This window comes from Trachypithecus francoisi, unplaced genomic scaffold (assembly GCF_009764315.1).
Source record: "Trachypithecus francoisi isolate TF-2019V2 unplaced genomic scaffold, Tfra_2.0 Lachesis_group14, whole genome shotgun sequence".
Classification (NCBI taxonomy): domain Eukaryota; kingdom Metazoa; phylum Chordata; class Mammalia; order Primates; family Cercopithecidae; genus Trachypithecus; species Trachypithecus francoisi.
In genome coordinates this window covers 17499600-17643778 of record NW_022681459.1, presented here as the reverse complement: position 1 = coordinate 17643778, position 144179 = coordinate 17499600, and the positions used below count along the sequence as shown (strand labels likewise).

Here is a 144179-nt window from a genome sequence, read left to right as displayed (position 1 = left end):
AAATGTACATGAGGAAACACAGTTGATATCCAGACAGATGATTTATTCAGTAATACTGACACATAGTATCATAGTACCAAGTCACAGTCTATCCTTGAAGTTGGTGGATTGAATAGAAATAAATGGATATTGGGAGAGCACCTTTTAAGAAAATAAGCAGAAGGATCAAATAAGTATTTACTCAGCATCAAATAAACCCACCAAAGGACTTTAACCGGAGAAGCTGGTATTTTCATTCATAAAGAAGAATGTAAAAGTTATGCTTTTTTATTTGTCTTTATCATTTGAAGAGAATATTTTTCAGGTAAAGTGATATGAAAACTGGAGTTTGCTGGGAAATAGCAGGTGCAGGAAAAAGATAGTGTTTGTATAAAGAAAACAGAATTGTTCTTATTTGGGGATAATATTTGAAGATGAGTATTACACTTTTGGTGGTTCCTCATACTATATTGTCTTTTTTTTGTATACATTCAAATTTTTTTGTATCAGTTAATAATAGATGACTACAACTAAATGGCCTTTGTGTGAAATGAAAATAAATCTGGTGAGGAATTAAGAATAGGAAAAAACAATCAAATACACATTAATTTAAAGACAGAATGCTATACATTATACAGTCTCAGAAAAAAGTGCTTCACATTTGAATAATAAGTGAAGAGAAAAGAATTTTTCCTGTGTCATGGCGTGGGGTGGGGGAGGCTGTAAAACTGAGAATGTAAGACTCTTAGAACAATGGAGAAATTGATGTTACAGGAACAGTATCGAATTGACAGAATTAATATTGCTGATGGAGAAACATGTAAGCAAAGGTATTTTTTCTTATGCTTATTTAGTTGCAATAGAGAGTGGCAAAGAATAAAAATGTACATAAGGAAACACAGTTGATATCCAGACAGATGATTTATTCAGTATTACTGACACATAGTATCATAGTATCAAGTCACATTCTATCTTTGAATTTGGTGGATTCAATAGAAATAAATGGATCATGAGAGTGCACATTTCAAGAAAATAAGCAGGAGGACCAAATAAATATTTATTCAGCATCAAATAAACCCACCAAAGAACTTGAACTGAAGGAGCTGATATTTTCATTTATAAAGAAGACTGTGAAAGTTATACTTTTATATTAGTCCCCACCATTTAAAGAGAATATTTTCAGTTAATGTGATATGAAAACTGGAGTTTCCTGGGAAATAATATGTTCAGGAGAAAGATAGTGTTTATACAAAGGAAGCAAATTCAACCAAAACAAATTCAAGAAGAATCCATATTTTAAGACTCAACCAGTTTGGAGAAAATCCATGTACTAATAATAAAAATGAATATGTCATCTATACAGATTGTTTTTTTAAAAAACAGAAATACTGCTTTAATAGGTTCAGTGTTTCTTAAGCATTTTTTTAAACCTAAGCTAATACAAGTTGAGTATCCCAAATTCAAAAATCCACAATCTGAAACCTTTTGAGCACTGACATGATGCTCAAAGGCAATGCTCACTGGAGAATTTTGGATTTTGGGTTTGAGAATTAACAATGCTCAACTGGTAAGTACGTAATGCAAATATTCCAAAGCAAACAAAAAAACATCTGAAACACTTCTGGTCCCAAGCATTTCAGATAAGGAATACTCAACCTGCAAGTTCTTCAAAATAAAATCCTTTTCAATGAAAAAAGAAAGAAAGTTGGTCTGCTTTTAATATTAATATATAATGGCAATTCAAAAATACCTACACTAAAATACTTCTCTTTATCCCCTTACTAAAAATAAAAACACACAAACCCCAAAATATTATTTTTCCAACTTTTAAATAATAGTTTTGATTGATATATTCAGTCATGTATATGAAAACTTTAAATAAGCATAAGTGCTTTATCTTTTAATAAGCTTTTTATTGTACATGAAACTTAATTGAGAGAACTCAGAGATGTACAGTTTGCCTCAATCCATGCAGGTTCAGCTACACACATTCATCTGAAAGTAATTTTATAATAGTTTGGGATCATTAGAGCCGACTTCACAGAATTTCTATCTCCAAGTCTTGCAATATGTGTATGTCTGTATTTAAACAGGTATGTAGTGGCATATTTTTGTGGCTTTTTAATTTCCCTAATAACTAATGATATTGACATGTTTCCCTGGGCATATTTGCTATCACATCTTTAATTTTTATTCTTCTATGGTGAAGCATTTGTTTAGAACCTATTTTAAACAAACCCATTTAAAAAATATTGTGTGTTTTCTTAATATTAAGTTTTGAGAATTATTTATACAGTTTGCATCCAAGTAATTTGCCAGAAATGTGATGTGTCTTCTTCATTTAATAATCTTAAAATTAAAACATACATTTTTTATTATAATCAAGACCAATTTATCAGTATTTTAAATTAATGGTTCCTGTCTTTTGTGTTATATCAAAAAAGTTTTATATAACATATGGTCACACAAACTTTGTCCTATGTTTTCATATAAAATTTCATAATCTTATATTTTATATTTAGGCATATGAATCCATTCTGAAATTTTGTGTAAATAGATTTGAAAAGGTATAAGGTGTGGGTCAAGGGATAGTTTTTGAGTAAGATATAGTTTTGGTATAATCTATAATTTATTTTGTTTGAAGTTCAAGGCATGGATTCAGAGGGTATTTTTTTAAAGAAGTTGTTAATTTGCTTTGAATTGAGTACCTAAGTCCAATTGCACCAGAATGGCTTATTAAAAAGTCTATCCTTTCTCTGCTAAATTGCCTCAGCACATTTGCATAAACTAAATGACCATATTTTTTAATGTATTTCTGGACTATCTATGCTGTTCTGTTTACACGTGTCTATCCTTGTGACAGTACCCTGTTGTCATGAATAATGTAGCTTTATTATCAGTATCTAAATAAGGTAGTTTGAATCATCCAAGTTTCCTCTTCTTTTTCTTAATAATTTTGATTATTCTAGTCCCCTTACTTTCCCATATACATTTTAGAGTAAGTTGTCTATATTTACAAAAACTCTTCAGAGATTTCAAGTGAGATTTCTTTTAGTAAATAGAACATACTGGGGATAATTCACACTTTAACTATTACTATTTCTTCCTGAATATAGTGTCTCCCTGCAGTTATTAAGGTTTTCTTGGATTTCTTTCATCAGAGTGTTTTAATTTTTTAGCTTATGGATCATTCAAAATTGCATTAGATTTTTATCTAAACAATTAATTTGAGGGGTACTATTGTAAATGATACTTTTCAAAAAGTTCAAATTCCAATTGTACTTATAATAATATTATGTCTGTCAACTTTCCTAAACTCACTATTCATTTATTAATTCTAGGAGCTTTTCTATGATGTTTGTTTGTTATTTTTAACACAGATGGTCACATAGTTGAGGAATAAAGATAATTTTATTTCTATGTTTCCATTCTGAATGACTGTTTTTTTTTTCATTAGCACAGTGCCTAGTATTTTCATTATGTGTTGAGTATGACTGGTAAGAGCACAGCCTTGCCTTGTTTTCGATATTAAGGGAAAAGCAAAACGTTTTTCAACATTTAGTGTAAAATTAGCTCTAGGACTTTTGTCATTTTTAATAGGTAAAGCAATTTACTTCAATTTTTAGTTTTCTGGAAATTCTTAGTTTGCTTAGGTGTTGAATTTTGTCAAATGCTTTTTCTATATCAATTAAGATGGCTTTTAAAAATCTGTTAATACAGTAAATCATATGTATTGCTTATTTCTTGTTGAACTAGACTTGGATTCCTCAGATAAACCTAATGTGGTCATGATGTATTATTCTTTCAATGTATTGCGGGGTTCCATTTATTAATACATTGTGAAAAGTTGTTGGCCTATGCATATCAAAGGTATTGGATTGTTAGTTTTTCTTTCTAATATGTTTGGTATTAATATTAAGATAATGGCTGGCCTCAAAAAAGGCTTCAGGAGTTTCGCTCCTGTTTTCTTTTCTAGGACAGATTGTATGCATATAATAATAGTTACTCTTTAAGTGATAGAATTCTCCAACTGTCTGAGTCTGGAGTTTTCATTTTTGGAAAATCTATAAACATAAATTAAATCTCTTTTAAAAAGATAGAACTTTTTGGTTGTCAATTTCATCTTTAGTGACTTTTGATAGCTGGTGTCTTTCAATAAATTGGCCCATTTAGTTTATGTTGTCACACTTAAGAACATAGAGCTGTTTGTAGTTTAACTTACTATTCTTTAACTTCTGTGGGGTTTGTAGTACTGCCTTCAATCTTCTCAAAGAGCCAGGTTTGATTTTCTTATTTTTTTCTCTACTGATTTTCTGGGTTTTGTTTTACTTCAGCTACAATTTTAATTACGTATTTCTTCTGCCTACAAAAACATAGAATGCAGAATTGAGGCATTTTTATTTTGTTATGCTTATTGATATGAATTTTTCTTTAGGTACTGCTTCAGCTATGTATCAAAAATTTTGGTTTATTATATTTTCATTTAGTTCAAAATATTTTAATTTTCTTTTATTCTTATTTGATCCATTTGTTCTTTAGAAATGTGTTGTTAAATTTTCAATTATTGAAGCATTTTCCAGATATTATTATATAATTGATTTTTAATTTATTTATTTTTGGTTTGGGGAAATAGTTGTATAAATTATATCGTTTTAAATTTATTAATTTGTTTTATTGTCTAGAATATAGTCTATCTTGGTGAACATCCCTTCTGTACTTGAAATAAAATGAATTTTACTGTTGCTTGATGGAGTGTTCTATAAATTCCAATTAAGCTAAGTTAGATCTCAGTGTACAGTTATTCTCTATATTTACTGATTTTTCTGTCTACTTATTCTGTCAATTAATGTGAGTGGATTGTTGAAGCCTAAAACTAAAATTATGAAATGCTTTATTTCCCCTTGCATTTTCACAAATTTTTCTTCATTAAATTTGAAGCTCTCCTGATAGGTGGTTACATATTTAAGATTGTAATATGTTTTTGGAGGAAAAAGTGAACCTCTTTTTAATTATTTAGTGCTATCATTTATTCTTTACAATATTTCATAAATTTAAGTCTTTTTTCTCTGATATTAAAATAGCTACTTCAGCTTTTTCTTGGCAAGTATTTATATGTTATATCTTTTTCCTGACTCTTACTTTTAACTTACATATTTTATAATTTTACTATATATATTTCAGGTGAATTTCTTGTAGACAAAATATAGCTGTAACTTACTTTCTCAAAACCTAAAGTAATAATGTCTTTCTTCTATTTAGTGTATTTTAAAAGTTTATATTTAATGTTATTGATATACTTGGATGAACATCTCTTGCTATTTTTAATTTGTTTCATTTGTTCCTAGTCATACCCTAACCCTGTCAATGTTTTTTAGGTCTTCTCTTGGGTTAGTTATAAATTTTTTATGATTTCATTTTTATTTTACTATTGAATTATTATTTATATATGCTTAACTATTATTTTCTTACTGTAGTCCACAGAAATTACAAAAGTATACCTAAAATTTATTCCTCTTATATTTGTGCTGCTGTTGTGAAACATTTTACCTGTATATAAGGTATATACATTCAATATATTAAACATTTTTGCTTTAGAAAGTCAATTATCCTTAGAGAACACAAAAGTAAAATTAATTTTACTTTCCTTAATCTATTTTAATTTATAAAAATAAATTTTACTTTTTCTTAATCTATTTTATTTTTAACACTTTTTTTTCTTTGCATAAATCCAAGTTTTTTTTGGTATCTCTGATGCTCTGCAGAAGGCCATGGTGTCCGTCATTAGGTCTATGCTGCTATGTCAGGATTTAGAAAAGCTGAAACAAGGATCCCTGGTGGAACCACATACCTGTCTGTTATCTCACACCAAGGTGAGAAGACAGAAAAGAGACAGCATGTGTGAACTGCAACAAAGAAACCCACCCTAAACTAAATCCTTAAGCATAAAAACAAACAAACAAACAAACAAAAACAAGTCTACCGCCTTGCTTCCATTTTGCAAATCTCACACTAAATGCTTTCGGTGGGTTGTAATAACAAGGAACTATGCAAGGAAGGGTAAACTTGGAAATATAGTAACATCTTAGAGAAGTTGAAAAGTATGTATCCACTACAGAAGGTGTGTTTCATATGAGAAACTATTGGGAATACTCTTAGTGTGGGATAAATTGTCGAAGGATTAAATATCTTCCTATAGAATTTTACCTTTTCAAATGATGGTGGTAAGCATAATTACCTTCAGAAAACTCAAGCAAAGGAGATATGTAATATTTGTTCCCTATTTTTTCTAAATATATTCTGACCTTGGATTTTAAAATAATTATTCTCATTCACAATCATTTAATTGTTTTGCCAGTATATTAAATGCTAAAGCCACAAGAAACATAGATTTTATATAGATGATAATTCTGTGTAAGAAAAGTAATGGCAACATTACTTGAAAATGACACAAAATCTAGGCAATACCAGGAATGGTTTACCTTTTGAAAGGTAGCCTATACTCACATTGTAAAAATAGAAATAGTTATAAATATCAACTTCAAAAATTAAAACATAGTGAACATAAATGGCAATTCTATGGAATTAGAATTGAATAAGTTCAAAGATAAAAGGCCTTGAGGCATCTTTGAAACTATACTTAGTAAGAAAGGTATGGCTTAATAGCATGTCCTAACCCAATGCAAGGAAGCTTAAGAAATTTGACAAAAGGTTAGAGGAATTGTTAACTAGAATAACCAGTTTAGAGAAGAATATAAATGACCTGATGGAGCTGAAAAACACAGCATGAGAACTTCGTGAGGCATAACCAAGTATCAATAGCTGAATCGAGCAAGCAGAAGAAATGATATCAAAGACTGAAGATCAACTTAATGAAATAAAGCATGAAGACAAGATTAGAGAAGAAAAAGAATGAAAAGGAGTGAACAAAACCTCTAAGAAATATGGGACTATGTGAAAAGACCAAACCTATGTTTGATTGGTGTACCTGACAGAGACGGGGAAATTGGAACCAAGTTGAAAACCACTCTTCAGGTTATTATCTAGAAGAACTTCCCCAACCTAGGCAAGACAAGTCAACATTCAAATTCATGAAATACAGAGAACACCAGAAAGATAATCCTGCAGAAGAGCAACCCTAAGACACATAATCATCAGATTCACAAAACTTGAAATGAAGGAAAAAATGTTAAGAGCAGCCAGAGAGAAAGATTGGGTTACCCACAAAGGGAAACCCATTAGACTAACAGCAGATCTCTCTGCAGAAACCCTACAAACCAGAAGACAGTGCGGGCCATATTCAACATTCCTAAAGAAAAGAATTTTCTACCTAGAATTTCATATCCAGCCAAACTAAGCTTCATAACCAAAGGAGAAATAAAATCCTTTACAGACAAGCAAATGCTGAGAGATTTTGTCACCACCATGCCTGCCTTACAAGAGCTCCTGAAGGAAGCACTAAACATGGAAAGGAACAACCAGTACCAGCCACTGCAAAACATACCAAATTGTAAAGATCATTGACACTATGAAGAAATGGCATCAATTAATGGGCAAAATATCAAGCTAGCATCATAATGACAGAATCTAATTCACACATAACAATATTAACCTTAAATGTAAAAGGGCTAAACACCCCAATTAAAAGATACAGACTGGAAAATTGGATAAAGAGTCAAGACCTGTTGGTGTGCTGTATTCAGGAGACCCACCTCATATGCAAAGACACACATAGGGTCAAAATAAAAGGATGGAGGATGATTTACCAAGCAAATGAAAAGCAAAAAAAAAAAAAAAAGTTGCAATCCTAGTCTCTGATAAAACAGACATTAAACCAACAAAAGATCAAAAAAGGCAAAGAAGGGCATTACATAATGGTAAAGGGATCAATGCAACAAGAAGAGCTAACCATCCTTAATATATATGTACCCAGTACAGGAGCACCCAGATTCATAAAACAAGTTCTTAGAGACCTACAAAGAGACTTTCATAACAAAGCCTCTCAGACCACAGTGCAATCCAATTAGAACTCAGGATTAAAAAACTTCCTCAAAACCACACAACTACATGGAAACTGAAAAACCTGCTCCTGAATGATTACTGGGTAAATAACAAAATTAACTTAGAAATAAATAAGTTTTTGAAACCAATGAGAACAAAGACACAATGTGCCAGAATCTCTGGGACACTGCTAAAGCAGTGTTTAGAGGGAAATTTATAGCACTAAATACCCACAGGAGAAAGCAGAAAATATCTAAAATCAACACTCTTAACACTGCAATTAAAAAACTAAAGAAATAAGAGCAAACACATTCAAAAACCAGCAGAAGACAAGAAAAAACTAAGATCAGAGCAGAACTGAAGGAGATGGAGACACGAAAAACCCTTCAAAAAGCAATGAATCCAGGAGCTAGTTTTTTTTGAAAAGATTAACAAAATAGATAGACCACTAGCCAGACTAATCAAAAAGAAAAAAAGAGAAGAATCAAATAGATACAATAAAAAATGATAAAGGAGATATCACCACTGAACCCACAGAAATACAAACTACCATCAGAGAATACTATAAACGCCTTTAGGCAAATAAACTAGAAAATCTAAAAGAAATGAATATATATCTGGACATATTTGCCCTCCCAAGACTAAACCAAGAAGAATTCGAATCCCTGAATAGACCAATAACAAGTTCTGAAATTGAGATAGTAATTAATAGCCTACCAACCAAAAAAAGCCAAGGACCAGAAGGATTCACAGCTGAATTCTCCCAGAGGCACAAAGAAGAGCCAGTACCATTCCTTCTGAAACTATTCCAAACAACAGAAAAAGAGGGAATCCTCCCTAGTTCATTTTATGAGGCGAGTATCATCCTGATACTAAAACCTGGCAGAGACACAACAAAAAAAGAAAATTTCAGGCCAGTATCTCTGATGAACATCGATGTGAAAATTCTCAAGAAAATACTTGCAAACTGAATCCAGCAGCATATCCAAAAGTTTATCCACCATGATCAAGTTGGCTTCATCCCTGGGATGCAAGGCTGGTTCAACATACGCAAATCAGTAAACATAATCCATCACATAAACAGAACCAATGACAGAAACCACATGATTATCTCAATAGATGCAGAAAAGGCCTTTGACAAAATTCAACAGTGCTTCATGTTAAAACCTCTCCATAAACTGGGTATCAATGAAATGTATCTCAAAATAATAAGAGTTATTCATGACAAACCCACAGCCAATATCCTACTGAATGGGCAAAAACTGAAAGCATGCCCTTTAAGAACCAGCACAAGACAAGGATGCCCTCTCTCACCACTCCAATTCAACATAGTATTGGAAGTTCTAGCCGGGGCAATCAGGCAAGAGAAATAAATAAAGGGTGTTCAAATAGGAAGAGAGGAAGTCAAATTGTCTCTGTTTGCAGATGACATATTTGTATATTTAGAAAAACCACATTGTCTCAACCCAAAATCTCCTTAAGCTGATAAGCAACTTCAGCAGAGTCTCAGGATACAAAATCAACATGCAAAAATCACAAGCATTTTTATACACCAAAAATGGACAACCAGGTAGCCAAATCATGAGTGAACTCCCATTCACAATTGCTACAGAGAGAGTAAAATACCTTGGAATACAACTTATAAGGGATGTCAAGGATCTCTTCAAGGAGAACTACAAACCGCTGCTCAGGAAAATAAGAGAGAACACAAACAAATGGAAAAACATTCCATGCTCATGGATAGGAAAAATCAGTATCGTGAAAATGGTCATACTTCCCAAAGTAATTTATAGATTCAATGCTAGTCCCATTAAGCTAACATTGATTTTCTTCACAGAATTAGGGGAAAAAAACTATTTTAAATTTCATATGGAACTAAAAATGATCCCATATAGCCAAGACAATACTAAGCAAAAAGAACAAAGCTGGAGGCATCACGCTACCTGACTTCAAACTATACTACAAGGCTACAGTAACCAAAACAGCTTGGTACTGGTACCAAAACAGATGTATAGATCAATGGAAAAGAACAGATGCCTCAGAAATAATGCCACACATCTACCACCACCTGATCTTTGATAAACCTGACAAAATCAAGCAATGGGGAAAGGATTCCATATTTAATAAATGGTGCTTGGACAACTGGCTAGCCATATGCAGAAAACTGAAACTTAAACCTTATGCAAAAATTAACTCAAGATGGATTAAAGACTTAAACATAAGACCTAAAACCATAAAAACTCTAGAAGAAAACCTAGGCAATACCATTCAGAACCTAAGCATGGACAATGACTTCATGACTAAAACACCAACAGTAATGGCAACAAAAGCCAAAATTGAAGAATGGGATCTAATTAAACTAAAAAGCTTCTGCACAGAAAAAAAGAAAAGAAAAGAAAAAAAACTATCATCAGAGTGAACAGGCAACCTACAGAATAGGAGAAAATTTTTGCACTCTATCTACCTGACAAAGGGCTAATGTCCAGAATCTACAAGGAACTTAAACAAATTTACAAGAAAAAACAAACAACCCCATCAAAAAGTGGGTGAAGGATATGAACAGACACTTCTCAAAAGAAGAAATTTATGCAGCCAGCAAACATATGAAAAAAAGCTCATCATCAGTGGTTATTAGAGAAATGCAAATCAAAACCACAGTGAGATACCATCTCATGCCAGTTAGAACAGCAATCATTAAAAAGTCAGGAAACAGCAGATGCTGGAGAGGATGTGGAGAAATAGGAACACTTTTACACTGTTGGTGGGAGTGTAAATTAGTTTAACCAGTGTGGAAGACAGTGTGGCGATTCCTCAGGGAACTAGAACCAGACATACCATTTACCCAGCAATCCCATTACTGGGCATATACTCAAAGGATTATAAATCATTCTACTATAAAGACACATGTACATGTATGTTTACTGCAGCACTGTTCACAATAGCAAAGACTTGGGACCAACCCAAATGTCCATTAATGATAAACTGGGTAAAGAAAATGTGACACATATACACCATGGAATATGATGCAGCCATGAAAAAAACGATGAGTTCATGTTCTTTGCAGGGACATGGATGAAACAGAAAACCATCACTCTCAGCAAGCTAGCACAGAAACAGAAAACTAAACACCGCATGTTCTTACTCATAAGTAGGAGTTGAACAATGAGAACACATGGACACAGGGAGGGGCACGTCACACACTGGGGCCTGTGCAGGGGTGGGAGCCTAGGGGAGGGATAGCATTAGGAGAAATACCTAATGTAGATGTCTGCTTGCTGGGTGCAGCAAACCACCATGGCACGTGTATACCTGTGCAACATCCTGCACATTCTGCACATGTATCCCAGGACATAAAATATATACACACACATTTTAAAAGGTATGGCTTAATAGTACTATTTTTCAACAAAGGTACATTTTCAAAGAAAAGAAAGCTCATGTGTTGTAGTTTGCCACACCCACTCTGAGAGAGTATAAAAGCCTGGTTGCAGATGGTAATACTCATTCTCTCTTGCCGAGACCAGCTCAGCTGGGGAGACCCTAACCCAGTGGCGCTAGAGGAATTAAAGACACACACACAGAAATATAGAGGTGCAAAGTGGAGAAACAGGGGTCTCACAGCCTTCAGAGCTGAGAGCCCTGAACAGAGATTTACCCACATATTTATTAGCAGCAAACCAGTCATTAACATTGTTTCTATAGATAGTAAATTAACTAAAAGCATCCCTTAAAGGAAGTGAAGGGATGGGCCAAATTAATTGCAGCAGGAACACGCCCTTAAGACACAGATTGCTCAGGCTTTTTGTTTGTGGCTTAAGAATGCCTTCTTGGCCGGGCGCGGTGGCTCAAGCCTGTAATCCCAGCACTTTGGGAGGCCGAGTCGGGTGGATCACGAGGTCAGGAGATCGAGACCATCCTGGCTAACACGGTGAAACCCCGTCTCTACTAAAAAATACAAAAAACTAGCCGGGCGAGGTGGTGGGCGCCTGTAGTCCCAGCTGCTCGGGAGGCTGAGGCAGGAGAATGGCGTGAACCCGGGAGGCGGGGCTTGCAGTGAGCCGAGATCCGGCCACAGCACTCCAGCCTGGGCGACAGAGCGAGACTCCGTCTCAAAAAAAAAAAAAAAAAAAAAAAAAAAAAAAAAGAATGCCTTCTAGTGGTTTTCCGCTCTGGGCAGGCCAGGTGTTCCTTGCCCTCATTCCTGTAAACCCACAACCTTCCAGCTTGGGCGTTACGGCCATTATAGACATGTTACATTGCTGCAGATACTGTATCTATGGCCAGTCTTTGGAGGGCTTGCTCCCAACAGTAATATTCATTCTCAGGAAACTCACCTTCAACATCAAACCAACTTTTCAACCCATGACACAATGAGCTACTACCATGGCAACTACTACAGTGGCCTTGGCTATGGCCTTGGTGGTTTCAGTGGTCTGGGCTATGGCTATGGCTCCAGTTATGGCCTCAGAGGCTACGGTGGTTATGGCTGTGGTTACTTCCATTGCTCTTTCTATGGAAGCTACTGGTTATCTGGATTCTTCTGAAAAAAATTAATAGCTATTTTAAACTCTGAATGTTTGTCTATTATTTTTTCTAACATTTTTATTCTTCAAAGAAATTATCACTGTGTATTAGAAACACTGATTCATGTCTCTAGCCAAGAATTTGAACACTGTATTCGGATATACTCAGCTTTTCTGGAAAATGATTACACTTCATATTTTTTTCTTTCTGTGATATTTCTGGACCTAATTTTGAATAAAATTTCCTAATGAATATTAAACATCAAGCCTTATTTTTTGAATAGTTTTGAACATACTTGGTTCTTGTTTATGTTTTCCAAAATGTTGTATTTTAAAAAAATAATTTCAAGTTTTATTTTAGATTTGGGGTACCTGTGTAGGTAGTATTTTTGTATTGAAAAGTATTTTCCCCATAGGATATGTGTACTTCACATTCATATTTATTTAAAAATGACTCTCATGGTTATCTCAACTTGCAACTTTTTCAGATGATTATTTCAAATTGATGTCTCATTTTTTATTTAAATTACTGTATTATTTCAAATTGATGTCTTTTACATGGCATCTTGTAAAACAAAATAGATTCAGACATTTCTAGTGCTCATGAAAATCATGTCCTTTATTCACACTGTATGAAGTTTGACAGAGCGTCCATTCTCTCTGTAATATAATGAAGTTACTAAGATTTCCAGCAGTGTAGAAAGAGGTGCTTTCTTATTGCTGCACTTATCTGATAGATGCTGCTGTTTTTCTGAGCTCAGCAAGAAAGTAGTGTCCTTGACTTATAGTTCATTATACAGCGAATTTTCATGTCAGCTTTCTTTTTGTACAATTCAAATTGTAGAGAGACTTGTTGCTGGATATTCTTTGTATGCTCTATAAAAAAAGAGTCTGGTAATTAATCATATTTAATGCTTTTCATTATTTCAGTCTTATAGCATATATAAATACATTTTTGAGACTAGACTTTTTCAAATTTACAATCATTTAAAACTTAGAAATTGGCTATTAGCATTTTCCCTTGTTTCCCCAACTCTGGCTTGAGCATTGGTTTTTGTTCCTCATTCATACCTTGATCAGAACTTGATTCCAGAAATCAGTCATTGACTTTTGTCTGAGTCTTGAGCCTTAGTTTTTCTTGTTCTTGGGTTCTGTACTGTTACGGAAGCTGAATATCTTCTGTGTCTGTTCTTATAAATTAGGATGCCGAACTACTGGCAGAAAACAAATGAGGAAAGTTGAAAAATACTTCCACCCTTTTCTGAATAATTTCTGACTTTAATTTTTGTTTAATTTTAATCATTCATAATTTATTGCAAGACAAGAAGAAAGAAAAGTAGGAAAGATGATACTTAAAATAGACAAATCTTGAAAGTAAGGAAAGGTGAAGAAGATATCATTTGGCAATGAGAAAAATATCAGAAAATGCCAGAAATGACCTACTTATTGCAAGAGCACCTGATAATTACATTTTAACTGCAAAAATATGTGAAATTATAATCTTATGACAAAAGGAAAATGAAAATTGAAATATTTGCAAAGGAAAAATAAAACATTCCATGCATCTTTGGAACTACCTTTAATAAGAAAGGTGGGACTTGAGAGCAGTGTTTTTCACGAAAGATGAATTTTTCTTTTTTTTTTTTTTTTTTTTGAGACGAAGTCTCAGAAAAAAATTCTTAGGTGAATTTCCAAAGAATAAATATCACCACCCATACCTAGACCTCTATATTCTCTTGGGGGTGGGGGAGGTACTCCATAGATATTTCTCATTTTTGTTTCTTTCACAAATGTGCAAAACGGCCCAAGTATATTCTTGCTTTGTGATTTGAGAAGTTTTTTGTTTTTTGTTTTTTTTGAGACAGAGTCTCGCTCTGCCACCCAGGCTGGAGTGAGTGGTGCTATCTCAGCTCCCTGCAAGCTCCACCTCCCCAGTTCACGCCATTCTCCTGCCTCGGCCTCCCAAGTAGCTGGGACTACAGGCACCCACCACCACGCCCGGCTACTTTTTTGTATTTTTAGTAGTGACGGGGTTTGCACTGTGTTAGCCAGGATGGTCTTGATCTCCTGACCTCGTGATCCACCTGCCTCAGCCTCCCAAAGTGCTGGGATTACAGGTGTGAGCCACTGTGCCCAGCCTGAATTTTTAATGAGAAGGAAGCCTCTGTGTTGTGGTTCGTCACACCCACCCTGAAGAAGTATAAAAACCTGGCTGCAGACACTGATATTCATTCTCAGGAAACATCTTCAAGGTCAACCAAATTCTCAAATGTTAACACAATGAACTACTACTAGGGCAACTACTATGGTGGCCTTGGCTATGGCCTTAGTGGTTTGGTGGCCTGGGCTATGTCTATGGCTCCAGCTATGGCCTCAGAGGCTATGGTTGTTATGGCTGTGGCTACTTCCGTCCCTCCTTCTATGCGAGATACTGGTCATCTGGATTCTATTGAATACATTACTATCTGTGATGATCTGTTTCCCTGATCCAGAATTCATCACCCAGGCTGGCTGTTTTCACCCATGCTGTGCTATGGACATGAAGATTTCTTCTTTATCCTGTCTGTGATATTTCTGCGCATGTTATTCAATAAACACTCCTTGAGAACATTCTAAAACATTGTTTCACTTATATGTTTCCACTTAAGTGCACTTTTTATTCATGATTTTGGCCTCTCTGAAGAATGTTTTTCCTTGACACATATTTTCCACATAGAACTATCGATTTTTTTAGGATGAATCTTGAAAACTTTTAGCTAGTAACTTCTTTATTTCATGCAGTATTATGTTCAGGAGTTTCTCTCTTTTTGATTTGACATTCCATAGAATCAAATATATTTAGACATTCCTAATTCTAATGAATATATGAACATTTCATCCACACAATAATTAGAATGGAACATCTATTCTTATCTTACTGTGTCAGAAGGAATATTTTGGAGTATATTTGCCTTTGAAATATGATGATTTCATTTGCTTTTGCAAGGAGGCACTGTGCATACCTTGATGTTCAGTGTTCAGCGTGCCCCTCTACCAGACACCTTCTTATGAAATGATGACAGAGATGCATATTGTTTGACTCCAGCCCCACCATCCTCTAGGGAACCACACCAGCTCCTATTTTATAAAGCAGGTAGAGAGCATGGGAATAGTCTTTGTCTATGTTCCGTGTTTCTTCACTCTTTTATCATTTTAGCATGTACATTTTTTGAGAGGACACTGAAGAAGATACTGCAATATAGAACATGCACTGAATCGGTGGAAATCTATGTTTCTGAACCAGAGTTTCAGTGAAGCTTGATCTTCTTATTCCTGAAATATTATTGACATGAAACTTTCATCATATATTCTGTAATAATTCTGGGCATAGTCTAATAAATATTTTTCACAAGCATAAAACCCTGGATTCATTTCTTTTCATTCATCCAACACAACTAATTTTTGAGTTTTACAATATCTTAATAATCTTTTTTATTGAACAATCTTTCTTTTTTCCTATGTTATTATTTACTTCACACCATGTTCCCTTATGCATGACACTCTCTGATGCTTTATGAGTATGACCCCTTCAGGTGATATGGATTTTGCTCATTTCATTTTTTCGTTTGATTTGAAATCCCAAAGAACTAAATAATTTTGGACTTGCTGAGTTCTAATGGAGATATTCTTTACTACAAAGTTTAAAGTTCCATATAACACTTGCTCTATTTTTAATATCATTATGCATAATTAAGAATGGTTAGTGCTAAAAGGGGCTGGGTATCACACTTGAAGCTATCAGCTATTGTTAAATTACTAAGTTGTACAAAAAAGAGAGACAGGTAGGTAGGTGGATAGATAGATGGTAGATAGATGGTAGATAGATGACAGATAGTGATAGATTATGGCTCTGTCTTCAGGATACTTTGGTGCTGCGTTTCTACTTAGAAGCCAAAGTTATTATCATGTATTGATTTACCCCACTTCCTCTGTTCTAAATCAGAGTAATTCTACTGTTTTACACCTATTTGGTTACTGCTATTTTCTCCTTATTTAAGCATTGATGGGAATTCTCTTCTAGAGCTTGTTCTTGGCCTTCTGGCCCTTCTGTCTTCAGCAATGACCCTGGCTGTTGATATCCCTCATGTTTGGCTTCCTTGGATTTCTCTTATTTCTGAATTTCAGATGATGTTACCCCTGACCTTCCACTTACTCAACTAGGTGGCCTCTTGCAAGGTATTGCAATTAATTCTCAAAAGTAATTCGAGTGTATTCAAGAACGAAAAATGTAACACCAGTGATGATTTCTTTTAACTACTTAGAGAAATTAGGCATGATTATAAGACCAATACTCATTGATTTCATGGAGAATTTAAGCTTCTTAAACAACTAAGTAGTGAGTACTTATGCAGTACTGCAGTAAATCTAAGAAGTGGCCCTACTGAATGGAGCCTATTTTACCAAAAAATAAGAAACACAAAAATACAATTATAATTGGTTTCATTATTCTTTATATATCCTTATGTTTTGCATATTGTTTTCCTGTTTTATACATATGAAAACATCTTCAGATAAAATGGTATATTATCTGGATTATTTTCCAAATTATAAAAACAGGGTGTGGTTACAGGTACAAATGAAGGATAATTTGCAATGAATTAATTGTAGCTGAAGTTGGGTGACATTTATCTAAGGTTTCATTGTACTATGTTACCTACTTTCATAGTTTCCATTATTTTACTCAAATAATAGAAAACTGAACCAAAATTAAAGATCCTATCATGGAAAATGTGAACTACAGGACTTTAAGAACATGGAAAGATAGATACCACAGAGCTGACATAAGAGATGATATTTCCCCTGAAACTTGCAAACAGACCGAGACCTTGAACTAGCTGACCAAGAGCATAACCAATGAGACCAGAGGCAGATGCATTGTTTCTGAGAGTGGAAAAGAATACATTATATTAACGGAAAAAAGTAGGGAGAACTATAGGTCAAAATTCCATCTCATGTCATTGGACTGAATATAGGTTTTGGAGAGCTTCATATGATGAGTAACCTTTTCCCCACTAGTTATATTTGAAGGTGTCAAAGAGGACAGTGGTTTTAAAAAAGTGTCTTTAAAAGTTTGAATTTTAAGGCCGGCGCGGTGGCTCAAGCCTGTAATCCAGCACTTTGGGAGGCCGAGACGGGCGGATCATGAGGTCAGAAGATCGAGACCCTCTGGCTAATACAGTGAAACCCGTCTCTACTAAAAATACAAAAACTAGCCGGGCGAGGTGGCGGGCGCCTGTAGTCCCAGCTACTCGGGAGGCTGAGGCAGGAGAATGGCGTAAACCGGGAGGCGGAGCTTGCAGTGAGCTGAGATCCGGCCACTGCACTCCAGCCTGGGCGACAGAGCGAGACTCCGCCTCAAAAAAAAAAAAAAAAAAAAAAAAAAAAAAAAAAAAAAAAAAAGTTTGAATTTTAAAAAATTGCTGTTGCAGTTTCCCTGGCACCTTCTAACAAGGTCACGACTCCTGCTGTGGACCTTTGTTAGTGACTGGAATATAAAGAATGTTTAAGGAGACATATTTCAAAATAGTCAAGAGCTGCTAATATAAGAAATGAGGATATGAAATGCAAAATCAATCCAAGGTGTGAAAGTTAAGTGCCCATAAAGAAATCTAAAGATGCAGTAATAATAAAGTACTTAAAAGTAGAAACATGTTTCAGTAAAAATACATATAATGAATGCTTTCAGACAATTTGTATTGATACTGTCCATTAGATATTGATGTAAAAATGTAGTCTACAGAGATTTTTTTACATTCATGATTCCATGTAATTATTGTCTATATATTTATAATATTTACTGAGATAATTAGTTTTCTTAACTTTTATTTTAGGTACGGAGTATATGTGTAGGTTTTTTACATAAGTAAATTGCATGTCATGGGCTTTTGTGTACAGATCATTTCACCACCCAGGTGATAAGCATAATGCCCAATAGGTAGCTAAAAATCTTTATCCGCCTTCCTCCCTCCACTCTCAAGTAAGCCCCAGTGTCTACTGTTCCCTTCTTTGTGTCCATATGTACTCAAAATCTAACTCCCACTTAAAACTGAGAACATGTGGTATTTGGTTTTCTGTTCCTGCATTAGTTTGATTAGGATAATGACTGGCAGCTCCATCCACATCCCTACAAAGGACATGATCTCTTGCCTTTTTATGAATTCATACTATTCCATGGTGTGTGTGCACCACATTTTCTTTATCCAGTCTACAGCTGATGGACATTTAGATTGATTCCATGTCTTCGCTATTTTGAATAGTGCTGTGATGAACATACACACGCATGTTTCTTTATGGTAGAATGATTTATATTCCTTTGGGTATATACCCAATAATAGAATTCCTGGGTTGAATGGTAATTCTGCTTTAAATTCTTTCAAAAATCACCAATCTGCTTTCCACAATGGCTGAATGAATTTACATTTCCACGAGCAGCGTATAAGCATTCCCTTCTCTCTACAACCTCACCAGCATGTTATTTTTTTACTTTTTAATAATAGCCATTCTGACTGGTGTGAGACAGTATCATTGCGGTTTTAATTTGCATTTCTCTGATGATTAGTTATGTTGAACATTTTTTCATGTATTTGTTGACTGTGTGTACATCTTTCTTCAAGTGTCTGTTCATATCCTTTGCCCACTTTTTAATGAGGTTGTTTGTTTTTTTGCTTGTTGATTTGTTCAAGCTCCTTGTGGATTCTGGATATTAGACTTTTGTTGGATGCATAGTTTGCAAATATTTTCTCCCATTCTGTAGGCCATCTGTTTACCTTGTTGATAGTTTATTTTGCTGTGCAGAAGCTCTTTAGGTTAATTCAGTCCCATTTGTCAATTTCTGTTTTTGTTGCAATTACTTTCAGTGTTTTCATCATGAAATCTTTGCCAGATCCTGTGTCCGGGATGGTATTTCCTAGGTTTTCTTCCAGAGCTTTTATACTTTGGGGTTTTGCATTTAAGTCTTTAATACACCTTGAGTTGATTTTTGTATATGGTGTAAGGAAGGGGTCCAGTTTCAATCTTCTGCATATGGCTAGCCAGGTATCCCAGCACCATTAGTTGAATAGAAAGTCCTTTCCCCATTGCTTGTTTTTGTCAATGTTGTCAAAGATCAGATAGTTGTAGGTGTGTAGCATTATTTCTGGGCTCTCTATTCTGTTCCACTGGTCTATACGTCTGTTTTTGTACCAGTATCATGCCGTTTTGGTTATTGTAGCCTTGTAGTATAGTTTGAAGTCAGGTAATGTGATGCCTCCAACTTTGTTCTTTTTGCTTAGAATTTATTTGGCTATTTGAGCTCTTCTTTGGTTCCATGTGAATTTCAAAATAGTTTTTTCTCTATAAAGAATGTCATTGGTAGTTTCATTAGAATAGCATTTAATTTGTACATAGCTTTGGACAGTATGGCCACTTCAACAATATTGATTCTTTCCATCTATGAGCATGAATTTTTTTTGTTTGGTCATCTCTGATTTCTTTAAGCAGGATTTCATATTGTTGTAATAGAGATCTTTCACCTTGCTGGTTAGCTGCATTCTTAGGTATTTTATTCTTTTTGTGGGAATTGTGATTTGGCTCTCAGCTTAGATGTTGGTGTATAGGAATTCTAATGACTTTTATACATTAATTTTTGCTGAAGTTGTTTATCAGATCAAGGAGCTTTTGGCCAGAAACTATGGTGCTTTCTAGGTATAGAATCATACCATCTGTGAACAGGTATAGTTTAACTTCCTCTCTTCTTATTTGGATGCTTTCTATTTCATTCTCTTGCCTTATTGATCTGGCCAGGACTCATCTTGTTGAATAGCAGAGGTAAGTGTGGGCATCTTTGTCTTACTCTGGTTTTCAACAGGAATGCTTCCAGCTTTTGCCTAATCAGTATGATACTGGCTGTGGGTTTGCCAGAGATGACTCTTATTATTTGGAAATATGTTCCTTTAATGCCTATTTTGTTGAGGGTTTTTCAACATGAAGGAATGTTGAATTTTTCTAGAATCCCTTTCTGCACCTATTGAGATAATCATGTGCTTTTTATTTTTAGTTCTCAAAATAATTGATTAGAAATCAAAGCAACCTTGAGGCACTGGGTCTGGCATCAAAATATTTCTTTGTTATGGGGTTTCCAATTGTTTTAAGTGGCCTTTTGATATTTTTTTCCTGTGAATTGTCCCCATTTCCTGAAATATTTATTTCATGTTTTCTTTTCCAAATATTCTTAGTTCCAAGATGATTATGGACTAAATAGATGGTTTAACCAATATAATTCAATATATATGTCAAAACATTTATGAGGAGCTTATGCATTTTAAATGAAAACAAGGATGATTATTATAACGTGATGCTGATGCTATTTAACTTTGCCTAAAAGTTAATCAATATTGACTCATAACATTATCTTTAAAAAGTAAAAAAAAAAATCTTTGTAATGTTTCCATTTGTCTCTCATGAACTGTGCTGCTATTATCAATTTGTCACAATGTATCTGTATCTGTTAGCTACTGCTGTAATAATGTTGCATAACAAATTACTCCAATATTTAGAGGCTTTAAATAATAACCCTTTATTATTGCTCATGGAGCTGCAGGTCTGCTGGGCAATTGTGCTACCTTAATTTGACTCGTGTCTGTGGTCAGCTGCATGTTGGCTAAAGAGGTTATTTAAGATTTCCTTGACTATTATGTCTGAAACAATTGAACTTATTCCTCATGTTTATCACGTGCTTGTAGTCAGCAACCCCAGGCATGTTCTCAGGGTGATGCTGAGATTTTTTTTTTTTTTTTTTTGAGACGGAGTCTCGCTCTGTAGCCCAGGCTGGAGTGCAGTGGTGCGATCTCGGCTCACTGCAAGCTCCGCCTCCCGGGTTCCCGCCATTCTCCTGCCTCAGCCTCCCGAGTAGCTGGGACTACAGGCGCCCGCCATCTCGCCCGGCTAGTTTTTTGTATTTTTTAGTAGAGACGGGGTTTCACCGTGTAGACCAGGATGGTCTCGATCTCCTGACCTCGTGATCCACCCGTCTCGGCCTCCCAAAGTGCTGGGATTACAGGCTTGAGCCACCGCGCCCGGCCGATGCTGAGATTTAAGAAACATAATGACATTTATACAAAAAGATTATCAAAGACATGCAAATGCTTTTCAAGCCTCGACTTGAAAAGTAGAGTACCATTGACTTATTACTGTCATGGAAAAAATCCAAAGTCAGAATAGCAGTTCACTGCCAATGAGTGTGAATATATCGAGGCATGAAAAATTAAGACTATTACTACAACCAATATACACAATATCTTGTATCTAACCCTCCCTGACCATCCCTGTTACTATTATGTTAATTTCAGTCTTTATCACAACACACCAAAAGTACATTATAATTTAATTAGTTCCTTTTGCAGGTCTTTATGTACAGTTCATCTTGACATGAAATAATTATTCCTAAAATTTTATATATTTTACGGTAGTGCCTTGGATAAAATCATAGAATGATTGACTCTTTATAACAACAGGGAATATTCAAAGGTCCTTCTGGATCTGGATGCAACATACGTAATCATGGAGTAATTTTTGCAGAAGTTTGCTCTTCTCTATACACTCAAATCTTGATTAATGTCACACCTCTGCATTAGTTAAAGCAATTGCCTCTTGATGGAGAATCCTCCATTCTTCTCTGTTGAATTTTTCATTGTTTATGAAACAGCTTTAATAGGGAACTTCTTTTGGCAGAGCAATCTACCGACTCTAGCTTTATCTTTAAAAAAACTTCTAAATTAATTTTAACTTCCTCTCACTTTGTACTTCCATATATTTAGCTTTGCACCTGTACATGCAACCACATACACACACAGAAACACACACCCATGTAAAACATTTTGTAATTATAACAAAATGATAGGCTATCCAGGAACATGATGTGATCATTATTTTTCTTACCTATCATCTTCCTATTTAAGAATATGGCAAAACACTTTTTACCTAACAGGAATTCAGGTAGTAATATATAAAAAATAGTTCAATAGATAATTTTAGCCTAGAATATTTGAAGGATAGTCTAAGGAGAAGAATATATATCCCATAGGTGTATGAGATGTAAGAACACTTAGTGGAAAGGTGTAAGAACAAGCTTGGAATGTAAATATAAACTGCAGTTTTAGAAACAATTGAATGATCCTTCTAAATAGGATGGATGCTTCATGTAAAGTAGTAGTGCAAAGAAAGTTGGGATGTGTTGTAATAGAACTTGAATATAATCTAACAAAAACTGACTTTTATAATATGTAGCTAGTTAGAATGTCATTACGCAGAATATGCAAACAAAAGGATCATCAAATATTTGTTGTTTTCTCTGAGTAAATTCCGTCTCCTGTCTCAAAACTACATAATGATGCATGATAATTTTATAGTTTGTATGCTAGCTTATAGAATTTTTAAAAGAATGAAAACATATTTGACACAGATTTAAAACCTATTAGATACAAAGTGAAATAAATATCATTAGCCTAAACAAAAGTCTTGGGCAATTCCAGAGATGAACTGCCTAATGAAAAAACTTTGATTATTGCATTTTAGGTGTAGAAATATGTGTGGTCATTAGCTTTGAACAAAAAACTTATTTCTCCCTACAAAGACTAAATGATAGACACAACAATCAAATACATTCAAAAGAAAAATGGACTTCATGCATGTTTGAAGCTACCCTTGAAAAACAAAGGTATGGCTTAATGGTACTGTTTTTATTAGAGACTTTTTTTCTTTTTCTTCTTTATTTTTCATTATTATTTTTTGAGACAGAGTCTCACTCTGTCACCCAGGCTGGAGTGCAATGGCACAATCTTGGCTCATTGCAACCTCAGTCTCCTGGGTTCAAGCGATTAGACACTTATTTTCAAAGCAAATGAAGCTTATGCATTGTGGCTTTTCACGCCTTTCATTATAAATGTGAAAAGCAGTATTCATTCTGAGGATATTTACTTTGCTAGCAAACCAAATCTTCAACCACTGACACTGTAAATTATTATGGCAACTATTATGGTCTTAGCTTTCATCTGGTGGTCTGGGCCAAGGCTATGGCTCCAGCAGTATCCTTCGTGGCTATCTATGGCTATGGCCACTACTTTCCCTTCATCTTTGAAAAACGCTGCTCATCTAGGTTCTACTGAAAAGCTTGCAGATCGCCTAGGACCTCAGAAACCGCACACTGTTGTGGGTAAACTCTACCTTCATGTTCTGCATCATAATTATGTTATCTTACCTATCTTTTGTGGCATATAACCACTTACTTAGCACCCAGGGTCAAAGAGAATCAAGGCTGAACATTGGTTAAAGTCAGTAAGACAGACTTTATTTAGTACTACTATCATAGTGGAAAGTGACTTAATGGAACTGAGCTCAATTCCAATCCTTGCAGAGGCAACTAGGCATTTTAGAGGGAAACTGGGGGAGTAGGGAGGGGGAATGAGGTGGAAGGGATAGAGCAGAATTAGGGAAGTAGAAAATTACAGAAAGTGGGAAGGGGGTGTTGGTCAATGAGATTAGGCCATCTGTGCTCGTTCGTTGGCACTTACTGTGCCATTGACAATTGAACAATTAAAATTGTTCGCTAGAACTACTAGAATTCAAGATAAAAGACACTTCTCGTATCTTCAGGACAAAAGGTGGTTTTGCATCCCCACAAAACTAGGCCCTTATACTCTTACAGATACTGTGGGACAAGGGAGCAAGAGATACCTCTCTCCAGTATACAGTGTCCTTGAGGAGACTGTTCTGGGTTGTAGAAGATACATCTTTATGGGACAAAGAAAAAGTTTATGACTGTAATTCTTAAAGTAAGTGCTTTTAACAAAAGAGAGATCAGGGACACATAGTCAGGTTTTGTCTTGACCAAACATTAAATTGTTTGGCAACGTTAAGCTTTTTGGGGTAGTCACTTGAGGGGAGCTTAAAGAACTGCATTAGCCAAGGTTGCGGCTTAATTCCTTATTAGCCAAAGTTGAGGCTTAATTCAGAAAAGAGCTCAAGGAAGCTTGATTAAAGTTTCATCAAAGAGAGAGTCTTTGATGCCAGCAAGACTAAGATGAAGAATGTGCGCTCCTGAAAGAATTCTAGTGCAAATTTCAGTAGCAGGAGCTTATGCCCCCCAAGTCTTCATGGATTGCACTATCAGGAAAAAGTTGTCTTCTGCTGAGCTTGTATAACCGTTCTTACACAAGGGGTCTTTAGTGTGTAATCTCTGTTAATTAGTAAATAAGAAGTCCTTAGCTCGCACAGTAAAAAGTGTTTCATTTTTATTAATTTTTTAAGGAAAATCCTTGCGTATAATGAACTTTAAATTACAATGTAATGTAAACAGTTTGCTGCGAAATTTCCTTTCTTATTTTAAATTACTTTTTCACCATTGTTCTCTAAAACTACTAGAAATCAAGTTAAAGTTAACTGGGAAAAATAAAGTCTTATCTTTTATGTATATTTCCTAAAGGTCTTGGCACTTCTTCATTACCGTTTTCTTTCTTTTGAATACCTTTTCTTCTTTTCAGTGTCTAGTGGTCTCTTGTACCTCTCAAAACGTAGGTCAAATTCAATGTCCTCAAAGGACTATAATTAAGCCTTTTATTTATTATAAGTGACACTTTCTTCTTTATGTTGGGTATACTTTTATTTATACGTCCATCATTATACATACACATGCTGCCAAGCGTTCAAACAAATTTCATTTGTAATTTATCTCTCTCTCTAGAATTAAGTATATTCAGGCAGGACCATATTTCAGTCATTTCTGTATTCTACTCAATTTAGTAGACATTTATTACTTTTTATAGCACTCTAGAGACCGTGGTAACTACTGAAAATACTAAGATGAACAAGGTAAAAGTAGTTCCTTTGAGGAGGATTATATATTATGCCATTTTTGAAGAGAGAAAATGCATAGCAGAATAGTCAGTTTTTACATGATAATTTTTAAACTTAACTTTGACTGAGTGAAACTCTTCACAGAAGATTTGAAGCCTCAGTTAAATATTGAAATATATATATCATCCTTGGCAAATAAGGAGGATAAAGGAAACAAATGTGCTTAGAGGCATGAGAAATGATATCCAGTCATGAGCAATGCAAATTATTCTTACGGCATAGTATAACTTGCCTAACCAATAGCTGTGCCATAAAATTAAAAATTGGGGAGATAATACTATAAAGCCTTCAACAATCTGACACCATGCCACCATCAATGAATAGTTCCAAAAGGTTAAAAACATAATTCTTGTAAAAAAAAGATAATATGAGTAAAACTGTATTTAATGTATTATGCAGGAAACCAGCAAGATGGTAAACCTGATTCACAGGAAAATACAAGAAACCAAGATATTCATCATTAGTAAATAAAAGAAATACTGAGATACCTAAGTTAGATAATAAATTAATTAATTCGTAAATGTGCAATAAACAATAGTCATCGCAGTTTTCTACTCTCATGCACCAGTTTAACAGTTGGAAAATGCTGGACTTAAATCCATTGTACAAATAAAGTTTTATTCCCCTTCAGAGTCATATCACTTATCAGAAAATGTGCTTAGCAGATATTAAAAGATGATATTTAGGACTGCTAGTTTCAGCCCTGGCATATCAAGAGCTTAGAAGTAATCACTACTGTTCTTAAAACAAGAAAAATCTGGACAGGCCTCAAATTAACTAAAGTCACTAGACAACCTACCACTGCAAACCTAGAAAGGCATACACATCCAGAATGATATAACTACCAAAACCTGCTTGCCTGGAGCAGAATCTTCTCCAGTCACAAACTGATAAAAGCACTAACATAGTGTTTTCTTTGTGGATTTTTAGAGGTGGGGTATAGACAAGCCTGAGACTGAGAAAGCACTTGGGGGGAGAGTGTGAGGAAGTCCCCATCATTTCCTGGCTTGCCCTCCAAGAACCCTACCAGGTTTTTACTATACAGATCCAAGGTTCCTCTCTTGATTCTGAAAAGAGGAGGGAAAGAATAATCATTGTGGATAATGGCCAGAGTCTTCTGGATTAAAAAGGTCTGCCCTATAGGAGAAAAAAGAATAAGGAAAAGAACAAACAAAAAAATGTTGCTGAAATGCAATTCTGAAACTTCAGCTCATTTAGGGGAAGGGAATTACCACTCCAGCCCCCTCCAGCCTTTTTGTCCCACCTAATGTAAGGGAAAGGCCATATGCAGTAAGGGTCAGGGCTTCTAGGAAATAGATGAAGAATGCTGTAATTGAAGAACAGACTGGGGAAAAGGGGGTAAAACCATATGACTAGAGAAAATAGTGCAGGTAGCAGCAGTAAGACAGAGCTTCTGTTTAAAAAAATAATATTTAATCCATTAAAACATAATGGTTCCTTTCTCTTTAACTTACCACAAAACCAACAGGACTTCAATATAATAAATAAAAGTGGACAAAGCTGAAAGAGCTGCATGCCACAGGCTCTCTGAGGAGAACTATATTTATGGTAGGGATAATCAAAGTCAACAGAAAAGATGAGCAAAAAATAAATAAATAAATAAAAAATAAAAGAAAAAGGATACTGAAAACATTGGAACCCCTCTGGAACCTAGAGCTACAGCAAACTTTAAAAAAGCCAAACCTGTACTGTAGCCAAATTGCCAGATTAATATAAATCTTAATACTGAAGACCTCTTTACCTCAATTCTTGCTGTCCATCCAATATATGAACAAGAAATTGCAAGGCATGCCCAAAGGCAAGAAAACGACAACAAAACCAAAACTTAAACCTATGAAAACCCCCACAAAACAACAACAGCAAAACACCACACACACTGAATGGATAAAGCAATTTTCTGAACCAGAATCAAATATGGCATAAATAGAATTAATAGGTATGAAATATAAAATAAGTACGATTTATATGTTAAGGGTTCTAATAGTAAAAGTAGATGCCATATAACAACATGATTAATATGAGCAAAGAAATGGAAACTCTAAGACAAAATAAAAAAAGAAATCCCAGAAATAGAAAACATCATAATAGAAATAAAGACTGCTTTTGAAGCATTCATCAGTTGAATAAAAGCAACCCAGAAAACAATCAGTGAGCATTGAGACCATCCTGGCCAACGTGGTGAAACCCCGTCTCCACTAAAAGTACAAAAATTAGCTTGGTATGGTGGTGCATGCCCATAATCCCAGCTGCTCAGGAGGCTGAGGCAGGAGAATAGCTTGAACCAGGGAGTTGCAGGTTGCAGTGAACCAGGATCACGCCACTGCACTCCAGCCTGCTGACAGAGTGAGACTCCAGAAAAAAAAAAAGTCAGTGAGCTTGAAGATAAATAGAAACTGGACAAAATGAAGTGCAAAGAAAAGAAAAACTTTGAAAAAAATAACAGAATACTATTGAAATATAGAATACATGCATGATTATAATAACTGGATGAGAAGAGAGAATGATACAGAAAAGAAAATTGAAGTAATAATGACTAGAAAATATGAAACATTATTGGTACACCAAATTTTATATTAAATAGTTCTGAGAACAAGCAACCAGACTAAAACAAACATACTAACAAAGTGAAACAAATTAAACCATCAGTAAAAAATTCACAACTAAGCATATCATATTCAAACTGCAGAAAACCAAACATCAGCAGACTTATTTGTGGAGGATAAAGAAGGCCTTAAGAGAAACAACAATAAATAGTAGAGTGAACTTCTCATCTAAAAATATGTATGTAAGAAGAGAAGAACACGAAATAATACATTTTGAAAGATAATCCAAGAAGCCAGAATTCTACACTCGCAAAATTGTGGAAAGGGAATAAATACTTTCTCGGACAAACAACAACAACAACAACAACAAACAAAGAAATGCTGTACCAGTAGCCTTCCTTGCAAGAAATGTTAAGAAAAAGATTTTCAGGCATAGGAAGATTGTTAAAAACTTTGGATCTACGTAAACAAATGAGGAGCAACAGAAGAAATGAATGGAGAAGAAATGAAAGAAGGTAAAGTAAATTGTTTAATTTTTCTATCCTTAATTGCTTTAACATAACTGTTCAGTTAAGGCAAAAAATAGTCACAAGGTATTGGTTAAAAGAGAATAGAGATAAGCGAAACATTATAAGGACAGGCGAAAGAATTTGGAATATTCTATTAGTAGGTATACGTAGTAAATGTGAATTTATATGCTGTTATTTGAAGGTGAACTTATATTAGTTAAGAACATATATTGTAAACTCCAGGGAAAACACTAAAAATAAAAATAGAAATAAGTATAATTGGTATACCTTCCAAGAGGGCAGATAAAATTCAATCATATAAAATATACATTTAATACCAGAAAAGGAAGAAAATATAGGAGAATAGAAATAAAGACCTAATGCTACTAATAGAAAATATTCACAAACATAATAGATATCAATCTAACTTTATCAATAATCACATTAAATGTAAATGATATCGGCCGGGCGTCGTGGCTCAAGCCTGTAATCCCAGCACTTTGGGAGGCCGAGACGGGCGGATCACGAGGTCAGGAGATCAAGACCATCCTGGCTAACATGGTGAAACCCCGTCTCTACTAAAAATACAAAAAAAAAAACAAACTAGCCGGGCGAGGTGGCGGGCGCCTGTAGTCCCAGCTACTCGGGAGGCTGAGGCAGGAGAATGGCGTAAACCCGGGAGGCGGAGCTTGCAGTGAGCTGAGATCTGGCCACTGCACTCCAGTCCGGGCGACATAGCGAGACTCCGCCTCAAAAAAAAAAAAAAAAAAAAAAATGAGGAGATCGAGACCATCCTGGCTAACACGGTGAAACCCCGTCTCTACTAAAAACTACAAAAAACTAGCCGGGCGAGGTGGCGGCGCCTGTAGTCCCAGCTACTCAGGAGGCTGAGGCAGGAGAATGGCGCAAAAAAAAGAAAAGAAAAAAGATATAAATAAAACAATTATAGAACTAAGCTTGCCAGCATGGGTTAAAAAAAAAAAAAAAAAAAAAAACTTTATACACACAGGACCCAACTACATGGTGACTGTAAAAGAAAAACACACTTTTGACTACCAAGATTCAGGATGCAGTAAAAGTACAGAAAAAATTCCATGAAAACATTAATCAAAAAAAAAAAAAAAAGGCTGAAGTTCCTATATTAATTTCAAGTGAAAAAACTTCAGAACAAGGAGGGTTGTCAAGAGAAAAAAAAAGCTTAAAGGATCAATTCTTTAAAAAAGTATAACAATTTTAAACTGTATACACTTAATGTAAGAGTGTAAAAATATAAATGGCAAAAACTGATTAAACCAAAAGGAGAAATAGATAAATTCAATATTGTAATTGGAGACTTCAGTACACTTCTGCCAATAATTGATAGATTGAGCTAGCAGGAAATCAGTAAGGATATAGATGGTGATATGGTTTGACTGTGTCCCTACCCAAATGTCATCTTGACCTGTAGTTCCCATAATCCTCATGTGTCGTAGGAGGGACCCAGTGGGAGGTAATTGAATCATGGGGGTGGTTACCTGCATGCTGTTCACATGACAGTGAGTGAGTTCTCATCACATCTGATGGTTTTATAAGGGGCTTTTCCCCACCTTTGCTCTGCACTTCTTACTGCCACCACATGAAGAAGGACATGTTTGCTTCCCCTTCTGCCATGACTATATGTTTCCTGAGGCCTCCCCCTCCCTGAGGAATGGTGAGTCTATTGAACTTCTTTCCTTTAAAATTACCCAGTCTCAGGTATGTCCTTTTAGTGGCATGAGAATAGACTAATACAGATGGTGTGAAGAGTACACATAATCAATTTGGTATAATCCACGTTTTTGAAGTATTCCATCCAACAAAAGCAGAATATATTTTTCTCAAGCTTACTGAGAGCATTCATCAAGATAGGTAATATTGTGGGCCATAAAATATACCTTAACAATTTTAAAAGAATAGAAAACACACAAAGTATGTTCTTAGATCACAGAATAAATAAACTAGAAATCAGTAATGGAAAGATACATTCCCACATATTTAGAAAGTAAAACAGCACATTTATAAATAGCACACAAATTTTTTAAAAGTCTCAAGTGTGTGTGAAAAAAGATACAGTGAACCAAATGAAAAAGCCAATGGAACTTGTTAAAATGTGGATGTAGTGAAAATAGTACTTGGAAATGTATAGCATTTTATATGTATGTATCAGAAAAAAAAAACCCTTAAAATCAATAAAATCATTCTACCTTAGTAAACTAGAAAAAGAACAATTTAACCCTAAAGCAGGTATCACTAAACTTGTAACAGAATAACAATAGAAAAAAAATCAACAAATCCAAAAGCTGTTTCTTGAAAAAGATCAATAATTGCTAGGCCTCTGGTCAGACCAGTCAAGAAAAAACATTAAGAAACAAATGACTAATATTAGAAATGAAACAGGTGTCATTACCACTAATCCCACAGACATTAAAAGAATAACAAGAAACTTAAAAAACAATTCTATACCAACAAATTTATTTATTTTTATCTTTTATTTTAGGTTCAGGGTCACAGATGCAGGTTTGTTACATCGGTAAACTCATATCACGGAGGTTTGTTGTACAGATTATTTTGTCACCAAGGTACAAAACCAGGTAACAAGTTTTTTTCTACTTCTCTCCCTCCTCCCATCCTTCACCTTCAAAGAGGCACCAGTGTCTGTTTTCCCTTCTTTGTGTTCATGAGTTCTCATCAGTTAGCTCCCACTTACTAGTGAGAACATGTGGTATTTGATTTTCTGTTCCTGCATTAATTTGCTAAGGATAATGGCGTCCAGCTCCATGCATGTTCCTGCAAAAGATTTAATCTTTTCTTTTTAATCTATGATCAGAAATTTAATAACTTAAATAAAATAGATGAATTCCTTTAAGCCACAAACTACCAAAACTCACATGAAAGGAATATATTTTACATATAGACATAAATATACATATATGTATGTATAAATGTATATATGTATATATAAATGTGTATATATATATAAACAAATATATAAATGTATTAAAGTAACTCAACTAATAATTGAAAACCTTCTGAAAATAAAGCACTTGGTCCAGTACCTCCCTGATTTCATTGGGAATTCTACAAAACATACAACAACAACAAAAAATACCAATTCTTCATAATTACTTCCAGACTTTCAGAAAATAGAAGCAAGGAGAACACCTACGAATTTACTCTATTGGGACAATATTGTTCCATTATCAAAATCAAAGACATTAGTAGAAAAGAAAATTACGGAACATTGTCTCTGATACTTGTTGTAAAAATCCCAATCAAATAATGGCAACTCTAATTTAACAATCTTTAAAAATAATCTTATGACCAGGGAGAATTCACTTACGTGTGCAACGCTGATTCAACATTTGAAAATGAATTATGTGACCCACCATATTAACCAGCTAAAAGAGAAAAATTAGATTATATCAGCAGATGCAGAAAAGTTATTTAAACATATGTTTCCCTATTATGTCAAAAACTTTTCTCAAACTGAGAATTAAGGATAACTTCTTCAACTTGATAAAGTTAAAAAAAGAACTACAGATAATTAATGAGGAGAAACTACATGCTTCATTCCTAAGATGTGAACAAAGCAAGTATGTCCTTCTTATCATTCCAATTCAACATCATGTTGGTGGTTTTAGCTACTGCAGTAAGATATACAGATTAGAAAGGAAGATATAAAACAGTCTTTACTTATAGATGATCTGATTGTCCAGTATATCTAACCCAAAATAATCTATGGAAGAATCTCTTGAGAGTAATAAGTGAGTATAGAAAAATTACAGGATACAAGTCCCATATATTTAAGTCAATTGCTTTCATACAAATGTGTGCACATATATTTGCCATTAACCTCAATAAGCAATTGACATTTGAAATCAAGAGGAACAATACCACTTACAAAAGCATCCACAAAAGTGAAATGCTGTTACTTTCTAACAAAATATATACAGGACTTATATGCAGAAACTACAAAATACTAATAAAAATCAAAGAATATCTAAATAGCTGGAGATACATTTCATACTCATGGATAGAAAGACTCAATATTATTCAAAGGTCAGTGATCACCAATTTGATCTATAGATTCAGAAATCCTAATCCAAATTACAGCAAGCAATTTGGTAGATATCAACAAATGGATTCTAAAATTAATAGAGAAAGGCAAATGACCTAGAATAGCTAACCCAATGCTGAAGAATAGAGAATTGAGGGATTCACAAGACTAAATTTCAAGATTCACTATATGACTACAGTCAGAAAGACAGCAAGGTAATGGAGAAAAATAGACACAGATCAGGGAATAACAACAGCATGTCCAGAAATAGATCCACACAAATATAATAAAACGTTCTCACACAGAAGAGAATAAGCATTTCAATGGAGAAGGAACAGTTTTTTCAACAAACGGTGCTGCAACTATTGTACATTCAGAAAACAAAAGCACACAAATGATCTTGCACGCTACACAAAAATTAACTCAAAAAATTGATCATTGGCCTAAATGTAAAATGCAAAACTATAAAATTTCTTGCAGAAAACATAAATGAAGATCTGAATGAACTTCAGTTTTCTGATGAGTTTTAAAATATAACACCGATAACATGTTCTGTGAAACAAAAAAAAACAAAGTTGGTGTTCATTAAATCCAAAACTGCTGCTCTTTGAAAAATGCTGATAAGGGAGTAAAAAAACAAGCCACATATGGGGATAAAATATTTACAAAATTCATATCTAATAGACAACTCGTTTCCAAAATTTAAAAGTAATAAAACCCAATTACAAGTAGACAATATTGAATCAAACAAGACCATTAAAAATAGGTCAAAATAATCTGAATAAACACCTCACTAAAGAAGATATACAGATGGCAAATAAGCATTGTAAGTGATATGCAACATCATATGTTATTAGGGAAATACAAATTAAAACAACAATATGATGTTGGTATACACCTTTTAAAACAGTTACAATTCTAAAAACCTGAGAATACCAATTGCTGTTCAAGACATAGACAAATAGGCACTCTATTTTTGCTGAAATAAATATAAAATGGTGCAGTTGCTTTGGAAGACAGTTTGGCAGTTTCTCACAAAGCTAAACATTGTTTTGCCATACAATCCAGAAATCACACTCCTAGACATTGACCAATTTATTTTAAAAATGCATTTCCGTACAAAAGTTTGCACTCAAATGTTTATAGCAGCATTATTTATAATCACAAAAAAGGTAGGTGAATGAATTAAAAAACAATAGAATATCCATACAGTGGAATATTATTCAGTGGTAAAAAAGAAAGAGTCATCAAGCTATGCAAACACATTGATAAATCTTAAATACATATTGCTAAGGTAAAGAAGCCCATTGAAAAAGAATATATATTGTATGATTCTGTTTACATGACATTCTTACAAAGGTAAAATATAGAGCTAGAAAAGAGAAGAGCAGAGGCTAGAGTTTGGAGAGACAGAGGATTGGATAGATGAGGAACAGGCTATTTCGATGGAAGTGAAAGTATTCTGTATGGTATGGAATGGTGGACACATGAGATTTGGCATGTTTCAAAGTCCATAGAATTTAAAACACAAAGAATGTGCTTTAATGTATGTGAATTAAAAAAAATGTTTAGGGGGTTATGAGAATCCCAGGATGGAATATAGATGTGACAAAAGAATCTGTTTGTGAAAAGTACCCCCTTAAGGGAATAGGTGGAATGCTGACCTTAGCAACTTTGCAAATGAGTGGAGTTTCAAGTCCTAGCTATTTCATGAGTCCTCCTATATCCATTTGTTGATTGAATTAATTATTTCCTTCTGTTTGAATCCACTGAAATATTTTGGCCTTTTTCAAGAACACTTATTACAGTTTTCCTTCATTAGATGAGGTTATACTCATGTGTCTCCCTTATTAAATTATAATCAACTGGAAGAGAGGGAGGTTTTTTTTTTTTTTTTTTTTTTTGCACCCTGTGTTATCTATAGAATTTTCTTTAGAGAGTCATTCATGTGGCCATATTATTCTTTAATCAGTCCTCAAATGGGATACACATAATATTTATAATTTAGACTTCTCTGAAAAATTCAAGTCAGATGGTAACATAGACTATAGACTATGCCCATACCAATCTCATCAGGCTGTTACTATATTTATACTGGAGATGATTATAAAATTAAATGCTCTTTAATTTCACTGTTTTTTTTTTTGTTGTTGTTGTTGTTGAGATGGAGTCTGGCTCTGTTGCCCAGGCTGGAGTGCTGTGGCACAATCTCAGCTCACTGCAAGCTCCGCCTCCCGGGTTCACGCCATTCTCCTGCCTCAGTCTCCTGAGTAGCTGGGACTACGGGCGCCCGCCACCACGCCTGGCTAATTTTTTGTATGTTTTAGTAGAGACGGGGTTTCACCATGTTAGCCAGGATGGTCTCGATCTCCCGACCTCGTGATCCGCCCACCTTGGCCTCCCACAGTGCTGGGATTACAGGCTTGAGCCACCGTGCCCGGCACTTCACTGCTATTCTTAACTGATTCAAAGGAAGATTTCCATGTCACAGGGAATAATTTATTGTTCCTCTCACTTTGTGTTCAGTGTGAGTTAAAGTAAGGGGATTTTCCTGATAAATGTCAAGTGAAAATATCTAATACACATTAAATTCTTCATCTTTCCTGTTTGCTGAAAATTTGTTTCCAAATTCTATGTCTTCAAAATGAGCTACTTCTTAAGTCATGCCCCGAAAAGCACAGAAATTCACAGTGGGTCATTTTATACAGATGGACTCAGTTGCTCCTTTGGGGAATAAAATATAATTCACGTTGGGTTTATTGCATATATATACACATATATATGTGTGTATTTGTATGTATATGTGTATGTAAATGGCATTAGAACAAAGTTTAGAGAAAGGAAAGAAGGAAGAAAGGAGAATAGAAAAAGGAGGAAGAAAGTAATATCTTTTAGTAAATAAATGTACTATTTCTTGATTTTACCTGAACATAAATCATAAATATTCAATACATACTGGTCTTATTGCTTGCCTACTAGAAATTGAAGTTCAAAATTCCCACCCCTAAAATACTTTTACCCAAAGATTAAAACATGATTCAGGAGATAAATGTTAAAATGCAACACAAGCAGTTTTACAAAATTTGAACAACAGAAAACTTGCTATGTTAAATGCCATGTCAATGAAGCACAACTTGGCTGGGCGTGGTCGCTCACCTATAATCCCAGCACTTTGGAAGGCCGAGGTGGGTGGATTACGAGGTCGGGAGATCAAGACCATCCTGGCTAACATGGTGAAACCCCGTCTCTACTAAAATTACAAAAAAAATTAGCCGGGCGTGGTGGCGGGTGCCTGTGGTCCCAACTACTCGGGAGGCTGAGGCAGGAGAATGGCGTAAACCCGGGAGGCGGAGCTTGCAGTGAGCAAAGATCCCGCCACAGCACTCCAGCCTGGGCGACAGAGGGAGACTCTATCTCAAACAAAACAAAACAAAACAAAAAACTAAAACGATGAAGCACAACTTTATACAGCATTGCAAATTTAAGGAATAACAGACCTCACACATGTCTTATAAGTTGAAAAGATAGAAATAATGCACATCATAGCCTAGATCCCACCACTGCACTCCAGCCTGGGTGACAGAGTGAGACTCCATCTCAAAAAAAAAAAAAAAGAAAAGAAAAGAAATAATGCACATCATTACATAGAGAGAAAAATACGTGGTCAAGGAAATAAACTGAATTGGGAGCCGCACCTCAGATGACGTAATCAGAGGGCTACCTGATGCCCTGAAGCCTGGCATGGAATTTCCTGGAGAATTAAGTCATGGTTGACTTTGCAAAGTCCATCAACTTTACTCATTATGGGCATAATAGGTTTGGTGGAAAGCAAGCTCAGTAGGAAAATTAAATTAAAAATTTAATCTTCCTTATTTGAGTCTCTTCTAATTAAGAAAATAGTCTAATTGGATTTCTATATTACAACAGTCTTGAATAAACTTGAAGTAAATTGGTGTGGTTTGCCACATCTACCACCGAGGAACTATCAAAGCAGCTCTGCAGGTGTTAGTTCTCATGCAGAGGAGCTTAGACAACCTTCAACCACACTCACAGATCTTACGACACTATGGACTCCTAAGGAGTCCTGGGCTTAGACAAGAAAGGCCTGGACTCTGGTACTTGCTGCAGTGTGGGCGCATCTGAGGCTTAGGCAGTGGCTGTGGCTCTAGCTATGGAGGTCTTGGCTATTGTTCTGGCTTCAGGACATGTGGATTTGACTTCTACTGAAAAATGTGTTCATGTTTCTTGGCCCTAGAAACAGAAAGCTCAGTTTCTGGATGCTTTAATCTAAGGGGATTTCTAATAAGCTCTTTTTGGATTCTATAAAAGCCTACGTAACCCTAATTGGAAAACTCCACAAGAACTAGGAGTGGAAACAGCTGCAGTCACAACAGAGTGAACAGCATGATTGTGGATCCTATAGTCAAAACTCTTATTTATCTCAGAATGTTTTAATTGTTAATATGTAGTTATTGATTCCATCTCTGTAGTGATGATTCATTAAAGCTTTTCATGAAATCACAAGTTCTCCTCTCTCCCCACTGATGAAAAATAAAGAACATTCCCAACTGGAAAATTAAATTTCCCATCAAGAGTGGGATTTTTTTCCCCCAGAGTTACTTCGTTGAACATCACTCTTTCAAGTGATTGAGGCAAGATATTCCAAGGAATATTTGGACTTTGCTTATTTGATAGAACTTAATTTTTTAAAGGAGTTACAGGTTAAGAGTGCTAAGCATTTCATGTGTTTGGAGTGCAAGTAATAGTAATATTGGCTCTTACAAATACACTTTAGGTTTCAGGTGATCCTTCTTTTCAGTGTTAAATAAGGGTAAATAGAAAAATTGTGGCACTAAAAGAATTCCAGTTTTGGTGCATTCTTAGCAGAGTTAGAGAAAGTTTATTAAAGAAAATGTTCTTCCTTAGGAAGTTAGAAGCTTAAAGAGTAGGAAAGAAGACATCAACTCTTGCATTTGGATGAAGGTCTACTAGTCTAGGAATGTGTATTAGTCCATTCTCATGCTGCCAATAAAGACATACCCAAGACTGGGTAATTTATAAAGGAAAGAGGTTTAATGGATTCAGAGTTCCACATGGCTGGGGAGACTGCAAAATCATGGCGGAAGACGAAAGAAGAGCAAAGGGATGTCTTACATGCCGGCAGGCAAGAGAGCTTGTTCAGGGGAACTTCCTTTCATAAAACCATCAGATCTCGTGAGACTTATTTGCTACCACGTGAACAGCATGGGAAAGACCCATCCCCATGATTCAATTACCTCCCACAGGGTCCCTCCCACGAAATGTGGGAATTATGGCAGTTAAAATTCAAGATAAGATTTGGGTGGGGACATAGTCAAACTGTATCAGAATATCAGAGAAAGTAAGTTTGACTTTTCCAAAGCAGAGCATTAGTGAACTTCTAAACGAAAAGCAGAAACCCCTGTGATATGGTTTGGTTGTGTCTCCACCCAAATATCATCTTGAAATCCCATGTGTTGTGGGAGGGACCTGGTGGGAGGTAATTGAATCGTGGGGGCAGGTGTTTCCTGAGCTGCTCTTGTGATAGTGAATAAGTCTCAGGAGATCTGAATGTTTTAAAAAGGGGAATTTCCTTGCACAAGCTGTGTTTTCTTATCTGCCACCATGTGAGATGTGCCTTTTACCTTCTGCTGTGATTGTGAGACCTCCCCAGCCACATGGAACTGTTAGGTCCATTAAACCTCTTTCTTTCGTAAATTGCCCAGCCTCGGGTATGTCTTTATTGGCAGCATGAAAACTAATTAATACACCCTGCCTCTCAGAGTGCCAAATACACTGTTATGGTGATGTAGAATTGTGTACAGTTGTCCCTCTTTATCTGCAGTTTTGCCTTCTTTGGTTTCAGTTACTTGACATCAACTATAGCTGAAAATGTTAAATGGGAAATTACAGAAATAATTCATAAGTTTTAAATTGCCTGCCAATCTAAGTAGCATGATGAAATCTTGTGCAGTCCTTCTCCATCCAGCCCAGGGCAGGAATCCTCTGTCCAGGGGATCCAGGCTGTAGACACTCCCCACCTGTTAGTTACTCAAAAGCTCTTTCAATGACGAGACCAACTGTGGGCGCATCACAGTGCTTGCATTCAAGTGAGTCTTACTTTACCTCATAATATCCCCAAAGCACAAGAATCCTGATGCTGGCATATTGCTACAATTGTTCTATTTTATTATTAGTTATTGTTGTTAATCTATTACTATTCCTAATTTATAAATTAAGCTTTATCATAAGTTTGCATGTATAGGAAAAGAAACATAGGTTATATAGGTTTCAGCACTATCAGTGGTTTCAGGCATCCACTGGGGATCTTGGAACATCTACCCTGTGGATAAGAGGGAGGGGAATACTGTATAATTAAATCAAACACATCACATTCATGCACTCAGAAAGACATATTGAACACCTGCTTTAGGTTGTAGGCAGTCTGTGGATAAATGAGAAATCCAATACACACTCTACTAGATCTACTTATCTGGTGTTTACAGATAAGTAGTAGATGCTGACATGTCTCAAATACCCACAACAAAACATGATATAATCAATGACAGAAGAAAGGTAGAGAAGACGAATGAGTTTGAAATGGGTGTTAAAATGACACTAAGGAATTTTTTTTCTGAAAGCAAAATAACAATATCACTTGTGCTTATCCCAGTACATAAATTCAGAATTACCACAGCTTGCTATTCTAGCCATCTGCTTTTTCATACATGCTTAAGATATTCCATCAGAGAAAGAAATACAAAATATCATTTTAAAGCATGGTATCATGAACCCCTCAAATATATGGAAAATGTAACTTCTGAACTCACAATGAGTATGTTATAATTAGTAACAAAACTTAAGAGCACTAATTGGGGAGTATAATTACCAAAACATGCCAAGTTTTTTTTTTGTTTGTTTGTTTTGAGACGGAGTCTTGCTCTGTCGCCCGGGCTGGAGTGCAGTGGCTGGATCTCAGCTCACTGCAAGCTCCGCCTCCCGGGTTCACGCCATTCTCCTGCCTCAGCCTCCCGAGTAGCTGGGACCACAGGTGCCCACCACCTCGCCCGGCTAATTTTTTGTATTTTTAGTAGAGACGAGGTTTCACTGTGTTAGCCAGGATGGTCTCGATCTCCTGACCTCGTGATCCGCCCGTCTCGGCCTCCCAAAGTGCTGGGATTACAGGCTTGAGCCACCGCGCCCGGCCCATGCCAAGTTTTAATAGACACGAAGCCCTCTCCTTACATAAGGAGAAACAAATCACTGAGATTGTTTCTTGTGTACTCTTTGGTATAAATGTTATATAGAGGGTATCTAAGACTTGTCACACTAGCACTAAAGATGTTTAACTATCTTTTAATATCAGACTTCAACTCTAAACAATGGGCTATTCTGGCACTGATGTTGGAGGGCTGGGGTCTGGCTTTGGTGACTTTGATGGCCAGTGCTGTTGCAATGTGTGTGGATGTGACAAAGATTCTGCAGAGCAGGATATGGATATGACTCTGGGTATGGTAGTTATGGACACAATGCTGCCGCCCAAATTGTTATGGAAGATACTGGGCCTCTGCTTTCTACTCAGAGTTGGGACCTAAGATGCTTGGGAAAATGATGCAATAACAAAATGCAACTCTTCAAATGTTGTGTCCTATCAAATATATCCCCTGCTCATAGCAGGCAGGGAAGATGAATTACTGGCTTTACAAGCCTGTTGGCATAAGATTCAAGAGCTGCCTGTGTATATCCAGCTATTCAATAGCAATTTGTATTTATTCTATAAATATTGGATATTTTCCTACAATGGTTATTTCTCCTTTCATTCTCAAAGGTATTAATTTTTCATCTGGATTTTCTGTGGTGTATTTTACATAGGGAAATGCCTCTATAATCATTTTCCAATAGACGTGTTTAATGTGCCATTGAAATATGGTCTTAACTTTAGTCATATATCTCAATAAGTTTCTCCTGTTTTATGATACTTGAAATGAAAGCAACTGGTTTTCTTCCCGAGAATACCATTTATTTCTATTCTTAAATGAGCAAAAAACAAATATCATAGATGGAGTCTGAAGGAGAGAAATAGCTGGTCTCTCCCAGTTGCTGTTCTCCTTCTCCCAGATTTCCAGTCCCAAGGAGGCTTATCGATCTTCACTGAAGGTACTTATTTGACAGTAAATATGAATTAAATGAGTTTTTGAGTTCTTAATCAAAATTTATGTTGGTGTGAACTCTAATTTATGGCAATAATATTTAGGTGCTAAAATCCCTGGATTGGGATAATAAATAGTCTTGATCACAACTTTATTTGGTCACTTGGTCTCTGGTTACAGCCATTATTCTGAATGACTGAAGGGAAATTTATATCAAGGAGCTATGTGAAGCGTCATATTATATCACAAAACCAGAGTCTACTAACCCTATCACACATTCCCTATTACGGATTCTGTTTTGATTAGCTGCCTTGTGAGTCATTCGTAGGGTGAGGATAATGGAATCTGCTCATTAGTCAGCACTTTTGAGGACTGATTTCCTTTCCCATGGACTCTTGTTATTTTCACTGTTTTATTGCTTTAAATTAAGCATGTTAACAGAATGTATTGAAGTATGATGCTATGCACCAAACCCCTGGATTTGCTCTTTTGAGAATCTAACAGAAAGTCAAAATTTCAATTCAGGCGTTATCATGGTAAATGAGATGAAACTTGCACTAATGCATGTTAGAAACATTTTGAAATTAACCTGATGAGAAATTTTATATAAATCATGATTAATCTAAATTATAGCTTACTAATTAAAAAAAACATACCTTTTTTTCCCCTTCATTTTAGCACTTCTAATGGGTGAGTAGTGTTATCCCACTGTGTTTTGTTTTGTTTTGTTTGTGTGTGTGTGTGAGACAGAGTCATGTGCTGTCGCCCAGGCTGGAGTACAGTAGTGCGATCTTGGCTCACTGCAACCTCCGCCTCCCGGATTCAAGCAATTCTCCTGCCTCCCAAGTAGCCAGGATTACAGGTGCATGCCACCATCCCTGGCTAATTTTTTTTTTTTTTTTTTCTGTTTTTTGGTAGAGACAGGGTTTCACCATTTTGGCCAGGCTGGTCTAAAACTCCTGACCATGTGATCTGCCCGCCTCAGCCTCCCAAAGTGCTGGGATTACAGGTGTGACCCACCATGCCTGCAGTTAAAAATGTGATTTTAATTCACATTTTCCTGATAATTCTGATAACTAATGATCTTAGACACTTTTTATTTATTGGATATTTGTACATCTTGCTTTCAATGAGCCAAAATTGGGATGCTTTTCCATTGACAATTAGGTTGTAGGAGATCTTTACAGGTGAAATCTGTATGTATATCTATATCAATTTATGTATTCTTAGTTTTTGATTCTCCTAATCTGTGATTTGCTGTTAGTAAAATTCATTTCACAATGTTTTATTTTATAGCCAGTGCCTTCAATGCCCTATAAAATTCTAGAAGCTTCAGCAGTTTAGCTATCATGCTCAGATCTATAATACATTTTTAATTAATTGCTGTGTATCATATTAAGGAGTTATTAAGGCTTTTTTTTCCTTATTCTATGTTAGTATTTCATTGTTTTAGCACCATTTGATGAAGTCTTTTGTTTGCTTTAGAGTATTTGTGGAAAAACGTCTAATTCTAGACTCTTAATTTTTCCCATTGATCTATTTGTGTATCCTCACATCAATATTGCACTCTCTTGAAAATTCTAGTATAATCAGTCTTGACATCAGTTAATATAACTTGTCAAACTTTGTTATTTTTTAAAGATTGCATTGTGTATTCTCTGTCCTTTGGATTTCTTATACATTTTAGAATGTTTTGTAAATGTACAGGCAGTTTGATTATGATTTTGCTAAATACATAATTTGGGAATATTTAGTCTGTTGTCAATACGTAGACATGATATAACCTCATTTTAACAGTCCTTATGAATTTCTTCAAGCATTTATTTGTAATTATCAAGGAATAGGTCTTTGTCACATTTACCTGTATTTTATGTTGTCTGAAACTATTGTTAATATTTTTGCATTTTATTTTCCCATTTTTCATTTATTATTGCATCTTGAATTTGTAGATTGAGAAAAAAAACTGTGTAAAATTACTATTATTTCTAGGCCGGGCGCGGTGGCTCAAGCCTGTAATCCCAGCACTTTGGGAGGCCGGGACAGGTGGATCACGAGGTCAGGAGATCGAGACCATTCTGGCTAACACGGTGAAACCTCGTCTCTACTAAAAATACAAAAAACTAGCTGGGCGAGATGGCGGGCGCCTGTAGTCCCAGCTACTCTGGAGGCTGAGGCATGAGAATGGTGTAAACACGGGAGGCGGAGCTTGCAGTGAGCTGAGATCCGGCCACTGCACTCCAGCCTGGGAGACAGAGCCAGACTCCGTCTCAAAAAAAAAAAAAAAAAATTACTATTATTTCTTTTAAATCAGTTGCTAGAACACACCATGTTGACTTGCAGTTTTCATCATTAGAAGTCTGCCTTTCTTTTCTTTTCTTTTTTTTTTTTTGAGATGGTATCTCACTCACTCCATCACCCAGGCTGGAGCTCAGTGGCCTGATCACAGCTCACTGAAACCTCCACCTTCCAGGGGCATTATTTCCCATTCTTCTGCCTCAGCCTCCCTCGTAGCTGGGATTCCAGATGTGTGCCACCACACTCAGCTAATTTTTGTTTTTAGTAGAGACAGGTTTCACCCTGTTGATCAGGCTGGTCTCAAACTCTGGACCTCAAGTGATCCACCCACCTTGGCCTCCCAAAGTGTTGGGATTACAGAATTGAGCCACCATGCCTGGCCTGCCTCTCTTGTTTTCACATAAATTTTATTATTTTAAAGAGATATAGTACTTTACAATTCTTTATTTCTACTTGTGTTAGTTTTAGTTAACTTTTTATTTTGAGGAATTTCCTGATTCCTTCCATGCAGTTTGAGTGTATTTTGGTGCAGAATCCAGTAGAGAACATTTAATTCCTATCTTATTTGGCATTAGTAAAGACTTTAGAAAATCAGGCTAGTTTATATTCTGTTGTATTAGTCTTACCTGAGGTAGGGCCAGCATTAATGTTTTGGTTCACTTGGCATTCTGCATGTAACTAGAATTTTGATATATCTCAATAGAATCCAAAGTTAAGATAAGAGAACAAAGTCAGAACATGAAATGATTTGTGACTTTTTAGATCACCCTAGTTATCTCGATGCTGCATGGTGATCTCTTTCACTGTATTTGAAAGTATTTGAAAACTTCAAATACGTCCCAAGTTATTATACAGTATGTTCTCAAAAATGAAATGTGGATACCGGGCTGTGAAATATCAAACGCCCATTGGAATCATGTGTAAACCGTTAACAAAGAAAAAATATATATTTAATGTAGTATAAAAAAAATGAGAGACACTTTTAACAAGATTGCTTCCATGTGGACTCAAACTGCACAGAAGTCAAGTAAAATGTGTTTGCATATTAATATTATAACTACTTGACATTTAAGTGATTACAGTTTTGAAAGAGGCATGGATTTAAGGTAAAATTAGGGCCCTGCTTATCTCAAATGATAAGGCGTAGTCATGAACATGAGAAATTACAGAAAGCACACATGCAGGAAAGAAGCATCACCTTGATGACGATGTCATACAGCTGCTCGACTGGATTACAGAGATGCTCTGAAGCCTACATTAGGTAGAGATTATGTGTGTCCTGATGTAAGAATAGTCTTTGAAATTGTAAATAATATTTCTCATTATAGACACAATTTAATCAGGGAAATCGTAATTGAACTAGAAATTAATTTAAAAGTTATATTGCAATGGAAGATAACTCCATGCATGTTAAACGAAACAGAGAGCCAGTAATATTTGTTTCATGTGATTTCTCCTGAGTAATGAAAATGAGGTAAATCTGAATAATTTACCACATCCGTAACATAGGATATAAAACCTCTGCACAGGTATGGAGATTCGTACTTAGAAAGCATACCATCAACAGCAAACCAAGCCTTTAACTCCTAACCCCGTGAATTACTACAGCAACCATTACAGAGGTCTGGGTGAAGGCTGTGGAGGCTTTGGTGGTCTGGGCTATGGTTATGGCTGTAAATGTGGTAGCACTGTAGACCAGGGTATAGCTGTGGCTATGGAGACTATAGATACGGTTGCAGCCACTCATCCTGTTATGGAAGACATGGGTTCTTTAGCTTCTATTAAAATTCTTCCTTATCAATCTACTATCTGATTTCATGAGTGAACTTCATAAGCCTGATTTCAATCATTGGACCTAACTTTCAAAATTATGCCGAGTCTATTTGTTCAAAATAATTAGCACCCAAGACTTTCACTACATTTGTAATTATACAAGTTTGTCTCCATCATATCTCCTGGATTTCTTTAATGAAGTCTCTTGAGACACAGCAAATATAGCTTTTGTTTAATTCATTTGGCTTACTTATATATGTTGCTAAGTATAAATACTACTCAACTTTCAATGTGAAAACTAAAACACTATCTGTGTATTAAATATTTCATACATTGATAGATATATGAAAAGGACAATAACTTTAGACTGAATTGAATAATGATTCCTTGAATATATGTAATTTTTTTTTGAGAGTGTCACCCGGTTGCCCAGGTTAGAGTGCAGTGGTGCGATCTCAGCTCACTGCAGCCTCTGCCTTCAAGGTTCAAGCAATTCCATGCCTCAGCCTTCCTAGTAGCTGGGATTACAGGCATGTGCCACCACAGTTGGCTAATTTTTGTATTTTTGCTGTAGAGACCGGTTTTGCCATGTTAGCCAGGCTGGTCTTTTTTTTTTTTTTTTTTTTTTTATACTTTAAGTTCTAGGGTACATGTGCATAACGTGCAGGTTTGTTCCATATGTATACTTGTGCCATGTTGGTGTGCTGCACCCATCAACTCGTCAGCACCCATCAATTCGTCATTTATATCAGGTATAAACTCCCAATGCAATCCTTTCCCCCTCCCCCCTCCACATGATAGTCCCCGATGTGTGATGTTCCCCTTCCCGAGTCCAAGTGATCTCATTGTTCAGTTCCCATCTATGAGTGAGAACATGCGGTGTTTGGTTTTCTGTTCTTATGATAGTTTGCTGAGAATGATGGTTTCCAGCTTCCTCCATGTCCCTACAAAGGATGCAAACTCATCCTTTTTTATGGCTGCATAATATTCCATGGTGTATATGTGCCACATTTTCTTAATCCAGTCTGTCACTGATGGACATGTGGGTTGATTCCAAGTCTTTGCTATTGTGAATAGTGCCGCAATAAACATGCATGTGCATGTGTCTTTATAGCAGCATGATTTATAATCCTTTGGGTATATACCTAGTAGTAGGATGGCTGGGTCATATGGAACATCTAGTTCTAGATCCTTGAGGAATTGCCATACTGTTTTCCATAATGGTTGAACTAGTTTACAATCCCACCAACAGTGTAAAAGTGTTCCTATTTCTCCACATCCTCTCCAGCACCTGTTGTTTGTAAACTTTTTAATGATTGCCATTCTAACTGGTGTGAGATGGTATCTCATTGTGGTTTTGATTTGCATCTCTCTGATGGCCAGTGATGATGAGCATTTTTTCATGTGTCTGTTGGCTGTATGAATGTCTTCTTTTGAGAAATGTCTGTTCATATCCTTTGCCCACTTTTTGATGGGGTTGTTTGTTTTCTTCTCGTGAATTTGTTTGACTTCTTTGTAGGTTCTGGATATTAGCCCTTTGTCAGATGAGTAGATTGCAAAAATTTTCTCCCATTCTGTAGGTTGCCTGTTCACTCTGATGGTAGTTTCTTTTGCTGTGCAGAAGCTCTTTAGTTTAATTAGATCCCATTTGTCAATTTTGGCTTTTGCTGCTGTTGCTTTTGTGTTTTAGACATGAAGTCCTTGCCCATGCCTATGTCCTGAATGGTATACCTAGGTTTTCTTCTAGGGTTTTTATGGTATTAGGTCTAACATTAAGTCTCTAATCCATCTTGAATTAACTTTCATATAAGGAGTAAGGAAAGGATCCAGTTTCAGCTTTCTACTTATGGCTAGCCAATTTTCCCAGCACCATTTATTAAATAGGGAATCCTTTCCCCATTTCTTGTTTCTCTCAGGTTTGTCAAAGATCAGATGGCTGTAGATGTGTGGTATTATTTCTGAGGACTCTGTTCTGTTCCATTGGTCTTTATCTCTGTTTTGGTACCAGTACCATGCTGTTTTGGTTACTGTAGCCTTGTAGTAGTTTGAAGTCAGGTAGCGTGACACCTCCAGCTTTGTTCTTTTGACTTAGGATTGTCTTGGCAATGCGGGCTCTTTTTTGGTTCCATATGAATTTTAAAGCCGTTTTTTCCAATTCTGTGAAGAAACTCATTGGTAGCTTGATGGGGATGGCATTGAATCTATAAATAACCTTGGGCAGTATGGCCATTTTCACGATATTGATTCTTCCTATCCATGAGCATGGTATGTTCTTCCATTTGTTAGTGTCCTCTTTTATTTCACTGAGCAGTGGTTTGTAGTTCTCCTTGAAGAGGTCCTTGACATCCCTTGTAAGTTGGATTCCTAGGTATTTTATTCTCTTTGAAGCAATTGTGAACAGAAGTTCATTCATGATTTGGCTCTCTGTTTGTCTGTTACTGGTGTATAAGAATGCTTGTGATTTTTGCACATTAATTTTGTATCCTGAGACTTTGCTGAAGTTGCTTATCAGCCTAAGGAGATTTTGGGCTGAGACAATGGGGTTTTCTAAATATACAATCATGTCATCTGCAAACAGGGACAATTTGACTTCTTCTTTTCCTAACTGGATACCCTTGATTTTTCTTTCTCTTGCCTGATTGCCCTAGCCAGAACTTCCAAGACTATGTTGAATAGGAGTGGTGAGAGAGGGCATCCCTGTCTTGTGCCAGTTTTCAAAGGGAATGTTTCCAGTTTTTGCCCATTCAGTATGATATTGGCTGTGGGTTTGTCATAAATAGCCTCTTATTTTGAGGTACGTTCCATCAATACCGAATTTATTGAGTGTTTTTACCATGAAGGGCTGTTGAATTTTGTCAAAAGCCTTTTCTGCATCTATTGAGATAATCATGTGTTCTTGTCTTTGGTTCTGTTTATATGCTGGATTCCGTTTATTGATTTGCGAATGTTGAACAGCCTTGCATCCCAGGGATGACCCACTTGATCATGGTGGATAAGCTTTTTGATGTGCTGCTGAATCCGTTTGCCAGTATTTTATTGAGGATTTTTGCATCGATGTTCATCAGGGATATTGGTCTAAAATTCTCTTTTTTTGTTGTGTCTCTGCCAGGCTTTGGTATCAGGATGATGTTGGCCTCATAAAATGAGTTAGGGAGGATTCCCTCTTTTTCAATTGATTGGAATAGTTTCAGAAGGAATGGTACCAGCTCCTCCTTGTACCTCTGGTAGAATTCAGCTGTGAATCCTTCTGGTTCTGGACTTTGTTTGGTTGGTAGGCTATGATTGTTGCCTCAATTTCAGAGCCTGCTATTGGTCTATTCAGGATTCAACTTCTTCCTGGTTTAGTCTTGGAAGAGTGTAAGTGTCCAGGAAATTATCCATTTCTTCTAGATTTTCTAGTTGATTTGTGTAGAGGTGTTTATAGTATTCTCTGATGGTAGTTTGTATTTCTGTGGGGTCCATGGTGATATCCTCTTTATCAGTTTTTATTGCGTCTATTTGATTCCTCTCTCTTTTCTTCTTTATTAGTCTTGCTAGTGGTCTGTCAATTTTGTTGATCTTTTCAAAAAACCAACTCCTGGATTCATTGATTTTTTGGAGGGTTTTTTGTGTCTCTATCTCCTTCAGTTCTGCTCTGATCTTAGTTATTTCTTGCCTTCTGCTAGCTTTTGAATGTGTTTGCTCTTGCTTCTCCAGTTCTTTTAATTGTGATGTTAGAGTGTCAATTTTAGATCTTTCCAGCTTTCTCTTGTGGGCATTTAGTGCTATAAATTTCCCTCTACACACTGCTTTAAATGTGTCCCAGAGATTCTGGTATGTTGTATCTTTGTTCTCATTGGTTTCAAAGAACATCTTTATTTCTGCCTTCATTTCGTGATGTACCCAGTAGTCATTCAGGAGCAGGTTGTTCAGTTTCCATGTAGTTGAGAGGTTCTGATTGAGTTTCTTAGTCCTGAGTTCTAGTTTGATTGCACTGTGGTCTGAGAGACAGTTTGTTATAATTTCTGTTCTTTTACATTTGCTAAGTAGTGCCTTACTTCCAATTATGTGGTCAATTTTGGAATAAGTGCGATGTGGTGCTGAGAAGAATGTATATTCTGTTGATTTGGGGTGGAGAGTTGTATAGATGTCTATTAGGTCCGCTTGGTGCAGAGACGAGTTCAATTCCTGGATATCCTTGTTAACGTTCTGTCTCGTTGATCTGTCTAATGTTGACAGTGGAATGTTGAAGTCTCTCATTATTATTGTATGGGAGTCTAAGTCTCTTTGTAAGTCTCTAAGAACTTGCTTTATGAATTTGGGTGCTCCTGTATTGGGTGCATATCTATTTAGGATAGTTAGCTCTTCCTGTTGAATTGATCCCTTTACCATTATGTAATGCCTTCTTTGTCTCTTTTGATCTTTGATGGTTTAAAGTCTATTTTATCAGAGACTAGGATTGCAACCCCTGCTTTTTTTTTGTTCTCCCTTTGCTTGGTAGATCTTCCTCCATCCCTTTATTTTGAGCCTATGTATGTCTCGCTGCATGTGAGAGGGTCTCCTGAACACAGTAGACTGATGGTCTTGACTCTTGATCCAGTTTGCCAGTCTGTGTCTTTTAATTGGAGCATTTAGTCCATTAACATTAAGGTTAATATTGTTATGTGTGAACTTGATCCTGCCATTATGATATTAACTGGTTATTTTGCTCGTTAGTTGATGCAGTTTCTTCCTAGCCTCGGTGGTCTTTACATTTTGGCATGTTTTTGCAATGGCTGGTACCGGTTGTTCCTTTCCTGTTTTTAGGGCTTCCTTCAGGGTCTCTTGTAAGGGAGGCCTGGTGGTGACAAAATCTCTAAGCATTTGCTTATCTGTAAAGGATTTTATTTCTCCTTCACTTATGAAACTTAGTTTGGCTGGATATGAAATTCTGGGTTGAAAATTCTTTTCTTTAAGAATGTTGAATATTGGCCCCCACTCCTTCTGGCTTGTAGAGTTTCTGCCGAGAGGTCTGCTGTTAGTCTGATGGGCTTCCCTTTGTGGGTAACCCGACCTTTCTCTCTGGCTGCCCTTAAGATTTTTTTCCTTCATTTCAACTTTGGTCAATCTGGCAATTATGTGTCTTGGAGTTGCTCTTCTGGAGGAGTATCTTTGTGGTGTTCTCTGTATTTCCTGAATTTGGATGTTGGCCTGCCCTACTATGTTGGGGAAGTTCTCCTGGATGATATCCTGAAGAGTGTTTTCCAACTTGGTTCCATTTTCCCCCTCACTTTCAGGCACCCCAATCAGACGTAGATTTCATCTTTTTACATAATCCCATACTTCTTGCAGGCTTTGTTCATTTCTTTTTTTTCTTCTTTTTTCTTTTGGTTTCTCTTCTCACTTCATTCATTCATTTGATCCTCATCGCTGATACTCTTTCTTCCAGTTGATCGAGTTGGTTACTGCAGCTTGTGGATTTGTCACGTATTTCTCGTGTCATGGTTTTCATCTCTGTCATTTAATTTATGACCTTCTCTGCATTAATTATTCTAGCTATCAATTCTTCCACTCTTTTTTCAAGATTTTTAGTTTCTTTGCGCTGGGTACATAATTCCTCCTTTAGCTCTGAGAAGTTTGATGGACTGAAGCCTTCTTCTCTCATTTTGTCAATGTCATTCTCTGACCAGCTTTGATCCGTTGCTGGCAATGAGCTGCGCTCCTTTGCAGGGGGAGATGCCTCTATTTTAATTTTTTGATTTTCCAGCTTTTCTGCCCGCTTCTTCCCCATCTTCGTGGTTTTATCTGCCTCTGTCTTTGATGATGGTGACGTACTGATGGGGTTTTGGTATAGGTGTTCTTCCTGTTTGATAGTTCTCCTTCTAATAGTCAGGACCCTCAGCTGTAGGTCTGTTGGAGATTGCTTGAGGTCCACTCCAGACCCTGTTTGCCTGGGTATTAGCAGCAGAGGCTGCGGAAGATAGAATATTGCTGAACAGCGAGTGTACCTGTCTGATTCTTACTTTGGAAGCTTCCTCTCAGGGGCGTACTCCACCCTGTGAGGTGTGGGGTGTCAGACTGCCCCTGGTGGGGGATGTCTCCCAGTTAGGCTACTCAGGGGTCAGGGACCCACTTGAGCAGGCAGTCTGTCCCTTCTCAGATCTCAATCTCCATGTTGGGAGATCCACTGCTCTCTTCAAAGCTGTCAGACAGTCGTTCGCATCTGCGCAGGCCTCTGCTGCTTCCCCTTTTGTTTTTAGCTGTGCCCTGTCCCCAGAGGTGGAGTCTACAGAGACAGGCAGGTTTCCTTGAGCTGCTGTGAGCTCCACCCAGTTGGAGCTTCCCAGCGGCTTTGTTTACCTACTTAAGCCTCAGCAATGGCGGGCGCCCCCCCCACCCAGCCTCACCGCTGTCCTTTTGGTTAGATCGCATACTGCTGTGCTAGCAATGAGGGAGGCTCTGTGGCCGTGGGACCCTCCCGGCCAGGCGTGGGTATAATCTCCTGGTGTGCCCGTTTGCTTAAAGCGCAGTACTGGGGTGGGAATTACCCGATTTTCCAGGTATGGTGTGTCTGAGTTCCCCTAGCTAGGAAAAGGGATTCCCTTCCCCCTTGTGCTTCCCAGGTGAGGCAATGCCTTGCCCTGCTTCAGCTCTCGCTGGTCGGGCTGCAGCAGCTGACCAGCACCAATTGTCTGGCACTCCCCAGTGAGATGGCTCCAGTACCTCAGTTGAAAATACAGAAATCACCGGTCTTCTGTATCACTCGCACTGGGAGTTGGAGACTGGAGCTGTTCCTATTTGGCCATCTTGCTCCGCCCTCGCCAGGCTGGTCTTGAACTCCTGGCTTCAAGTTATCCACCCACTTCAGCCTCCAAGAGTGCTGGGATTAAAGGTGTGAGCCACTGTGCCTGGGCAAATGTAAGTGATTTTTATTTCCTAGCTTTTAATTAGATAATTCTTAGATTTAAACTCAACAACAATAAAAAATTCAACTCCAACATTTTGTAACTATATATTTATGGTAATAAATAAAAGGAATTTACATGGTTTTAATTCTATATAATTATATTTATCAGTGCAGTCCAAATACATAAGTAATCAATTTCTTCTTTCAAAATGTGTTGCTTAGTCAGCCCTTTTGTGGTAAGAACGAAAGAGTGCTAGAACAAAATATTTCTCTAAGTTTCTAGGAGAGAAAATATGTTTCATGGCTTTCTTGATTCTATATAAATCTTCTTTGATCTATTCTCTATTGCCTGTCATTTAACTTAGAATTCTCATGAAAATGGTTGTGTTATAAAGTTACTAAAAGTTTTTCAAATTAGGTGATTAAAATATATATCGTATTAAAAATAATTGTTTTAATTAGTTTTTTTATGTCACAGTTCCTCTGTGGCATTCAATGATATGCTTTTTTTTTACCGTCGTCATCATCCTCATGGCACTAAAGCTTTTTACAATTGGAAATGGAAAACAAACAGCCGGATATAATCAAGAAATGGGTTCCTTTGCATTTTTCAGCTTTAATTGATGAGAGTCATCACTCATCCAAAAGACTTATTGTTTTGTTTTGTTTGGTAAAGTAGATTTTTAATCAATTACCACTCACCAGAAAGCAATTCTTTCTTTTTTAAAAAAATTTTACTTTAAGTTCCAGGATACGTGTGCAGAATGTGCAGGATTGTAACATAGGTATACATGTGCCATGGTGGTTTGCTGCACCTATCAACCTGTCATCTAGGTCTTAAGCCTCACATGCATTAGGTATTTGTTCTAATGCTCTCCCTCCCCTTTCCTCCAACTCCCTGACAGGCCCCTGTGTGTGTTGCTTCCCTCCCTGTGTCCATGTGTTCTCATTGTTCAACCCCCACTTGTGAGTGAGAACATGCAGTGTTTGATTTTCTTTACCTGTGTTAGTTTGCTGAGAATAATGGCTTTTGGCTTTACCCATGTCACTGGAAAGGACATGATCTAATTATATTTTTCTGGCTGCATAATAGTCCATGGTGTATATGTGCCACATGTTTTTTATCCAGTCTGTCATTGACAGGATTGGTTCCAATTCCAATTGCTTCCAAGTGCTATTAAATAGTGCTGCAATAAACATAAGTGTGCATGTGTCTTTATAGTAGAATTATTTATAATCCTTTGGGTATATACCCAGTAATGGGATTGCTGGGTCAAATGGTATTACTGGTTCTAGATCCTTGAGGAATCACCACACTGTTCTCCACAATGGTTGAACTAATTTACACTCCCATCAACAGTGTAAAAGTGTTCCTATTTTTCCACACCCTGGCCAGAATCTATTGTTTCCTGACCTTTTAATAATCGCCATTTTAACTGGCATGAGATGGTATCTCATAGTGGTTTTTATATGCATTTCTCTAATGATAAGTGATGATGAGCTTTTTTTCATGTTTGTTGGCCACATAAATGTCTTCTTTGGAGAAGTGTCTGTTCATATCCTTTGCCCACTTTTACATGGGATTGTTTTTTTTTTGTAAATTTGTTTAAGTTACTTGTAGATTTTGGATATTAGACCTTTGTCAGATGGGTAGATTGCAAAAAATTTCTCCCATTGCCTGTTCACTCTGATTCTAGTTTGTTTGTTTGTTTGTTTTTGCCACGCAGAAACTCTTTAGTTTAACTATACTCCATTTGTCAATTTTGGCTTTTGTTGCAATTGCTTTTGTTGTTTTAGTCATGAAGTCTTTGCCCATGCCTCTGTCCTGAATGGTATTGCCTAGGTTTCCCACTAGGCAAATAACTTAGAAGCAAGAGCAAACAAATTAAAAAACTACCAGAAGACAAGAAATAACTAAGATCAGAGCAGAACTGAAGGAGATAGAGACACAAAAATCCCTTGAAAATAATCACTGAATCCAGGAGCTGGTTTTACGAAAAAATTAACAAATTAGATATTCCACCAGCTAGACTAATAAAGAAGAAAAGAGAGAAGAATCAAAAAGACAGAATAAAAAATGATAAAAGGGGATATCACCACTGATCCAACAGAAATACAAGCTACAATCAGAGAATACAATAAAAACCTCTACACAAACTAAAAAATCTAGAAGAAGTGGATATATTTAATACACATATACACCCTCTCAAGACTTAACCAGGAAGAAGTTGAATCCCTGAAAAGACCAATAACAACTTCTGAAATTGAGGCAGTAATTAATAGCCTACCAACCAAAAAAAAAAAAAACCCCAGAACCAGATGGATTCACAGCCAAACTCTACCAGAGGTACAGAGAGGGGCTGGTACCATTCCTTCTGAAATTATTTCAAACAATAGAAAAAGAAGGAATCCGCTCCTGAATGACTACTGGGCACATCACGAAATGAAAGCAGAAATAAAGATGTTCTTTGAAACCAATGAGAACAAAGATACAACATACCAGAATCTCTGGGACACATTTAAAGCAGTGTGTAGAGGGAAATTTATAGCACTAAATGCCCACAAGAGAAAGCTGGAAAGATCTAAAATTGACACTCTAACATCACAATTAAAAGAACTAGAGAGGCAAGAGCAAACACATTCAAAAGCTAGCAGAAGGCAGAAATGACTAAGATCAGAGCAGAACTGAAGGAGATAGAGACACAAAAAACCCTCCAAAAAATCAATGAATCCAGGAGTTGGTTTTTTGAAAAGATCAACAAAATTGACAGACCACTAGCAAGACTAATAAGAAAAGAGAGAGGAATCAAATAGACGCAATATAAACTGATAAAGGGGATATCACCACCGATCCCACAGAAATACAAACTACCATCAGAGAATACTATAAACACCTCTATGCAAATCAACTAGAAAATCTAGAAGAAATGGATAATTTCCTGGACACTTACACTCTTCCAAGACTAAACCAGGAAGAAGTTGAATCCCTGAATAGACCAATAGCAGGCTCTGAAATTGAGGCAACAATCAATAGCCTACCAACCAAACAAAGTCCAGAACCAGAAGGATTCACAGCTGAATTCTACCAGAGGTACAAGGAGGAGCTGGTACCATTCCTTCTGAAACTATTCCAATCAATAGAAAAAGAGGGAATCGTCCCTAACTCATTTTATGAGGCCAACATCATCCTGATACCAAAGCCTGGCAGAGACACAACAAAAAAAGAGAATTTTAGACCAATATCCCTGATGAACATCGATGCAAAAATCCTCAATAAAATACTGGCAAACCGGATTCAGCAGCACATCAAAAAGCTTATCCACCATGATCAAGTGGGCTTCATCCCTGGGATGCAAGGCTGGTTCAACATTCGCAAATCAATAAACGGAATCCAGCATATAAACAGAACCAAAGACAAGAACCACATGATTATCTCAATAGATGCAGAAAAGGCTTTTGACAAAATTCAACAGCCCTTCATGGTAAAAACACTCAATAAATTCGGTATTGATGGAACGTACCTCAAAATAATAAGAGCTATTTATGACAAACCCACAGCCAATATCATACTGAATGGGCAAAAACTGGAAACATTCCCTTTGAAAACTGGCACAAGACAGGGATGCCCTCTCTCACCACTCCTATTCAACATAGTCTTGGAAGTTCTGGCTAGGGCAATCAGGCAAGAGAAAGAAATCAAGGGTATCCAGTTAGGAAAAGAAGAAGTCAAATTGTCCCTGTTTGCAGATGACATGATTGTATATTTAGAAAACCCCATTGTCTCAGCCCAAAATCTCCTTAGCTGATAAGCAACTTCAGCAAAGTCTCAGGATACAAAATTAATGTGCAAAAATCACAAGCATTCTATACACCAGTAACAGACAAACAGAGCGCCAAATCATGAATGAACTTCTGTTCACAATTGCTTCAAAGAGAATAAAATACCTAGGAATCCAACTTACAAGGGATGTCAAGGACCTCTTCAAGGAGAACTACAAACCACTGCTCAGTGAAATAAAAGAGGACACTAACAAATGGAAGAACATACCATGCTCATGGATAGGAAGAATCAATATCGTGAAAATGGCCATACTGCCCAAGGTTATTTATAGATTCAATGCCATCCCCATCAAGCTACCAATGAGTTTCTTCACAGAATTGGAAAAAACGGCTTTAAAGTTTATATGGAACCAAAAAAAGAGCCCGCATTGCCAAGACAATCCTATGTCAAAAGGACAAAGCTGGAGGTGTCACGCTACCTGACTTCAAACTATACTACGAGGCTACAGTAACCAAAACAGCATGGTACTGGTACCAAAACAGAGATATAGACCAATGGAACAGAACAGAGTCCTCAGAAATAATACCACACATCTACAGCCATCTGATCTTTGACAAACCTGAGAGAAACAAGAAATGGGGAAAGGATTCCCTATTTAATAAATGGTGCTGGGAAAATTGGCTCGCCATAAGTAGAAAGCTGAAACTGGATCCTTTCCTTACTCCTTATATGAAGATTAATTCAAGATGGATTAGAGACTTAAATGTTAGACCTAATACCATAAAAACCCTAGAAGAAAATCTAGGTAGTACCATTCAGGACATAGGCATGGGCAAGGACTTCATGTCTAAAACGCCAAAAGCAATGGCAGCAAAAGCCAAAATTGACAAGTGGGATCTAATTAAACTAAAGAGCTTCTGCACAGCAAAAGAAACTACCATCAGAGTGAACAGGCAACCTACAGAATGGGAGAAAATTTTTGCAATCTACTCATCTGACAAAGGGCTAATATCCAGAACCTACAAAGAACTCCAACACATATACAAGAAAAAAACAAACAACCCCATCAAAAAGTGGGCAAAGGATATGAACAGACATTTCTCAAAAGAAGACATTCATACAGCCAACAGACACATGAAAAAATGCTCATCATCACTCGCCATCAGAGAAATGCTAATCAAAACCACAATGAGATACCATCTAACACCAGTTAGAATGGCAATCATTAAAAAGTCATGAAACAACAGGTGCTGGAGAGGATGTGGAGAAATAGGAACACTTTTACACTGTTGATGGGATTGTAAACTAGTTCAACCATTATGGAAAACAGTATGGCAATTCCTCAAGGATCTAGAACTAGATGTACCATATGACCCAGCCATCCCACTACTGGGTATATACCCAAAGGATTATAAATTATTCTACTACAAAGACACATGCACACGTATGTTTATTGCGGCACTATTCACAATAGCAAAGACTTGGAATCAACCCAAATGTCCATCTGTGACAGACTGGATTAAGAAAATGTGGCACATATACAGCATGGAATACTATGCAGCCATAAAAAAGGATGAGTTTGTGTCCTTTGTAGGGACATGGATGCAGCTGGAAACCATCATTCTTAGCAAACTATCACAAGAACAGAAAACCAAACACCGCATGTTCTCACTCATAGGTGGGAACTGAACAATGAGATCACTTGGACTCGGGAAGGGAAACATCACACACTGGGACCTATCATGGGGAGGGGGCAGGAGGGAGGGATTGCATTGGGGAGTTATACCTGATATAAATGATGAATTGATGGGTGCTGACGAGTTGATGGGCACAGCACACCAACATGGCACAAGTATACATATGTAACAAACCTGCACGTTATGCACATATACCCTAGAACTTGGAGTATAATAAAAATGAAAGAAAGAAAGAAAAAGAAAGAGAGAAAGAAAGAAAGAAAGAAAAAAGAAGGAATCCTCCCTAACTTATTTTATGAGGCCAGTATCATCTTGATACCAAACCTGGCAGAGACATAACGAAAAAAGAAAATTTCAGGCCAATATCCCTGATGAACATCGATGCAAAAATCCTCAATAATATACTAGCAAACTGAATCTAGCTGCACATCAAAAAGCTTATCCACCACGTTCAAGTCGGCCTCACCCGTGGGTTGCAAGGCTGGTTCAACATATGCAAATCAATAATCGTAATCCTTCACATAAACAGAACCAATGACAAAAACCGCATGACTATCTCAATAGATGCAGAACAGAACAGAGAACTCAGAAATAACACCACACATCTACAACCATCTGATCTTCAACAAACCTGACAAAAACAAGCAATGTGGAAAGGATTCCCTATTTAATAAATGGTGCTTGGAAAACTGGCTAGCCATTTGCAGAAAACTGAAACTGGACCCCTTCCTTACACCTTATACAAAAATTAACTCCAGTTGGATTACAGACTTAAATGTAAAACCCAAAACCATAAAAACAAGCATTTCACTGTTGGTATTTTATGTAATCGAATATATAAAAGATCTAAAAATGTATTGTTTTTTACAAAATTGAATGGCATATTCAGGTAATGGCATTAAAGCATTTGTTTGTTTGAGCTCGTGAAATTCAATAATATAAGGACAAAAGAAGTGAGAGTTGGACCAAATGTTAGATTATTACAGATTGTACCGTGCTGCCCCCTATAGTACAGGTGAGGAAATGCCAAACAGTTAAGTGACACCTAGAGTAACACAATCTTTAAGTGTCAGAACCAAGACCAGAAAGCAGTTCGCCTGAATTCTAATGCTCTAGTCCATCATTCTGAGTCTCTTTCACTGCATACTTCCAAATCTGAATGCCATCTAGAAAGTTCTTGTAATAATACTGTGAATAGTTTCAATTTTTAGAGCAGAGTTTATGGAGACTAATTTCATCTCTTAGATTATGTTTTGTTGCTGTTGTTTTTAAAATGTTTCTTGTTAACTTTTATTTTGTTATATATAATACATTTCTGAATTGCTAACTTAGCTTTACTTGGAGGCAAAAACAGAACGAATAAACCCAATTCTCAAGATTATTTATTTTTATGAGAAATATTTGGGTTTGTTTATACAATATAAAGATGAAAAATAAACAACCCAAACAAATCTTGTTATTTCTCTCTGTAGAAGCTGTACCTTCACAGGGGAGGGCAAGGTATATAAAGTTTGTTAATTTCATTTAAGGAATTTGGACCCATATAACTGAATTTCATATGAAACTGCTCTATTCTCATACAGGTAAATATCCTCCCAGCCTGAGTAAAAGTATAAAAAATTTGCAATTAAAGAAAGAATATAATTATAATGAGAAAAAGCACTTGTGACATTGCTGGTATAATTCAAGATTAACATGTTTTTGTAACTTACATTTTTATATATTATTGGTTTGTGTCTGAGTTAAAGGAAGTCCTTAGAATTTATAACGAAAACTTTCTTTCCAGGTAAAAGTTACTACTTATTGTTTGGACAAATGGAGGCAAGATGGCACAGTTCCGGGTTCTTCACCGTCAACTTTCCCGCGCCCAGGAAAGACACGGGTCGACTGCGCAGACACAACCCGACCTCCGACGGAGAGAAACTGGAACCCGCCTAGCCACCCCTATCGACCCGCCCCCGACCCGCCTATGTCCCGCCCACTGCCCTCCCACTCCTGGGCCCAGGACATAAAAGCCACTCCCGGCGAGCATGCAGAGCGAACTTCCTTGGCCCCTCCTCGTGCGCGGGACCAGGGAACCTCGTCGGAGAATGCCTGAGCGAACTTCCTCGGCCCCTCCTCCTGCGCAGGACCCAGGAACCTCGCTCGAGAACACCGGAGCGAAGTTCCTCGGCCCCTCCTCGTGCGCGGGATCCAGGAACCTCGCCCGAGAACACCGGAGCGACTTCGTCGGCCTCCACCACCGGAGACCGGTGAACCTCGCCCCTCCCTCGCATTGGTTTGTAAATAAAGTTATTTTGCCTTGCCTACTTGCCTGTTCTCTGGCATTTGCTCTGGGGGTCACATTAAAGCAAATCAGCTGGTGCCGAAACCTGGGAGGAGACCCCTCCTCAGGGCCCTCCAAGGTCTGAGGAGCCTCCTCCTTCCACACCCCAGACAGACCAGGACCTGGACATCGCTTTCCCCACCTCCAAGTCTCTTAGGGGTGAGTACCTTTTGCCTCTCTCTCTTATTCCTTGGCCAGAAGTCCTGCGCAGGCCCAAGGCTTTTATTTTCTGGTCACCAGGTGACCCAGGGAAGTTCCCAAAGGCAGAGACGTCTGTCCAAAGGAACTCCATTCCATTCCGTGGGAGACCTGACCAGGACGGAGACATCCGCCTGGAGGTAATCTCCATTCCGGCTCCAGGAGCCTCTCACCAGTCTCTGGTGGCTCCAAAGGACGCTTTGTAGCCAGGTAGAGTTCGGTTTCCATTTCCGCCTATTGGCGAGAGGAAGGCAATGGGAAACCCCCAATCCAAAATACCTAGAAACTCCCCTTTAGGGTGTCTTCTAAAAAACCTCAAAACTTTGCCATTAGAACAAGATCTCAGGCGAAAGCGACTGGTGTTCCTCTCCACTGTGGCGTGGCCACAATATAAATTAGACAATCAGTCTCAATGGCCGCCTGAGGGCACTCTAGACCGTAACATTTTAACCGACCTCAGTAGTTTTTGTCAACGCTTAGGCAAGTGGTCAGAAATTAATTATATACAAGGATTTTGGGCCTTATGTTCTCGTCCGGACCTGTGTAGCTGGTGTTCCTTGACTCAAGTCATGTTGGCTAGGGATGCAGGCCTAACAGGGTCTGAAAAAGAGGAGTCATCTTTCCTGAGTTGCCCGAAGACCTTACTTCCCCTCCCTCCCTTCCACTCCCGCCGTATACCCCACCTCCCCCTCCCGCTTCGGCCCCACCTCCTCTTTCGGCTCCACCTCCCCCTCCCGCTCTGGCGGTTGTTCCGCCTCCCTCCTCAGCCCCTCCCACCATTGTTGAGGATACACTTCCCTCCGACCCCTCGGCACTTCCGCCTGGTCATCTTAGCTCGCCTATCTCTGCCCATACCCGCTCTAAAGATTTCCTAACTGCCCCCGCTCCTACTCCCACCCTATCCAACCCCGACCCCTGCGGTCTCAGCACCCTTGCGTGAGGTGGCCAGAGCAGAGGGCGTAGTTAGAGTTCATGTTCCCTTTTCATTAGCAGATCTTTCAAAGATTGAAAGACGCCTGGGAGATTTTTCTGCCAACACTACAATTTATACCAAAGAATTTAGATACCTTTGCCAGGCCTACAATTTAACCTGGCATGATCTACAGGTTATTCTTACCTCTACTCTAAACCATGAGGAGCAGGAGCGCATCCTAGTGGCCGCCAGGCAGCATGCCAACCAATTACACTTAACAGATCCTGCGTTCCCACTAGGGGAACAAGCAGTCCCCTCTATAGACCCAGACTGGAACTATCAAGTAGGCCAGCCAGGCCGCCGAAGACGAGATATGATGACTCAATGTCTTCTGGCTGGTATGCAGGCGGCCTCAAATAAGGTAGTACATTTAAATATACTAAAAGAAATTATTCAAGGTCCAGATGAGAACCCGGCCACATTTTTAAACAGGCTAACTGAGGCTTTAATTCAATACACTCGGTTAGACCCAGCTTCCCCAGCTGGGGCCACTATTCTAGCATCATATTTTATTTCACAATCGGCCTCGGATATTCGGAAAAAACTCCAAAAGGCAGAGGATGGACCTCAAACTCCTATTCAAGACCTAGTCAAGTCGGCCTTCAAGGTCTATAATTCAAGGGAGGAAACGGCTGAGGCCCAACGACAGGCCCGCCTAAAGCAGAAGGTACAGCTCCAGACTCAAGTCTTAGTTGCTGCTTTGCAGCGTAGCCGTAACCCAAAACTGGAGAGCAAAACCCCCGGAGGCTCAAAGACAATAAAAAGGGCCTGCTATAAATGCAGTAACCCAGGGCATTGGGCTAATAGATGTCCCCAGAGTCCCCAACCGTCTGAGCCAGTGCGGCCATGCTACAAGTGCGGAGTAGCTGGACATGGAGCTAAAAAGTGTCCTAACCCTCGTCTGCCAACAACTCCTTGTCCAGCATGCCATGAAGAAGGGCACTGGAAGTCTGACTGCCCTACCCTGAAAACGGGCATGGCGCCTCAACGTGATGTCCCTTCTCAGGACCCTGGGAGCTCCTTCCAGCTCTTACATCTGGATGATGACTGAAGGTGCCGGGACTCGGGGACCCCCATCACCCTCGCCGAGCTGCGGGTAACTCTCCTGGTAGTGGGTAAGACAATTAATTTTTTAATCGACAGAGGGGCTACCTACTGTTTTGCCGTCTTTCGAAGGGCCTAGCCTTCCCTCCAATATTTCTGTTGTAGGAGTCAATGGCTCCCCGTCCAGCCCTCGAAAAACCCCACCCCTTAATTGCTGCCTGGCCAACAACTATTTTGCACACTTGTTCCTCATTATCCCCTCATGCCCCACTTCCCTACTGGGCCAAGATGTTTTAAGTCAACTGAAAGCCTGTATCTCCATCCCTACTAGCGCCCCCCACCCTACCCGCCATCTGCTTCTAGTACTGACTAACTCAAATGACTCCAACAATCCTACTAACCCTTTCCCTGATTTCCCCATTCCTATCGACCCCCAAGTGTGGGACACCTCCACTCCTGTCGTGGCGGAACATCATCCACCAATACTTATAAAACTTAAGAAACCCTCTCAGTTTCCAACCCGCCCACAGTTCTCTCTCTCTCCACAGCACTTACGAGGACTAAAACCAATCATTACTAGGTTACTCAGCCAACACATCCTCATCCCCATTCATTCTCCCTGTAACACCCCAATCCTACCTGTAAAGAAGGCAGATGGAACTTTTCGGTTAGTGCAGGATCTTCCTCTTATCAACGAAGCTGTTTGTCCCACCTATCCGGTAGTTCCCAACCCCTATACTCTTCTTTCTCTCATTCCACCTAATACAACACACTTTACTGTACTGGATCTAAAAGATGCATTTTTCACTATTCCCCTGCACCCAGATTGTCAGTTTCTTTTTGCTTTTACATGGGAAGACCCAGACACCCATACCTCCACCCAACTGACATGGACAGTGCTTCCCCAAGGGTTCCGAGACAGCCCCCATTTCTTTGGGCAGGCCCTAGCAAAAGACTTAGCCTCCGGTCCTCTTACCAATAGTAAAATTCTCCAATAGGTAGATGACCTTTTACTCCGTAGTCCCACGGGACAGGACTCTCTTTTAGACACTGCGATCCTCCTTAATCATCTACGATCCAAAGGTTACCGAATATCCAAACACAAAGCTCAACTCGCACAACAATGTGTCATATATTTAGGTATTGAGATCACTCCTACGACGCGCTCACTTACTACGGACCGCTTAACTCTAATACAAAATCTTTCTCCTCCTCAAGACGCTAAGGAAATTCAATCCTTCCTAGGCCTAGTAGGATTTTTCAGACACTGAATTCCTAATTTCGGAATCTTGGCTAAGCCTCTATATGCAGCTGTCAAGGAGACTCCCCAAGGACCTTTTTCTAACCCAAAGTTAATCTATAAACATCTCACTCACCTGAAAAACTGCCTTCTCTCACATCCTACTCTCTCACTCCCAGACTTCCAATGCCCCTTCCAGCTTTTCACAGATAAAAGACAAAAAGTTGCAGTGGGTCTTTCAGCCCAATCTATAGGCACCACCTACCACCCCATGGCATATCTATCTAAACAATTAGACCCCACCGTACAAGGGTGGCAGCCCTGTCTTCAGGCCCTAGCAGCAGCAGCCTGTCTAACCCAAGAAGCAAAGAAACTCATTAGGGGTGGTAACCTAACAGTCTTCTCTACTCACTGCCTTCAAGATCTTATTGCCCACAGAAGTATTAGCCATCTAACCCCATCCAGACTCCAACTCTTTCACCTCTTATTCATAGAAGACTCCACCATTGCCCTAGGAGTCTGTTCCTCTCTGAATCCAGCAACCCTACTTCCTGACCCTCTCAAGCAACCTAGTACTGAACACTCCTGTCCAGAACTTTTAGAGGCCCAACCACCTAGTCACTTACATTTACATGACCAGCCATTGGAAGGCTCACAGTTAACCCTATTTGTAGATGGCAGTTCTTTTATAAATTCTCTAGGAAACAGACAGGCAGGATACACGGTAGTTACATCTTCTGCTGTCCTAGAAGCTAGGCCTTTACCAAAAGGAACAACATCACAGCTGGCAGAACTTATTGCACTAACCAGGGCTCTCCTCCTATCCAGAGGAAAAATGGTAAACATATACACAGACTCCAAGTATGCCTTCTTGATTGCACACACCCACTCTGTCATCTGGAAACAGAGAGGGTTCCTAACCACCAGTGGTACCCCTATAGTCAACAAAAAACAGATACTCAAACTGCTAGACACTTTATCAGCACCTTCCAGAGCAGCCATCATACACTGTAAAGGTCATCAGACTCCATCTAACTCGGTGGCGGCTGGCAATAACTTTGCCGACACCACTGCCAAGTCGGCAGCCGGATTCTCCACTCCCACGCTTCCTCTATTTGTTTTCTCTCTCTCAATATACCCCTACTTATACCCAAGAGGAAAAGACCAAACTATTACAAGATTCAACAGCCAAACTAGCCACAGACAATTGGATTTACCTCAATAATAAATTAGTTATTCCTGAAACTCAACTTCACACCATTCTAAAAGACATACATAATTCCCTACACATAGGACCCAAAGCTTTATATAACCTCCTAAGCCCCCTCATTCTCTGCCCCACACTCATGAAACACCTAATTATAATCAACCGACAGTGTTCCACATGTCTCAAGTCAAACCCTCAAGGCGAATTGCGTAACCCCATCTGAGCCATCAACTCAGAGGGCACCAACCAGGCGAAGATTGGCAAATTGACTTTACCCACATGCCAAGGCATAAAAAATTCAAATATCTCTTAACCCTCATTGATACTTTTTCAGGATGGATAGAAGCCTATCCTACTACAGGAGAAACCACCAATATAGTTGCCTCCATACTCACTGAACACATTATTCCTAGGTTTGGCCTCCCGCTCACTCTTCAGTCTGACAGCGGCCCAGCATTCATCTCCAAGGTAGTCCAACAGGTGGCAGCCCTCCTACACATCACCTGGAAACTCCACATCCCTTATAGACCTCAGTCTTCTGGTAAAGTAGAGAAGGCCAACGGGCTCATTAAGCAGCAACTCACCAAACTCTCCCTCGAGACTCGACAATCGTGGGTAACTCTCCTTCCCCTGGCCCTAACCCGGCTGTGAGCAGCCCCATGGAGTCCAACAGGCCTCAGTCCGTTTGAATTAGTTTACGGCCGGCCCCTCACCCTCCAGTAGTTACCCACCCTTTCTTCCCCGCTGGCATCTTATCTCCCATACCTCACCCTCTTGAGACAACTCCTGAGACAACATGCAGAACTAGCACACCCCTCTCCAATAGACACCTATGGCCCACATCTCTCTCTCAGCCCAGGAGACCAAGTATACTTAAAAGATATCCAAGCCAAAGATCTTCAGCCTAGGTGGAAAGGCCCCTATACTGTCCTCCTATCCACATACACAGCAGCCAAATGTCTAGGACACACGCACTGGGTCCATATATCACAATTTAAAAAGGCCCCCACAGAAGACAATCAGTGGACATCTACTAGACTTACCCCTACCCATCTCAAATTCACCAAACTCTCTCAACCACCACACGTTCCCTGACCCCTTGCGCTTATTCCGATTTCTCACCATACTCTATATAAACATAATAGAATTCCAATATCTTACCCCAGATCCCTACTTGCCTCCAGATAATAGCCCATCACAGTGGTTCTCCTGCTTACCTTTATAGAACATCTTCAGTGACAAGGTGTACACTGTGATTACACTGAAGATGAAGTACTATTTCATACTTATATTACTATCTTTTTTCTTGCATTTCAATCTCTATTACTAACCCAACTTTCATATGGAGATTCTCTATAGTTGAAACTTGGTCACACAAAAATAAACAGCACTCACAGCTACAAGGCACTGCTGACTGCCCCCCTTCAGGCTGCCAACCCCATCTTCCTATAAATTTCACCCTATCGTGTTGCAGTGCGGCCGGAGCTAAGGCTCTCTGCTTCCTGCACGATCAGACACATTACAATTGTAAGACTTACTGGAAACAAAAGAACCTAGGATGCCCTTATATTTATTGTAAGATCCATTATGCAACTTTGAGACAGAAGAAACCCACTGCTCTCTTCACCATTGCGAATCAACGAACCCCCCTTCAATACCAATTAAATATCAAAGACCCATGGGACCCCCGATGGGCAGATGGAGTCAAAGGTGGACTCTACACAGGCTACACAATCCTTAGTTCATATCCCATGGCTACTCTCCTGATAAAAAGAACACTTGTCCAGCAAAAATCCCTTCCTCAAAACATACAAGCCCTACAGAATTTAACCTTAGCCATACAAGCACAAGAACAGGCCTTATAAGATCAATTACACTCCTCCAATAAGGACCCCTTCTCATGGTTAAAACTAGTCCATCAAGGGTTAAACCTAACATGGGCAGCCAACCTAGCAAATCTCTCCCACTGTTTCCTCTGTGCGGCCCTTGAAAGAGCCCCCTTAGTGGCAGTCCCCTTACCTATTGCTTTCAGGGCTACAACTAACTCCATAGGCACCTCCCAAAAACCGTTCTTACTCCAAGTCCCACTATACCAAAGCCCAGAAAGTCCAATCCTTCCTTTCTGCTACTCTACGCCAAACACCTCCTGGTGTAACTATACCCAGCCATCCGCTAAGACCCAGACGGCTCCCATTGGAGGTTATTTCTGGTGCAACAAAACCCTCTTCAAGGTCCTTAATCACACATCCATTGGTCAATCCCTTTGTGTCCCAGTGTCCCTAGTACCTAGTTTAACCTTATATAGCAAAGCAGAAGTAGCTGAACTCATCATACTATTTAACCCTCCTCCTTATGATCTCCAAAAACGGGCTGTCTTCCTTCCCCTAGTCATCAGAGTCTCCCTGGCCGCCTCCTTAGTGGCGTCAGGGCTTGGAACTGGGGCACTTGCCCACTCGGTACAGTCTACCCGATCTCTAGCAGCTCAAATCCGAGAGGCCATAGAGGCTTCAGCTGAAAGCCTGGCCTCCCTGCAGCGTCAAATTACCTCAGTGGCCCAGGTAGCAGCACAAAATAGGTGAGCATTAGATTTACTTACTGCCGAAAAAGGAGGAACATGTCTCTTCTTAGGAGAAGAATGCTGCTATTACGTAAATGAGTCAGGCCTAGTAGACAGTAACATCCAAACCGTAAAGAGGATTAAAGCAGAATTAAAAACCTACAATACCCCCTTCACCCCTGGACCACCAGTATGGCTGCTGCCCGTAATACAGCAGATGCTCCTGTTCCTAATTCCCATACTAATCCTCTGTTTTGTCTTATGTCTCGCTCCTGTTTTAATCAAATTTCTCCGAGCCAAAGTTCAAGAGATCATGCGCGTCACCTTCAACCAGATGCTTCTTCATCCGTACGTCCAAATACCAACCGTAGACCCCCAACCTCAACGACGTCCCTTAACAGCAGGAAGGAGCCAGACAGACCACGGTGCCCCTTATCACTATTATCAATAAAAGGTTGGACTGTTTGGACAAACGGAGGCAAGATGGCGCAGTTCCGGGTTCTTCACCGTCAACTTTCCTGCACCCGGGAAAGACACGGGTCGACTGCGCAGGCGCAACCCGACCTCCGATGGAGAGAAACCGGAACCCGCCTAGCCACGCCTATCGACCCACCCCCGACCCGCCTATGTCCCGCCCACTGCCCTCCCACTTCCGGGCCCAGGACATAAAAGCCGCTCCCGGCGGGTGCGCGGAGCAGACTTCCTCGGCCCCTCCTCATGTGCGGGACCCGGGAACCTCGTCCGAGAACGCCAGAGCAAACTTCCTCAGCCCCTCCTCCTGCGTGGGACCCAGGAACCTCGCCCGAGAATGCCGGAGCGACTTCGTCGGCCTCCACCGCCGGAGACCGGTGAACTTCGCCCCTCCCTCACATTGGTTTGTAAATAAAGTTTTTTTTGCCTTGCTTACTTGCCTTTTCTCTGGCATTTGCTCTGGGGGTCGCATTAAAGCAAATCTCTTATCCCAAGTAAGAATTTATTTTCTTCTTCCTTATCCATTATCATAAGGTTATTAAGCATATATTCCAAAGTGAACTTCCTAAAAGTGAAAAGAAGGAGAAAATATAAAGCATCATTGTTCTGTCAACTTTGGGTCTAATCTTCTTTGGGTCTAACAGTCTGCTTTGAGCATAAAACCAATATCACTACAAATGAATATATGTCTTAATTTTACAATGGATACTTTCATTTTACTATTTGTTCACTTTGTAAAAACGTCAAAATATTCTATATATTTTGTATAGAAAATATATAGTTTTTTTATTTTAATATTAATCATGTACTGCTTACGGTCATTAATCGGTCTTGTGGAAAATTATCACATGGTCTATTTCTTTACAACATTCTAATTCTTATTTGGCTATTGAGGTTTTCCATTGATATCTTGTTTAGTTTTATATCTCCAGATGTATGCGTCGTTTATGCATCCCAAACAAAACTTAGCTATTGAACACTCTTACATTATCAGGCTGATTTATATGAACGAACGGTGATATCCTTAATACAGTCTGAGATATTTATGATTTTATGGCTTCAAAAGGACTCACTGAGAATTCAGCGTATCGACTGTTTTGAGTTCAGATGAGAAATAAGATTGAACCAAGATATGGATATAAGAAATGGAGAAAATGTTGAATTAAATCCTACTCTACAAATTGAAAGACTTATTGAGCTGTTTTTCTGTCTTAAAAAGGGAGCTCACTAAGGTGTAGTCAGGGTTGTGCACAGATTGTGCTTGCTGTGGTAGTTACTGTCAATTTACTTAGAATTTCTTCAATAAACAGTTTTTAATTCCCTAGTCTATTGCTTAGAAGAACTGAAGCATCCCTTTTAGGAAATTTATCTTTGATAAAATACTTATAAATCTCACAAAAACTCAACAGCATGTTCAAAGTCATGTAAATTAAATAAACTTTTAGTTGTCAAAGCCAAGAGACAGGTGCTGCATGGAGATTAATCAAGAGTAGGCTCAATGTTATATCTGTTTCACTAACTCAACGAAGTCAGCTGAGGAACTCTATGAAGCCCAGGGCAAATTTCTTTACATATATTTCTCTATTCTGTGTCATTTCACCATGGTGCCTTTATTTTGAAAACTTTGAAGACAATTTCAGTTTTAGGATACCCTTTTAACATTTCAGAAAGCCATAGGAGGTGGAGCAAATTTTTAAAAATCCATCCCCTAAAGTATTTATCCTTTGAGTTACAGTCTAATTATACTCAAGACCTTTTAAAATGTACAATTAAGTTGTTATTGACTATAGTCACCCTATTGTGCTATCTAATAGTAGGTCTTATTCATTATTTCTAAGTATTTTTGCTAGGGTGGGGAGTTGAGGATGTTCAGTAAGTAAGTACAAAAAATAGAAAGAATGATACTTTAATGAACAGATGAACAGATCTTTAATGATACTTAATGAACAGATACTTTAATGAACAGATCAGTAGGCAGTGGTTAGAAATTACCTCAGAATAAATGAGTACAGGATAGACATAGAAGAACATCAGGAAAGACGTTATAGTAAATACAAAGAAGAGGTAGAAAAAAAAGCATTGAGATAAGTGGATGAAAGGCAGAGGGGGTTGGGGAAATGTATGCAATAAACTTCTACGTGGCTGTTTCTATAGATGTTGAGAAAATGGGAAGAAAAATGAAAGCTGAAATGAGAATGGAAATAGAGGTCATATATACACTACTGAAAAAGGATAAAGAAAGAATGTAATTGACTGGAGTGTGCAAAACAGAGGCAGATGCAATCTGCAATTTTACTAGGACTTTGAATAAAACCAATTATAAACGAGAGTTTTAGGACTTGAATGGAAAACTGAACTACTGCTCTGATAAGCCTGCATAGGAGATGGATTTTGTGCCCTCAATTTCTGAAATTAATTCTTACATATTTTGCAACCAAAAGGTTCTGAAGCTGGTGTACAAAGTCAAAAATAGTATACAAGTTATAGTGAATAAAATGCTAAAAATCAACATACGCTCTCTTTTTTTGAGTCCTTTGGCTATTGTACACAGCAGGGCATTAAAATCATTTTGATTTCAAATGTTTTCCTGTATTGTGAATATAGGCATTTTCTGAAGACCTCACCTTGATAAATAAGTTTGCTTTTTAAAACTACAGATTTAACATCTGTAAATTGAAAAAATAGCTGTAAATTCAGTTGAATATGAAGTTATCAGTTTGGAAGATGACAGACAAAGGAAATGATTCATTATAAAAGAAATACCATAAAGTGTAGATGATGTAATACACCTGGTAACAGGCAATTCTGTTGAGCATTTGGAATGTGCATATTTTGAACAGTCAGCCATTTCTTCTCATAAAAGCAAAGCAGTAAGTTCAATCATGTCCTGAATAAGACATTAAGTAAGCTGAAATATTTTAATGAGAATGAGGGCCTCTCCCTGCATGAGAAGACAACAGATAAATGAGTTGTAACATCAAACATAATACAAATAACTACAGCAAAGGAGGGTATACAGATGACTCATCACATGCTTTGACCAGGGTATATAAGCCTCTTACACATGCTGGCATTTACACTCAGGATCTTGCCTTGAGCAGCAAACCAACTCACCACTCGTGACACCATGAACTACTACGGCAACTACTACGGAGGCCTGGGCTACGGCTGTGGAGGCTTCGATGACCTGGGCTATGGCTATGGCTGTGGATGTGGCGGCTTCCGCAGACTGGGCTATGGCTGTGGCTATGAAGGCTACGGATATGGCTCTGGCTTCGGAGGCTATGGATACCGCAGCTGCCGCCCATCATTCTACGGAGGATATGGATTCTCTGGATTTTACTGAAATCCTTCCCTGACAACCTAACATGAGAGGCCATAGGAAGATCACCCGAACTTGACTGCAATAACAGAAAGATGAGGTCACCCTGGATCAAGCCAAGATCAAGAGCAGTTAGCATCTGAGAGTTTTAAGAATATCTATCATTTGATATTTCTTTGCTTTATGTCTCTGGATGTGTCTTACTTGTACCTTTATAGCTGTGGGGTTTCTCTCTTCCTTTTGGAATAAATTATGCTGACTTAAAGCAAATACATGGCTTTTATGTTTTGCTTGACTCAAAATGGCAAAGTGGTTATTTATAATTATATCCAGTGAAAAAAGAACTATATACATATAGAAGTATATTATACATAATAAAATAATTTTGTATATACATGCACCTATCTATATAGCTGTATGTATGTGCGTGCATGCATATATCCACATTCAAAGGTCACAGTTGACCCTTGAATAATGTAGGGGTTGGGGTACTGATTCCCCCATGCAGTTGAAAATCCACATATAACTTTTGACTCTCCAGACACCTAACTACTGGTAGCCGACTGTTGACCGGAAGCCTCACTGATAACATAAACAGTTGATTAACACATACTTTGTATTTTACATACATTATATACTGTATTCTTACAATAAAGTAAATAAGAGAAAAGAAAATGTTATTAAAATAATAAGGAAGAGAATTTATATTTACTGTTTGTCAAGTGGAAGCAGCTCATCATTAAGGTCTTTATCCTCATTGTCTTCACACTGGATAGGTTGAGAAGGAGAAGGAGGAAGGGGGACGTTGGTCTTGCTGTCTCAGGAGTGGCAGAGGTAGAACAAAATCTGAGTATGAGTGGATTCACTCAGTCCAAGCCCATGTTGTCCAAAGGTAAGCTGTACATGCACAAATTAAAACCATAACACTCAATGAAAAAGAATCTTTTTTCTTTGGAATACTGTGCCATCTTGACCATATCTTTTTAATTTCAATGCTTTCAGTTAGATGTTAGTGTTTAAATTCAGCCCTGAAATACCAACTTTATCAACTTTCAAATCTCAATGGAGACCAACATGAAGGGTATGTACTTTTATAGTTTGTTCAAAATGTATGTTTATTTGGCCCTTTCAATGGTATGAAGAGTAATGATAAGACAAAATATATATCTGAAAATACACTGAAAATGAACTTCTTTTTGTGACTTTCTGTCATGTTTTATTCCTGGTCCATCGTGGTGTGACACGAAGTTGCCCTTTCATATTATCAGCACATTTAAATATTTTGCAATACACCAAGGAAATATAGAAATCACTGCCATCACTTGTGAAGTAATTCATATTAAGGCTGTGACTGACCTGAAGCTTTATACACTGTAGCCAAGCCTCTTTTAACTTCCAACAAGCAAACGTGGGCCTTTTCATGTTGGTATGTCAAATAACTGTTTGCCCAAGAAAAATATGTAATAACATATTATTATGTTCCAAGAATAATATATTTCAGCACTGAAACAAAAGTGAATGTCTTTTGTTTGAGTCAAGCAAATTCAAAAATGCCAGGAAAATAATATAAAAGAACTGTGGAGTGTGCAGGGGTACTACTATAAAGTTTTCCCAATGCTTACTCTGATACCATCTTGAATGGGAAAAGATCTCCAAAAAGTGAAATCATTTGCTAAGGATCAAAAATGACATGACAAGGAGACCCCAGTCCAGAACCCAGTTTTACTAAATATCAGGCATTCTACTTCCCCATGCTCACTGTTCCATTCAGTTTTTACTTCTCTTCTTGTGTGTTGTCACATGAAGCATCTTGAAGGCTCTGATCGTGTGCGTCTGAAGAGTTTAATTATCATGGCCAAATAACCACCTCTATTTATTTTCATTTGTAAACACTCTGTTGTAGAATCTTGAACTTAGCAATTTTTTTTTTTTTTTTTGAGACGGAGTCTCTGTCGCCCAGGCTGGAGTGCAGTGGCCAGATCTCAGCTCACTGCAAGCTCCGCCTCCTGGGTTTACACCATTCTCCTGCCTCAGCCTCCCGAGTAGCTGGGACTACAGGCGCCCGCCACCTCGCCCGGCTAGTTTTTTGTATTTTTTAGTAGAGATGGGGTTTCACCGTGTTAGCCAGGATGGTCTCGATCTCCTGACCTCGTGATCCGCCCGCCTCGACCTCCCAAAGGGCTGGGATTACAGGCTTGAGCCACCGCGCCCGGCGAACTTAGCAATTTTTAATGTAGCTTTATCTGTGTAAAAACAACTTGTTAATAATGAAAATCCAATATTTTAATATTTAAAAGAAATCATAATGCATTTGAAAAACTCTGACTTGTTTGCTGTACATATGGATGGATTTGCTTAGCCAGATACTATTACCAATTCTTTCATTCAATTCAAGTGAGATGTTGCAGTTTCACCATAAATAGATCTGGGTAAAAATATCTTAGTGTCTCCATTGCAGGGCTGTAGTATTTAGTTCTACTCAGTACGATAGAATTTCACATGAAAATTTTTTACTCCCTAAGTGGTCAATGGCATCACAGTCTGAAGAAAGGCTGTCTATGTCAAAAGAAGAACAATTAATATAACCATTTAGAGAAAGTAACACTTTTAGTATAAGGCAATTTTATCCTATTATTACATCTCTAGTTGTTAGATTGTATTGATTTGTGTTGAAATGAAAAGAATACCTTCAGAATACATTTCCTTCCAAGGAAAAGCTGTCACCTGGTCTAGAGAAAATGTATCATAGGGTCATCAGCCCCACAACTGACAAAAGGAATCTCCAAAATGTAGGTATACTATTACAAGATAACAGGAAGAAAAAATAACTGAGGGTACAAATCCTCAGTTGACTCCAAGAATTTAGTCACATATAGCCACAGCTGACCCCAAACATGGTTAATTCAGCTGTGCCCTTAACTTCAACCCTGAGCCTTTAAGTTCTTATTAACCTTATATGATCTAAAATATAGTGATCAGTTATTTTTAGTCTTACAAGTAATTTCCAAATGTTGCATTTTCATAACTGAATTTGTATACTTCTTTGCAATAATCACCATGTAGTAACAGCACAGTACATAAATGCTGAATGGATGAATAAATTCTCAAGTCTATGCCTCTCAAAGGCATGAGTAATTCTCTGGCCGCATCTGAACAATAGGGATTTATAAAGATGAAATGAGGGCTGGGCGAGGTGGTTCATGCCTCTAATCCCAACACTTTGGGAGGTCGAGGGAGGAGGGTCACTTGAGCCCAGGAGCTTGAGACCAGCCTGCGCAACATAAAGAAGACAATGAAATGAGCTCCAATAGCATCTGACTTTAGAGGAACATATAACCTTCATTTTATTTCATTTGTCATATGCAATATGTCTAGCTATTGAGAAATCTATTTAGGATCTGGTGTACCAAGACTTTAGATACAGCAATTTCTTCTCATTAAGTGATGTAATAACTTTTAAGGGCCATTGTAACTCAGCAACAAAGCAAACTCAAACAATTTAAAGAATGCGAGGGCCTCTCCTTGTGACAGGGAACAATGAATGACTTCTGTTAAGTAACTAATTGAAAACACACACACACACGCACAAACAGGTATGCATGTGACTCACCACATGCTCTGACCAGGGTATATAAGCCTCCCTCTACACATGCTGCCATTCACACTCAGGATCTTGCCTTGAGCAGCAAACCAGCTCACCACTCCTGACACCATGAACTACTACGGCAACTACTACGGAGGCCTGGGCTACGGCTGTGGAGGCTTCGATGACCTGGGCTATGGCTATGGCTGTGGATGTGGCGGCTTCCGCAGACTGGGCTATGGCTGTGGCTATGGAGGCTACGGATACGGCTCTGGCTTCGGAGGCTATGGATACCGCAGCTGCCGCCCATCATGCTATGGAGGATATGGATTCTCTCAGTTCTACTGAAATCCTACCCTGAGGACTCAGTATCAGAGGTCATAAGAAGATCATTCAAAGTAACCAAATATTGAGTCAAACAAGGGCACACTGTATCAATCCAAGATTTAAAAAAAATCATTTAGCATCTAAGATGTTAGGAATATTTATTATGTTATAATTGTCTATATCATGTCTACTGGTATCCACTATCTGCACTTTACTAATTGTGGAATTGCTTGGTTCCCTTTGCAATAAATTGTCTCAATTTGAAATGGCACACATGGCTTCTGTTTACTTATTTATCTATTTGTTTAAATGCTGACTCTCCATTCCATTGCCTATTTCTTTTCTTGAGTGCTTCCCAATAATCTTAAAATTCTGGTCATATGTTCGTGTAACAATCATAGCTGAGTTTTGAAGACTAGCCTACTTTTCACACTATATGCCTCTTTTTATTTAAGATTTTGGTGAATTTGGAACCTCCTAATTTCTAGCATATCTAGATCTAAATAAAAGTAATCAGTAAATAATGATAAATTGAAATGGTATAAAAAATTAAGAAGAATTAGAAAGACTCAGACTTGTTTACTAAACGTAAGAATAGGTTTATACAGCCAGCTAGTAAGACCCACACTTTCAGTCAGTCTAGTCAGAGTACATACACTCTCCATTGACTGGGTCAATTGATTCCATTGGAGGGCTACACTACTTAGTTTGACAGAATATGACAATAGCCCTTCCATTTTCCTAATCGTTAGTGGCATTTTCCCACAACACAGGTAAAGGCCTTCTGTAGCTATGAATAAGTATAACAATCAGTTTAACTACTTGGAAAAAGCGTTTGATACTTCTAGTACAATGTAGTATGATCAAATTATTAGAACTTGAATTTATTGATTTTATGGATTGCTGAAGGATTTTAAAAAATATTCCAGAATATCTTTACTTTCAGGGAAGAGCTATGCTTATCTTAGGAAGAACACATTATAACAAGACCTTAAGCCCCAAAACAGATGCATCAATTTGGTAGACTTAAATTGGCAGTATCTGAAACCTGTTTGATTTATTTGCGATTATGTTGCTTTAGCCTGAGTTAATAAAAACTGTAATATTCAAATCATCAACTGCCTTTAAAAAATAATCACAAAAATAGAACAAGTTTTAAAGAAAACAGAGAAAAGTTTTAAATAACAATGTGAGAGTTAGTCAAAATTGTTTGGACAAAAGGAGGCAAGATGGTGCAGTTCTGGGTTCTTCACTGTCAAATTTCCCGCACCCGGGAAAGACACGGGTGGACTGCGCAGGCGCAACCCGACCTCCGACGGAGAGAAACCGGAACCTGCCTAGCCATGCCTGTCAACCGCCCCCGAACCGCCTATGTCCCGCCCACTGCCCTCCCACTCCCGGGCCCAGGACGTAAAAGACGTTCCCAGCGGGCGCGCAGAGCGAACTTCCTCAGCCCCTCCTGGTACGCGGGACCCGGGAACCTCGTCCGAGAACGCCGGAGCGAACTTCCTCAGCCCCTCCTCCTGCGCGGGACCCAGGAACCTCGCCCGAGAACACCGGAGCGAACTTCCTTGGCCCCTGCTGCTGTGCGGACCTAGGAACCTCGCCCGAGAACGCTGGAGCGACTTCGTCGGCCTCCACCGCTGGAGGCCGGTGAACCTCGCCCCTCCCTCACATTGGTTTGTAAATAAAGTTTTTTTTTTTGCCTTGCCTACTTGCCTATTTTCTGGCATTTGTTCTGGGGGTCGCATTAAAGCAAATCAGCTGGTGCCGAAACCCAGGAGGAGACCCCTCCTCAGGGCCCCCCAAGGTCCGAGGAGCCTCCTCCTTCCACGCCCCAGATGGACCAGGACCTGGACATTGCTTTCCCCACCTCCAAGTCTCCTAGGGGTGAGTACCTTCTGCCTCCCTCTCATATCCCTTGGCCAGAAGTCCTGCGCAGGCCCAAGGCTTTTTTTTCCGGTCACCAGGTGACCCAGGGAAGTTCCCAAAGGCAGAGACGTCTGCCCAAAGGAACTCCATTCCGTTCTGTGGGAGACCCGTCCAGGACGGAGACGTCCGCCTGGAGGTAATCTCCATTCCGGCTCCAGGAGCCTCTCACCAGTCTCTGGTGGCTCCAAAGGATGCTTTGTAGCCAGGTAGAGTTCGGTTTCCGTTTCTGCCTATTGGCGGGAGGAAGGCAATGGGAAACCCCCAATCCAAAATACCTAGAGACTCCCCTTTAGGGTGTCTTCTAAAAAACCTCAAAACTTTGCAATTAGAACAACATCTCAGGCGAAAGCGACTGGTGTTCCTCTCCACTGTGGCGTGGCCACAATACAAATTAGACAATCAGTCTCAATGGCCACCTGATGGTACTCTAGACCGTAACATTTTAACCGACCTCAGTAGTTTTTGTCAACACTTAGGCAAGTGGTCCGAAATTAATTATATACAAGGATTTTGGGCCTTGTGTTCTCATCCGGACCTGTGTGGCCGGTGTTCCTTGGCTCAAGTCATGTTGGCTAAGGACGCAGGCCTAACAAATTCCGAAAAAGAGGAGTCATCTTTCCTGTCTGAGTTGCCCGAAGATCTTACTTCCCCTCCCTCCCTTCCACTCCCGCCGTATACCCCACCTCCCCCTCCCGCTTCGGCCCCACCTCCTCTTTCGGCTCAACCTCCTCCTCCCGCTCTGATGGTTGTTCCGCCTCCCTCCTCAGCCCTTCCCACCATTGTTGAGGATACACTTCCCTCCGACCCCTCGGCAATTCCGCCTGGTCATCTTAGCTTGCCTATCTCTGCCCATACCCGCTCTAAAGACTTCCTAACTGCCCCCGCTCCTACTCCCACCCTATCCAACCCCGCCCCCTGCAGTCTTAGCACCCTTGCGTGAGGTGGCCAGAGCAGAGGGCGTAGTTAGAGTTCATGTTCCCTTTTCATTAGCAGATCTTTTAAAGATTGAAAGACGCCTGGGAGATTTTTCTGCCAACACTACAATTTATGCCAAAGAATTTAGATACCTTTGCCAGGCCTACAATTTAACCTGGCATGATCGCCAGGTTATTCTTACCTCTACTCTAAACCATGAGGAGCAGGAGCGCATCCTAGTGGCCGCCAGGCAGCATGCCAACCAATTACACTTAACAGACCCTGCGTTCCCACTAGGAGAACAAGCAGTCCCCTCTATAGACCCAGACTGGAACTATCAAGTAGGCCAGCCAGGCCGCCGAAGACGAGATATGATGACTCAATGTCTTCTGGCTGGTATGCAGGCAGCCTGAAATAAGGTAGTACATTTCAATAAACTAAAAGAAATTATTCAAGGTCCAGATGAGAACCCGGCCACATTTTTAAACAGGCTAACTGAGGCTTTAATTCAATACACTCGGTTAGACCCAGCTTCCCCAGCCGGGGCCACTATTCTAGCATCATATTTTATTTCACAATCGGCCTCGGATATTCGGAAAAAACTCCAAAAGGCAGAGGATGGACCTCAAACTCCTATTCAAGACCTAGTCAAGTCGGCCTTCAAGGTCTATAATTCAAGGGAGGAAACGGCTGAGGCCCAACGACAGGCCCGCCTAAAGCAGAAGGTACAGCTCCAGACTCAAGCCTTAGTTGCTGCTTTGCAGCGTAGCCGTAACCCAAAACTGGAGAGCAAAACCCCCGGAGGCTCAAAGACAATAAAAAGGGCCTGCTATAAATGCAGTAACCCAGGGCACTGGGCTAATAGATGTCCCCAGAGTCCCCAACCGTCTGAGCCAGTGCGGCCGTGCTACAAGTGCGGAGTAGCTGGACACGGAGCTAAAAAGTGTCCTAACCGTCGTCTGCCAACAACTCCTTGTCCAGCATGCCATGAAGAAGGGCACTGGAAGTCTGACTGCCCCACCCTGAAAACGGGCATGGCGCCTCAACGTGATGTCCCTTCTCAGGACCCTGGGAGCTCCTTCCAGCTCTTACATCTGGATGATGACTGAAGGTGCCGGGACTCGGGGACCCCCATCACCCTCGCCGAGCTGCGGGTAACTCTCCTGGTAGTGGGTAAGACAATTAATTTTTTAATCGACAGGGGGGCTACCTACTGTTTTGCCGTCTTTCGAAGGGCCTAGCCTTCCCTCCAATATTTCTGTTGTAGGAGTCAATGGCTCCCCGTCCAGCCCTCGAAAAACCCCACCCCTTAATTGCTGCCTGGCCAACAACTATTTTGCACACTTGTTCCTCATTATCCCCTCATGCCCCACTTCCCTACTGGGCCGAGATGTTTTAAGTCAACTGAAAGCCTGTATCTCCATCCCTACTAGCGCCCCCCACCCTACCCGCCATCTGCTTCTAGTACTGACTAACTCAAATGACTCCAACAATCCTACTAACCCTTTCCCCGATTTCCCCATTCCTATCGACCCCCAAGTGTGGGACACCTCCACTCCTGTCGTGGCGGAACATCATCCACCAATACTTATAAAACTTAAGAAACCCTCTCAGTTTCCAACCCGCCCACAGTTCTCTCTCTCTCCACAGCACTTACGAGGACTAAAACCAATCATTACTAGGTTACTCAGCCAACACATCCTCATCCCCATTCATTCTCCCTGTAACACCCCAATCCTACCTGTAAAGAAGGCAGATGGAACTTTTCGGTTAGTGCAGGATCTTCGTCTTATCAACGAAGCTGTTTGTCCCACCCATCCGGTAGTTCCCAACCCCTATACTCTTCTTTCTCTCATTCCACCTAATACAACACACTTTACTGTACTGGATCTAAAAGATGCATTTTTCACTATTCCCCTGCACCCAGATTGTCAGTTTCTTTTTGCTTTTACATGGGAAGTCCCAGACACCCATACCTCCACCCAACTGACATGGACAGTGCTTCCCCAAGGGTTCCATTTCTTTGGGCAGGCCCTAGCAAAAGACTTAGCCTCCTGTCTTCTTACCAATAGTAAAATTCTCCAATATGTAGATGACCTTTTACTCCGTAGTCCCACGGGACAGGACTCTCTTTTAGACACTGCAATCCTCCTTAATCATCTAGGATCCAAAGGTTACCGAATATCCAAACACAAAGCTCAACTCACACAACAATGTGTCATATATTTAGGTATTGAGATCACTCCTACAACGCGCTCACTTACTACAGACCCCTTAACTCTAATACAAAATCTTTCTCCTCCTCAAGACGCTAAGGAAATTCAATCCTTCCTAGGCCTAGTAGGATTTTTCAGACACTGAATTCCTAATTTCGGAATCTTGGCTAAGCCTCTATATGCAGCTGTCAAGGAGACTCCCCAAGGACCTTTGTCTAACCCAAAGTTAATCTATAAACATCTCACTCACCTGAAAAACTGCCTTCTCTCACATCCTACTCTCTCACTCCCAGACTTCCAACACCCCTTCCAGCTTTTCACAGATGAAAGACAAAAAGTTGCAGTGGGTCTTTTAGCCCAATCTATAGGCGCCACCTACCGCCCCGTGGCATATCTATCTAAACAATTAGACCCCACTGTACAAGGGTGGCAGCCCTGTCTTCGGGCCCTAGCAGCAGCAGCCTGTCTAACCCAAGAAGCAAAAAAACTCATTAGGGGTGGTAACCTAACAGTCTTCTCTACTCACCGCCTTCAAGATCTTATTGCCCACAGAAGTATTAGCCATCTAACCCCGTCCAGACTCCAACTCTTTCACCTCCTATTCATAGAGGACTCCACCATTGCCCTAGGAGTCTGTTCCTCTCTGAATCCAGCAACCCTACTTCCTGACCCTCTCAAGCAACCTAGTACTGAACACTCCTGTCCAGAACTTTTAGAGGCCCAACCACCTAGTCACTTACATTTACATGACCAGCCATTGGAAGGCTCACAGTTAACCCTATTTGTAGATGGCAGTTCTTTTATAAATTCTCTAGGAAACAGACAGGCAGGATACACGGCAGTTACATCTTCTGCTGTCCTAGAAGCTAGGCCTTTACCAAAAGGAACAACATCACAGCCGGCAGAACTTATCGCACTAACCAGGGCTCTCCTCCTATCCAGAGGAAAAATGGCAAACATATACACAGACTCCAAGTATGCCTTCTTGATTGCACACACCCACTCTGTCATCTGGAAACAGAGAGGGTTCCTAACCACCAGTGGTACCCCTATAGTCAACAAAAAACAGATACTCAAACTGCTAGACACTTTATCAGCACCTTCCAGAGCAGCCATCATACACTGTAAAGGTCATCAGACTCCATCTAACTCGGTGGCGGCTGGCAATAACTTTGCCGACACCACTGCCAAGTCGGCAGCCGGATTCTCCACTCCCACGCTTCCCTCTATTTCTTTTCTCTCTCCTCAATATACCCCTACTTATACCCAAGAGGAAAAGACCAAACTATTACAAGATTCAACAGCCAAACTAGCCACAGACAATTGGATTTACCTCAATAGTAAATTAGTTATTCCAGAAACTCAACTCCACACCATTCTAAAAGACATACATAATTCCCTACACATAGGACCCAAAGCTTTATATAACCTCCTAAGCCCCCTCATTCACTGCCCCACACTCATGAAACACCTAATTATAATCAACCGACAGTGTTCCACATGTCTCAAGTCAAACCCTCAAGGTGCATTGCGCAACCCCCATCTGAGCCATCAACTCAGAGGGCACCAACCAGGCGAAGATTGGCAAATTGACTTTACCCGCATGCCAAGGCATAAAAAATTCAAATATCTCTTAACCCTCGTTGATACTTTTTCAGGATGGATAGAAGCCTATCCTACTACAGGAGAAACCGCCAATATAGTTGCCTCCATACTCACTGAACACATTATTCCTAGGTTTGGCCTTCCGCTCACTCTTCAGTCTGACAACGGCCCAGCATTCATCTCCAAGGTAGTCCAACAGGTGGCAGCCCTCCTACACATCACCTGGAAACTCCACATCCCTTATAGACCTCAGTCTTCTGGTAAAGAAGGCCAACGGGCTCATTAAGCAGCAACTCACCAAACTCTCCCTCGAGACTCGACAATCGTGGGTAACTCTCCTTCCCCTGGCCATAACCCGGCTGTGAGCAGCCCCACGGAGTCCAACAGGCCTCAGTCCGTTTGAATTAGTTTACGGCCAGCCACTCACCCTCCAGCAGTTACCCACCCTTTCTTCCCCGCTGGCAACTTATCTCCCATACCTCACCCTCTTGAGACAACTCCTGAGACAACATGCAGAACTAGCACACCCCTCTCCAACAGACACCTATGGCCCACATCTCTCAGCCCAGGAGACCAAGTATACTTAAAAGATATCCAAGCCAGAGATCTTCAGCCTAGGTGGAAAGGCCCCTATACTGTCCTCCTATCCACATACACAGCAGCCAAACTTCTGGGACATACGCACTGGGTCCGTATATCACAATTAAAAAAGGCCCCCGCAGAAGACCATCAGTGGACATCTACTAGACTTACCCCTACCCGTCTCAAATTCACCAAACTCTCTCAACCACCACACGTTCCCTGACCCCTTGCGCTTATCCCGATTTCTCGCCATAGTCTATATAAACATAACAGAATTCCAATATCTTACCCCAGATCCCTACTTGCCTCCAGATAATAGCCCATCACAGTGGTTCTCCCGCTTACCTTTATAGAACATCTTCAGTGACAAGGTGTACCCTCTGATTACACTGAAGATGAAGTACTATTTCATACTTATATTACTATCTTTTTCTTGCAATCAATCTCTATTACTAACCCAACTTTCATATGGAGATTCTCTATAGTTGAAACTTGGTCACACAAAAATAAACAGCACTCACAGCTACAAGGCACTGCTGACTGCCCCCCTTCAGGCTGCCAACCCCATCTTACTATAAATTTCACCCTATTGTGTTGCAGTGCGGCCGGAGCTAAGGCTCTCTGCTTCCTGCACGTTCAGACACATTACAATTGTAACACTTACTGGAAACAAAAGAACCTAGGATGCCCTTATATTTACTGTAAGATCCATTATGCAACCTTAAGACAGACGAAACCCACTGCTCTCTTCACCATTGCGAATCAACGAACCCCCCTTCAATACCAATTAAATATCAAAGACCCATGGGACCCCCGATGGGCAGACGGAGTCAAAGGTGGACTCTACACAGGCTACACAATCCTTAGTTCATATCCCATGGCTACTCTCTTGATAAAAAGAACACTTGTCCAGCAAAAATCCCTTCCTCAAAACATACAAGCCCTACAGAATTTAACCTTAGCCATACAAGCACAAGAACAGGCCTTACAAGATCAATTACACTCCTCCAATAAGGACCCCTTCTCATGGTTAAAACTAGCCCGTCAAGGGTTAAACCTAACACGGGCAGCCAACCTAACAAATCTCTCCCACTGTTTCCTCTGTGCGGCCCTTGAAAGAGCCCCTTTAGTGGCAGTCCCTTTACCTACTGCTTTCAAGGCTACAACTAACTCCATAGGCACCTCCCAAAAACCATTCTTACTCCAAGTCCCACTATACCAAAGCCCAGAAAGTCCAATCCTTCCTTTCTTCTACTCTACCCCAAACACCTCCTGGTGTAACTATACCCAGCCACCCGCTAAGACCCACACGGCTCCCATTGGAGGTTATTTCTGGTGCAACAAAACCCTCTTCAAGGTCCTTAATCACACATCCATTGGTCAATCCCTTTGTGTCCCAGTGTCCCTAGTACCTAGTTTAACCTTATATAGCAAAGCAGAAGTAGCTGAACTTGTCATACAATTTAACCCTCCTCCTAATGATCTCCAAAAACGGGCTGTCTTCCTTCCCCTAGTCATCGGAGTCTCCCTGGCCGCCTCCTTAGTGGCGTCAGGGCTTGGAACTGGGGCACTTGCCCACTCGGTACAGTCTACCCGATCTCTAGCAGCTCAAATCCGAGAGGCCATAAAGGCTTCAGCTGAAAGCCTGGCCTCCCTGCAGCGTCAAATTACCTCAGTGGCCCAGGCAGCAGCACAAAATAGGCGAGCATTAGATTTACTTACTGCGGAAAAAGGAGGAACATGTCTCTTCTTAGGAGAAGAATGCTGCTATTACATAAACGAGTCAGGCCTAGTGGACACTAATATCCAAACCCTAAACAAGATTAAAGCAGAACTAAAAACCAGGCAGCAGCACAAAATAGGCGAGCATTAGATTTACTTACTGCCGAAAAAGGAGGAACATGTCTCTTCTTAGGAGAAGAATGCTGCTATTACGTAAACGAGTCAGGCCTAGTGGACACTAATATCCAAACCCTAAACAAGATTAAAGCAGAACTAAAAACCTACAATACCCCCTTCACCCCCAGACCACCGGTATGGCTGCTGCCCGTAATACAGCAGATGCTCCCATTTTGGTAGCACCTTGGATGTCTAATATGGCAGTAAAGGAGTCAGGGTGTGAAAAAAATTTTGAACAGTTCATAAAGCTGCTTCGGAAATAGATTTTTTATTACTGTGATTTGACTTTAATGTTTGAGCTATATTCTGTTACGTTGTTAAATCAAAATGGTTTTTATTTTTTAAACTAGTAAAACAACAAAAAAAAGAGGAGAATATTGGTTATGATGGCCAATGTTCTAGAATAATAGAAGAATGGTGGCTTTATTTTAACTTTTTTAACTCCATGAAGTTCTTTACTGTTAGGCATAGGAAGTTGAGCAGATGGCTCCAGTCTTTCAAATGTTTGCTTCTCTTTAAAAAGGGACCTCACCTAAGGTATAAGATACCTCTGGAAGAATATGATAAATTTCAGAGCATTGAATTTAACCAAAGTCTGTTATGCAATCACAAATGAAGCAAAACAATTCAAGGAAAGCCAGAGATGAAGCAATACTTAATTTCAAAATGTAGCATTACCAACTGTGTAATGCAACATGCCTACAAAGAAGACTATTTAAGGTCTGGTATGTACAGACTTTGAAGCTACAGCGATTTCTTCTCATAAAAGTGACGCAATATGTTAAAGGGACAGCATGACAAGACAGCAATGCAATGCAAGCTCAAACACTTTAATGAGTTTGAGGGCCTCTTCAGATGTCAGGATTGGGTCAGGTAAGTGTAACATATAGAATTACACTAAAATAGGCAGCAAGTGTTTTGTCACGTGATCTGTCAGGGTATATAAGCATGCCTGCACAGATGTCAACATTCACACTCAGGACCTTGCCTTAAGCAGCAAACCAAACTCACTACCCCTGACACCATGAGCTACTACGGCAGCTACTACGGAGGCCTGGGCTATGGCTATGGAGGCTTCGGTGGCCTGGGCTATGGCTATGGATGTGGATGTGGCAGCTTCCGCAGACTGGGTTCTGGCTGTGGCTATGGAGGCTACAGATATGGCTCTGGCTTCGGAGGCTACGGATATGGCTCTGGCCTCAGAGACTGTGGATATGGTTCTGGCTTTGGAGGCTACGGATATGGCTGCTACCGCCCATCATACTATGGAGGATATGGATTCTCTGGATTCTATTAAACTACTGCCCCAGCAACACAATGTCTGAAATTATAAGAGGACTTTCCCAAAGCTGACTTCAATCATTGGACAACCAAGATCATGCTGGAGCTATTTGCACAAAAGAATTTAACATCTCAGAATTTCAGGCAATCTTTTCTATGTGCACCCATATCTCTATCATAATCCTGGTATTCTCTACTTTTGCTTTTATAACTGGTTGAATTATCTATTTATCTTCCAATAAAACATTCTAATTTCAAAGCACAATGTGGTTCTGTTTTGTTCATGAAACTCAATTATATGTAAGTGATGATGTCATTCAGAGACGCTATCTCCCTGACTGAGAATCTATGATTTTCATATACCTCATTAACATGCATGCACATAAATACATCAATAGCTCCAAAGAATAATAATTCTAGATTGAAATGAAAAATAGAACTTCAGAATGGTTAGTAATCTCACATTTTTCAACATTTTGCTTTTATTTAGATAGTTTTCAGATTTAAGTCAACAACAAAAAGCAATACTTACTTAACATGTCTTCATATTTATATATCAAGCATATATGTTTTATTTAATTCAGGTCACATTTGTCAACTCACTGCGAATGTGTAATGAATCCTTCTATCCATTCAAAATGTCTTTATTTTATTGTAAGAGCAAGCAAATGGTGACAGATCAAACCATATTTCTAGGTTAATTATGAAAGTATATGATCTTTCCAAATTATTGTATTTGGTATAACCTCACCCTATCATACTCTTCTGCCCATTAATTTATTTGACATTTTCATTGAGCAACTGATGTAACTATTAAATTAGTGTAGAATGTTTTTCTTATTGGTTTAACACATTTGACTTAAAACATTTTAGATATTTTTTTTCAACTAGCTTTTCTATTATCTTACTTAATCCTCATGGTATGATACAGCATTCTTCTTCACCATCATCATTTTTTTGAAAATTTTGCAACTTAACAAGGGAAAGAAACAAGACTTTAATGTGAACTAATTTACTTTTTAGCTTAAGCTGATGACAAGAACACTTTGATCCAAAGAGTTTTCTTACAAACCTGAATTTCAGTTAAACCACTCCCCTGATAAAAATAGGAAGAAGGGGGCATTTTGTTGATGACATTTTTAAAAGATATAAATGAATATCAGCTTTTTTCTAAAATCAAAGGATATATTCAACAAACAACATAAAATCAAGATATTTTGTTTAAATTTGTCAAAACTTGTTAAATGTGTCTGACTGAGTCACACAGTAGCATTAAAAGTTGCTCTACTAGAACAGACATTAAATGGTAGCAGTTACATTCATTTCATCTTGTAGATTAAACAATGACAGCAGCAAAAACACTCAGGAAACTTCCACTAGCTCTAGTGGCAGAGTCAGGATCAGGCTTATTGCCAAGGTCTTCTGAATGCAGGTGCCACCATGAAGCCTTTATTCCCAGTATATTTTCTCCCTTCATGAACCCAAAGAGGATATCTTGAATGTTCTGCTCAGTTTCCATAAATGTGACTGAATTTATGGGGGAAATGAAAATGGTTTCTTATAATCACTTTTCTATAATATTTTAATGTTCTGATTTAGAGAATTGAACCTCTTGATTTCAATGTTACCTTCATCTAGATTTCAACTGTAACCACATCTATATGCATATCTATAAGTATATATACATATGTATAAGTATACCTATATTTATCTGTATGGGTGTATCTGTTTCAAGGGATTAAAGTTTTCATTTGAAAGTTACAAAGTTAAATTTGCTTAGCCATGTCGTATCAGCTATTCTTCTAGTTAGTTCAATCTAGATGTTGTAGGATCACAATACATAGAAAGGCAAGGTACAGTTGTGTGGTTCCATTATTTTGCACTTATTCATTCAGGTTAATAGTTTCAAAGTCAATGGACATGCCTTATAGAGCTAAAAATAAAAACACCCATCAATATGATTATATTGAGAAACATTGTATATTATACTTTTATTCAAATGCATTATCAAATTTTATTATTTTATTTTTTATTTGATTAATTTTTATCTGGGTTAAAGAAACATGTTTTGAATTTATAGAAAAATGTCTTTCTCTCTCAAATAAAAGTTAATCACCCAGCCAGTAGAAAACTTTATTTTCATTATTTCACACGTCAACACAGGATCTGAGTTTCACAATTAACTCATGATCTTCCTGGAAAAATCTCCCAAAAATAGCATAACAGAGAACTAATTGTGCAAGTCCATTGAATTAAGTGAAAAAATCAGAAAAATAAACATTTCTCAATTTCCAAAGTTAATCGCTATCCAAAAGATACTATAATTGTTCTACTTTTTAATTATGAAAAAAGCAGAAGTATTTGATTGTTTTGGTTCATATATTTCATAGCATTATATGATGATATATGTGCATGTATCGATATATGTGTATTTGTATATCACAATGAGATATATCTTATTTTGTTCTTGAAAATACATAAGTAAAGCAGGGTGTATTTTATTAAATAATATTTTGTTTGTAAAAAGTAATAAAAATTGCCTTTAATTTATAAAATCTAGTGGATTATATTTCTCTTGCAGATGGTTATATGCATCAGAAACAGCAATGTACATTAGCCTTTCATGAGGGTTAGAAAATCTGGCAGGCTTACCCAAGAATTAATGAGATTCTTAAACTAGTTAGACTTACTTGTTATTGATTGTCTTCAACAACTACTTATTGAGAATTTAAAAATTGTCCAGTTTTCTTTTTCAGAACGAAAATAAAGGTGGAATGCCTTTTGATAAAGGAGAAAACAACCACGGCAAATATTGGGTTGAATATTCCTTTAAAACCTGAAAGCCATTTTGAGTGCATATTCCGCATCAGATGTGCACTACATGTTGAGGCAGGCGTGGCACTAGTACATGTCGGGAATGAATACAGCATAAAATGAAAAGATTTGATAAAGAGAACTGATATATACATAGTGAGGAAGACTAGGAAGTGGAAGACAAGTGGTATCTGTAAAGCATGAAGCCAAGATCATCTGAGTAGCCTAGGTAATACTTTATGTAGAGCCAGTTCTGGAAAATTGCGTAATGGTAAAAATGGAAATGATTGTTTTCGCGTGTGTGTGTGTGTGTGTGTGTGTGTATGTTTTAGACAGTTTCACTCTGTCACCCAGGCTGAAGTGCAGTGGCACGATCATGGCTCACTGCAGCATCGACTTCCCAGAAATCAAACAATCCTCCTGCCTTAGCCTCCCAAGTAGCTGAAACCATAGGTGTGCACCCTCACATCTGGCTATTTTTTTTAATTTTGTAGAGACAAGGTCTTCCTATGTTGCCTAAGCTACTCTCAGACTCCTAGTGATATAGTTTGGCCATGTCCCCATCCGAATCTCAGCTTGAATTGTATCTCCCAGAATTCCCATGTGTTGTGGGAGGGATCCAGGGGGAGGTAATTGAATCATGAGGATTGGTCTTTTCCTTGTTATTTTCATGATAGTAAATAAGTCTCACGAGATCTGATGGGTTTATCAGGGATTTTCACTTTTGCTTCTTCCTCATGTTCTCTTGCCGCCACCATGTAAGTAGTGCCTTTCACCTCCTGCCATGATTCTGAGACCTCCCCAGCCATGTGGAACTGTCAGTCCAATTAAACCTATTTTTCTTCCCAGTCTCAGGTATGTCTTTATCAGCAGTGTGAAAACAAACTAATACACCTGGGCTCAAGTGATCCTCCCACTTTGGCCTTCAGCATTACAGGGGTGAGCCACTGTACCCTACCTGAAGAGAATATTTTTGAACAGTTGGTCAGGCTGGTGTAACAGTGAGTTTGTTCTCTTGAATAATATCTCAGTTTCTGGAAGAACTTTTGTTATGTTGATAAGCCAAAACAATGTTTTGCAAGCTGATATAGAAAATTAAAGTAGTTTTATATTATGCCTACATACATATTTCCATTACTTTGTATTTACCACAGCTGATCAGAAAATTTATTTATTCAAAAAGTTCCTTTTCTTGTGAAGGAGGAATAGCCTTAATTTCTCAACCCAGTAAAGATATTTGGTATTTGAAGGCTTTACTAGATTTAAAAGTTTTAAATTTGATCAATGTATTTGAATCTGGGGGGGGGGGGGGGTAAAATAGAACAATCTAAGGAATGGTATAAAAATGAGAAATGAGAAAAAATTTAATAAAAACACAGTATCAAACATGAATAATCAATATGCTTAGTGAAGAATTATATTTAGAATTTTAAAAAATTGTGTAATTTTGAAAATGCAGACTATTTTGTCATTAAAAATAATGTATCAGCTGGGCACGGTGGCTCACACCTGTAATCGCAGCACTTTGGGAGGCCAAGGCGGGTGGATCACCTGAGATCAGGAGTTTGAGACCAGCCTGGCCCACATGGTGAAACCCCGTCTCTACTAAAAATATAAACATTAGCTGGGAGTGGTGGCAAGCACCTGTAATCCCAACTACTCAGGAAGCTGAGGCAGGAGAATCACTTGAACCCAGGAGGTGGAGGCAGAGGCTGCAGTGAGCTGAAATTGGACCACTGCACTCTAGCCTGGGCAACAAGAGCAAGACTCCATCTTGAAAAAAAAAAAAAAAAGAATGTAACAAGTTAAAGGGCATTCTAACCATGCAGCTAAGCCAGCTCAAAGATTTTAATGAGTTTGTGTCTCTCCTTTTGCTAACAAACAGATTGATGATTTGCATCGAGTAAATAAACAAATTGGGATGCTGTAAAAGGATGGCCACATGTTTATCACATGTTCTGCTCAGGGTATATAAGCATTCCCTAAACGTGCTGATATTCACACTGAGGACATTGCCTTGGACGGTAAACCCAACTCACTATCTCCGACACCATGAGCTACTATGGCGCCTACTATGGAGGTCTGAGCTATGGCTCTGGGGGTTTTGGTGGCATGGGCTATGGCCATAGCTATGGATGTGGCAGCTTCCAGAGACTGGGCTGTGGCTATGAAGACAGGAGATATGGCTGTGGCTACAGAGGCTATGGAGATGGCTGCTGCTGCCCGTCATGCTACAGAGGATATAGATTCACTGGCTTCTACTAAGCTGCTGCTCTAGTGATGCAGCATCTGTTACTTTGAGCGGATTTCAAAACAAGTTACTTACTTCTAAGATACACTGGGGGTAAAGGTGTAAATGTGTAAATGCTCCCATTCTAAAGGGAGAAATTGGCCAAAACAAAGGGGCTATAGACCCCAAACAAGTCCAAAACCCAGCAGGGCAATCATTGAATATTATAGCTTCAAAACAATCTCCTTTTACTCCGTATCTCACACCCAGGCCACACTGATGCAAAGAGCAGACTCCAAAGGCATTGGGCAGCTCCACTTCTGTGGCTTTGCAGGGTATAGTCCTGCTGGCTGCTTTCACAGGCTTGCATTGAGTATCCGCAGCTTTTCCAGGCACACAGTGGAAGCTGTTGGTGAATCTACCATTCTGGGGTCTGGACGATGGTGACCTTCTTCTCACAGCTCCACTAGGCAGTGCCTCAGCAGAGACTCTGGGTGGGGTCTCTAAACCCACATTTCCCCTCCATATTGCCCCAGTAGATGTTCTCCATAAAGGCTCCATGCTTGCAGCAGCCTTCTGTCTGGAAATCCAGGCATTTTCAGACACCCTCTGAAATCTAGGCAGGAGCTCCCAAGCCTCAGCTCTTGCCCTTTGGGCACCCACAGGGTTAACACCATGTGAAAACCTTGGTAGCTCCTGGCTTGCACTCTCTGGACCATCAGCCTGAGATGTAGCTGGAGCCTTTTTAGCCATGGCTGGAGCTGGAGTGTCTAGGACTCAGGGCAACATGTCCCAAGGCTGCACAGAACAGTAGGGCCCTGGGCCTGGCCCACAAAATCATTTTTCTCTCCTAGGCCTCTAGGCCTGTGGTGAAAGCGCTGACAGCAACAGTCTATGAAATGACTTGGAGGCATTTTTCCATTGTCTTGGCTATTAACATCTGGCTCCTCTCTACTTATGCAAATTTCTGCATCAGGCTTGAATTTTTTCCCCAGGCAATGAGATTTTCTTTTCTATGACGTGGCTGGGCTGCAAATTTTCCAAACTTTTATGCTCTGTTTCCCTTTTATGCTCTGGACATGCAAGTTTCAACTTCAGATAATCTCTTTGTTCAAGCATATGAGGGTATCCTGTTAGAAGTAGCATGTTACATCTTGAATGATTTGCTGCTTAGAAATTTCTTCTGCCAGATACCCTAAATTATCTCCCTCAAGTTCAAAGCTCAACTGATCCCTAGAACACAGGCACAGTGCTGCCAATCTCTTTGCTAAAGCATAGCAAGTACGACCTTTTCTCCAGTTTCCAACAAGTTTCTCATCTCCATCTGAGACCGTCTCATCCTGCGCTTTACTGTCCATGTCACTATCAGCCTTTTGGTCACAACAATTTAACAAGTCTCTAGGAAGTTCCAAACTTTCCCCCATCTTCCTGTCTTCTTCTGAGCCCTCCAAACTGTTCCAACCTCTGCCTGTTACTCCGTTCCAAAGTCATTCCACATTTTCAAGTATCTTTATAGCAATGTCCCTCTTCTCTGGTACCAATTTTCTGTATTAGTCCATTGTCCCACTGCTATAAAGAAATACCTGAGACTGGATAATTTATAAAGTAAGTAAGTTTAATTGGCTCACGGTTCTATGGGCTGCACAGGCTTCTCCTAGAGAGGCCTCAGGAAACTTTCAATTATGGTGAAAGGCAAGGGAGAAGCAAGCACATCTTCACATGGTCGCAGGAGAGAGAGGTCAAGGGAGGTGCTACACACTGTTAAACAAGCAGATCCCGGGAGAACCCCATCACAAGACAGCAGTAGGATGATGATGCCAAACCATTAGACACTGCCCCCATGACCCAATCACCTTCTACTAGGCCCCTCCTCCAACAGTAGGGATTACAGTTTGACAGGAGATATGGGCAGGGACACACATCCAAAGCATTTCACCGAATCAATAGGATATACATAGATATACAGAAGAACATTTACTGTTAGGGAAGAACTCATGCAATTATGGAGGCTGAGAAGTCTCATCATCTGCTGTTTGCAAGTTAGAGGCCCAGGAAAGCTGATCTAGTAGTTCCAGTCCAAACCTAAAAGCTAGAGAACAGGGGAGTCAATGATGTTAAGTCTCAATCTGAGACCAAATGCTCTAACCAGGAATGCTGATGTGTGAGGATAGGAGAGGATGAAGATCCAAGCTCAGAAAGCAAGCTCCCTTTGCCTTCCCCATTTAGTTCTATTTAGGTCTTCAACAGATTAAATGATGCTCACATACATTGGTAAGAGCGATCTTTACTCAGTCTACAGATCAAAATGTGAATCTCTTCTGGAAAAACCCTCACAGACCACCCAGAAATATTTTACCAGCTATCCTAGCATCCCTTAACCCAGTCAAGCTGACACTTAAAATTGAGTATCACAACATTCATATCATTAAAACTGTAATTAAAACACATTTGCTTCTCACAAATCTTATAATCTATATCCCCAAAACTTAAACAGAAGTAAACTCTCTTTTTCTATGAATCTTTGCATTATAGATAATCTTCCTTTATTCATAATTTTCTGCTTTCATCTAGTTTGTTATGCATGTAAAATAAGCCTGACCCAAAAGTCCTTGATAAACTGGATAATAAAATATGAATTGCAGTCATTCAACTCATTTCACTTGTCTTTTTATAGGAATATTGTGTTCTTTATTATCAGCATTATTATACGGAAGGATTTGTAATGCAGTAGGGACTACAAACACACAGAAACATTATTATGAGGCAAAATAGTTTAGTTTCAACTGACTAAAAATGTCATTTAATATTTAAATATATAGAAGTGTATATATATTTCAATATTAAGTAAATCAATATATTAAATATATAAATATATTTTATATTTCTATGTGTTATTAATAAATACTATTTTATTTATGTTTCAATAGATTATTGATAATTTGATATTTATATTTATATTTACTATATATAGAAGTATGTTTAAATATTAATGAAATATTCATTTATTATATATTATATGTAAAATATATAATACACACATATATAACATACATTTTATATATAATGTGTATATTTTATATATCTTTTTATATATTTCTGTCATATCAATATCATTATATATATATGTTTCTCTCTCTCTATATATGTGTGTGTATATATGAAAATAAATTTCAGTGAAACCTCATCCTTTCAAGAAATGGCCAAAACAATATTGTTTTTCTAAAATGGAATTTCAGGCAATAATACGTGCCTACAGATGTTTTGTATAAGCTCGCCAAATGTAATTAAATGAGCACAAAAATTAAATCACACAATTAAGGACCAGAAAGAGATATTAAAATTCTGCAATGCTGTATTCCAGCAGAATATGTTATTTTTCTTATAATTGGTGCCAAGACTAGGATCAGAATCATGCCATCCTGAGTCCCAGGTATTAGACGATACTATGCAGACTCACTTTTTATGTATTTTCTTCTTGATTGTTGTCAGATATACAATTATGAAAGTTCTGGTCATAGTTGTAAGAAGAGCTAAATTATCTCAACTGCTTTTATGAGGGTTAGTCCCTTTTCTTACATTAACATCAATGCTTCATTTTTATTGTTGTGATATAAAGAATTAAACCAATCAAATTTTAGTTTCTTCTGAATGTAACTAACCAATGAGCAACGTTAAAATTAGACTCTAAGTTAAAAACAAAACAAAGCGCCATGACCTCTTCTTTAAGTCAATGCTCTCATGGCATTCTGTGTCCTACAACAGCAGGCTGAACAGGGGAAACACAGCGAAGTAACTCTATGGGAGGTCAGCTATATTGTCTGACCCAATAGAACAGGATTTCACTAGAAGTATTTTCTTCTCATTTGGGTAATGTCTCAGGGATAGTTTCCATGTGGCTGAAAAGCAGTAATCGATATAATTATTACTGCCATTGTTATTAGTATAATCAATATTATTATAATTTCATGCTGTTTAAGGTTGTATTGAATAATTTCTGAGATGATAGAAAATTTCTAACAAAAATTTCCTTATTTCCAGGAAACATGTGAGAACACTTTTCACTCTTCCATCTATCAACATGAGTAGAAAATAGGGTCATGAGCTAACAATTCTTAAAAAACAATAATGATCCAAATCTACTTTTGATCCAACAAACGAATAGAAAAAGAATAACCCCTCAAAGGAAATTTCATTGAGACTTTTTTTACTTGCATATACAGAAAAGAAATCAGATTTTTTACATATTCTTCAAACTGTTTTTCTAGTTTACACAGCTAGTGAACAAAATAAGCTATGCATGTCATAGTCATATGTTTTATTCTTTGAAAATACATTTAGTGTTTATTGTACTATCGAAGTTTTGCATTTGGGTCTCATATTATTTCCATATAGAGACAGTTTTATATATCAAAAACATACAAAATAGCCTTTAATCATGGTCACATGCTCTGACAGAGCTACACAAGAAAATGTGAAATTCTTAATGCTATGTAATTTATTCATAATTCTAAATGGTTCATTAAAAATGAATATATGAATTTTATCACTTGACTGATTTTCTGAAATGGAGAATAAAAATGGAATGAAATTGGGTTACAGTAACTCAGATATCAAAGAGGAAGGCTAGTGTCGGGTTAAATGCTACTCTGACAGCAGGAATCTTGTTGGAACTTGTGTTCAGCTTTAAAACACCTCCAAGAATAGCCAGTAAGTTGCTCATGTTATGCTATTCATGACCCTTGCATTGATGTCAAAGTCATGTACTTTATTCAAATAATATTTTTGAATGCCAACTAAATATGAGATTTTGTTTTGACACTCAGCAGGTCAGAGAAACATCACCTTATAAAAAGAAAGTGTCACTTGAACAGAAAGTCATTATGTTTAGTGAAATAAACAGGTACAGAAAGAGAGGTATCACATGTTCTCACTCATAAGTGGGAGGTAAAAAAGTTAATCTTATGAATGTAGACAAAAGAGTGATAGATATCAGAGGCTGGGATGGGTGTGTGGGTGCAGGAGAGAGAAAAGTTAGGATGAAAGGTGTAAGTTCTACTGTAGAGTGATTATAGTTAACAACAATATATTGTATATTTCAAAGTAGCTAGAAGAGAGAGCTTGATTTATTCCCAACATAAAGAAATGATAAATATTTAAAGCGACGGATATTTCAAATACTCTACCTTGAACATTATACATTCTATGCATGCAATTAAATATCACATGTATCTCATAAGTATGTAAAATATGTATCAATAAAAAATTTAAATAAAATAAAAATTTTAAAATGTGTCATTCAGCTACTCGTAAATCTCAAAAAAAATCTTCATAGTATGATTATAGTCATATAAAACTGATACCTTTCTAGAGTTCCAACTTTCAAGATACAGGTACATCTGGATGAGGCTTAATCAGGTATGGGGTAAGCCTTGGGCATTTCTAACTCTATGGGCTCAGCTGAGGAACTCTCTGGCCAACTCTCCCTAAAGAGCTACTCCTTCTTTTCTATATTTTTCACAATTGTGCCTTAAATTTAGAGAATTTCTTGTTACGCTAAGTTGCACAAATATTTTTTAAATTTCAGATAATTTGAAGAGTTGAAAAATGTTTTAAACAAGAAACACTATAATCAATATCTTAGAAAGATCTCGTTGATATCTTAGGAAAAGCTGACTAAAAAGCGCTTAAAAGCAAAACACAACAAAAACATGGGCATAAAACAGGCAAAGACAAGGGCAAATATTGACTATGAAGATCTAAATGGAAAGAATGAATGCTGATTTGAGTAAATAGGTTGTAGCCAGAACATTTTACCTACTTCAAACTTTTACCTGGATATAGTAATGAATCGTGGAGGAAAGGAAGTTGAGTGGTTTGAAGTAAAATCAGCAAAAGATACAAGAGAGATGAATTAATGACAAAAGGTAGAGAAAGAGAAAAAATTCTGTGTGGAGGCAGATTACAATCTTCATTTTTTGGTAACAGTGAGGTTAGAACATATCATGGAAAAGGGACTTGGGATATAAATAGAAAACTCTGGAAAGACTTCACTGAGATGGGCTTTTGATCCCTGTAAGAGTCTCTCCACTTGGGACTACAATTGTGCTATGTTCTTAAAACAAAACAAATATTTGGCATGCTGGTGTGCAGAGCCCAAAATAAATATAACAATTGTGCATGATCAAAGTTTTAAAGGTCTACAAATTAGGTGACATTTGTTTCTTTCAGGTACATACACAGGTGAACCAAATCTTTCCTGCTTCTGACGCTACAAAATATGTGTGCTTTATGAAGAAACTGATGAATTTAAGAGTCTTGACCTTGGCTATTTCTTGAAATTTTGTAGAATCAATTATAACAATGTCCAAAAATGCTTGTGATGAGAATATATTCAAATAGAAATCAAGAATTTTTAATGTGACTGATGTTAAGTGACTGGTAATAAATAAGTCTATTTTGGGTTTGGTATGTTTTAGACTTTGAAGAAGCAGCAATCCCTTCTACTAAAATTAAAGCAACAAGCTCAGGGATCACCTAACTAGGTAGCCAAAAAAGCTCAGGCATTCTTACTGAGTGTGGTCACAGGACAAGAGATCAACAAGCTGCCTCAGGCAAGTAGAATTCATGGGATGACATAAAAAGAGGGGCACATGTTTATTACGTGCTCTGACCAGGGTATATAAGCCTCTTTCTACACATGCTGGCATTCACACTCAGGATCTTGCCTGAAGAGCAAACCAACTCACCACTCCTGACACCATGAGTTACTACGGCAGCTACTACAGAGGCCTGGGCTATGGCTGTGGAGGCTTCGGTGGCCTGGGCTATGGCTATGGCTGTGGATGTGGCAGCTTCCGCAAACAGGGTTATGGCTGTAGCTATGGAGGCTACGGATATGGCTCTGGCTTAGGAGGCTACGGATATGGCTGCCGCCACCCATCATACTATGGAGGATACGGATTCTCTGGCTCTTATTAAATGAATTGCTGAAATTGGAAGCAGAGGAGAAACCTCCAAATGTGTTTGGTCCTGTCCTGTGGTTTCATTCCAGAAAATCTATTCTATTGTCTTCACCATCAGTGGACAGATATTTATCAATGGTTAAGCTGCTTCTATGAATATTAGTTGTTTTTTTACTTTCGGAATCCGTCACCTGAAATCCTATTCATGTATAGCCACTCTAGTTTGTTCTCCTAAATTTGCTTTGTTTTTCTTACCACCATTACCATCATGTTATCTTTCTATCAAGATCCTAGCAAAAACTTGTATTTTGCTTTTATCTAATACATGAATTCAAGTATAAATATTTTGGTTCTTTTCAATGTTTTCATTGTTATTATTTAACATTTTATTTTGCAACTACTATAAAAAGTTTACTTATGAGGCAGTGAGATCTGTGGCCCCATAGTGGAATGTGATGAAAATCTTCCTAGTTCACCATGTTATGGAAGCTTGAGAACAAATAAGAGATCATATTAACAAGAGATAAAAATAACTTGCCCCTGTCTATTTATTTACTTGGATGTCAGCCCCTCTCAAGTGTCCCTCAAGTGTTCCTGAAATCACTAAGGATAGTGTCATTCTCATATTCTGCTGTGTAACGTTGTTAGCTGAATGTCTTCTTGGTACCACTGTTCTGGCCCGGCATGTCTTTGCTTTTTTTCCACCTTCAGTTGAGTTTGTGGAAAGGAGATTGGGAAGTTTCACTCATTTCCTAGTCAGAACTACACTTTGTATTTAGCATCTCCCTGAAGGCCATTGTCCCATATTTGACTGATGTAACTCCCATTGGAATGTGGCACTGAAACCCAGTGGTACAATGTTGTACAAAAAATTGGAGGTAGTTTGCAAATGTGTTCTCCAATTCTGTGGGTTGTCTCTTCACTTTGTTGATTGTTTCATTTGCTGTGCAGAAGCTTTTTAACTTTATGTGATTCCATTTGTCCATTTTTGCCTTGATTGCCTGTGCTTACTGGGTGTTACTCAAGAAATGTTTGCCCAGACCAACATCCTGGGAGTTTCTTGTGTTAAGTGAAATAAACTAGGCACAGAAAGACAAATGTCACATGTTCTCACTTATTTGTGGGATCTAAAAATCAAAGCAACAGAACTCATGTAAGTAGAGAATAGAAGGACAGTTACTAAGGTCTGGGAAGGGTATTTGGGGAGGGAAGTGGGGCTGGTCAATAGGTGCAAAAACAAATTGAAAGAATAAATAATGACAGTATTTGATAGCACAACTAGGGGACTATAGTCAATAATAATTCAATTGTACATTTTAAAATAACTTGAAGAGTAGAATAGGATTGTTTGTAACATAAAGGATAAATGCTTGAGGACAGGGCTACCCCATTTTCCATGATGTGATTATTACACCTGGAAAGCCTCTATCAAAATATCTCATGTACCTCATAAATATATGTACCTACTATGTCCCCACAAAAGTCAAAAATTAAAAAAAGAAAAGAAAAGAAAGAAAAATTGGGGTAAGCTGGAGGGGTGCTTTCTAACTTTTTTTTTGTTGCACCCTATTAGAGGCTCTTAATAGTCTATACAGCTTGTTGTGAATGGGTGATGACACAAAGTCACGTGAGAATAATACACAGGAGGCTTTACTGATAAGAGCCCTTCTTGGCTGTCAACTCTGGTTTCATTTCTCAGTCAAGTTCAAATAGCCTGGATCGTTTTTCTCTAGGAATTTATTCTCATCCAAAAAATTCTTCTGTTCCTTTCAGCCTTGTTTTACAAGTTCACCACCCTTAGCCAGGCATCTTGGAACAACAACAGTAAACACAGATAGAACCCTCCTCTGCTATGTTTCTCAGTCAACTTTCAAAGTAGTGAAAGAAGCCTGTTTCACCAGTTTGTCTGACATGACGAGGCATGTCTGAATCCGCTTATATTCAAATTTGGACCCCTACTATTTATCATAGAAAATCTTTTTATCCTTTTGTAAATCTAGAAGAGGAACACTATTTTATAAATGATTTCTCATAGAAAAAGTGTTACCTTTTTGTCTACACTATAGTTTTGATTTCAAATTAAGAAACTAAATAATGGATGCAAAAAAATGGAGAGAAGAAAAGAAAGAAGAAAGAAATCCAAAAACAAAGAAAGAAAAATTCACAGGTTAAAGGCCCAATCACGTTTAGAACATATTCCATGTTTTATGTTATTTTTTAATTGACTCAATAATGGTATGTATTTATGGGGCACAGAGTGAAGCTTTGATATATATAACGTATAATAATCAGATCAGGATAATGAGCATGGATAACTGATCTTTTATGAAGCTGAAATGAGAACCAGATATAATACCTGTCCAAGTGCTGTTAAACTGAAAGACAGTGATTCAAAGACCGTCCTGCAGATACCCTTTGCAAATACTTAATTTTGCTAGTGAGGTTTTGCAATCTAAGGTTTAGTATGTTCTAAATTCCTTGGACCAAATAGAAGAGTTAATGAATTATTTAATTAAGCTGATTTTTAGCGTTAGCTAATTATTTTCTGTTCTAACCAAAAAGAGCAGGAGAATAACCCCTGTAGATTACAGGAACTATAGTTATTATTCTGTATGATTTCTATCTTTGATTTTTTTATTGTCCTTTGTCAACTCTAAAACTTAACAATGTGTGAATGAGTCTGCATATTTATATTTTCTCTATAAGGGTTGTAAGTATATATAAAGCTTCCCTTTATAAACATATACAAAATGGTGGCTGCTTTTAGAGAACAATTATTTAGAATGTACAATATGTGACTAGTCAACCTAATTTTCTCCAGACATTATATCCTACTAAAGATGACCTTGTAGATAGAAAATCTGTTACCTTTTTACTACAGCGTAGTTTATATTTCAAATTAGAAAACTAAACAAGGGAAGCAAAAACAACAACAAAAATCATCCTCATTAGGTTTAAGTGCTGGCCTGACTTGAAGGTCTTTTTGATTTCCAATCTGAACAGTCCAGGTACTGTTAAATTTGATTTGTACCCAAATATAATTTGTGATGCTCCTGAATGTCATGGCTTTTAAAACTATATTGCAAAAGATGTTTTTATTCTTGGTTAGATTGTTAAAGAATTGGAAGCTGGGAACGTGAAAGATATTTCTAAATTGCAGTCACTAAATAGTTCTGCTAGGAGAACTGAATTTTTGTTGATGTTTATTACAGTATATCAGTAAGACAATAGAACATACAATTCTTCTGAATGCAAGCAGAGGAGGAATTTCCTGATGAAAACTATAGACTCTAATTTTGAGGAAGGTATAATAGTGTCACGTGTACCTAGACATGCTTATGAATAGTGATTGCATAATTTAGGATCCAAGATTAATGTTAAAGGATAGAATTGGAGAATGAATAATTTCTTGAAACACGGATACAAAAAGTAAAATTTCTTTCCTCTACCAAAAAAGGTTTTTCAGACATAATAATCATGGTCACATCTTATTACTGCACTCAGATTGGTCACAGAAAACTCTAATAAAGCAAATCAATATAAAAACTCTTTAATCAATGAAAAATGCTCTATCAATATGAAAGATCAATTGAATCAATATTGTACTGGATATGTGATAGAATAAAAATTCAGGATACCTGAACAATTTGGTAATCTGAATAAAAGTATTTCCTTTCATTGGAAATATGTTTGACAAACATCACTGCTGGCCTCTGAAATTCAGAGGACTAGGTTGCAGCTAGGAATCCATCTATGGTTTGAGCTACGAACTTGGAGATTCTGAGGCTTAATATTGTTATAGATTTAGTTATGTTTCTGCCAAGCACCTTACTATGGGTTGTAGAGACCATGTGGATTCTATTGTTTAATTCGTTGACAAGGATACTGTGATCACTTCAGCCACTCCAGTCAGAACATGGAGAGGCTTTGCATGTCTCTTCTTTCATCTCCATAGCCAATTGGTAGCTATTTTGTGCTACCTTCTTAATACATACATAAAACTTATAATGCTTTATAAATATATTCAACTTCATTTTACCTTTTATCCAATGCCCGTGGTCACAATTTGCTACTTGGATTATGGCTGCACCTTCTCATCTATTCCTATCTGATCTCTGAAACTCAAAACCTGCTACCTTTCTTTAGTCTCTTTGTTAAAAGTTATTTGTTTAAAATGGCTCCTAATAGCTCTCTCTGGGATGACACATAATGCTGCTATTATGATGAAAACAATGAAGTGCTCAATATGCTGATATGGAAGGAAATTTCATTAAAAGGCATGACACAGAAGAGCCTGGACCATGCAGTTGGCTCATCAGGTATGATATGATATTTAGCAAACACCGACTGAATTAATATGTATATTTACCTAAATGATCCATAATCTTATTAAATATTTGCCTTTATACTAGCTCCTCCCTTATTTTGCTCTTCACTTCTCATAAAGAGTTCTACTCATCTTCAAAATTTAACTTAAGGGATTGCTGGGTCAAATGGTATTACTGGTTCTAGATCCTTGAGGAATTGCCACACTGTCTTCCACAATGGTTGAACTAATATACACTCCCACCAACAGTGTAAAAGCGTTCCTATTTCTCCACACCCTCGCCAGAATCTGTTGTTTCCTGACTTTTTAATAATTGCCCTTTTAACTGGCGGAAGATGGTACCTCATTGTGGTTTTGATTTGCATTTCTCTGATGACCAGTGATGATGAACTGTTTTTCGTATGTTTGTTAGCTGCATAAATGTCTTCTTTTGAGAAGTGTCTGTTTATATAATTTGCACGCTTTTTGATGTTTTTTTTTTGTTTTGTTTTGTTTTTTTGTTTTTTTTTTTGAGACAGAGTCTGGCTCTGTCGCCCAGGCTGGAGTGCAGTGGCTGGATCTCAGCTCACTGCAAGCTCCGCCTCCCGGGTTCCCGCCATTCTCCTGCCTCAGCCTCCCGAGTGGCTAGGACTACAGGCGCCCGCCACCTCGCCCGGCTAGTTTTTTGTATTTTTTAGTAGAGACGGGGTTTCACCATGTTAGCCAGGATGGTCTTGATCTCCTGACCTCGTGATCCGCCCATCTCGGCCTCCCAAAGTGCTGGGATTACAGGCTTGAGCCACCGCGCCCGGCCTTGTCTTTTTTTTTTTCTTGTAAATTTGTTTAAGTTCCTTGTAGATTCTTGATATTAGACCTTTGTCAGATGGGTAGATGGCAAAAATTTTCTCCTATATACCCAGAGGATTATAAATCATTCTACTATAAAGACACATGCTCACGTATGTTTATTCTAGCACTATTTACAATAGTAAAGACTTGGAACTAACACAAATGCCCTTCAATGATTGACTGGATAAAAAAAATGTGGCACATATATGCCATGGAATACTGGGCAGCTAAAAAAAGAATGAGATATGTCTTTTTAAGGGACATGAATGAAGCTGGAAGCCATCATTCTCAGCAAACTAACACAGAAACAGAAAACCAAACACAGCATGTTCTCACTCATAAGTGGGAGCTGAACAATGAGAATACATGGAAACAGGGAGGGGGACATCACACACAGGGGCCTGTCAGGGGGTGGGGAGCAAGGGGAGGGAGAGCATTAGGACAAATATCTAATACATGCAGGGCTTGAAACTGAGATGTTGGGTTGATGGGTGCAGCAAACCACCATGGCACTTGTATACCTATGTAACAAACCTGCACGTTCTGCACATGTATTCAGAACTTACAGTAAAGTAAAATTTTTAAAAATTTAACTTAAGTATCTTCTCTTGAGATGTCTTCCAGATTCTAGCAGTCACTTGACAGCATCAAGCACAAATGTCACTTTTGCGTAGAGGTCTTCCCTGAGATGCTATTGGGCTATGGTCATTTATATAGCCTTTTCTTCATAGCACTTATCATCAAGAGATATTATACACTTGCTTGTTGACTCACATATTGTGTATCTCCCCAGGAAATGGAAGGTACATATGGGCAGAAACTTAATCTCTTTTACTCATCTGTGCATTCACAGGGCCTAGAATGATGCCTGGCTTACAGAAAGTATTTCATAAAATATGTGCCAAATAAATCTATCATAGAGCCAAACCACTGGTTATTAATTTATATGCCAGTTTCCCCATTGAATCCTGTGTCCTTTTCTTATAATAGTATGATTCTATTGATGAAAATGTAAAATAGCTCTACTTTTATGCTAAATTAATATCATGCTTTATTTATCTCTTCCATAGGTAGACATTAACTACTGCAATGTGCTGGACGCTCTGTTAAATACACAGGCATAAGCGTAAGCCAACTGCAACTGCAATATAGCTAGTAATGATAGCTCATATTTATTTTCTGTCTTTGGTGACATGTCACACATAAACTTCAGACATTATAAGGTATATGATTTTGTTATTCCTGTGGAATAAGTGAGAAAGTTGCACTTTGGAAAATTTAAATAACTCCACAAACCATCCAATAGTGAGTTGTGAGGTATTATAACCTGTGATAAATTAAAAAGTATTTTGACGCTAAGCATAAGTTTGTGCACCTGAGCAGTGAAGGCGAGGCAAATGCCCCCAAAGAAGGTCCAATGTTTTACTCATAGGATTTCACTGGTCACATTTAAGAATTAGAGGCGCCAGTCAAATTTCTTCTACGGTATCATCAGGAGAGATATACCTTGACCTCCCTCTCTCACTTTGCAGATTTATGTTCGCCCGTTTTTTTTTTCTCAACTCTCTCTGAGGAAGAAGTTTTCCTTCTCCCCAGTAAGACTGGAGGCATGCATTTTTCCTGTTTTTCTATTTCTTATCTTCTGGTTTGTTGTTTTATTCACTATTACCTATCCTTCTATTTGCAGTTTCCCCTTGTAGGAAGATACTGAAATTGACCTACCTGGAACCACCATCTATATTCTGGGATATTGTGCTTCAGTCTTTTAAAAACTCTTTGAGGTATTTGTATGCTAAAAAAAGTAAAGCTCAAAGAGCTTAAAAAATTCCTAAAGTGGGATGTTTATACAAGGCAAAGCTGGGTTTTTAACTCAGGAATTCTGAGTGCAATATACTATCTTCAGACATACACGAAGTCCTATGAAAAACACAACCAAAGAAACCAGGGTGAAAACCTCAGTGTCATCTTGGTCTACCCTTAAGCTGACTGTCATCTCTTCCCCTTTTCCTCATGTTGCTGAATGACCTAAAGGAATAACTACACCCCCTCTGCATTCTCTCACTTCCTCTGTACCTCACTTTCTAGTGCAATTCTCCATCCTCCCCCAATAGTCTGTCACTTAGTTGAAGCTAATGCAGTAGACGTTCCAAACAACTTCTTTATTGTCAAATCCAATGTCATCTTCAAAGTTTTGTTGAGATGCAGTGTCATTAGGTGGTTGGGCATGAAACTTTCTGAAGGTAAATTCACCTAAGTCAGACTGGCAGCTCTGTCACTTCCCAAGGTGACCCTGGAAAAGTTACTTAAGCCCATTGGATTTTTGTTTTCTCATCTGTAAAACTGGAGTAATAATAGCAACAATTTCATAGGATCCTTGTGAGGATTAAATGAGTAATGCATACAAAACCTCAAAGCATTGCTTGTCATATAGTCTGCAATCAATATATATTAGTTATTGCTACTCTTCTTTTGAAAATATTATAAATGACTTTGTTTCCACTTTCTATTGCCATCATACTGCTGTATTACACACAACCATAAGCCCTCACTGCTGTGTAATAAGAGGTTCATGCTCAACCATCCAACAACTAGGGGAAGTAAGATAGCCTTGCTGTTTGCTCACATGACTGGGATTTGACTTACTGTTGACCGGGGTAAAAGTGGGAATTGGCTTTGCTCCATCAATCTCTCACTCTCCAATTAGGCTAGCTCTACCTACTGTGTTCTCATGAAGAAGGCAAGAAAGAGTATGAGAACAAAATAGATTCTTGCAAGGACATTCACGCTCAGAACCAGAACATCATCAATGCTGCCTTTTTTGCTGTTAACACCATGTTATATGACTGTGCCAGAGTGAAAGAACATTTCAAAATTATAAGGCAAAGATAGTAGATGAGGGAAAATATAAAGCTTTGTATTCTACCAGAGAACCCACTGTCTAGCCTTTATTTATTTAAAGCTGATCTCCTTTACTCTAAGCAGTAGTTCACCCCTTCTCTGCAAGTTGTGATGCTGGAATCTACATTCCCAGACTACAGGAATGTCAGACACAATAATCAACAAATTATGACGTTTGAATTTCAGATAAGTAACAAAAACATTTTTGGTATGTCTAAAATTATATAGAGCATGCTTATGCTAAAAAAAAATGTTGTTTATTTAGAACTCAAGTTTAACTGGGCACCCTGTGTTTTTATTTGCCACATAAGGCATCTCTCCCAATCTGGTCATTCTTCTGATATTTATCTGCCAGAAGAATGTTCCCAAATGCATATCTCCATAGACAGCTGAGCTTAAACTTACTCTAACCAATAGATTATTCTTCCCACACATGTACCCTTTTTGCCTCTCTACAAACCCCTTTCCAATATTTTGATCCACCAAGTTCTGCAAAAGTAAAGTTTTATGAAAATAATTATCCATTTATGTCCCTCTCCTCACTTATTGGCTACTAATTCCCTGTAACCTTGGCATTTATATTTTTCTCAAAGATGGCACACCATCTGAATCACCAACTTTTCTTTCTTATTTTATGTTTTTTCATTTCTTCATCACAGTAGTCTCTATTAAGGATCTTCCTAACTCAAATTTTATTTTGTTTACATCTTAAGGCTCCATTTTTACTAGTTAGAAACTCAAAGTTCAAGTCAAACTGCTTGGATTCCAATACTAACTTCACTGCGGATTAATTCTCTGAACTTGGGAAATTTATTTTATCTCATTAAATCTCATTTTTGTTATCTTCAAGTTGAAAATAATGTCAATATTTTCCCTGTAATGTGGTGAGGACTAAATGATTTATTATTTGAAAAGTACAAAAGAATGGTCAGGCACAGAATAAATGGTACACATTATTTGTAATAATAATGATTATTATTACTATAATACACTTATTCTTTTATAATACCTGTTGTCTCTATTTCATCCCATCATAATACCTTTTCATCTTGCAAGTCTTAATGTGTAAAAACTACTCTGACATCGTGGTTCATGAAAAGTGAACAAACTCCCTATTCTCAACCACATTCTTTTCACGTTTTCTTTTCTCACAACCACTTTTATCATATAATGTGATGTTTGCTTATCTTTCTCTCCTGTTCAATAATGAGCTTCTTCCTAGCAATCTAGATTTACTCAACTTTAATGCATTTGAATTGAAAGTCATTACAGATTCATAAAGCTAAATGTCTTACTTTATTGTATCACTCATGGTTACAATACAAGATGGCTATTAAGCTTGATATGTTCCCATTTTAAATTGTATGCCTTATATGCTCTATTTTCGTGTTAAAATAATAAGTGAAATAGTTTGCTCAAAAGATTTAAACAGTTCATATGAAACACCTGGATTACTTCCTAGGCAAAGAGTAAATGGAAAATATAAGTACAGTAGTTTATTAGAACTTTTATGTCAACAGACTGTACTGTATGAAGAGGCTGAAACACAAGGCCTGTCTATCAGGGAGACTATTTAATAAGCACAGAAGTAGTGAAAAGAAAGATTATCAAGTCGTCATAACTGTCTTTTTAGTCTACTTTTGTTCTAGAAGAAAGGAATGTAAGGAAATGAAGAATGTATCAGGTGGTATTCTTGATTGAATGAGATGGAAACCAGTGGCCAAAAAAAAAAAAAAAAAAAAATCTTTACTGAGACTATGGGTAGTCTGAAGAACTGTGGAAAATCTGGGAGACTGGGTTGAGAAGTGGGATGCGACCCAGGGTTGTCAATATAGCTAATATAGCACCCAAATCAATGACACAGCAATAGTCTGGTTAGGATATTATTTTTGTCATTACTGCCATTTTTCTTTTTAGCCACCACTAGAGTGGGTGGTGCTACTACTGACTAGCTAGCACTAGGACTACTTGTACTAGTAGCTAGCACTGCTACTACTGACATTCCTCCTGCCATTTTTTTTTTCTGCTTCTGGATACCTCTACTCTAGATGCATTCTGAGTACCATTTTTTAATCTTTGTGTCATTTTGTTAAAAATTCAAGACCAGTTGAGACAGTTGATTATCCAAGCTTAGTTCAAATGCCTAAGACATCGCTACTGGTGGCAATGAAAGGAATTATCTAGTCTTCTTTAAGGTCTACATTGGGAGCCACAGTACTGTCTCCTCCTAAAACAGAAACAAGTCTTAGATACTGAGTAACCCCATAAAAACAAGTGATAAATGTCAATGACATATAGCCCAAGTTAGAGTAAATGTCTATGTTGTCTTCCATACTAGATTGAGCCCAGAATATAAATAAGCACACTCTTAGTTAAGTAACAAGAGTGCTACTGAAATCTAATTTATTTTTTAACTATACCTCCCAAACCATTTATCCAGTTTTCTAAAGTGACTAAAATTCTCTGAATTAAACCTTTGCTTAGCACATAGGGTTAAGACTTGTGGTCATGATGAGAACTGTAAGTTCATTTCCTGAGGGTTTGGGAAGCGAACCATCCTGTGCATTATTACCATTTACTTCTGGAATACTATCCACCCACATATTGGGAGGGAAAAGGGAGAGGAAAAGGAGAAAGCAGAGGAACACACATGGAACCAGAGATGCAGAGTCAAGGGAAGAAACTCACAAGGATGGAGGGACTCAGTGACTCACTAGCCCCCAAGAGAGGCCACGTAGTGACTGACCTCTTCAGGATGGATGTGGGAGGGGCAAAGGGTGGAGATCAAAAGGACATGGATGAGAAGTCAACAAAGATAAACCATGTCTACAAAAATTATACCCCAAGACTTTAGGTGATCTAAGTGTGTTATAGAAAATACCATCAAGAGGTGTCTATTTCTTTCCCCTTCTGGCAAGCTCTACAAATCAGCAGTTCAGTGAAGTGGAAAAACATAGCCTCTGAAGTCAGCGTACCTAAATTCAGATTCAACATGCACACTTACTTAAGAGCCATGATGACATTGGGCATGCCATTACTTCAGCTCTCTAGACCACCTATAAAAAGAGGGTAATAACAATATTTACCTCACAGGGGATCGTATTAAGTGAATCAAAACATCTCAAGTTCCTGGCATATAATAAGTATTCATAAACACTGACTATTCTTAAGATTATTATTGCCAGGTTAAGAGATGTGTCTATCCCAGGGACTCAGTTGAAGTGGTTAACCCTTTAATAGAAGTTGGTTTTGAATAATGGTGGACAGACAGTGATGTTTACATAAATACCTTATTACAGAGAATGTCAGAAGCCATCATGTATAATTAGTAAAGCAAAATAATCTTTTGAAATACAGTTGAAGGATTACCTCATGTCATGGAGTAAATTTATGGGGATCTCAATTGGGGTCAGATAAAAGCCAAGGCTTTGAGAATGGAAACATTACCTCTAACAGGCACAAAGTTGATTAAAGGAATACTAAATTCAAACATGTTAATATTCCAGAGGCCCTCCCTTCTTGGAATCAAGGGAATATTAAAGGGTTTGGGGGGCTCATGTGCTATTTGAGATGTAAAGGCTCTAGGCTTTACCAGCCCCACTTCTGAGGGTTTACAATTTTACTGTACAGAGAACAAAGAGTGACATTTAAACTCAAGTGATGTGACTTTTTCTACCAAGCTGAATTCATTTCCCTAATAGCTGCAGTCACTGACAAGCTATGCTTCCACAAAAGCTTTGGGATGAGTACTGTGACTTCAACTGTTTAAATCACCATTCTCATTTTGGCTGTAGAGATAAAGACTTTGGCAAACAGGGTAAAAATAAAATTCTGGCCTCTCTGCAGTCATGTAAGGTGCATATTTTCTGTAACCAGATGAACATCCATTAAGAAGACAGGAACATTCTGCATTCATTGAATTACAACCATCTTTGTGCCATCCCTGGGACCTGTGTTGATCATTTGTGAACCAGGATATTTAAAGTATGACTTTTTTTTTCTCAAACTATTTTGGAGTATGACTAGTTTGGTATTTAATTGTTGTAGAATAAATATCAACTTGGATACTTTTCCTATCATACTGAGTCTTCTGAATTTTGACCTCAGAGATATCGTGCGAAAGGAGGTTTCTATGGGAAGGAAGAAATAAACTTGCAAGGTGCTTTCACTGACTGAGATGTGATGTGATGGAGTTATTTAAAGGACATTATTCTTCTGATGGATTTTTTTCATTTGAGGGGCATATCACCGTCAGGTCCTTTATGGGAGTATTTCATTGTTATGATCAGTTGTTTTTTTCTTATTCTGAGTGGTAGAAAATATTAAAAGACCATAATATTTAAAGTAAGTAAAGCAAATGTGTAACTAATACTCAGGAGCATGCTATTTTAAAACTAAGTCTGTATGATTGAAAATAAATTAATCCAAGCAAGTGATCAAACAAATTGATTTCATACAATGTGGAGAAATACTCAGTTATTTATTTATTAATTTTCTTTAATACTTTGCTCTATAAAAGGTTCAGTCTTTGGCCAAAAAAAAAAAAATTCCATATTAATGACAAAAGACTTAAAAGAAATGACAACCTAATCTCAATAAAGATTGAAGCAATGAACATCAAGATTATGGCATCATGTACAACCTGTTTGACCCTTTTGATTGTACTAATCCTCCAAATTAGAAAGTCAGCTCATTTAACATGGTGATTGAGTTTGTGCAGTAACTTTTTAACATTTACTTGACCTTCACTCCAGTATTCAATTTGTAACTTTCATAATCACCATGTGAGGCATTATTTTTCCTTCTGTATTGTTTCCTTTGAAGCTACTTATTATTGTTTCAAAAAGCAATAATTTGTGAGAATCATGCTTCTTTGGTGTTGACTGGGCCTTCTAAATGAAGAATGATTTCTTGCTTTTAGTAATAATATATGTTATCCCGTAGTCACCTGATTATAATGACTGGGTGTCTTCCAAAGTGAATTTAAATGATGTAGCTGATACAATAATCTTTTAACTTCTAACAAAAATGATCTCATTTTCCTTTTGGAAACACCAATCAATAATCTATAGTGACTTTGTAAGTGTCTTTATCAGTGGTGGGTGTTTTTTTCAACTTTTATTCCAAAGGGTGGTATAGTACATCATAATCAATTACAGGTCATGCTCATGGCGGGCATAAGTTTCTATAGGTCATGAAGCTCACTCTCCCCATCTGTAAAATATAAGTGTTACATAAGTTTTACACCCAAAGTTAAATTCTATGATCTTATTTTTGCCATTATTATTGAGCAGAACTTCTTTTCGAATATTAAAATTTCACTTAGAAAATAAAGCCAAACATCTCTTTAAAATGTAAGTCCTCTTATTTTAGGAAAAAGGGCTAAGCATACTTATTACATACTTATTTATAATTCTTATTGTTATATAACGTATTTTTTTTTTACATTTTTAATTTTGTCTTAACAGAAATGTGTATAATGTGGCTTACCTGTCTTATTATGCATCTGGTTATCTAATAGGTGGCTTATAAAATCTGTTTAAAAAATGCTACCCGTTTCAAGTCAAATATACATCTCCAGCTTTACATAAAGTACAAAACCATAAAAATAACTGCTCTTCAGTGTTCACCGAAGAATCTAGTGGGTATTTAAATTTATGACTTCAAATAACTTGGGTTAACTGATTTTTATTTTTAAGACTTTTCTTCCCTCCATGAATTGATATTTACTGTAAAACAAGTGAACATATGCTTTATGATGAGCTTGAATTATAATGCTTAGCAATTAGTTATTCCAGTGGACCTCAAATCTAATCATCTAGGACAAATTTATTTGAATGTAGTAAAAAGTCCACCATTTAAACATGCAGTTCGACACTGAATATTCCATTTGTGTTATATTTATATGTATCTGAACACAGACACACGCACACACACACACAATGCATATGGAAGAAGCACAAAGACCCTTTCACTTCATGAAACTCCTTGAGTTTCCTGTCTCTTTTTTCATAAGACACTAGTTGTCAGGATTACCCTTGGACTCCCCAGCTTTCTTTTATTTGTCTAATTTCTTTCTTCATCATACATACATCATTTAGATAACTTATCTCTTTTACTCAAATTTCCCATTTTTTTTTCTCTAAAATTTCCATTAAACACTTTCAAAACTAACAAAAATTTCTTTATAACATGTTTGGCTTCCTAAATTCTTCTTAGAGTATGGTATATTTCTAAAGTTAAAAAAAAAATAGAAGGCCGGGTGCAGTGGCTCAGGCCTGTAATCCCAGCACTTTGGGAGCGGAGACGGGCGGATCACGAGGTCAGGAGATCAAGACCATCCTGGCTAACACGGTGAAACCCGTCTCTACTAAAAAATACAAACACAAAAACTAGCCGGGCGAGGTGGTGGGCGCCTGTAGTCCCAGCTACTCGGGAGGCTGAGGCAGGAGAATGGCGTAAACCCGGGAGGCGGAGCTTACAGTGAGCTGAGATCTGGCCACTGCACTCCAGCCCCCGGCGACAGAGCGAGACCCAGTCTCAAAAAAAAAAAAAAAAAAAAAAGAAGAAGAAACAGAAAAATAGAAGAATATACAAAATCAACAAAATATTGTTTTAACAAATTGAACAGAAACAATAAGTGTCAAAAATATTCCACAGTTTTGTAAATATCAAGCAGAGTGTTGACATTTGAACAAATGCATATGTGTATTTATACTTGACTTTGAACTTTCTTCCTTATATGTGAAGACTATCCCTGCAGGCCATTTAACATATTTGTGTTAATCTTCATCTGTATCAATATTCAAAGGAATATATTCCTTGTTGAGTGCAGATAACATGGCTGAAAGGACTTTAAGAATCTAACCTAAAATCAGGAAAGAAATAAAACAGGAATGTATTTTTGTATGTGTTGAAAAGTATTAAAGTTGATTGTTTCTGCTTAAGTGTTCATCAGCTGGTGTCACTGACATTTTCAAAGTACAATTTCAAATGTATCCCCTCCTATGTATTTTCTTTGAGTCTCTAAAGGAAGAGAATTGAATATTCAGTCATTAGACCTAGAGTACAAAGGAAACAAAAGAAATATTTTGTAAAATTGCTTTTACCCTTGTCATACAAAGGATAGGAAACAAGGAGTTCACTAGTTTCTCATATATTTACCTAATTGCTCACTGAAAATTAATCACAACGTTCGTCTTTCATCTAGTGTGTACAAATCAGCTTCTGTTAAGTTTAATAAACTCCTGTTTATACGAGCAGGGTTTTTATCCAGCTGCAAAGTACCATGATTAGGGCTAGATAATTTGTATACATTTTTAGATCTAAGTGAAATTTTATATAACTCTGTCAGTTCTCATTTGGTGCACTTCTCCCTTGCTTTGCTTTTTCTGTTTCGAGTAAAAGGTACTAAAATGTCCATGGGTGACTTTATAAAGTATTGAGTCGTTCAACACAATTAATAGAGACAAAAATATAGACGGAGAAAAGAGAAATGAGATTAGTTAGCATTAAATATGCTAAGAAACTTAGAAGTGACAAGTATAATAATAGAAACATTGTATACCAAAATAGGACAACCATTGATTACTTGATTTAAGCACGTACTTTAAATGCCTTACATAAACTCTGAAAGCATTATGATTCCCATTGCAAGAATCAAGAAACTGAATCAGACAGGCTAAGTAACTTGTCCAAGACCTCACAGCCAATAGGTTGTAAAATTAGGGTTAGAATCTTGATTTAAAACCCATGTTTGGTCTTCTTACTACCTCTTGCTGTTGCCAGAAAGCATGCACCAGGAGTGATATTTGGGATGAATTGTGTGCTGAGAGAGATGGTAGATCGAGTTTGTTGTCTTCACTGGTTAATTGGAGTAATTCACTGATTGAGTATACGTTTGGTAAAACTCAACAGAGTTCTAGGACCCCGAATTAAAGAGAGAGAAAATGGATCCTGATTGAAATCATCAGTTTTTTACTAAAGCGTGCAGGCAGCCTCTAGTGTAAGGCAATTGTGAAGTTATCTACAGCATTTGTTTTTAGTAGACCTAATTTTAGATGGTATGGATATCAGTAATACTTTGTGTTTGGTTGTTAAACAAAGGCCATAATCTGAGAAGATAACTAACAACAAAGTCACTTTATTGAAGGCAAATTCATAAGATCCAGCGTTAAAATAATGGAACCCAATCTAGTGGAATATGTTGAAGAAGGAGCAGTCAAGTAAGCAAGCCACTTTCTCTCATCCTCCTCTTAACCTTTCTCTCTTTCTTCATGAGCTGTATAATGCCACAAACCCTTATACTTATAAGAAAGGTAAATTTTGCAATCCTGCTGCTGTGGAGAATAAGGCATTTCATGGGACATGAGCTAGACTTTGGAAGGATAAAATGTTAAAGGATAATCCAAAAGGAGGGTAAAACTCTGAAAAAGAAAATTAGCAGCCTGCCCTTCACAGAACATTTACAATATTGTCTGATGCATAAAGTCTACTTTCTCTGTGCTAAAAGTGGCTCAGCATTGCTAGAGGGCAGATGATTTCACGAGTACAGGTAATATAAATGAGGTGTTTGTTAAACAGTTATAAAGAAGACAGTATTTGAAGGAGAAAAATCATGGTTGTAGATAGAATCTGTACAATTTTTTCATCATTTTACAAGTCCTATAAATATCCAATATGGATATGATTATAGACATCTTTGTCATTTTTTTGTTCTTGCTGACCAAAGCAAAAAAAAAGTCTGCAGTGATTCCTTCTGTACACCAGGGGGCATCTCATGCCACTTTGGAAACTCACTTTCAGAACCTTTCCATTCACTCACTGTCTTCCTCATCACCTAGCTGAGCTTCTGGCTGTGTTCTAAGACTGTTTCTGGTTTCTCATCATATTATTTCGGAGCTCAAACACTTGAAGATGGCTGGGAGTTTCTACTGTAAGTATCACTTATAGACCAACTGAGAGCCATTTTATGATTGGAATAAAACTCTCCAAAAACTTGCATTATTTCTAAAATCTTCGTTCTGTCAAGCCTGATATTTCTCCTGAAGTAGAAACTCTTGCAAAATAAGATGTTCACGACCCAGTTTTCCAAGACTCATATGCTTTGTGTGTTATGTTACACTGCTAGTTTGCTAAGAATTTTTTGGACCTTACTAAGAACAATTCCCATTAAAATAAATGACAGATCAGAAATACTTAAGAACACATAGGGCCGGGCGCGGTGGCTCACGCCTGTAATCCCAACTTTGGGAGACCGAGGTGGGTGGATCACGAGGTCAGGAGATCGAGGCCATCCTGGTTAACACAGTGAAACCCCGTCTCTACTAAAAATACAAAAAATTAGCCGGGTGTGGTGGCGGGGGCCTGTAGTCCCAGCTACTTGGGAGACTGAGGCAGGAGAATGGAGGGAACCTGGGAGGCGGAGCTTAAAGTGAGCCGAGATCCCGCCACTGCACTCCAGCCTGGGCAACAGAACAAGACTGTCTCAAAAAAAAAAAAAAAAAGATACTGTTTAAAAGTTTGAGAAAAATAACTCACTAACAAAAATTATTTCTTAAAGTTATTAAATAGTGTAGAATTTGTAAAGCTACTATAACATAACTCTTGGTTAACAGAAGCAAATACTGCGGCCTCTTTACCTTAGCCAACAAAAAGTAAAGGGGATATTATGATATCAGGACACATGGAAAATGGAAAGATTTAATATAAAAATCTTTTCTTATTCTTCCTTGAGGAAGTGTGTCCGAGTCTTAGTGTATGGTGCATCAATATTCTAGAGGAAGATATTTGTCAGCCAGGTGATTTTTGACACTTAAACTTGAAGGAAACAGAAGTTGTGTCTCAATAACAGAACACATGATTTTTTATGAGCCTTCCAGTGCATTGCCTTTGTAAGGCAGGTACCTCATGCAGATCAGTTAGGCAACATAATGAAAACCAGCAACTGGTGTAATTTCTGAGGTGTGTCATAAATCATACTCCATTTGCACTTGTGAACTGTCCCTGCTGTCAATCACCTGTGTATTTGGGGGTCAAGTGGAGTACTCATCTCCTATCAAATTCAATGCAAACTATGAAGCAAAGCTTGGTGGCAATGTTGTGGTTTACTTCTCAAGAGATTCCAGTGATTACAATTGAAGAAATCCTGGGCTGTCCTTGTGATAGAAAGTTTGGGAAAGAAATATACCAATGCACAAGTGTTGCTTAGCAACATTGCTTTCATAAGGAAAAGCCAATTGTAGAACGTCTCCGAAAGTCAACCCTTTGAGTATATCATATTCTCATTCCTTTAGTGAAACAATGAAGGATTAGCAAAAAGGTACAAACACTTTTTGACCCCCACCATCAATGTTAAACTAGTTATGCTTACCTGTAAGGTTCAATATTTATTTATTCATGCAATAATTCACATTTCATTGAACATGTGTTACAAGCTAAGCATGCACCCCAAATAACATGTCAGTCACTAACCCCATTAGGACCCATTCACTATTTCTTAAGGAAGTAGAAGATTACACATACAATGATTATTGTGTCATGTAATACGTAATTCCAGATTTGTTAATGGCCTTAAAGTTAGAAAGGAGAGCAATATTGTAGAAATCATTACTTGAAACATTGTTTATATAGGTAACCCTCTCTAATTACATTAAGTAGAGTGCAGTAAACATTAATGGAGTACCTACTATGCAATAAAAAAATTGGGCTGGATGCTGTATTACATTAAAAACAAAATCTACCACAAGCAGACTTCCTGACTTAATGAAGTTCGTACTCAAGTCACAGGAAACAAATATAGATGAATGCCCATGATACAAAGAGAAAAATGGTTATCATAATCCAAGTACCACTCTCATAAAGCAGCAAGCCACTTCTGGGAGAAGGAAGGTAGGAACAGGCAAATAGAGTCTAACATTTCAACATTTAAAAAGAGAAACATGGTACAAACAAAAGTAAAGTATATAAAAGTACTACATAAGGAGAAATCAATGAACATTTTGGAGTGCAGGAAGAAATGAATCAGCAAAAGTAGCTTGGAAGCAAATCATATATTATTTTATGAAAGAACTCTAATGAAAAAGCACAGGCTTTGGATTCAACAGAGCTAAGCGTGAGTCCTGGCTTGAAAGACTATTAGGTATGTGTCCTTGGACAAGTTACGTGTTTTTTGTTTGTTTGTTTGTTTTTTCTGATTTCTGGTACCTAATACGAAGAGTTATGAGAATTAAGAAAGAGCATGCAAATCCCAGACCACATGCTTAAACAACAATAATAGCCAGTGAATAAAAGTGAGCCATACCCAAAGTCTCAGTATGTCAATTTCAAATGGCATCTAAAGTTGCATTCATTTTCCACAGGGACACATTTGGTTGGTATATTCAATATGTAGAAATCCTCTTCCTTCACAAAGAATTATTCTCTCATTCATATTTTTTAAAAATATAGAGCCCTTTTAGTAATGTTATTATTAGCTTTAATAGAGACTATGACTTAATAAATATTAATGTTTACAATAGAAAGTAGTGCAAGCATACTGAAAAATTATAACGTCATTAGAGCTCAGTTCCCAAGGAAGAGGTGAACTGCAGTAAAATGGAAACAATGTCTTAGGGTGAAAGAAAATATGTACCGATTAAATAGATTGCTGTCCTGAAAGAGTCATATTGTGCCTCACAGGGTTTTTTTTTTTTTTTATAGCAAAATATCTTTTAATGTCTCCATTTTAAAATGTTGAAACCTATTCAATTTTTTTTTTTTTTTTTGAGACGGAGTCTCGCTCTGTCACCCAGGCTGGAGTGCAGTGGCGGGATCTCAGCTCACTGCAAGCTTTGCCTCCCGGGTTCACACCATTCTCCTGCCTCAGCCTCCTGAGCAGCTGGGACTACAGGTGCCCGCCACCAAGTCCAGCTAATTTTGTTTTTGTATTTTTAGTAGAGACGGGGTTTCACTGTGTTAGCCAGGATGGTCTCGATTTCCTGACCTCGTGATCCACCCGCCTCAGCCTCCCGAAGTGCTGGGATTACAAGTGTGAGCCACTGCGCCCGGCCACCTATTCAAATTTTTAAAAATACTGAAGCGATCAATATATGTCAGTTGAAGAAACACAGAACAGTGACTGACACGCAAAGATGCTTAATACATACTCTGAACAAATGAGCGATGAGTGAATGAATGAATGAATGAATGCAGGCCCAGTCTGATTCACGGTTTTTTTTTTTTTTTTTTTTGAGACGGAGTCTCACTCTGTTGCCGGGGCTGGAGTGCAGTGGCCGGATCTCAGCTCACTGCAAGCTCCGCCTCCCGGGTTTACGCCATTCTCCTGCCTCAGCCTCCCAAGTAGCTGGGACTACAGGCGCCGCCACCTCGCCCGGCTAGTTTTTTGTATTTTTTAGTAGAGACGGGGTTTCACAGTGTTAGCCAGGATGGTCTCGATCTCCCGACCTCGTGATCCGCCCGTCTCGGCCTCCCAAAGTGCTGGGATTACAGGCTTGAGCCACTGCGCCTGGCCTGACTCACGGTTTTTGGTTTCTGAAGTAAAGTGTGTATCATATGTCTTAACAAATACTAAGTTGTCAAGAAATATTTACTATTGTTAGTATTGGCAACCCAATGAATGTCTTTAAGGGGAAGAATGGTGATACCTTGACTTTTTAAGAAGGCAACTCTTGGCGGGGCACAGTGGCTCACACCTGTAATCCCAGCACTTTGGGAGGCCGAGGCGGATGGATCACGAGGTTGGGAGATCGAGACCATCCTGACTAACATGGTGAAATCCTGTCTCTACTAAAAATACAAAAAAAAAAAAAAAAATTCAGTCCCTGCTACTCGGGAGGCTGAGGCGGGAGAATGGCGTGAACCTGGGAGGCAGAGCTTGCAGTGAGCCAAGATGGCACCACTGCACTCCAGCCTGGGTGATAGAGTGAGACTCCATCTCAAAAAAAAAAAAAAAAAAGCAACTCTTTCGTCATCCAACTCCCTTTTATGATTCAATGCAGAGACTAAGCTGATGTGAAAAGAAATTAGAAACAGGGAAATTATTGGAATATTATGTAGCTAGAGGTCACACAGGCCTATATAAAACAGTAGAATTTAAATGAAAAGATAGGGTGGCTCTGTGGTAGTATGGCATTTTAGGAGTAGTATGGCATAATCTGATTGGTAGCGAAGATTAACAAAAAGATAAATATCAGACTGATACCAAGATATTCAGTCATAGTAACTGAAATAACCATTTATATTAATTCCAATAAGGAGATGTAACCATAAGTTCAAATTTTAAACAAGCCTGAGACATAAAATGTGAGATATTGATGGCTAATACACGTGGCAAGGGATGCTTATGAATTAATTACCTGACATTTAGGACTTTTCTTGGAAGAACAGTTAAAATTTGAAATGCAAATTTTTTAATTGCCTGCCAAATTGATAGCGAAAAACAGGAAAGTAGATGGAATCATCTTGGAAGGGAATATTCTTTAAGTAAATGAAAGCCTGCTCTTCGATCCTGAGAAATGCTCACATTTGAAGACTGGATAGAAGGAAATAGAAACAGAGAATCTATGGTGAGATGGATATGGAAAGATCCAGGACGAAACCTGGTCAAATAAACACTTCACAAGAAGTTCAAGGGAAAAGAGAGTTTTAAGTGGACGGCAGAGAGATAGTCAAACAGCACACAGTTTAGAAAGGAAAGATAAATTTCAGAGTGATGAAAAAACTATTACGTTTAATAATGAGGATGGCATTGGTGAAGTCTGAACAAGCACGTCAGTAGAGTGGAAGAGGCGATGGCCAGTAGTGACAGATAACAAAGAATGGTAAACATCAGACACAGGGGTTATTTGTAGATGACTGGAAGAGTCATTGAGGAGGAAAATGGGAAGGGAACAGATAACCAGAATGGAGGCAGAGAAGGGGCTGAAGCAAGCAGAGTTTAGCAGCTATTTTTTTTTCATTCCTTCTGTATTCCCATGGCAGACATGTATTTAATTTTACACCAATTTTAATTTGTTAAAAGTTAATAGGTTTTATTGTGATTATTCTTGAATTTTTTAAACATTCATGGCTATTTCTCTCTAAATTATTTTCTTGGAAAGAAAGATAGGATATTCTGGCTACAACTGTGGCTATAGCCAATTACATGGAGACCTGGTAACATCAGTAATTGTGTGTCCTTCTGTCTTAGAGAATGGGGAAAAGGTGCAGTGGCAAGGAAAGTGACTTCCAAATTTATTAAGTTTAAATTAGAGTAGTTCTTTTAAAAATATCAGTTTCAGAAATAGTATCTATAAAAAGTGTTGAAAAATACAATATGAGTTTCTTTAAATAGCCCTTGATTTTTGGCTATAATATGATATGTTGTAGTCTTTATTTGACTGTGGTTTTAGGTATTTCTGAATATAGTGGTTTCTTACAGGTTTTTTTATACACACTGCATGCACTCCCTCACCTAGTTGTTTAGATAAGCTCAACCCGAAATGAGGTTGTATATTACCAAGAGTACAGATATGACTGCAAGGATAATTTATTCATTCTCTTTATTAATATTTTGAATGATTCAACCATTGTGGCTTTTTCTTGACTGACTGATTATTTCATTGATTTCAACTCACCGAGTAATCATTAGAATTTCACTAAGCATAAGGCACCATGCTGGATGCTATGGGGGAAAATGAATCTTTTAAGACGTGATCCTTGTTTTAGAGGGACTGACACCTTAGGTTGTAATAAGACTCAAATATTGCAAAACAGGTTTTAAGAAATAAGTCAGATGCTTAGCACTATTAAGAACAAAAACAAAACAGCATCACTTTCTGTCATAATTCATATTTGTAAAGAAAATATGGAATTTTAAGAAAATAAATGCAATGGCTTAAAATATAGATACTCTAGTGTCATATGAGTCTGCATTCAAATCCCAATTTTGTTCTCTGATCTTGGTTACATAACCTCAATAAGATAAGCCTATGTATTATAAAATGAACGTTCTGATATTACTTACCTGATTACATTGTTGTAATGATTTAACTAGATACTACATACGTTTAGTACAATGTCTGGCACAAGTAACTTTTTTTTTTTTTTTTTTTGAGATGGAGTCTCGCGCTGTCGCCCAGGCTGGAGTGCAGTGGTGGGATCTCGGCTCACTGCAAGCTCCGGCTCCCGGGTTCACGTCATTCTCCTGCCTCAGCCTCCCAAGTAGCTGGGACTACAGGCGCCCGCCACCACATCCGGCTAATCTTTTGTATTTTTAGTAGAGACGGGATTTCACCGTGTTAGCTAGGATGGTCTCATCTCTCCTGACCTCGTGATACACTGGTCTGGGCCTCCCAAAGTGCTGGGATTACAGGCACACAAGTAATTCTTAATGTAAACATGACTTGGGAAAGTTTCTGAAGTGTGCCAACTCTTCATTTCTTTATGCATTCAGCCAGCAGATGAGGGCACAGACTGGAATCATGCTCTGTAGAGGCATTGAGTATTAAGCAGTGAACAAAGCAGACCCTTGTGAAGTACATGTTCTTCTCTACGTTTTCACTTGGATTAGCTACGTGGTTTGCGGGGTTGGGATATATCTTTGTACAGTGAGTGAAAATAATTTCCCAGACTCACTTTAAATTATGATGCTATTAATTTTTACAAGAGCCTATTTTGTTTTTAGTTAAAATTTAGCAGAGTCAAACAGGAAGGTCAGGATGAAATACTACAGATAGGAAGGGGACAGAGATGGCCGGGCGTGGTGGCTCATGCCTGTAATCCCAGCACTTTGGGAGGCCGAGGCGGGCAGATCACGAGGTCAGGAGTTCAAGACCAGCCTGACCAACATGGTGAAACCCCATCTCTACTAAAAATACAAAAATTAACTGGGTGTGGTGGTGTGCACCTGTAATCCCAGCTACTTGGGAAGCTGAGGCAGGAGAATCGCTTAAACTCAGGAGGTGGAGGTTGCAGTGAGCCGAGATCACACCACTGCACTCCAGCCTGGGCAACAGAGTGAGACTGCCTCTCAAAAAAAAAAAAAAAAAAAATGGTGGGGGGCATAGATGTAACATCGAGTTTGACCAGGGCAAACCTGTCATCCAAGTCAGTAGTTCTGTGTACTAAAATCAACATTGGCATGAACACATTAGATTATTATTACTTTAGTGACTAGACCTGATAATACCACTGGTAAGTTCTCTGAGGTTCTGAAATTTTCTGTCTTTTTTCACTATGCAGAATGTGCCTGACACATGGTGGTTGCTCAAAGGTATTGACCCACTGATTGATTGAGATAGGATTTCTCTCTGACACAGTTGCTGTATTGTTCTATGTGCCTATCTATTATTTCCTTAATTTGATTCTAAATGTCTTAATGAAAAGTAGGGTAGATTTTTAATTCTTTGGATTTCTCACAGCACTTTTGAATACATGTCATATGGTTTGGATACTTGTTCCTCCAAATCTCATGTTAAATGTGATTCCCAGTGTTGGACAGGGGACCTTGTGGGAGATGTTGGGGTCATGAGGGAGGATCCCTCATGAATGGCTTGGTGCCTTCCTCATAGTAATGAGTTCAGTTGAGAGCTGGTTGTTTAAAGGAGCCTAATACCTCCTCCTCTCGCTCTCTTGCTCCTTTCTCTCATGCTGACTCCCCTGTTATGTGCGATGCCTGCTCCCACTTCACTTTCTACCATGATTGTAAGCTCCCTGTTGCCCTCACCAGAAGCTGGTCAGATGCTGGTGTTATGCTCATACAGCCTACAGAACCATAAGCCAAAATAAACCTCTTTTCTTTATCAAGTACCCAGCCTCAGGTATTTCTTTATAGCAAAACAGACAAAATAACACAGAGGGGAAGGGACCACAGCCCTCCAGCCCCCAGAATGGTAGATCCATGGGCAGCTTGCATCTCATGTCTGAAAAAGTCATAATCACTCAACCCTAACCTGTTAGAGCAGCCACATTGGCTGTATACCCTGCAAAACCATGAAGACAGAGCTGCCTAAGGCCTTGGGATTCTGTTCCTCACACCAGTGTGCCCAGGACATGGAGCCAAAGAAGATTATTCTGGAGCTTTAAGGTTTAATGGCTGCCCTTCTGGGTAACAGACTTGCATGGGGCCTGTTGTCTCTTTCTTTTGACTGATTTCTCCCTTTTGGAATGGGAATGTTCACCCAATGCCTGTACCACCATTTTATCTTGGAAGTAAACTACTTGTTTTTGATCTTACAGGCTTATAGATGGAAGAAATTTGAGTCTCAGATAAGTCTTTGGACTTTGGACTTTTTACTGAGTTGACACTAGAAGGAGTTGAGACTTTGGGGACTATTGGAAAGGGATGATTGTGTTTTGCAGTGTAAGGAGGACAGGCAATTAGGGAGGTTAGGGGTTTGGATGTTTGTCCCCTCCAAATCTCATGTTAAACTGTGATTCCCAGTGTTAGAAGTGGGGCCTGGTGGGCGGTGTTGAGGTCATGCAGGACGATCCCTTATGAATGGCTTGTTGTCTTTCCATAGTAATGAGTTCAGGTGAGGTTGTTTAAAGGAGTCTGGTATTTCCTCTTCTCACTTTCTTCCTCCCTTCTCTCATGCTCATTTTCCTGCCATGTGCAATGCCTGCTCCCACTTCGCCTTTCGCCATGATTGTCAGCTCCCTGATTCCCTCAGCAGAAGCTGAGCAGATGTTGCTGTTATGCTTGTGCAGTCTGCAGAACGATGAGCCTAAGTAAACCCCTTTTCTTTGTAAATTACCCAGTCTCAAGTATTTATTTATGGCAATGCAAATGGACTAATACAACATGTGATATTTTTAAAAGATTTTTAGAAAAGGTGGGTGGCAATTAATTTATATAGTGATAAAATCATATTAGTACAGAATTTTTGAAGACCTACTTTTTAGGCATACACTTTCTTTGGTTGCACAAGATGCTTAAACCTGGTACATATTTTATTTCAATGTTTTGGGAATTAATGAATAAAATTATGTTGAGTCATTCTTTTGATAAAAAATTATTGTCTAAAAAGGAAACATTGTATAAGTTTCATAACATATAAGTGGATATTCCTTATCACCAACTCCCAGGAAATTCAACTAAATATTAATGCATGTGACATATCACTGCCAGGAATTTGGTTAATGTGGTAGATTCACTCAAATCATTCTGTGTAGATGTACATCCACTTATAAGACATACAGGATAAGAATGGGGTTATGTATTTTTGTCTCAGACCATTTTATTTCCTTTTGGGGGGTGAGAAAGGGGACGGGGTCTCACTTTGTCACCCAGGCTGGAATGCAGTTGTGCAATCATGACTCACTGCGCCTTCAGCCTCCCAGGTTCAAGCAGTCCTCTGACCTCAGCCTCCTGAGTAGCTGAAACTACAGGTGTGCACCACTATACCCAGTTAATCTTTAATTTAATATTTTTTAATGGAAAGAGGATCTCACTATGTGGCCTAGGTTTTTCTTGAACCCGTGGCCTCAAGTGATCCTCCCACTTTGGCCTCCCGAAGTGCTGGGATTACAGGCATGAGTCACCTTACCTGACCCCAGACCACTTTCTAAAGGAGAATTCACCAAAATTTTCCAATACCTGGCCTGATGGTTGTTATTCTGGAAACTTTACCTAAGTCCTTGTGGCTCCCTTGGCCTCAGCATCTCTCATCAGTCTTCTTTTCCAAGCCACTTCTTCTATTCTCTTCCCAGTGCCTTTTGAGGTAGTTCCCAATTCCACAATGACTGCCACAATTCTTTCTGCAAGGCCACTGTGTACCAGTGCTGTGTTCAGTCCCAGTAGTGCCAGCCAAGATTTTTCTCCCTCTCCCATTCTTGCCAGAGAAGTTACATCAGATTTACAGTTCCAGCCGTGGGAAATTTCATCCTCTGGGCAGAAGATCTCCTGAATTTTCATCTTTGAGTTATGATCTAGTTTGTGACATCTCACTGTGTGGAAAGGCTGATCATCTTGCTACTGTATTGATTCATAAGGCTCTAGATAGAACCAATTGCTAAATTCAAGGAACTTTTCAACCAATGCATTGGCACATTTAGGGAAATTCTGGACTTCTAAATATTAGTAACTTACAAATTCTCTACTGGAAAAATGTCATAATTCACTATCTTTGCAAAAAGAGTAACTATTTTTTATAATATAATAGCATTCATAAGATAATTTGTGTAAATGAACGAACCATATAAACTATAAAGAACTGTGATGGAAATCTGTAATCCTAGTACTTTGAGAATCTGAGGCAGGAGGATCACTTGAGCCCAGAAGTTTGAGACCAACCTAGGCAACATAGTGAGACTCCATCTCAACAACAAAAAATTAAATGGAAAAGAAAACTATTAGCTGGGGTGGCGGCACATGCCTGTAGTCCCAGCCACTCAGGAGGCTGAAGTAGGAGGATTGCTTGAGCCCAGGAGTTTGAGGCTTCAGTGAGTTATAATCGTGCCACAAGCTTGAGTGATAGAGTAAGACTGTGTCTAAAAAATGAAATAAATTTTAAAAAATAGATTGTAAAGCACTAGATAACGATTAAACTTTGTTGAGATCATTGGAAGAATTCAAACTTGAATATCTACTTGATTGGTATTCTTTTTGGATCCCAAAATGTAAGCCGATATATGATGTGTTATTTTTTTAAAACACCGATTTAAACTTGCATCAATATGTTTTCCTAATTTCAATTCATCTCCTTTAGGGCAGAGACTCTACTTTTGTCTTCAATTATCTTTCGGTCCACAGTTTGCAATTTCATCAGATAAAAAATGTCTAGGTACTTAAGATTTCTTCTGTGAGCATCTAGTGACCTAATACTTGAACCATAGTTTAATGGGAACTTTGTTCCACTTACTGAGGAAGAAAGTGGAGTTTTTTGTTTGTTTGATTTTTGAGACGGAGCCTCACTCTGTTGCCCAAGCTAGAGTGCAGTGGCGTGATCTCAGCTCACTGCAACTCTACCTCCCAGGTTCCCGCCATTCTCCTGCCTCAGCCTCCCTAGTAGCTGGGACTACAGGCGCCCACCACCACGCCTGGCTAATTTTTGTATTTTTAGTAGAAATGGATTTCACCATGTTAGCCAGGATGGTCTCAATCCCCTGACCTCGTGATCCACCTGCCTCGGCCTCCCAAAGTGCTAGGATTACAGGCGTGAGCCACCGCGCCTGGTCCCAGCGAGTGAAGTTTTTAATAAAGGAATGAATTTTTTGTGTGATAAGGTCAAACAGTACATGGAATTAGCCACCTTAGTAACTCCCATGCGGGTAATCTCTACAGCAAATGTCTTCAAAATGTGAAACTTGTACTATTGGTCACAAAATCTCTTTGTTGATGGTGATCAGTTTTTATTTTAGTGAGAAATAATAGAACAGAATGGAGTGAAATGGGATTGTATGAGATAAAATAGAAATTAATAGAGTCATGGAATGTTTGGTCTTTCAGAGAAAGATCAAGAGAAGTTCTGAAGTAAAAGTATTTTTCAGTATGAGTCCTGGTCACATAAATTTGAAAGCTTCTGCTTTATAGAAACTGCACTGGCACCCATTGGTCTGATAACAAAGCAGACAGCTCTCCTGTATCAGAGAGAGTGTGCGTATTCTTCAAGTGGAGTTGGTCTTGGATACAGTTTTGAAAGCTCACACAGAAGGGAAAGTAACATTTCCATGCAAAGTGTGCATTTTAATTTTACAGCACTTGGAAAGAATTTTCTTCTAGAACTAGAGAAAGCCAATTGTTTCTGAAACACTTAAATACATATGGGGATTGTCATCTTTCTTTCCACTACTCTATTTTTTAAACTGTCATGTAAGTTTTTTGAGGGTAAGAACTATATCTCTATATCTTTTCATCCCTTTTTTTTTTTTTTTTTTGAGATGGAGCCTCACTCTGTTTCCTGGGCTGGAGTGTAGTGGCACAATCTCGGCTCACTGTAACCTCTGCCTTCTGGGCTCAAGCAATTCTGCCTCAGCCTCCCAAGTAGCTGGGACTACAGGTGCCTGCCACCATGCGTGGCTAATTTTTCTGTTTTTAGTAGAGACAGCGTTTCACCATATTGTCCAGGCTGGCCTTGAACTCCTGACCTGGTGATCTGCCTGCCTCTGCCTCCCAAAGTGCTGGGATTACAGGCGTGAGCCACTGCGCCTGGCCGTGTTTTCATCTTTTTAAACCCAAAGCCAGCATAGTAACTGTCACAAGATGCTATTCCATAAATATTGACTATTGACAGAATAAATGTTCATGTTTTAGGACATATAAATTAAAATGACTGAAAACAATAGTGAGAATGCCCTAACATTTTTGTAGGCCTTCCATTATATGTATATATTATATCTAAGTATTAAAGAAGATATAAATATATATTTATCTTCTGCCAAATAGATGATTTTATTCAATTGTAAAAATGAAAAACAAAATTGAGGCTAAGAGGGGTCATTGAAGGTCATGAGCTCATATGTCAGGAAAATCATCCCTGATAATTCAGTTTACAAGTGAAAAAAAAATTACGTAGGTTTCTTAAGAAGAATGTGTAGAAACTGAGAGAGGGGATATTAAATCACCCTTTTGTAATTCACCTCAGGGGATACTAAACATTCTTATCTCTCAATAAGCACATCTTTTTCTTCTGTTTTTTATTTGTTTGGTTATTGGTTTATACTTAGTCTTAGTGGTTCCACAAATTGTATTTTGAGTGGGAACACATTTTAATTTTTAACAGAGCTGATATTAATGAAATTTGATAAATAAAATGGTTATACACATCACAGAATTAAAACATATATAAATCACAAATAGGTGTGTGCACCCATTGAAATGGAGTGAGTATATCTTTGCGGGATGAGGGCGATGGGCAAACTAAATATATTCTAAGTCTTCACAACAGAATTTGTACAAAATTGGGATATAAAGAATGATTTTTAAAGAAACAGAATGGGTTTTCAATCAATGACCTGAGCCTCATATTGGCCTGGTACTATGATCTTTAACGATTTAGAATTTATCATTATAGAATTTCATTACTCTCTTTCAATATGCAGAATATTCTGAGCATGACATATAAAGGAGCAAAATTAAAATGTTCCATGTCCTTAACTTTTATGCTGGTTTTCTTTGTGTTTCTTCTAATGTTGTGTAAAATCCAATTACTTAAGTCAATATCAAAATAGCTAGAAATCTCTACTTAGTGGTTGTGAAAATGTAGTGGCTAAATGGGTATTGAGAGTACATTGTATCATATGTAAGAAAGCCTGCTCTATGCTTAGTTCTGCAGGAATCACTTTTGCTTTTATGTAGAGGTGTCAACATTTAAGTTGAGCCTCTCTTCAATTGCATGCACGTTGTTCAACTCCCCACACTATTTCTTTCATATCACTGTTCTTCCATTTGTGCTCCATTGGCTCCAGTAAATATCCTTACATACTTTATCATGGGTGCCATTAGCTCCTCTAAGAATATTTTTCGGGGGGCGGAGCAAGATGGCCAAATAGGAACAGCTCCAGTCTCCAGCTCCCAGCAGGAGCAACACAGAAGACAGGTGATTTCTGCATTTTCAACTGAGGTACTGGGTTCATCTCACTAGGGAGTGCCGGACAATCAGTGCTGGTCAGCTGCTGCAGCCCGACCAGCGAGAGCTGAAGCAGGGCGAGGAATCGCCTCACCTGGGAAGCACAAGGGGGAAGGGAATCCCTTTTCCTAGCCAGGGGAACTGAGACACAAAACACCTGGAAAATCGGGTATCTCCCACCCCAATACTGTGCTTTACCAAGGGTCTTAGCAAATGGACACACCAGGAGATTATATCCACAACTGGCCGGGAGAATCCCACACCCACGGAGCCTCCCTCATTGCTAGCACAGCAGTATGCGATCTAATGGCAAGGCGGCAGTGAGGCTGGGGGAGGGACGCCCGCCATTGCTGAGGCTTAAGTAGGTAAACAAAGCCGCTGGGAAGCTTGAACTGGACGGAGCTCACAGCAGCTCAAGGAGGCCTGCCTGTCTCTGTGGACTCCACCTCTGGGAACAGGGCACAGCTAAACAACAACAACAACAACAACAAAAAAGCAGCAGAAACCTCTGCAGACGCAAACGACACTGTGTGACAGCTTTGAAGAGAGCAGTGGATTTCCCAACACGGAGGTTGAGATCTGAGAAGGGACAGACTGCCTGCTCAAGTGGGTCCCTGACCCCTGAGTAGCCTAACTGGGAGACATCCCCCACTAGGGGCAGACCGACACCCCACACTTCACACAGTGGAGTACACCCCTGAGAGGAAGCTTCCAAAGCAAGAATCAGACAGGTACACTCGCTGTTCAGCAATATTCTATCTTCTGCAGCCTCTGCTGCTGATACCCAGGCAAACAGGGTCTGGAGTGGACCTCAAGCAATCTCCAACAGACCTACAGCTGAGGGTCCTGACTGTTAGAAGGAAAACTAACAAACAGGAAGGACACCCACACCAAAACCCCATCAGTACGTCACCATCATCAAAGACCAGAGGCAGGTAAAACCACAAAGATGAAGAAAAAGCAGGGCAGAAAAGCTGGAAATTCAAAAAATAAGAGTACATCTCCCCCTCCAAAGGAATGCAGCTCATCGCCAGCAAGGGATCAAAGCTGGACGGAGAATGACTTTGATGAGATGAGAGAAGAAGGCTTCAGTCCATCAAACTTCTCAGAGCTAAAGGAGGAATTATGTACCCAGTGCAAAGAAACTAAAAATCTTGAGAAAAGAGTGGAAGAATTGATAACTAGAATAATTAATGCAGAGAAAGACATAAACAAACTGACAGAGATGAAAATCATGACACGAGAAATACATGACAAATGCACAAGCTTCAGTAACCAACTCGATCAACTGGAAGAAAGAGTATCAGCGATTGAACATCAAATGAATGAAATGAAGCGAGAAGAGAAATCTAAAGAAAAAAGAAGAAAAAGAAATGAACAAAGCCTGCAAGAAGTATGAGATTATGTAAAAAGACCAAATCTACATCTGATTGGGGTGCCTGAAAGTGAGGGGGGAAATGGAACCAAGTTGGGAAACACTCTTCAGGATATCATCCAGGAGAACTTCCCCAACCTAGTAGGGCAAGCCAACATTCAAATTCAGGAAATACAGAGAACGCCACAAAGATACTCCTCCAGAAGAGCAACTCCAAGACACATAATTGCCAGATTCAACAAAGTTGAAATGAAGGAAAAAATCTTAAGGGCAGCCAGAGAGAAAGGTCGGGTTACCCACAAAAGGAAGCCCATCAGACTAACAGCAGATCTCTTGGCAGAAACTCTACAAACCAGAAGAGAGTGGGGGCCAATATTCAACGTTCTTAAAGAAAAGAATTTTCAACCCAGAATTTCATATCCAGCCAAACTAAGTTTCATAAGTGAAGGAGAAATAAAATCCTTTACAGATAAGCAAATGCTTAGAGATTTTGTCACCACCAGGCCTGCCTTACAAGAGACCCTGAAGGAAGCACTAAGCATGGAAAGGAACAACTGGTACCAGCCATTGCAAAAACATGCCAAAATGTAAAGACCATCGAGGCTAGGAAGAAACTGCATCAACTAGCGAGCAAAATAACCAGTTAATATCATAATGGTAGGATCAAGTTCACACATAACAATATTAACCTTAAATGTAAATGGACTAAATGGTCCAATTAAGAGACACAGACTGGGAAATTGGATAAACAGTCAAGACCCATCAGTCTGCTGTATTCAGGAGACCCATCTCACATGCAGAGACATACATAGGCTCAAAATAAAGGGATGGAGGAAGATCTACCAAGCAAAGGGAGAACAAAAAAAAAGCAGGGGTTGCAATACTAGTCTCTGATAAAACAGACTTTAAACTATCAAAGATCAAAAGAGACAAAGAAAGCCATTACATAATGGTAAAGGGATCAATTCAACAGGAAGAGCTAACTATCCTAAATATATATGCACCCAACACAGGAGCACCCAGATTCATAAAGCAAGTCCTTAGAGACTTACAAAGAGACTTAGACTCCCATACAATAATAATGGGAGACTTCAACACCCCACTGTCAACATTAGACAGATCAATGAGACAGAAAGTTAACAAGGATATCCAGGAACTGAACTCATCTCTGCAGTAAGCAGACCTAATAGACATCTATAGAACTCTCCACCCCAAATCAACAGAATATACATTCATCTCAGTACCACATCACATTTATTCCAAAATTGACCACATAATTGGAAGTAAAGCACTCCTCAGCAAATGTAAAAGAACAGAAATTATAACAAACTGTCTCTCAGACCACAGTGCAATCAAACTAGAACTCAGGACTAAGAAACTCAAATCAAAACCGCTCAACTACATGGAAACTGAATAACCTGCTCCTGAATGACTACTGGATACATAACAAAATGAAGGCAGAAATAAAGATGTTCTTTGAAACCAATGAGAACAACGATACGACATACCAGAATCTCTGGGACACATTTAAAGCAGTGTGTAGAGGGAAATTTATAGCACTAAATGCCCACAAGAGAAAGCTGGAAAGATCTAAAATTGACACTCTAACATCACAATTAAAAGAACTAGAGAAGTAAGAGCAAACATATTCAAAAGCTAGCAGAAGGCAAGAAATAACTAAGATCAGAGCAGAACTGAAGGAGATAGAGACACAAAAAAACCTCCAAAAAATCAAGGAATCCAGGAGTTGGTTTTTTGAAAAGATCAACAAAATTGATAGACCGCTAGCAAGACTAATAAAGAAGAAAAGAGAGAAGAATCAAATAGACGCAATAAAAAATGATAAAGGGGATATCACCACGGACCCCACAGAAATACAAACTACCATCAGAGAATACTATAAACACCTCTACGCAAATCAACTAGAAAATCTACAAGAAATGGATAATTTCCTGGACACTTACACTCTCCCAAGACTAAACCAGGAAGAAGTTGAATCCCTGAATAGACCAATAGCAGGCTCTGAAATTGAGGCAATAATTAATAGCCTACCAACCCAAAAAAGTCCAGGACCAGATGTATTCACAGCTGAATTCTACCAGAGGTACAAGGAGGAGCTGGTACCATTCTTTCTGAAACTATTCCAATCAATTGAAAAAGAGGGAATCCTCCCTAACTCATTTTATGAGGCCAACATCATCCTGATACCAAAGCCTGGTAGAGACACAACAAAAAAGGAGAATTTTAGACCAATATCCCTGATGAACATCAATGCAAAAATCCTCAATAAAATACTGGCAAACCGGATCCAGCAACACATCAAAAAGCTTATCCACCATGATCAAGTGCGCTTCATCCCTGGGATGCAAGGCTGGTTCAACATACGCAAATCAATAAACGTAATCCAGCATATAAACAGAACCAAAGACAAGAACCACATGATTATCTCAATAGATGCAGAAAAGGCCTTTGGCAAAATTCAACAGCCCTTCATGCTAAAAACTCTCAATAAATTCTGTATTGATGGAACGTATCTGAAAATAATAAGAGCTATTTATGACAAACACACAGCCAATATCATACTGAATGGGCAAAAACTGGAAAAATTCCCTTTGAAAACTGGCACAAGACAGGGATGCCCTCTCTCACCACTCCTATTCAACATAGTCTTGGAATTTCTGGCTAGGGCAATCAGGCAAGAGAAAGAAATCAAGGGTATTCAGTTAGGAAAAGAAGAAGTCAAATTGTCCCTGTTTGCAGATGACATGATTGTATATTTAGAAAACCCCATTGTCTCAGCCCAAAATCTCCTTAAGCTGATAAGCAACTTCAGCAAAGTCTCAGGATATAAAATTAATGTGCAAAAATCACAAGCATTCTTATACACCGGTAACAGACAAACAGAGAGCCAAATCATGAATGAACTTCCATTCACAATTGCTTCAAAGAGAATAAAATACCTAGGAATCCAACTTACAACGGATGTAAAGGACCTTTTCAAGGAGAACTACAAACCACTGCTCAGTGAAATAAAAGAGGACACAAACAAATGGAAGAATATACCATGCTCATGGATAGGAAGAATCAATATCATGAAAATGGCCATACTCCCCAGGGTAATTTATAGATTCAATGCCATCCCCATTAAGCTACCAACGAGTTTCTTCACAGAATTGGAAAAAACGGCTTGAAAGTTCATACGGAACCCAAAAAGAGCCCGCATTGCCAAGACAATCATAAGTCAAAAGAACAAAGCTGGAGGCATCACGCTACCTGACCTCAAACTATACTACAAGGCTACAGTGACCAAAAAGAGCATGGTACTGGTACCAAAACAGAGATATAGACCAGTGGAACAGAACAGAGTCCTCAGAAATAATACCACACATCTACAGCCATCTGATCTTTGACAAACCTGAGAGAAACAAGAAATCGGGAAAGGATTCCCTATTTAATAAATGGTGCTGGGAAAATTGGCTAGCCATAAGTAGAAAGCTGAAACTGGATCCTTTCCTTACTCCTTATACGAAAATTAATTCAAGATGGATTAGAGACTTAAATGTTAGACCTAATACCATAAAAACCCTAGAAGAAAACCTAGGTAATACCATTCAGGACATAGGCATGGGCAAGGACTTCATGTCTAAAACACCAAAAGCAATGGCAACAAAAGCCAAAATTGACAAATGGGATCTAATTAAACTAAAGAGCTTCTGCACAGCAAAAGAAACTACCATCAGAGTGAACAGGCAACCTACAGAATGGGAGAAAATTTTTGCAATCTACTCATCTGACAAAGGGCTAATATCCAGAATCTACAAAGAACTCAAACAAATTCACGAGAAAAAAACAAACAACCCCATCAAAAAGTGGGCAAAGGATATGAACAGACATTTCTCAAAAGAAGACATTCATACAGCCAACAGACACATGAAAAAATGCTCATCATCACTGGCCATCAGAGAGATGCAAATCAAAACCACAATGTGATACCATCTCACACCAGTTAGAATGGCAATCATTAAAAAGTCAGGAAACAACAGGTGCTGGAGAGGATGTGGAGAAATAGGAACACTTTTACACTGTTGGTGGGATTGTAAACTAGTTCAACCCTTATGGAAAACAGTATGGCGATTCCTCAAGAATCTTGAACTAGAAGTACCATATGACCCAGCCATCCCACTACTGGGTATATACCCAAAGGATCATAAATCATGCTGCTATAAAGACACATGCACACGTATGTTTATTGCGGCACTATTCACAATAGCAAAGACTTGGAATCAACCCAAATGTCCATCAGTGACAGACTGGATTAAGAAAATGTGGCACATATACACCATGGAATACTATGCAGCCATAAAAAAGGATGAGTTCGTGTCCTTTGTAGGGACATGGATGGAGCTGGAAACCATCATTCTCAGCAAACTATCACAAGAACAGAAAACCAAACACTGCATGTTCTCACTCATAGGTGGGAACTGAACAATGAGATCACTTGAACTCGGGAAGGGGAACATCACACACCGGGGCCTATCATGGGAGGGGGAGGGGGGAGGGATTGCATTGGGAGTTATACCTGATGTAAATGACGAGTTGATGGGTGCAGCACACCAACATGGCACAAGTATACATATGTAACAAACCTGCACGTTATACACATGTACCCTAGAACTTAAAGTATAATAATAATTTTTAAAAAAAGAATATTTTTCAACATTCATCCTGTCTCTTACCAGGCTATGTAAAACTAACCTGTAGAAATGTAATTCACTCTCAGTAGAACAGATCCCTAACACCTTAATACTATGTTAGCAAGGTCTTTGAAAAAGTAATGCTCAGTATTTCCTTGATTTAAAAAGCTTAGAAAGTTTGACTGAGGAAAACAGGTACTTTATTACCCAGGAGATTGTGACAGTTTACTATAATGAGGATGAATGTTCTCTTTTTTTTTTTTTTTTTGAGAGGGAGTCTCGCTCCGTCACCCAGGCTGGAGGTGAGTACGATGGCGCAATCTCGGCTCACTGCAAGCTCCACCTCCCAGGTTCACGCCTTTCTCCTGCCTCAGCCTCCCAGGTAGCTGGGACTACAGGCACCCGCCACCATGCCCAGCTAATTTTTTGTATTTTTAGTAGAGATGGGGTTTCACTGTGTTAGCCAGGATGGTCTTGATCTCCTGACCTCGTGATCCGCCCGTCTTGGCCTCCCAAAGTGCTGGGATTGCAGGCGTGAGCCACCGTGCCCAGCCAAGTTCTTTTATTTGTATTTATTTTTACCTCTTGCATAAGGGTAATACGGCCCAAAATATATAGAGGGAGCTTTAAAAACAGACATGAGTTGACAAGACGCTACTGGCTTGCTGTTTGATTTTGGACAAATAAACTTTATTATACCTCAGATGTCATATTATGTATATAAACAAATCAAATACCCAACACATCTCTTTGTATTGTTTTACAGATTATTAAAATATACTGCTACAACATGTATATTGTTTTTTTAAAGCCCACTAAATTTTGACTCCCACTTTTGAAAATAACCTAAAAGTGAAAAGGTGAATGACTCCAATCCTCATAAATTTTATTTCTGTCTACAATGACAGTTTCTTAATGTTGTGATATTGTTCCCATAGAACAATCAAAGCCTAGCAATATAAGTTGGTACTAGAGGTGATACATTCTTTGAAATATCTTTTAGCCCTTTATATACAAAGATACCTGAAACTGTCAATAAGAAATACCTGCTGCTTCTGGGATGGAACATTCATCTCCTCTAAGAGGATTCTTTCATCTGCCCAAGGTTTCCTCTTTCTATCAGAAAGTATATAGTAAGCATGACCTATGTGCTTACAATGACATACACATCAGAAACACTGGAGAATATTAAGTTGATGTTACGTGGATCAGGACAAGATACAAAGCCAGTTTTCTACAATTAATAAATAATTTATATCAAAGGTACTGCATTTCCTTGAAAGAAGAATAAATCACTTGCTAACCTTTTATTAAATGATACTCTGTAGGTAACCAATTATGTAGAAGATACAATCCCTGTCTAAGGGCTCCTTCCAGGCAAGTTGGAAAAATTTGGAAAATAGGGTATAGCTTTCAAACTAAAAAATATTTCTAATATTTTCTTAGCCACAAGGATTTCAAGTAATAAAACATGAACCAAGTGAATTGTAAATATTATCTCAAACAAAATATTGCCTAAAACAGTCAAATAAAAGATCTCATTTAAAAATCTGCCCAAATAGAATATTACATTTAGATGACATATGGAAATTCTGAAATGACTAGTTAGAAATTCCCAATGATGTCCTGTTTCTTATGTAATATTATATAAGTTTGTTAGTATGATATCTTGCGACCAATAACCTTTAGTTCAAGCAATCCTCACCTTTGCTCGAATACTGCTTTGTAGGTTTTAGCTGTGATGTTCCTTTTCTGTGATCTTACGCTGTCATCTAAATCTATGATCCTTTAAGTCCTAAGTCAAGCTTTATCTTTTCTGGGAAAAGTCCTCCAATCTTTATTGCTTTTCTCATAAGATTATATCAGTGTATTAGTCAAAGTTCTCCAGAGAAACAGAATCAGTATGATCTCTTAGTGGGGGGAGAGAGAGAGAGAGAGAGAGAGAGAGAGAGAGAGAGAGAGAGAGAGAGAGAAACTGTCACTGTAATAACTAAAGCTTTCAATAAAATGTCTATGCATATTCACAGTCATGACTTTTCTGCTAATGAGTCCTCCATACTCCCCAGTGCAGCTCTGCTAACAAGGCTACACTAGCCCAGCTGTGCACAAGAAGCATTATCAGAGCAGAAGGCAATGTTCAGAGAATTTGTTTCCAAAAATTGTTTAAATCTAATTTTCCATCTTATGTTATTTCTGACCATCACATTCCTCATGTTTATTTCTTTGTTACCCTTTTTAAAAAAAATCTTCTCTTATCATTCTCTACCCTTCTGCTTTGTTTCCTGCACTTTAACCAAGTATTTGCTCTTTTTGCAATTTCCGTAAATCTTGGGATTATTGACAGTTGGGTAGCATACTTTACTATGTTTGCACCATCCTGAGTATTGTAAGATGCTTAGCAACATCCCTGGGCCTCTTCCCATTAGTTGCCAGTAGCAGCCCCCAGTTTGTGACAACCAAAAATGTCGCCAGACATTGCCATATGTCTCCTGGGGATGAAATTATTTTCTGTATAGAACCACTGCTTTAGATGGGTATTTTAGAAATGAACTGTGTGGGATAGTTCTGGACTATGGATGCTAGAACCCATTTGGAATGGGGATATAATAATATGGATGCAATATTATATTACTCCATGAATGAATGAAGTGTTATGGATGACTGCTGAATCAGTATATTTATACTTCCTAAATCTAAAATAATGGTGAGCTACCCACTTAGCAAGTATTTTTCTGCTATAGCATATGGACATAATAGCTTTGATTGTGTTTACCTTATAATGACCTGTTCAATTATAATTGGAGAAAAATGATGTCTTTATTGTGACAAGCTTCTAAAATGCCTACGTTGTCTCTTGAGATCACACCCACTCATGATCATCATAGACTTAGAGATAATGATAAGAATTAGATTATCTCTTCACTGTATTTCAAATAATCAAGACCAATTGCTAGAATATAGGTTCTGTTTTATTATCTCTTGGGCCTTCCAAGACCTTTCTTCAATTTGTGTGACTCATTCTATGTGCTCTGCAACAGAGAACTCAGCTCTTTTAGCATCTACCAGCAGTGGCAAAATGGATTGTGAACTGTGTTTCTTCATTCTGAAGCTTTGTAGCTGATATCACAGACTTTACCCTTCGTCTCAATATTTCAATTTAGTTCATCATATGAGCATTTTACTATGAACCTCTTCAGCTGTTTCTACCAAATATTTCATGGCGGCAATCACCTACTCAGAGTTTATATTTCAAGTACAAGAAAGCAAATCCATTTAAATAAGTGTTTATTTGGACCTGCCATGTGCCACAGTTTATGCCAGGTCCTGGAGGATGTAATTTAAAATAACACACATATCAACAGAATTATATACGAACTATAATTTTAGTTAGAATGATTGCGATAGTTAATATTTTGTGTCAACTTGACTGAAATCAGAGGATGCCCAGGTATCTGGTAAGACATTTCCGGGTGTATCTGTGAGAGTGTTTCTGGATGAGATTATCATTTAAATCAATGGATTCAGTAGATTGCCTTTTCCAACCAACATAGGCTTCATCCCATCTATCAAGGGCCATAAAAGAACAAAGGGCAGAGGAAGGAGGGATTTGCCCCTTTTTCCTGGCCACTTGAGCTGACACATAAGTATTTTCCTGCTCTTACACTAGGGTTTATACTATCAGCTTTCCAGATTTTCAGTCCCTTGGACTCAGACTGGAATTACACCAACAGCTCTCCTGGGTCTTCAGTTTACAAATGCACTGTGGGACTTTCCAGGCTCCAATTCCTCATATTCTCTCTCTCTTGTTCTCTCTCTCTTGTTCTCTCTCTCTCTCTCTCTCTCTCTCTCTCTCTCTCCATCTCTCTTTCTCACTCATTATTCCAGAAAGATCATACTGATTTTGTTTCTCTGGAGAATCGGACTAATGCAGAACCTGAGGTAAGCATTAAGGACTCACCCTATTTGGGGAGTGCAAGGCCGTGGCAAAGGGACATGGAAGTGCAGCAAGCAAAATGCAATGCAGTGCTGTGCGGTGTGTTAGTGCTCTGAGTATTACTTCATAATGAGGCATAAGGGAAGCCACTTGGCAGGCATGCTTGTTAAACATTGGCGACTTCTCTGGAGGGGTTGCAAAGAAAAAATACACCTCAAGGAAATTGATGGGATAGGGAAGAAAGGGGAAACATGTCTTTTCCTGTTCTAGTATCTCCTCTTACTAGTGATCAGGTTCATTGTGAGGGTAATTCAACCACATTTCCCGTTGAAGTATGTTTTGGAGAAGCACTCAGGAAGTCAGACTCCATACTCCATCCAGGTATAGTATTTCATCAAACTCTGAAAATGCTAGGGGAACCCTGAGTAGACGGCCCATTAGCCAAGAAAGTGAGAGAAAGAAAGCTGTGGTGGTGAACAACTTCTGTGACCTAACAAGACCACTGGAAAATCCTGAAAGTATTTATGAATAGATAAAACTAAATACATAAAATATATTTGCAATAAATTGGTTTACATATGTAGGAACAAGTATATTGCCATCATAATGTCAACAAATCTATTAAAATCATTTATGTGCCCGATTAGTTTTCATTAACTACCAAGTCATACTTTTAAAAATGTGAATTCTATTTCTAATTTTAAAGTTAAATGACAAGATACCTTAAAAATTAATCAATACAACATCCTCACTTAACAAATAAGGAAACTGAGGCTCAAGGAGGTAAGATAATTTGCACAAGGTTACATAGGGAATGATGGATTCAGCTCTGGAAGTTGTCTCTAGGCTGTCAATTCAATATTCTATTCTCTCTTCATCTTTCTATATAATTGAAAAGAGTTGCTTTTTCATTGAAACGCAGACAGCTGACTTAATGATCCTTCAGAAACGGCAAAACAGAGGGAATGTGGAACTCAGGTAGTCAGATATTTTCTTGTGCATTTGAGGCTATGAGTATCTTCCTTTGAGCCAAAGCTAAAGGTATGAGGCAAGTTTCTGGATAAAATAACATGTTGTAGATGCAACCAGTCAGAAAAGCAAAGGATCTTTCACAGATTGGAGTGTAAATGGGAGACATCCCTTTAGGGAAAGACTGAGATAAACATTTGACAATGTGGCTGTGAGCTTCAGTGCTCTGTGAGTACAGAATGGTAAAATCTGTTCGTCAATTTCCTCCCTAAGTCATTGACTAGCCATTTATCATGTCAGAGAAATACAAAAAGTTAATAAGACAGTTTCCTAGTTATGAGCACATGTTCTAGAGGTAAACCAAATGCGGTTACAGGCTCCATCACTTGGCAGCATTGTTTTGCTGGAAAGTTTATTTAACCTGTCTGTGCCTTAATTTCTTCATCTGCAAAGTGGAGGTTACACTAGAACTTGCCTTACAGCATTGATTTGGAAAGTAAATGATTCACACTGTGCACTTGCTATATAATAATAAATCCTGGATATTTCATATGATCATAATTTGTGAAACCTAGAAGGAGTTCTGTTTATTCATCACAAAACTCAGCACTCTCAGTTAAATGCAAAAACTTTGAGAATCTGTGAAACACTTTGTTGATGTTTGTACATTTCAAATTTTAAAAGAACATAGCAGCCATTTATACTGATGTTGAGGCTCCAGCTGATGCTCCAAAGTACAGATGAAGCCAAAGAAAAGAAATAAGAAGGATTAACTGATGTACCTTTATTGTAGTTACCAGAAATTGGAGCATTGTGGTAACAATTTTGAAGCAAGCTCCATCATGTTAAAGCAAAGGTTGGCAAACTTTTTTTTTTTTTTTCTGAAAGGGGCCAGATGGTGAATATTTAAGGCCTTAAGGGACATATGGTCTCTGTCTGAACCACTCAACTCTTCCACTGTAGCATGAAAGTCAGAATAGACCATATGTAAATGGATGCTTGTGGCTGTATTCCAATCAATTTCACATATAGAAACAGGTAGTAGCTGGATTTGGCCCATCAGCCATCATTTCTCAATTCCTGATCTAGAAGAAAAGCTCTATAGAAAATCATGTATTCCATGGCAGTATGGTTTTATTCACCATGGCTCTATATTTGTGAATATCCAGGTATTTCCTATAGGATTATAGTTACTCATGTCACTTTCTCATTATTGAGCTTATTTAATGAGTTTTACTTTATCTTTATGTAAAATGATTTTATAGGGTGCTTTTCACATAAGTTACAAGTTTGGTAGAGTCCCCAAAGCTGAGGGCAAATATTGGTAAATGACAATATGTCCCAGTCCTAGTCATATCTCCATGATCAGAGGTAGCCATGACAGCTTTACAGCTTTCCTGAGTCTTATACCCCTTAAGTGCAATTTACACTTTTATAAGAGAAAGTGATTTACTCTGAAATAAGTTCCATTCTTGTGGGATAATACTACCCATGTAACACACAAAGAGAAACACATATATACACGGCTTCCCTCTCTTTGGGAAGGGAGAGAAGGTGAAGAGGCCCATTCATAGAGTGTGTGGTGGCTGGCTGGAATGACAGAAGGTAGAGTCATTCTCTGTAACAAAAATGCTTTATGTTATAGGAACTCAACGAATGGTCAATGAATGTGAAAGAGATCTAACACAAACACATTCCTCCATACATCTCAGCCCTGGGCCCAACACAAACACATTCCTCCATACATCTCAGCCCTGGGCCCAACACAAACACATTCCTCCATATAGCTCAGCCCTGGGCCCAACACAAACACATTCCTCCATTTGTCTCAACTTCCTGGGCTCAACACAAACACATTCCTCCATATGTCTCAAACTTTGAAAAACACCACCTGGCGATAAGGTCACAACTGTTTGTGATTTTACTAAAAGCGCGGGAACCAACAGAACACTGCTAAATGTATAACTTAAAATGTTAACCAATTGTAATGCTGTAACCAAAAGAATTCCCTTGTTCCTCTGTAACCTTACATATCCTGTTTATATCGGGCTATAAAAAGCGAGCACATGCATCGTTCGGGGCCCTCTTGAATGTTGTGGAACGGAGGGACCAAGTTCGAACTTGCAGTAAAGATCCTTGCTGCTTGACTTTGACTCCGGACTCTGGTGGTCTTCTTTGGGGAACAAACAGTCTGGGCATAACATTTGGGGGCTTGTCCGGGATTCCCCAAGCCCATCAGACCCCTGGTCAACGGATCTACCAGGATCGATCTGCTGATAGGTGAGCCGCTTCATCTCTGTTTGTCTGTCTGTCTGTTCTGAACCTGTCTGTTTGTCTGTGTCTGTTCTGAACCTGTATCTGTGACTCGCAAGGTCTGAAACTGAAGCTGGCACAGTCCTGGCGGACGCGCTATAGGACGGCCAGTGGAGACCTGTGGGAGATGTCCCCTGGCTCTCACCTGATTTAGATTTCTATCTGAACTGATTCTGACCCGGGCTTCCAGAGTGCGCACGCAGCTAGATATTATTAATACTCCAGTTTTCCTTTGCAGGAATTCTAACCCATATTCTTTTGCAGAAAGAGACCACAAACTATTACAGAATGGGTAATACCCAGAGCACACCCCTATCTCTCCTTATAAATAATTTCAAGGATGTTAGAGCAAGGGGCCATGATCTTAGTGTGGAAATCAGGAGGGGAAAGCTAATTATTCTGTGCCGCTCCGAATGGCCCGCCTTTAATGAAGGATGGCCACCCGAAGGGACATTCTGCCTTCCTGTCATCACTAGAGTAAAGTCCAAGGTTTTCCTACCTGGGTGTGCTGGCCACCCGGATCAAATCCCATATATATCCTCATATGGCAGGACCTAGTTGAGAACCCGCCCCCTTGGCTGTCCCCTTTCCTACTAGCCCCTGAACCCTGTAAGGCACTGGTTGCTCGGCCGCTAAAATCCAAGCAACCGACTTCCCCCCCATCCCGTTTTACCTGATAGCAGGGACGCACTGTCAACAGAACCCCCTCCGTACACTTCCAGGCCCCAGGCCCCAGCCCCCCGGGCTGAGCCACAGGAAGAAACAGGCGGGCGGGAGGCGGCCAGCGCACCCGAGCCCGCCGAAAGTGGAAGTAACTCTGAAGGGCTGGCAGGGCGGACGCAAGGGTGCACTTTGAGGGTTAGCCCCCACCAGCCGCCTGACTCCACAGTGGCTCTACCCCTTCGGGAAATAGGACCCCCAGATGACACGGGAATCCCCAGGCTCCAGTACTGGCCATTCTCCACTAGTGATCTGTATAACTGGAAGACTCAGAGTGCCCGGTTTTCAGACAACCCCAAAGATTTAGTGGCTTTACTAGATAGTGTCATGTTCACCCACCAGCCCACATGGGATGATTGTCAGCAGCTCCTCCGAAACTTGTTCACAATGGAGGAGCGAGAGAGAATACAGGTAGAAGCTAGAAAGTTGGTCCCGGGGGACGACGGTCAACCGACTGCCAACCCTGATCTCATAAATGCGACTTTTCCTCTGACCAGACCGGCGTGGGACTACAACACAGCAGAAGGTAGGGGACGGCTACATCTTTATTGCCAGACTCTAATGGCGGGTCTCCGGGCGGCTGCTCGCAAGCCCACTAATTTGGCTAAAGTATACTCTGTTCTGAGGGAAAGGCAGAAAGCCCAGCTACCTACTTAGAAAGACTAATGGAAGCTTTTAGACAGTACACCCCCATGGACCCAGAGGCCCCAGGAAGTCAGGCAGCTGTTGTAATGTCTTTTGTAAATCAGGCGGCCCCAAATATTAAGAAGAAACTCCAGAAATTAGAAGACTTAGAGGGAAAACAGATTCAGGACCTTCTTCAGATAGCCCAGCGAGTTTACAATAATAGAGATACTCCAGAGGAAAAGCAATTTAAGGCCACTGAAAAAATGACCAAGGTCCTGGCAGCAGTAGTACAGAAAGAGCATCTACAGCCAGAGAACACCCAACCTAGGCGGTCCCCCAGACATGATAATCTGAGCAAAGACCAATGTGCCTACTGTAAGGAGGCTGGCCACTGGGTAAAAGACTGCCCCAAAAAGAAACAACGCAGAGGACAGGGACCCCCTAGGTCTACACCCGTACTAGTCACTCAAGACGAAGACTAGGGAAGATGGGGTTCGGACCCCCTCCCCAAACCTAGGGTAACTTTGCAAGTGGAGGGGTCCCCAGTTCAGTTCTTGGTCAATACGGGAGCACAGCACTCGGTCCTACTTAAAACCAATGAAAAATTATCCTCCAAGTCCTCGTGGGTGCAAGGGGCCACAGGGATTAAGAAATACCCCTGGACGACACAAAGAACAGTAAACCTCGGAGCCAGGAATGTAACCCATTCTTTCCTGGTTATCCCTGAGAGCCCCTGTCCCCTATTAGGGAGAGACCTGCTAACTAAAATGGGAGCGCAAATCCATTTCCTCGTTGAGGGGCCTGTCGTGACCAACTCCCAAAATCAGCCCGTGTCCGTCCTGACCATAACCCTAGAAGATGAGTACCGGCTCCACCAGGAGCAAGCGGCCCCTGACCAGGACATAGCAACCTGGCTCCAACAATATCCAGGAGCTTGGGCGGAAACGGGGGGCTTAGGACTAGCAAAACACCGTCCTGCCTTGTTTGTTGAACTCAAGCCTGGGACAGACCCTGTCCGGGTATGCCAATACCCGATGCCCCTAGAGGCCAAAGAAGGGATTGCACCACATATTCGCCGGCTCCTCGACCAAGGAGTCCTCTGCCCATGTCACTCGCCCTGGAATACTCCATTGTTGCTGGTACGGAAACCTAATAGCAGAGAGTACAGACCTGTACAAGACTTGAGGGAAGTCAATAAGAGGGTTATGGACATACATCCAACTGTGCCTAACCCATACACCCTCCTGAGTACCCTAAACCCTGAACATCAATGGTACACTGTTTTAGATTTGAAAGATGCTTTCTTCAGTTTGCCTTTAGCCCCTCAGAGCCAAAAGCTCTTCGCCTTCGAGTGGACTGACCCTGAGAGGGGCATAAGTGGCCAACTGACATGGACCAGACTGCCGCAGGGATTCAAAAACTCTCCTACCCTGTTCGATGAGGCCCTCCATGAAGACCTGGGTGAGTACCGATGCAAACACCCTGAGATAACCTTACTACAGTATGTTGATGACCTTCTGATTGCTGCCAAGACCCAAGAAGCTTGTATCCAAGGGACTACCGAGCCTCGGCAAAGAAAGCTCAAATCTGTAAACCAGAAGTAACATATCTGGGGTACCTGCTAAGAGGAGGGCAACGCTGGTTAACAGACGCCCGGAAGCAGACTGTTCTGCAGATCCCCAGGCCACAATCCACCTGACAAGTAAGGGAATTCCTGGGATCGGCGGGATTTTGTAGACTATGGATCCCTGGGTTCGCAGAGATGGCTAAACCCTTGTATCAGCAACACGGGGACAGCAGTCATTTAATTGGACAGAAGAAGCCGAGTCGGCTTTCTAACAGATCAAAACCGCCCTACTCTCTGCGCCCACCCTGGGACTACCTGATGTCACCAAGCCTTTCCACTTATACGTCGACAAGAGCAAGGGTGGCGCCAAGGCGGTGCTAACTCAGAACTTAGGCCCCTGGAGGAGGCCAGTCGCCTACCTGTCAAAGAAATTAGACCCGGTGGCTGCCGGGTGGCCCACTTGTCTCCGAATGATTGCATCCACAGCCCTGATGGTACAAGATGCTGATAAACTTGTCATGGGTCAAGAATTACGGGTCGTT

General features: G+C 38.7%; 3 protein-coding genes, 1 long non-coding RNA gene and 1 pseudogene across 5 annotated transcripts; 4 read left to right on the top strand and 1 right to left on the bottom strand.

The window, feature by feature from the left end:
- Nucleotides 1–67659: 67659 nt before the first annotated feature.
- LOC117095675 lies at nt 67660–100965 on the bottom strand. The gene is made up of 4 exons (XR_004442131.1): nt 100878–100965; nt 71205–71389; nt 69934–70111; nt 67660–67735 (listed from the first exon to the last, which is right to left on the bottom strand). It is a non-coding gene; the product is annotated as an uncharacterized LOC117095675 (long non-coding RNA).
- Nucleotides 70220–70762, top strand: LOC117095673 (keratin-associated protein 19-5). Its single transcript, XM_033232280.1, has one exon. It carries the CDS (start codon nt 70298–70300, stop codon nt 70514–70516), a length of 219 nt encoding a protein of 72 aa, XP_033088171.1. The 5' UTR covers nt 70220–70297; the 3' UTR covers nt 70517–70762.
- LOC117095671 lies at nt 74121–74673 on the top strand (annotated as a pseudogene).
- Nucleotides 84494–89911, top strand: LOC117095672 (keratin-associated protein 19-3). 2 transcript variants are annotated; one of them, XM_033232279.1, is made up of 2 exons: nt 84494–84702; nt 89820–89911. In XM_033232279.1, the coding sequence occupies exons 1-2, from the start codon at nt 84576–84578 to the stop codon at nt 89909–89911; spliced, it is 219 nt and encodes a 72-aa protein (XP_033088170.1). In that variant the 5' UTR covers nt 84494–84575. The 2 variants fall into 2 exon arrangements, with proteins under 2 accessions (XP_033088170.1, XP_033088168.1); XM_033232277.1 differs by lacking the exon at nt 89820–89911 and having other exon boundaries at nt 84496–85094.
- LOC117095674 (keratin-associated protein 19-3-like) lies at nt 96588–97932 on the top strand. Its single transcript, XM_033232281.1, has one exon. The coding sequence runs from the start codon at nt 96636–96638 to the stop codon at nt 96852–96854; it is 219 nt and encodes a 72-aa protein (XP_033088172.1). The 5' UTR covers nt 96588–96635; the 3' UTR covers nt 96855–97932.
- Nucleotides 100966–144179: the final 43214 nt, after the last annotated feature.

Coding starts and splice junctions, on each gene's coding strand:
- LOC117095673 (XM_033232280.1), top strand. CDS start 70,298: ATGAACTACTACGGCAACTACTACGGAGGCCTGGGCTACGGCTGTGGA.
- LOC117095672 (XM_033232277.1), top strand. CDS start 84,576: ATGAGCTACTACGGCAGCTACTACGGAGGCCTGGGCTATGGCTATGGA.
- LOC117095674 (XM_033232281.1), top strand. CDS start 96,636: ATGAGTTACTACGGCAGCTACTACAGAGGCCTGGGCTATGGCTGTGGA.